Below are 144,179 nucleotides of genomic sequence, written 5' to 3'. Positions count from 1 at the left end.
GCAGAGTGCTAAGAAACCCTAACATGCCTAATATGTAACCCTAATATGTCTAATATGTAATTTAACCCATGTGCAGATAATGTACACAATGAGTACATACAAGGTATAATTTTCCTTTTTCTGTGTGTGGTGCAAGAACTCATTTCTCAAATTTAAATTAAATCATTAAAAGAACTGGTGATGTCAGTAATTAAACCAAATAGGAGACACTGTCACAATGTGTGACACCATACATAGAATACAGCAAAATAAAGTAAAACTTAAATACAGGATAACCAAAAAGTCTTTTCTGAGAACAATGCCCGACGACAATGATAAAGAAAATACAATAGCTAACAAGATGTCATAATGAGTCTATTGGATTATGCAAAAGCATAATTAAAGTTCAGAAGCCTAATTCAAATGAAGCGATTTAAAGTAAAATAGTTTAAGATAAAAGTCTGTTTTTTGTGCAAATTCTTATGAGTCTAGAATGTCTCTGCAAATATTATAGCAACATGTAAGGTCAGAGTCTCTGAATTAATTTAAGTAAAACTGCAAAAGGGCTTTAGAGTTCATGCTGAAACATTTTGAAGGTAATCTTGTCTGTTATTCAAGCTCGTCTTCTCTGTAACTACAGAACTGCTACCACATGGGGGAAAGTGTATGGTTGCTTTCTTTCTATGTCCAAGGGAGTGAAAAACATGCCGTCTGTAAAGAGAACCTCTGTAATATGAACTGCTGAAAAATAAACACATGATCAGTAGGGAACAAAGGACTGAACTGAAATTCCCTCCAAAACTCAGGCTTGGATCAAACATAGCTCTAGTGGTGGAATGTGGTATTGCTCCTTTCCCTCAGAGGGCGGTATAGGCACTGCAAAGAAAGCACAAAGAGAACATAACATGGTGCCCCCCTCTGAAGACAGGACTAGCCCCTGCTAGTCCCTGCAGCAGAGAGCCACAGCCTCTGAGCTGAACTGTTGAAAGCAACAGCAGTTGAAAAAGGCTCATAGAGTCCTGTAGCTAAAACACAAAACACAGAGTGAATACCACTTTTACAGAGTCCTGTAATACCAAGTATGGCCACATAAAAATTTAAAATGCAAACCCACTACCGAAAGAACATAATAAAACTTTCTGCTAGCACAAAATAATTATTCTCAATCCATATTCTGTATCAAGTTCCTATCCTGAAGCGCTTACTCATAAAAAATTCACAAAAACTGTATCTACCCACTTATGTAAATGTCTATTATAATTGTTTATTACCTTTATCAATGTTATCAAGCCCTGTGTTTATCATATATTTCAATTTTCATAAAAATATGTGTACTTAATCTCTATCTCCGTTAGTCTTTCCTTTAAACTCCCCAGTTTAATTTTAAAGTATATTTAAAATGTGATTAATCCCTAATCATACATTCAGGCAATACACAATTTTAAAAATACTTTATAAACCATGCAGGGAAACAAAAATTCATATTCAAACTAATTGGAACCATTGAGATAGACATACAAAGGCAGTGATTTTTTTTCATGCACTGCTTCGCTTGCTCACAAAAACAATCTCTAATTCTGTATTTTTATAGAAATTTCCTACTTTTAAGCATGGTATCTGATTTTGGAATAAATATTTTTCTTTTTCACAAAATTATTCTTTCACTGTTAAATACATGCCCAAGTCCAGCATATTACTTTCTATCTCACTGATTCCAGCTACGCTAGTCCTGTTAATCAGGTCATTAACATGTATCACAAACTTTCTTTCACATTTCTGTCCGTTCTTCATAAGTACTAACTTCCTGCTTTCCTAGCTATTCAAACTTTCGTACTGCATAATCCATCTCGTTCAATTCTGGTTCCTTACTTGCATGACAAATGCTATTTGTCTGCAATCTCGTTCCTCATTCTGTTTCATCTGTCTGAAAACACTTTCTCAATTCTTTCTAGACTGACATTCGTTTTCTTTCCTATAAAACTTTTACAAAACTCAACCAGACCCTTGCTGTCCCCTCTCATACCTTTTAAAAATAAAGGAACACAACACTTTTTGATAGGGTCTTGGTTGAGGGGCGGCATGGATGTCCCTGATATGCAGACATATAATCAGGCTTGCCTCCTCCGTTATCTTGGGGATTGGATTTTGGAACAAGACATGTATTCGTGCTGGGCTTATGAACTGGCGTACTATCATCCTTGGCATTTATCTTCTTTATTGCATGCGCCTCGGTCGGCTCTTCCTTCTTCTCTGCGCTCTAGCTTCTTGTTGGGATCTTTGCGGGACGCCTGGAAGACTTTGGTGCTGCGCTTGGGAGAGCAGCCGGGGTGTCTGATCAGTTGCCTTTGCAGGGGAACCTTCAATTCTTGCTCGGCCGCTCTTCAGCTTCCTTTCGACGCTGGGCCCAACTTGGACTGACTATTTTGGAGCATGTACTGACCGGGGATGGGAATCTCCTCTCTTGGCCGACCTTTCAACTTCGGAACGGGGTTCGGGCCACTGATTTTTTTGCCTACCTGCAGCTGGACCATTATGTTCGCTCCTTGAGGGCGAAGGGCCTGCGGCTTGGTTTAGGTGCTCGGCTTCGTTCCTTTTTTGCTGGTTTTGCTGATGGAGGGCTTTCTGTTTCGTCGTTACATAAGGAACTTTGCTTGCTGGCCCTGCCTCACTCTTGGGCCCTTTTGTGCGCTTGTTGGGCCCCGGACTTGGGTCTTCTCCCGACTAATTTGGATATGGGCGGCCTTATTCATAGGATCCCGACTCTTTCTGTTTCTGCTGAACTTCGGGAGTGCCAGTTTTGGGTGCTCCATAGGGCGTATTTCACGAGGGTTCAACTGTTTCATTCTGGTTTGGCTGATTCGGATCTTTGTGAGAAATGTACCACTGCCCCGAAGTCCTTCTTCCATGCCTTTTGGGGGTGTCCGGTGGTTAAGTCTTTCTGGAGGCGGGTAGTCCGATATTTGGAGGCTGTGTTGGGTTGTTCAATCCCGCTCACTCCGGTGGAGTTTCTCTTAGATAAATTTGAGGCTTTTCGTTTGCCGCTTAGTGTCGGCAATTTATTCTTGCGGAAGGTGGGCTTGGTAGCTAAAAAGGTCATATTGACTGAGTGGGTGTCGGCTGACCCTCCTGCGTACTGGGCATGGCGCAATAGGTTGCATGCTTTGCTGTTACTTGAGAGGAGTCGGGTGCGTGCTTCCTTTCGACAGGAAAAATTTTTTCTACGGGTTTGGAGGCCCTATATCAATTCATTGTCCCCTATAAGTCGGAGCTTAATTCTTAATCAGCTGTGGCTTTGAGCTGTTCTGAGCGGTGAGTGTGGGTGTTCGGGTGGGCCTCTCCCCGGCGGTTTTTTTTTCTTCCTTGTTTCTTTATTTTTCTCCTGTCTTGTGGTGGGGTGGGGGATTTGGGGGGGGGGGGGCTAGTGTTCCTCTCAGGGCTCATCAGAGTACAGAGCTCTGTTTGCTTGGTATTTTGGACTCTGGTGTTTGGGCCTCCCCAGTGGCACGGGGCTGGGATGTTGCTGGTTTCGGGGCTTGCATATTCTTGTTTCTTCTTTCAGCAGCTTGGATGGTTTTGGTTGGGGGGTGGGTTGGGGAGGGGTGGGTGTTGGGGGTGGGTGGGTGTTGGGGGACTTGTTACTCTTTCCACATGATTGTATCTTTTGCTGTGTTATTTTTGCTTCAATAAAAATTGCTTTACGCTAAAAAAATAAAGGAACACGAAAAACATGTTCCTTGAAGTCTATACCCAGTTCTAATCATGGCTCGTACAGGACCCTTATGCTGCAAACAGCTCACGAAAAGCTAGAAACAGTTCAGCCAAAGTACCTTTATTGTTCTGAACACTGCAGGGATCATTTAGCTATGCAAACTCTGATCTCCCAATACGCTGACTCAGCGTAGAGAAGCCCTTTTTAACTTAAATCAACATATTCAAACTACGTAATCTTTCTTTTTTTTCATGCCTTGCTAAACTACAAATTCTCAATAAAACCTTTTAATATGCAAACAAACTTGCTCCGAGACTTCTCAAAAAACACCGCATACATTCCCTCAGCTATGGAAACCTCTGTTTATCCTGCATACTACCAGTTAAATGTAACCAGAAAGGCTATATTGTACAAAGCCCCTCTGGGTCCTTGTGTTCTCACATTCTTAATTTAATTGCAAGCTATTACATTTTAAAATTCCTCTACTGGCTAATATATAAACATACTTTAAGCACAATACCTGTTGAAAAGTCTCTAGCACTGAGACAAAGAAAATCCATGCTGCTCCATTCCCTCCTCTCCCTCTTAGAGAAAAGGGAGGCTTTCAGAAAGCCCGCCTCCAACCCACATTGGAAGGCATTGAGGGAGAAGGAGGAGGGGGATCTGAACAAAGGGGTCTGAACAGTGCGGGAACTTTTTACCCAATTGAAAACCAGATGGCATTTTTTTTTCTTTTCTCTCTTTCACAGACTGTAACTTAATTCAGACATGCAGCTCAGCTCAGCAGAGAGGAAAAAGATTTAAAAGATGCCACAAGCTGCAGTTTTTTCTCCTTTCTTGTTTTCACAGAGGAGAAGCAATCTGGATCTCACCAAAGAAGCCAGGACGCATGCTTGTTTTTCCTCTGGGTTTTTGTTTTTTTTTTCTCTTTTTTCCTGTCTTTTCTTTTCACATTTACTTTACATTACATTAGGGATTTCTGTTCCACCATTACCTTGCAGTTCAAGGCGGATTACAAAAGAATTATCCAAGATGCATTACAACAAGAACTTACAAAAAAAAAATAATTGGTTATTTTCAAAAGGAGTAAGAAATGGGTAAGGTTATTTTTTGTGGTAGTTGGCTTTAGTGAGAGGTGGAGTTTGAGACTTGCGGTATTATTTCTTTTTTCAGAGTTTTCTTTAAGAGTATGGTCTTTATTTCTTTTCTAAAAGTCTTGTAGTCGAGGGATGCCATCAGTAGATTGGAGATTTGGTTGTCTAGTTTGGCTGCTTGAGTGGCCAGAAGGCCATCATATAGTTTTTTCCGTTTGACCTCCTTAATTGGGGGGTATGAGAATGGGGTGTAAGTTTTCCTATGTCTGGTTGCGGTGTTGTGGATGAGGCGGTTATTCAGGTAGTTTGGACTGTCTCCGTATAAAGTCTTAAATAGTAGGCAGTAGAATTTAAATTGTATTCTTGCTGGGATCGGAAGCCAGTGCGATTGGAGATATGCTTCTGTAATGTGATCATGTTTCTTTAATGAGTAGATGAGTCTTAGTGCTGTTTTTGGATAGTTTGTAGTTGTTTTGTTATGGTTGTAGGGCATGGGAGGTAGAAGATATTTCAGTAGTCAAGTAGGCCTAATATTAAGGACTGAACTATGAGCTGGAATTGAGTTTTCTCGAAGAATTTCCGAACTTGTCTTAAGTTTCTCATGACTAAGAATGATTTTTGTATTGTTTTATTGATTTGCGTTTGCATGGTGCAGCATCTGTCGATAGTTATTCCTAGCAGTTTTAGGGTGGTTTGTATGGGGTAGTTGATTGCGTTGATTTCAATGTTGGTTATGGTTGATATTTTGTTGTTTTCTAGGAGGATGAATTTCATTTTATCTGGATTCAATTTCAGTTTGTGATCTTTCATCCAGGTTGCTATTGATTTTAGTGTTTGGTATATTGTGTTCGTCATAGAGAGTTCAGGTTGATCAAAGGGTATGAGAATGGTAATGTCATCGGATTAGCTGTAGGAGGTTATGCCTTGTTTGTCCAGGTGAGAGCTGAGGGAGGCTGTATAGAGATTGAAGAGAGTCGGGGATAGAGGGGATCCTTGGGGAACTCCGCAGGGGTTTGACCAAGGTTCAGATTTTTGTTTGTCTGATTTTACTCTATAGGTTCTTGATTTAAGGAATCCTTCAAACCATGTGTATACTTTATCTGTGATACCTGTTGTATCCAGGATTTGTAGTAGAATGTTATGGTCCACCAAGTCGAATGCAGCGGTAAGGTCTAGTTGTATGAGCATCATTATATTTCCTGTGCTGAGATGTTGTCTGGCTGTGTCCAAGAGAGATCCTAGTAGTGTTTCCGTGCTGAAGTTGTTTCTGAAGCCGGATTGTGTGGGATGGAGTATGTTATGGTTTTCTAGGTAATTGGAGAGGAATTTGGCAACTAGTCCTTCTATTATTTTGACGTAGAGTGGAATAGAGGCAATGGGTCTGTAGTTGGCTGTTTGGTCTATCGGTCCTTTGGGGTCTTTGAGGATCGGAGTGATGATGATTTCGCTGAGGTTGGTAGGGTAGTGGCCATTTATTAGCGAGATTTGTATCCAGTTTAGAAGAAGAGCGCGGAATTTTGTGCTGGATGTTTTTAGGAGATATGGTGGACAGTTGTTGAGGTCACAGGATGCATGGCTGTATTTTTTGTAATATTTGTTGAATTCAGGCCATTGTATGTTGGGGAATTGAGACCATATTCTATCTGCTGCAGTAGAATCTCTGTCTATGGGGAGAATTGTGAATTCATTAGGATGGGTAGAGATGTCATTGAGGGTAGCTCTTGCATTGGTAATTTTATTTTGGAAGTGTTCTGCTAATAGAGTGGCTGAGGGGGGGTAGGTCAGGTAGGATTTGGTGTCGGTTAGGGTTTTTAGAATTTGGAATAGTTTTTTGGTGTCTTGGGTTTCAGTGCCTATTAGGTTGGTGTAGTGTGCTTTTCTCTTGTCCTTTAATTGTGATTTGTATTGTTTGTTGATTTTTTTCCAGGCGGATTTTGTATGATCCGAGTTTGATTTTCTCCATTTTCTCTCTAGTCGTCTACATTGTCTTTTGAGTTATAGCAGTTCGGAGTCGAACCATTTATCTGATCTAAACTAAATTAAACCTAAATTAAATCTTAGGTTTGTATACCGCGCCATCTCCACAAGCGTAGAGCTCGGCACGGTTTACAGGGTTAAGTTGAAAAGGAGCTACAATGAAGGGTTATAGGAAAGGAGCTAGGAAGATAAAGAGGGACAGGGTACCAAAGAGCAGGAGGTGTTAGATTTTTGAAAAGAGCCAAGTTTTCAGGTGTTTGCGGAAGGATTGGAGGGAGCTTGAAATTCTGAGCGGGGATGTGAGGTTTTTCCAGAGTTCTGTGGTTCTAAAGGGGAGGGATGTTTCTAGTTTTCCTACGCGGGATATACCTTTTGCAGAGGGGAATGATAGTTTCAGTTTTTTGGAGGATCTAGTGGAATTAGGGTTAGAGGAGTTCCAGAAGAGTGGGATAACGGGAGGGAGGATGCCATGTAGGATCTTGAAAGCTAAACAGGCACATTTAAAGAGGACTCTGGAGTGAACTGGGAGCCAGTGAAGTTTGGACAGGAGTGGGGAGACGTGGTCGAACTTGCCTTTAGCGAAAATAAGCTTGGCTGCGGCGTTCTGGATTAGCTGAAGTCTATGGAGTTTTTTTTAGTTAGGCTTAAATAGATGGAGTTGCAATAATCCAGTCTAGAGAGGATGATGGATTGAACAAGGACGACGAAGTGAGAATGATGAAAGTACGATCTCACTTTCCTCAGCATATGAAGACTAAAGAAGCATTTTTTTTACCAAGAAGTTGAGGTGGTCATTGAAGGAGAGAGAGGAGTCTATGATGATGCCAAGGACTTTGCTTGAAAACTCAAGCTGAAGAGTGGAGCTGGAAGATAATGGGATGGAGGTGGGTAAATGACCTAATATTGGGCCGAGCCAAAGTAGTTTTGTTTTGGACTCGTTTAATTTCATTTGTACAGAATGTGCCCAGGATTGAAGGTTCATTATACATGCAGATATGTTCTCAGCGAGGTTAGTGAGGTTCGAGTCGGTCTCAAGGAGGATGAGGATATCATCAGCATAGGTGTAGAGAGTTTCCAGGAGGGATAGATGAAGGAGTTTCAAAGAGGACATGTAAATATTGAAAAGGATAGGAGAGAGGGGTGAGCCTTACGGGACTCCGCATATCGGCTTCCAGGGAGGGGATGAGGTACTGTTTACGTTAACGGTGTGGGAGCGTAAGCGTAGGAATTTCGAGAACCAGTCTAGGACTGTGGAACTTATGCCTATTTCAGAAAGTTGGAAGATTAGGATATCATGATGGACGATGTCGAAAGCTGCGAAGAGGTCGAATTGTAGAAGTACAGCGAATTTGTTGCGAGAATGAAGTTGTTGTACCTTAGAGATTAGTGAGGCTAATAGGGATTCAGTGCTGAAGTTGGGTCTGAAGCCGAATTGGTGGGGTAGGAGAATAAAGAATCTTTCTAGGTAGGATGAGAGTTGAGTGGATATGATGGATTGTAACATCTTGGTTAGGAGAGGGATATTTGCTATTGGACGGTAATTGGAGGGATTAGAGGGGTCAAGGTCGGTCTTTTTCAGTAGAGGGGTTAGTACAATATGTCCCATTTCAGAGGAGAAAAGGCCCGATGTTAGAGCAGCGTTTATAAGTTTGGTGAGGGAAGCGATGGCCTGTGTAGAGATATTCTCGAATAGATAGGAGGGGAAAGGATCCAAGGTACATTTGCAAGTTTTTAGTTTGAGGCAGAGTTTGGAGACTTGCAATTCGGAAACAAGCTCAAAAACGGTCCAGGATCTGTCGGCTGGAATGGGATTGGAGACAGGTAGGGAAGGGTTGAGGTCAGTAGAGATTAGGGAGTTGTAGGAGACTGTAGGCGGGAAGGAGCATCTTAGGGTGGTAACCTTTTCATTGAAGAATTTTGGAAGGGCATCTGCTGATAGAGACGAGGGGAGCAAGGATGGGTCCTTTTTTGTAGTTAAGGAGCGCCAAATGTTAAACAACGCACTGATCTGGTTGTTGGATCTGGAGATTTTATCTCCGAAGAAATTCTTCCTGGCTTTTTTTAGTAATGAATTGTAAAGTTTAATATTAACCCTCCAGGTCTGTCTATCTGAAGGGAATTTAGATTTTTTCCATTTGCGCTCCAAAGTGCGACATTTCTGTTTCAGCTCTTTATGGAGCGGTAGATACCAAGGGGCCTTTCGGGGGTAGGAGATGGTTTTTGTGGATATTGGAGCGAGGGAGTGATAGATGGATTTGGAGAGGGAGATCCAATTGCACCAGCGGGATTCAGAGTCTGTAGGCTTACAGGCTGTAGGATTGGAGGAGAGTTGGTTGAGAAATTTGGACCAGAAAAGATTACTCGAAATTTTCTTGCGGAAGGTTATTGAATAGGAGGAATGGGATGGGGATTCAAGGTGTGACATGGAAATGGGGAGGCAAGTAGTCCCTAAGAAGTGGTCAGACCAAGGGACTTGTTCCCAACGGGTGTCATCGGTTGAAGTTTTGAAGGCAGTAAGGTCGAGGAAAGTGGTGAAGTCTAGTTTATGTCCTTTTTCGTGGGTTGGAGAAGAGGTAGGTGAGGGGAAACCTAGAGAGGTAAAGAAGTTGTTAAATTCGATCGTGTCCTTGCTGTTGGTGTCATCAAGGTGGAGATTAATATCACCAACAATCAGTAGTCTTTGAAATTTAAGAAAGGCGTTTGTTATAGCCTCAAAGACGAGATTGGAGGAGTTGTTCCAAGGGGTGGGTGGGTGGTATAGTAATAAGAAGCCCAATGGGTGAGTGCGGAGTTCATCATTGACAGAGACAAGCATATATTCTAGAGAGGCGTGAGTGCCCTTCTCAAGGAGCTGGACGTCAAAGAAAGATTTGTAGAGCAATGCCAGTCAGCCTCTTTTTCAGTTGGATCTGGGGGAGAAGAGGCCTTGATAACCATGGGGGAGGAGTTCGTTTTGTGTAAAAAGATCATCTTTGGCGATCCATGATTCTGTGATGCACAGGAATCCAGGGTCAAACTCATCTAGAAGGTCCTTCAAGATTAGGGTCTTATTGCATGCTGATCTGGCATTGCAATAAAGAGTCGGGACTGGGGTGAGAGAGTCAGAGACAGAATTAGGAAGATTGGCTGGGGGCAGGGGCTTTAGTGAATTTAGGTTGACTTTTCGGAGATTTTTCTTGAAAGGGGGAATTCTGGTGCGTATCAGCATGGGGATTCTGAGGCCAGGGCAAATATTATTGGTGTTTGGTGGGTCGAGTAGGTTGGGGGAGGGGGGTATGAGACAGAGGGAAGAATAGAGAGGTGAGCAGAATAGGAGGAGAAGGAACCAGAAGAAAGGATTCATGGCAGGGTTAGGGCCGGATGATTGGTGTGTGAAGGTCTGCAGCAGGGGGGGATTAGTGTTAGCTAAGGAAGGGGCAGGGGACTTAATTAGGCTGGCTGAGTGCATAGTCAAGAGTATGGAAGAAAGGCGAAACCTTTGGCAATAATACAGTTTGGCACTGAACAAAAGCACAGACAGTAATAAACTTAGGCAACTATAACAAGAGCATGGACAATAATAAAAAATATGGAGATAAAACAAGAGTATAGACAGTAATAAAATTTGGCCCCCTGTGGATATCGATAAGCCAAGGAGGGGGAGGGCGGTGAGCTAGTCAGAAAGGAGCCCCGTTAGTTTGAGCGTCAGACTGCAGCTCTCAACTGTTGGCTCTCCCCTGTTGGAATGGGGGAGGGGTGTATTTGATGCTAGATGCCCTGCTGGAAAGGGCCCCCGATCTGGCCACCAGTGAAACTGGCAGTTGGAGCCGAGCACCGTCAGCGCTGCTGCTCCTGTAGTTCTCTCCCCCGCTGGAACGGGGGAGAGGTGCAGATGATGCTAGGCACCCCACTGGAAAGGGCTCCCGATCTGGCCACTAGTGAAACTGGCAGATGGTGCCGAGCACCGACAGCGCTGCTGCTCCTGTAGTTCTCTCCCCCGCTGGAACGGGGGAGAGGTGCAGATGATGCTAGGCACCCCACTGGAAAGGGCTCCCGATCTGGTCACTAGTGAAACTGGCAGTTGGTGCCGAGCACCGTCAGCGCTGCTCCTCTTGTAGTTCTCTCCCATGTTGGAATGGGGAAGGGGTGTAGATGATGCTAGGTGCCCTGCTGGAAAGGGTTCCCAATCTGGCCACTAATGAAACTGGCAGTTGGTGCCAAGCATCGACAGCGCTGCTCCTCCTGTAGTTCTCTCCCCTGCTGGAACGGGGGAGGGGTGTAGATGATGTTAGGTGCCCTGCTGGAAAGAGCTCCCGATCTGGCCACTAGTGAAACCTTTAAGTCTAATAATTGATGTTCAGAGGAGGGAGCTCAACTGCTAGGCAGCCATCCACCAAGCCGCCAAGTTCCGGAACTCTAGTTGTCTACATTGTCTTTTGAGTTGTAGCAATTCGGAGTCGAACCATTTATCTGATCTCCTACTGGATCTGGATTTGGTTTGCAGTGGGGCTAAATCATCAAGGGTGTTGGAGCAAAATCTTTCCCAATGTAAGATGAAGTCCTCGGGGTTGTTTTCTAGAATAGTTTCATCTATTTTAGACCAGAATATGGAGGGTTTGATGTGTTAGTGTGAGGTGTATGTTACTTTATTGAGTTTTGTTATAGGTTTTTTGTTGTTTTTGGTCCAGTTGATGTTGAAATGTTCCGTTAGATGTATGAATTTCTGTTAAGGATGGTTGGTGGGTCATGAAGGCTGCAATATCAAGTTGGTGGCCTTTTTCATGAGTTGTTTGTGGATTTAGCATTTGGAAGGATAAGGCTTTGAGAAATGAGAGAAAGTTGCCTACTTGTTTGGATGATTGATCATCTAGGTGTAGATTTAGGTCTCCTAGGAGTAGGTTGTAGGTTGCTATTAGTGAGTTTTGGTATATGAAGTCTTCCACTTCGGTTCTTGCTAAAGACCAGTTTCCCGGTGCTATGTAGCAGAGCATGCAGTTTAGTGTGTCTTTTAGTGTGGTGCTTGAGAGTTGGCAAGCTAAAAGGTCCCTGTACGGGTTAGATGTTTTCTCAATTATATTAAGGGTTAGATCTTGTTTGATTAAGATTGCTAGGCCTCCGCCTCTTTTTTTTTCTCTGCAGACCACTGTAATTTTGTATCCTTGCGGGCAGACTTCAGTTATTCTGGGGTCTGAGTAGGAGGTTAGCCAGGTTTCTGTGAGGAAAAGACAGTCCAGGTTTTCTTGTGTTATCCAGGTTTTTATAAGCTCTGTTTTTGGACCTAGCGCTCAGATATTTAAGTAGGCGCATTTGAGTGTGGATATCTCTGTGTGATAGTTGTGGGTTGTGTTTGGATATATAAGTGATTTGGTGTGCCGGTGTGGTTTAGTCTTAATGTGTGTTGGTCTTCTTCCCCATGCTGTGGTAATGGAGTGTAGAGTGTTAGATTGTAGGTTTGAGTTTCTGTCACTTGATGTTTTCCTGTTTTGGAAGAGAGATTTATTTATATCTGTAGCGGGTGTAGGGAGGAGGTTATATGCTGCTGTCTTCCCGCTGGTTAAAAGAAGGATTAACAGTATGAAGTGCTGGGCTCGTGAGGTTAGCTTCATTTTGGGTTTTTTTATTTTTTTATTTTTATTATTTTTTTTTTGTTTGGTGGTTGGTGGGGTTGGTGAAAGGTGGTAGAAGGGTCTTTGGTGGTTTCGCTGCTGTTTTTTGGTTGGTTTTACGTTTGGTAGTGTTATGGGGGTGGATCTCTTCTTGGTCGCTTCACAAAGGTGCTATGAGCATCTTAGACAGCGTGCTGTTAGGCGCTGAATCTTTTATTGGTTCAGCGTAGTCCCATCGGGTGGGGAGGAGGGGCGGAGTGCGCTCCCACGCCGGCAAGCCTCCCTGCCTGCTCCTGGGTCCAGCGATGTCAGCCAAAGTGAGATTCAAATAATAATAATAATTTTATTCTTGTATACCGCCATACCCAAAGAAGTTCTAGGCAGTTCACATTCATTAATTACGATCCGCGGTGACACACGGATTTACAAGATTTTAACAAAATTACATACAGTGAAGAGTGGCATGTGGGGAACACTTTAACTGAGAATTAGCAGTAGTAACGGTAAAACAGAAGGTAGGGTTGGAAGGAAAGCGATAACGAGAGAGAGACCTAGTGGGGAGAGGGGGGGGGGGAGGGGGAGCAGACGGAACGGGGGGGGGGAGTGGGAAAGGGGAGAAGCAGGGGCAAGGGGGATTAAGAGCCCTGTTCATGGAAGAGGTGCGTTTTGAGAAGTTTTCTAAAACTAAGGTAAGAGGGGGCCTGAAGTATCATTTGGGCAAGCCAAGGGTTCAGCTTAGCCGCCTGGAACGCAAAGGTTTTGTCGAGAAATCTATTGAAGTGACATAATTTTAGTGATGGGAAGACGAACAGCTGGATTCTGTGGGATTTCTTGTTGGTGAGATTCAGAGTGAAATGATGATTGAGGTAACTAGGTAGTAGGCCAAAAACTGTTTTGTAACAGAAGCAGGCAAATTTGAATAGGACTCTGGATTCGAAAGGGAGCCAATGCAGTTGGTGATAGAAAGGCGTGATGTGGTCCCATTTATTCAGGCCGAATATGAGGCGGACGGCAGTGTTCTGGATCAATTTTAGTCTCCTCATGGTTATCTTCGTGGAGCACAGATAAATGACATTGCAATAGTCTAGTACACTGAGAATGGAGGACTGTACCAAAAGGCGGAAAGAGGAGTCATCAAAATATTTTTTTATGGTGCGCAGTTTCCAGAGCACCGAGAAGCATTTCTTGACAGTAAGATCGGTGTGATTTTCTACCGATAGATGTTTGTCTAGAGTGACTCCCAGTATTTTGAATGTTTGTTCGAGGGGGAAGACCAGACCTTTCACCTGGATTGTGGAGTCTTTGATTTTTTCATTGGGGGCGGCTAGGAAGAATTTTGTTTTGGCCGGGTTTAGTTTTAATCTGTAGGCTAGCATCCAGAATTCTATCTGGTTAAGTATGCTTGTGATGTAGGCTAGAAGTTCCGAGGAGAAGGTGGTGAGTGGGATGACTATTGTGATGTCATCTGCTTAGATGAAGAGTTTGAGTTTTAGGTTATGAAGGAGGTTACCCAGGGAGGCGAGGTAGATATTAAATAGTGTGGGTGAGAGGGGGGAGCCCTGGGGCACCCCGCAGGAGTTAACCCAGCTGGATGAGGAAGAGTCGTTTTTGAGTACTCTGTAGGATCTGTTTTGTAGGAATCCGCGAAACCAATTTAGGACCTGGTCGGAGATACCAATGTGGGTCAGGCATTCTAGGAGAATGTTGTGGTCTACTAGGTCGAACGCACTGCTCAGGTCGAGTTGAAGGATCAGGGCGCTGGAGCCCAGGCTGAAGAAGGTGTGCAAGTGGTCAATTAAGGCTGCAATTATGGTTTCAGACTAAAAACGGGTGCTGGGAGACTCCCTGAGCCTTCCAACTGGCTCAGTGTAGTCTCGTCATATGATTACCTCACTAACCTCACTGTACATATTTACAATCTAATCACATATTTACAGTTATTACATGTTAATTTTTTCTTGTTTCTCTTTATCTTTTCCCTATTATCCTACAAAGAAAATATGCATGCTTACTTACGGTTTCACATCTTAACCATCTTCTATAGGATTCGCTTGTCTGTTATTTTGTTAACAGACACATCTTTTGTTCCACCCTCCAAGTAAAAGTCTTTTCACAAGACTTTTAAATATATGAAAACACACCTAGAGTGTAGAGTGCGCAAGTCCCTTCGTGGTCACCAGTTAAGCAGGGTAATCTGACACAAGCGCGCTCTAAAGCGGCAGTCCCATCTGGGGTGCCAATTGAGCATCCAGGTTTGCTCATAGATGTGTAAAGTATACATGAATGATGGCACATGACGCAAAATGTATTAATTTTATTTATTTCCATAACAATCATCAAAAGATTATTTGCGTCATTGGAGGTCTTTACAGACGCCAAATGCTGGCATTTCTGACAAAGAATCCCAATCCTATAATAGCTGTTCACCAATATATATTTTCAGACCAGCATGACATCATTACTTGTCAGCCAATCGGCCGACAGAGGCTGTCCTTAAGTCTGAATAAAGACATTCCTTTTGACATCGAAATAAAGTTTCACAAATCATATTTTTGTTTATATTACTTTCTAAATATGCATAAACCATTATAACATATTCAAAGAACACTTTAAATCCAGAACAACTTGTTTGTTAAAGTCAGCCTGCATTTCTGCTTTCAGCATCTGCTGATAAATTCGTGTCCCTGTCAGCACAGAAGAAGGAGGAGGCCTACTCCCCCTCCCTCCTATGCTGGATGGGGAGGTATGAGGGTATAATGGGGCAAGCCTAGGCGGATGTTGAGGGGTCTGGTATGACACAAAGTAAAATCTGTGTACTCTAGAAAGGAGAAATCCTTCCAATCTCCTGGCCCAGGCAACTTGACTAATGCGTACCTCCCACCCCCCAATACTTTTTAACTCCCTGGTGCTCCAGTTCCCTAATTAGCGATCAGGGCTTGGACGACCAGGGACATAACCAGTATGCAGAGGGGGGTGGGAGGGATATTAAAAGGTGTTGAAAGTCAGCTGGACAAGGGTATAAGAACATAAGAATTGCCACTGCTGGGTCAGACCAGTGATCCATCGTGCTCATCAGTCCACTCACGCGGCAGCCCCCAGGTCAAAGAACTGTGCCCTAACCGAGACCAGCCCTACCTGTGTTCGTTCCAGTTCAGCAGGAACTTGTTCAACCTTATCTTGAATCCCTGGAGCGTGTTTTCCCTTATAACAGACTCCGGAAGAGCATTCTAGTTCTCCACTCTGGATGAAGAAGAACTTCCTTACGTTCGTACAGAATCTATCCATTTTTAACTTCAGAAAATGCCCTCTCATTCTCTCTAAGTCTATTCCCTTCATTATCTTGAATGTTTTGATCATGCCTCCTCTCAGTCTCCTCTTTTCAAGGGAGAACAGGCCCAGCTTCCCTAATCTCTCACTGTATGGCAACTCCAACCCCTTAACTGTTTTAGTCGCTCTTCTCTGGACCCTTTCGAGTAGTACTGTGTCCTTCTTCATGTACGGCGACCAGTGCTGAATGCAATATTCCAGATGAGGGCGTACCATAGCCCGGTACAGTGGCATGATAACCTTCTCCAATCTGTTCGTGATCCCCTTCTTAATCATTCCTAGCATTCTGTTCACCCTTTTTACCGCCGCTGCATATTGTGCAGATGGCTTCATTGACTTGTCAACCAGTACTCCCAGGTCTCTTTCCTGGGGGGTCTCTCCAAGTACCGCCCCGGACATCTTGTATTCGTGTATGGGATTTTTGATACCGACATTGTGACAGGAATCTGGCTACACCTACTAGAATCAAGGAGAAAGTCCCCGTAAGCCCCAGTAAAAACTCCGTGACCAGGTTTAGGAAACATCCTGATCAGTGTGAAAATCCTGTTCACAACTTTAGGAAGGAACCCACCCCTTTAAGAGTGTCCAGAGCTCAGGCGGATATTGAGAAGGCAGGGCCCTTTAAGAGTTTGACTAACCCTACTAGGAGGGGGCATGGCTTGTTGCCGAGACTCCCATTTACTGAGATTTCCTCGTCAGATAGAGAGGAGAGACAACTGGGACAAGAAGCTGAGCAGAAGCTGGGAAGGAGGCCAGTCCTTCCAGCTGAACCATGGCCAGCACAAGGAAGTTTCCCTGAGTACTGGGAAATGGAGGAACTGGAAGCCAGCCAGACCAAACCAGTTGCAGAAACCCAGCCTGAGGACTATGACATGGAGTGCCAGGAGGATTATGTCTTGCCTAACTGGGAAGAACCCTTAATGCATTGTGAGTAGGCTGTTAGCCAAGCAGTTTTTCTTTTCCTTTATGGGAGTTTTGAGTTTACGTTTTTGGAGCAGCTTGTGCACTGCTCTGACTTGCGCTAGGGGTTGAAGAAGGAAAACCGGAGCCTGTCTCTAGGGAGGGCGGCAACACCTGTGGTGTATGGGCTCATCTCCTCCCAGCCTGTTGGGGATTCGGCTCTACCCAATAGGGCCACAGCCAGATCCAGAGAGAGTGTTTACAGAGAACAAGTGTTTGGTGCAGGTACTGTTCTGTTATGCCATGAGTAAGGCCAGAAGGAAAAGTTAAGGACTTTTGTGTTGATGGACTGGACTGACTCTGAAAGCACGGCTTGTGCTAAAGTGAGACTTATTTGCTTCCTAGGAGGAATGAATTGAATTCGTGGAAGCCTGTCCTTTTTTTCCCGTGCCAATTCTGAAATTGTGTTTGGAGTTTTTTTTCCATTAAAGTGTTTTGTTTTGATCAACCAGGAAATCTCAGTGTGCAATTCTTGGAAGGCACTGAGAACTGTGTTCCTCTACCTTTATTTAAACTTTTGGACTGGGATTCAGCAAAGCAACTAGGCCTAGCCAGGATCCTGTCCCACAACATGCATTACCTTACACTTATCCACGTTGAACCTCATTTACCAAGTCGCTGCCCATTTATCGAGCATGGTTATGCCGCGTTGCAGATATTCACAATCCCCCTGCGTCTTCACTACTCTGAATAACTTCGTATCGTCTGCAAATTTAATCACCTCACTCGTACTCATTTCCAGATTGTTTATGAATATGTTGAAGAACACGGGTCCAAGTACCAAGCCCTGTGGCACCCCACTGGTGACGTTCTTCCAGTCTGAGTATTGTCCATTTAGCCCCACTCTCTGTTTCCTATCCGCTAGCCAGTTTTTAATCCATGTGAGTATTTCACCCTCTATTCCATGGCTCTCAATTTTTTTAAGTAGTCGTTCATTCGGACCCTTGTCGAACGCCTTCTGAAAATCCAGATATACAATGTCAACTGGGTCACCCTTGTCTATCTGCCTGTTTACCCCCTCGAAGAAGTGCAGCAAGTACGTCAAGCAAGATCGTCCTTTGCTGAAGCTATGCTGACTGGTCCTCATCAGATTGTGTCCGTCAAGGTGATCAATGATGCAGTCCTTTATCAGTGCCTCTACCATCTTTCCCGGTACTGAAGTCAGACTCACTGGTCTGTAGTTTCCCGGATCTCCCCTCGAACCTCTTTTGAAGATCGGCGTAACATTTGCCACCTTTCAGTCTTCCGGAATCCTTCCCAATCTGATCAACAGATTGGCTATTAGTTGAAGCAGTTCAGCTATAGTCCCTTTCAGTTCCTTAATGACCCTCGGATGGATGCCATCTGGTTCCGAAGATTTTTAGCTCTTAAGCCTATCAATCTGCCTGCATACTTCTTCTAGACTGACCATTAACCTTGTCAGTTTCCCATCTTCGCCTCCAGTGTATAGCCTGTCAGGTTCCGGTGTGTTGTGTATGTCCGGTTTGGTAAATACAGACGTTTAAAATGTGTTCAGTTTATCGGCGATGGCTTTGTCCTCCTTTAGCACTCCTTTTATTCCATTATCATCCAATGGTTCCACCACTTCCTCTGCGGATCGTTTCCCCTTAATGTATCGAAAGAATGGCTTGAAGTTTTTCGCCTCCTTGGTTATTTTTTCCTCGTAGTCTTTTGGCCCCATTTACTGCTTTATGGCACTTCCGTTGATGCTGTTTGTGCTTTTTCCAGTTTTTGTCCGTTTTTGACCTTTTCCATTCCTTAAATGAAGTGTTCTTGTCTCTGATTGCTTCCTTCACCGCTATAGTGAGCCACGTCGGTTCTTTGTTATTTTTTCTCTTGGCTCCCTTGTTGATACGCGGTATATATATATTTTTCACCTCAATGACTATGTCCTTAAAAAGGGACCATGCCTGCTCTAGTGTTTTTACAGTGCTTATCCTCTTCTTAATCTTCTTCCCCACCATGAGTCTCATCCCTTCATAATTCCCTTTTTGGAAGTTCAGCGCCATAGCCATCGTTCTAGATCGATGTTTCACCCCTGTATCCAGGTCAAAGCGGATCATATTGTAATCACTGGTTCCCAGCGTCCCCTCTACTTCTATATCTTGCGCCTGTCCTCGTAGTCGATTTAGAATTAAGTCCAGAATTGCATTTCCTCGACAAGTTGTTCCAGAAAGCAATCGCCTACAGCATCCAGGAACTTGGTCTCCCTACCACAGCTGGAGGTGCCTAGATTCCAATCTATTCCCGGATAGTTGAAATCATGATAACTGTACCATCAGGATTTACTGTATCTGCCAGGGCATGAATGAGAGGGAGGATAAAATGATTTGCATACTATCACAATGAGTGTCCATGAGATTTTAACCAACACACTGGGATATAGAGGTGGAAGAGATGACTCAAGGCCACTGCTCTTTTCATGCACAACCATATGCTTGCTGTAGGTACAGGTCAGAGCATAGTGTAAGCAGATAGGGAACAAGTCTCAACACTAGACTAGCTTGTTTTAAGGTGTAAAGCACCCACACAACAAACATCATGATGGGGGTTCTCCCCCACTCCCCTCCTCGGAGCACTTTAAAAAGAAGTTTCATGCCGGTATCCTGATGCCCTTGCCTGCAATTGTCTGTGCGGGACAGACTATCAACCGGTTTTAACAAAGGTGTGGACAAATTCCTGGAGGAAAAGTCCATAAGATAGTGGGTAGCATGTCATGTTGCTACTCATTGGATTTTGCTCTGGTACTAGGAAGCTGCCTTGCGCACTGTGAGAAGGGGCTAGCATTGGGCTGATCCAGTAAGGCTATTCAAATGTTTGTAGCTCACCCTGACCAAGCATAATGCTGCTCCTAGGTTCTCTATCTTTATAACGGTTGCAAGAATGTTTTTGCGCAGTAAGGGCCAGTGATTGTAACATCCACATTAACCCTTGTTACCAGGGTAAAAAGATGTCCGGACATATTAATCCAGCCATGCTCTTTATTGAGACCACTGTCCAGACAGATACCCACATGTATTTATAAAAGCAATATATGAAAGAAGGCTTTTTATCTCATGTCCATCCCCCCAACCTACTTTGTCAGATTAAATGCCATCTACATGTGAGCTGCCTGCTACTCCGATGAAGTTACACATGATGGGGGGTCAGGCCAGCCACCACACTTCCATTCTACAGTGACAGGCAGCCGTTTAGGTACATCAAACCCTTCTAATGGAGGGTTTTTGACTCACCATGTTCAGGGTGGCTCACAGGCCATGTGCAAATTGAATTTGAGTCAGCGTGGTATGTGGGGAGAAGGCCTCAATTCCGATAGTGTGCCCTCAACCTTCACACATATATCACTACCCCCACCCAAGTAGGGATGCCATAAGTTGCTATATAGAGGGGGATGTATTGACATAGCTGGGTGTTTACTTCACTCCCTTTTAAAGGTATGCAAGTTAAAAGTACACGTATCAATCTGTCCTCCTTTTTCTCATGACCTATGCTAACCTTATACCATGTCAGCAGTAGGGAGGGAGACAGAAGCATCAAAGACCACATAGGATGTTAACTTAGACTATTGGGTGAAATAGGGGGGGGGGGTGTACAGTGGGAATGAAGGCAGAGTGACATTGAGGTTTGGTTAAGGGTAGGGTCATGTCTCTACCATGTTTGTCCTGATTAAAGATAGTCACCTATAAACAACGAATACCTAAAGTCACTCATAGCTGTCACAAGCTGTCGATAAATAGCTAAGGCTGTTTCCTGGCCTGCCATATGCTAGCTTGTCCCCTCTAGTGTGAGAGAGACTAGAAACGTGGCTGTTCACGAAAGGTATGGGTAACTGCTCGGAGACTCGGGAGAGAGGTGGGAAACCCAGGTCTGCTAGGTGAAGGTGCAGTGATCTGGCATACATTCCATCTCACTGTCCTCCATGTGGGGCTGGTCGGCCTAGGCCAGGGGTAGGCAGTGAGTGTCCTGGAGAGCCTTAAGCTATTTAGCTTTGCCACATTTCCACAATGAACTCCATGTCATGCCCACCATTGGCCTAGGCCGACCATCCCAGCACTGAGGACAGCGAGATGGAATGTATGCCAGGCCACTGCACCTTCACCTAGCAGACCTGGGTTTCCCACCTCTCTCCCGAGTCTCCGAGCGGTTGCCCATACCTTTTGTGAACAGCCACATTTCTAGCCTCTCTCACACTAGAGGGGACAAGCTGGCATGTGGCCTAGGTTCTTCAATTGTGAGTGAAGCCATCTCTGTGTAGTGTCTTAACAAAGATGCAGCAATAAAGGAATCATATAATAATAATAATAACTTTATTTTTATATACCGCAATACCACAAACAGTTCAGAGTAGTTTACAGTGTAAGAGACTGTACATATACAGCGATGGTACAATGTAAGGGAATGTACTATGCAGTTGAGAGCAAGTTACAATGCAGGGGACTGTACATAGTTTAGCATAGGTATTAATACAGCGGAAGACAAAGCAGAATTACGGTGCAGGAGTCTGTACATCTACAGCAGCGATATTTATACAGTAAAAATACTGTTTGAGAGAATTAAAGAGTAAGATAGAGGTGGTAGGGTTTGGTTATTTGGGGGGGAGGGGTTCGAGAAATTTATCATAGAGGTAAGATTTGAGGGATTTCCTGAAGTAAGGGTAAGATGGGGCAGATGAGATGAGGGTGGTCAGGCAATTTGTCCATCTGCCAGCTTGGAATGAGAGAGTTCTGTTAAGGAATCTTTTGTAGGTGTGTAGGGATATTTCCGTATTCACACCTGAAGGTTAGGCCTCTATGATGTCACCAAGCCTGAACCATTGTTTCAAGAATCTCTCTGCAAGCAACTTTCCAGCATGAATTTTGCAAGAAGTAAGAAGTACACAGCTTTGCTGGTTCTGCCTGATGCATTATGGGGATGTACCCGAATGTTGCTATTCAAGGGCATTCATCTGTGCTTTAATAATGGGACAGTGTGAATCTTGAAGAAATTATTCTGTTCTTATCTGTCTAACGGCCCTGGGTCTTCCAGCATATATGATACTTTATACAGAAAGGCTATTCATCAAGTTCTGTTTCTGGATTGGTCCGAGGAAGTCATCTGATGAGATACAAGAAAAGAAAGGTGCTAATTAATTAATATTTAGTTAGTCTGTGATAAGATCCGGGGAAGCTCAGATCTGCTCACAGATGTTCTAATTGTAAACTTTTTCTTTCAATAATTAGACCTGTAAGTTACCTCGTGTGATTCTCTGCCTAAGAGATAGAAATTCGGACATTTAAAAACTGTTCTGAATTTAGCACAGATAAACGGAACTCATTGCTGATGATTTATAGCCTCATCAAGGATTTTCAACACGTGTAACTTTTACAAAGGTATTCCTGACGTCTTCCAGCTGACAAGAAATTTTCTCTTCCACCTGATTGTGCCGGAGAGGCTAATTAAGGGTGAGCATACGGAAATTACTTTTATTAGCTTGGGAATTAGATAGGAATCAATTGTGATAAAGGTAAAGGGTTGAAAAGTTACCTGGGTGATAATATAATCATTTGCTAATCAGGGATTATTATTATAAGGAATAGTGTGTGTGTTTAACAAGAAGTTTTACTTAATTGTCTAACCATTAGATTGTGACAGTCATGTACTGAGTTTCATTTGTGTAATTAGATATTTTGAACAATACTTAGATTCTGCAGCTGGCTTGTGAATTATATTTTTCTATTTTCATAATAAAGATATTTCTCATTAGCCTGGGTTTTGTGTCGTATAATTAGACCTTGATATTTGAACTTGAATAAGAGGTTATGGTTTTCCCTAGACCACTTAACAGAGATGTACCGTGTTTATAATACTGCTAAGTGAACCATAAATCCTTCTACAGGTGCATCCCTTTTGGGATGGGTAGGTAAACAGATAGGCATTGCGTGTGCGAGTGGTGCCTGGGAACGCAAAGTGGTGAGAGAGATATATCAGTGACAAGCCAGTTAGGGTTTAGGAGACATGATGGTACAATGAGGGGGGGAATAGTATAATGCATATAACATCTTTTACTTACACTTACCTTGTGTGCAAAGCTCATCTCTATTCTCTGTTTAGCAGATGGAGGATCTAAAGAAGACGGCCCGGGAGCTGAGGCAAAAACAGCCCCATCTCCTTGCTGAGGTACTGCAAGAGCTGGAGGCACTGAGAGATAAGGATGCAAGTATTGTTTAAAGCAACAAGGTCAAGGGGCCCTTCACCCGTTCAGCGCTTTCATGTCCAGGGTCTGTGCCATGTGTCTGCCTACATTGGCCATAGGGGACAATGGCACACCACATTGGCAACATCACATTTGCCAATGTGGATACCGAGGTCCAAATTCTATAACTCATGGCTCAAAGGTAGCTGTCGTATGCACCTCCAGTAGCACAATGCTGAGCGCCTATCAGCCATAGAATCACATTTAAAATAATGCTACTTATCTTCAAAACCTTAGCTTGTGAAGAACCCCAATTTATATCTAGACTTTTGATACCCTATAATACACAACGCTCACTTCGTTCCTCTAACCAAAATCTTCTATCAGTTCCTTCCTTGAAAATTATTGGTACTAGAAGGGCAGATATTTTTTCTGTGACAGGTCCCCTATGGTGGAATGCCCTTCCCCAATATATTCGTAATGAAAAAGACATTTTAATATTTAAAAAAGCTTTAAAATCTTATTTATTTAGAGATGCCTTCAATGTCTAAAGCAGATTATGTTTTTTAATAGCTGAGATTTTTATGTACCCTTACCTATTGGTTTTTTTTTTTCCACTTTTTTATTTTAAACGAAAATTGTAACTTTTATTGTTTCCTTCCCAACTATATGTTTGTTTTAGTCAATTGTTTGTTGTTATATTGTGAACTTCTTTTTACCTTATTATATTGTAATGTACATCGCTTAGTGATTACAATAGGCGATTAATCAAATTTTGTTAATAAACTTGATAAACTTGATAAACTTGATAAGCATAGATGAACAATTGAGAATGTAAGGCTGACTACTGTATTTTCCCTCCTATAGGATGGTTCCCTGTATAGTCTAGGCCAGAAAAAAGGGCCTATACGAATTGAACAACTGTTAGATAAGCCCCAGTTTTAGTAGGTCCGTCTTACCTAGCAGTACCTGGGTGGCCTATACGGGCACATCAGTAGAACCAGCATCTCCTCGATCTCCTCGACCAGCGTGGAAGAGCAGGATGGATGTTTGTGGCTGCAGACGGGACCTACCATGATGCCAATGCCATAAAGAGAGCAGGGTGTGCCCTACCTGCAGCCGCTAACAACCATCCTACTCTTCCACGCTGGCAGACTCATTCCTGGAGGTCGAGGAGATGCTGGTTCTACTGATGTGCCCATATAGGCCACCCAGGTACTGCTAGGTAAGACACATCCATTGGTCTAGTTTGGTACACCCATATATATATTATATATACTAGTGTTTAAGCCCATTACATTCATTACAGTAATGGGTGCTAGAATAGCCCCACCTATACCCTGACCCCACCTGTGCAACGCCTCTACAATGCTCAGACCCTGCCTCCCACTGATCCCAGTCCCAGTCTCACTTTTCACCATTTCCTTAGTCCTCTGTACCCTTTTGGCCCTCATCGATCCTGTACTGCATTTATCACCCTTTCAGTCCCAGCTCCAGTCCTATCTATCCTTCCTTCCATTGACTCCAAGGGCATTTTTCCTGTCCCTATATTCCACCCCCACCCAGCTTCTCTTCCTTTTTTACCAATTTCTCTGTCGTCTCTCCCCTGCCCCTTCCCCTTCCCCTTCCAACGGTAATGCAACTGTCCCCCTCCCCATTCAAACATGTGCCACTTTAACCCTCTTCACCTAACCCTACCCCAACACCAGAGCTTGCACCAATTAAAACCCCACCCCCCAATGGTATCCTCAGACCACTCTCTGTAGCATCATGACATGACATGAACCCGCTTCATACTGAAAACTGAGTGAAGCTGTACAAAGGAAAACCCAGTTGGGATCAGGAGTATAAGGAGGGCTGCCAGCAAGTAAGTAACAGCATTGACTCTTGCAGGTAGGGGTGGGGATAGAGGAGATTTGGCTATGATATGGATTAGATTCCATATGGACAGGTGTGGGAAGGGATGGGTGAAATCGCTTTCCCCCTTCAATTCTCAATTTCCAAGCACAGACAGCCTGGGTAGAATTACATTACATTACATTACATTACATTAGGGGTTTCTATTCCGCCATTACCTTGCGGTTCAAGGCGGATTACAAAAGGTTAATTTAAAAAGGACAGAATTACAATGATTATCTAGAGAGGTAAGTTGTAGATCTTAAGAGCATTTAGAGGTCGTGTTGTTATTGCTGTTTCAGGAATTTCTTGAAAAGTGTGGTTTTTATTTCTTTTCTGAATGTCTTATAGTCTGGGGTGGTCATCAGAAGGTTGGAGATCTGGTTGTCCAGTCTTGCGGCTTGAGTGGCTAGGAGGCCGTCGTGTAGTTTTGTTCTTTTTACTTCTTTGATTGGGGGGGGTATGAATGGGGAGTGCGTTTTTCTGTGTCTGGTACTGGGTGCTTGGATGAGGCGATTGTTCAGGTATGATGGGCTGTCTCCGTGTAGGGTTTTAAATAATATGCAGTAGAATTTGAAATGGATTCTTTCTTGGATTGGGAGCCAGTGTGAGTTGATGAATCCCATCCCGCACTCCCTCAGTCTTACCTTTTTACCTTTCTTTGCCTCATTTTTCATGTTTGTTACCACAGGCCACGGGGACATCACTGTGAGTAAGAAGGGGGACCTTTTTTCCCCTTTACAAAGTCCTCCAAAGAGAATTTGCCACACCCACTATAACACGGAGCCAGACCGGAGGAGCAGAAACTCTTTCTCCCCTCCCTCCCCCCACCCGCTCCTCAAGCACGTCCCCTACAGCCCATACCAGATCAACCCCAGCGGCCTACAGCCGCCGTGGTCAGCAGCTGCTGACAGCTGCGGCGGCCTATATTGTCGCTCTCCACCAGCGATCCCGCCATCTTATTAGGTTCAGGGCTGCCAGGGGGGAGGGAAGAGGTGAGGAGTGAGCCCGGCTGAGACTGGCAGGAAGAAGAAGGCGGGGCAGGTGAGGCTATCAGGCAAGCGAGAGAGGGGATGCCAGATGTGAGGCTGGGCAGTCAATGGAGATGGCTACATCGGCGTTCTGTGCAGGAGTTGAGGGCATTTTGAAGATCGGTCTGCCCTGCTCCTTACCTTACTATATTTTTAAGTTGAAAGACATGGCTGCGGCGGCTCCTCTCAAGATCCCCGACTGCATCGGACTTCCAACGCAGGTGGGGATCCTGAGAGGAGCCGCTGCCTCGTCTTTCAACTTAAAAATATAGTAAAGCGAGGAGCAGGTCAGACCGAAGAACAGCAAGGCCGACAGCTACCGCGTCCGACATCTGCCTCGGGGGAGGAGAGACAATAGAATCGGGAAGCAAAGACATTAAGGGAGCAGTGGTGCCCGAGTGTGAAAACATGAAGGAATGGCGGCGGAGGCGGCGGCAAACTTACAGGAAGGGACGGAGGGAGCATTTTTTGCTTCTTGGCTTTATCCTTCAGGCGGCAAGACATGCCGCTGCGGCGCCGTGCGCATGCGCACTCATATCTGCGGTGCCCTACAGCGCACGGAAAACGGAACACGTGATGGGAGTGCGCATGCGTGACTTAGCCTTTTATTATATTATATATATACTAGTCTTTAAGCCCGTTACATTAACGGGTGCTAGAATAGATGTGTCTGTCTGTCTGTCTGTTTCTTTATCTCTCTCTCCTTGGCCGCTATCTGTATCCTTCTGTCCCCCCCCCCGAGCAAAGCTGCCTGCCCCCAGGACACACCTCCCCCCAAAGGAGCCACCTTTCCCTCTCCCTAACTGTCTCTCCATGGCCCTCTTCTGTCTCCCCCCCGAGCAAAGCTGTCTGTCCCCAGCACACCTCCCCCCAAAGCAGCCCCCTTTCCCTCTCCCTATCTCTCCATGGCCCCTTCTGTCTCCCCCCCAGCATAACCCTCCCCCCCAAAGCAGCCCCCTTTCCCTCTCCCTATCTTTCCATGGCCCCTTCTGTCTCCCTCCAGCACACCCCTCCCCCCAAAGCAGCCCCCTTTCACTCTCCCTATCTCTCCATGGCCCCTTCTGTCTCCCCCCAGCACACCCCTCCCCCCAAAGCAGCTCCCTTTCCCCCTGGCTCCGGTATTGATTCCCTTCTTACCCTCCCAACATCCAGGTGTCTTCTGGCCTGCTCCTCTTCACCAAAGCAGCCTGTGATCGTGGTGGACGGCTTTAGCGAACCTCGAAGGCTGCTCTCCAACTCGGTAGGACGTTCCCTCTGACGCGATCCCGTGCATCAGAGGGAGCATGCTACTGAGCCTGGAGAGCGGCCTGCGAGGTTCTTTAAAGCCGGCCACGATCGCAGGCTGCTCTGAAGAGGAGGATCGGCGGCAGCGGTGAGTGAGGGCGGGAGGTGACACGGCGACTCCTTCTTCTGCAGGTGGAGAGTGTCACAAACCCTCTTGCAGTCCAGGGCTGGCGTGTGACAAACACACGGATTCGGGCGCGTCCCCTCCAACTAGGGGTACCTTCAGGATTTTTAGGTGGCCCCAGACAACGGTCTAGGCCCCTCGAGATATAGGGTAAATACAAGGTTTCACCATATCACCAGACAAACGAGTTCTTTAGGAAAGAATAAGTGGTTTATTCTGACCCCCAGGTCAAAAGATATGCAACAGCAAAACAATATCACTTTGCAGGTCATGGAACAAAAATAGTAAATTGGCAAAAATCAAACTTACAATACATTCTCAAGCAGACAAAAACTCTTTAGGCAAAATTGTCACAGCACACTCTGCTAGCAGTTCAGCTTTTCTCTCAGCTCCTACGTGCAGGCAAAAATCACCCAGCTGAGATGGTTAACCTAATTAGCTCCCTGAAACGGGAGTCACAGCAACATTCCTACAGTTCAAACTGCACTTTAAACATTTCAGCTTGCCTCTGGTTCACAAACTTGTCTTTGAATGTATACCTTGATTCAGGCTTCAGGCAAGTATTATTCTCAAACTTCACTTGCTTATACAGCTCAACATATATCCCCTTCTTCAGGTTTAACTTGTGCAGCAGAGAAAAAAAACGATATGCAAAAGGAAAACACAAACCACAAACAGTTTCCCCGTTGCTTCATTCTTTCATTCAAAATTCCATACCTTCTGTCTGGCCTTCTACCCTAGAACCAGCTATTTCTATCTCCATGCCTTCTACCTGGTCTGGACCCTGATAGTTTGAAGGGGTTAAGACTTCCTCCAAATCCTGCATGGGATAATCCACCACGTTTTCCTCTGCTGCCCTGTTCCACAGCCCCTCTCCTGGCTTGGGCTGTGGGAGTGACTCGCCCTCGTCACTCGCTCCACCTCCTCCTGTTTGTCTCTGCCTGCTTTTAAACAAACCAGAGCCAATCCCCTTCAGCCTGTAGCGGGGGATGGGTTTTGGCTCTACAGCAGTTTTCCTCTGCTTGGGTTTTTCAACTGCAGCTACTTTCCTCGTGGCTTCCTTAGCTGTTCTAAAGCCCAGAGGCTGCTGTTGCCAATCTGTTTGCCTCTGTTCCAGCTCACTATCTCTTTGATTAAGGGGGCAAGGGAGGTCAGCCTCAAGTTGAGCGCCAGAATCAATCTGGTCAGCTCTTCTGCACTTGATCCTATCAGGGACTGGGCTGGTGCTGGGTTTGTCACATTCCCCCACCCTTAAAGGATGACCCTCACTTGTACCCGGAGGAGTCCCTATATTCTCAGGCATACGTGACAGAATATCTACATTGGTGTTAAGTTTACCTGGCCGATGCACCACCTTAAATTTGAACACCTGAAGGGCTAAATACCATCGTGTAAGTCTAGCGTTATTGTTCCGCATGGTATTTAACCATTTCAAGGCTGCGTGGTCAGTCACTAGCGTAAACTCCCTGTCCTGTAAATAATGCTCAAGAGTCTGAACAGCCCATTTTACCGCTAGGCATTCCTGTTCCACCGTTGCATAATTTTGTTCATTAGGATGGAGCTTCCGACTCAAGTACAGAATGGGATGTTCTAACCCTTGGCTTTCTTGACTTAGGACTGCTCCTAAGCCTGTGCCTGAGGCATCAGTTTGTAAAATCAATGGTAGGTCAAAATCAATAGCTTTGAGCACGGGCCTTTCACACAAACTAGCCCTTAATCTTTGAAAAGCCTGCCTACTCATATTGTCCCAACCCAGTGTCTCTGGTTTCCCTTTCTTCAACATGTCAGTCAAGGGTCCTGCCTGGGACGAAAAGTGAGGGATAAACCTCCTGTAGTATCCTACCAGTCCTAAGAAAGCCCTGAGTTGTTTTTTTGTTGTTAGGAGCCGGGTATCCCCGAATGCATTGCACCTTATCCACTATAGGCTTTATCTGCCCCTTTCCCACAATATATCCCAAGTACTTTACCTCTTGTTGACCAATGAAACATTTTTTTGGATTTATTGTGAGACCGGCCCCCCTCAGAGCTTCCAGGACAGCTTTAAGGTGTTGCACATGCTGTTCCCATGTACCTGAATGAATCACTATGTCGTCGATGTAAGCGTCCGCGTACCCATGGTGATCCCGTAGCACCTCGCGGACTAGGCGCTGGCAAGTAGCCGCCGCCCCATGTAAGCCAAATGGCATGCGCCTAAATTGAAATAGGCCCCGTGGCGTGCTGAACGCTGTTTTAGGTTTAGCCGATTCGGTCAGTGGTATTTGCCAGTAGCCTTTTGTAAGGTCAATGGTAGTTAAAAACTGGGCTGATCCTAATCTATCCAGTAATTCATCCACCCTTGGCATTGGGAATGCATCAAACTGCGACACCTCGTTTACCTGGCGAAAGTCAATACAAAAACGTGGTGTCCCATCAGCTTTAGGCACAATAACAATGGGGCTACACCATGGGCTTTGCGAGGTCTCTATAACCCCTAAAGTTAGCATCTCTTGTACCAACTCCTCTACCAGAGCTTTCTTTTCCTCTGACAGCCTATAGGGGCGTACCCGTACCACCTTCCCTGGTACTGTTATAATATCATGGGATACTACCCCCGTTTTCCCTGGCACAGAAGAGAACACATCCCCAAACTGTCGGACTACTTCCTTCACCTGATGGACCTGTACTTGTGTGAGGGCAGTTCCTACATTCACTTCCCCTTCAGCCTTGAAGTCCGTAACCTGAGGTCCTAGGTCATCTTCCTGCCCTTGTTGTGCTACCAAAGCCAACACCTCCCGATCTTTCCATGGTTTCAATAGGTTGACATGATAGGTCTGCAGTCTCCCCTTATCATCCTTGACCCGATAGTCCACCTCCCCTATCCTTTCCACAATGGTGGCTGGGCCCTTCCATTGTGCCAAGAATTTGTGAGTGTCTGTGGGTATTAATATAAGGACTCGATCACCTATCTGTAATTCCCGTTCCTTTGCCCTTCTGTCATAATAAGTTTTTTGCTGTCTTTGACTCCACTCCAAATTCCCTCTTCCGAGTTCCAGGGACCTCCGTAACCTATCCTTAAGCTGAGCTAAATATGTTATTACGTTACTCCCCGAGTCCTCGGGAAACACCCACTTCTCTTTCAACATATCCAGCACCCCCCTAGGTGGTTTCCCAAACAATAGTTCGTACGGACTAAGTCCCAGAGAATCCTGCACCTTCTCTCGCGCTGCAAAGAGTGCAAAAGGAATAAACATATCCCAGTTCTTAGAATCTCCTTCTATGCCCTTTTTCAGCATTTGCTTAATTGTCTGATTAAAACGTTCCACCATACCATTAGCTTGAGGGTGGTAGGCAGACGTTTTAATATGACGGATGCCAAATCCCTCATAAAACAACCTCATTTCACTAGATAAAAAATTGCTACCCTGGTCTGTAAGAATCTCCCGGGGAAACCCTACCATACAAAACAACCCTAACAGTTCTTTCATAATACTGGTAGATGTGGCCTTCTTTAATGGAAAAGCCCAAGGGAACCGTGTGGCTACGTCCATTACTACCAACATGAAATTATATCCCCTAGGTGTTTTCTCCAATGGTCCCACAATATCCATGGCCAACCGCCGTAATGGTTCCTCTACCACCGGTACAGGAATGAGGGGTACTCTGGCCGGTTTCGCCAAAGACAGTTTTTGGCACGTGGAACAGGACTGACAAAAATTTATCACAGCCTGCCTTAATCCCGGCCAAAAAAACCGTCTTTCTATCTGTTTAATAGTGGCTTCTGTGCCTTTATGACCCGATAACGGGTGATCATGGGCTAACCTAAGTATCAGTCTTCTAAACCCTTGGGGAATCAATAATTGTTGTACCATTTCCCCTTCTAGGTCACCCGGGCCTTCTTTATACAGCAAGCCCTGTTTCTCGATCCAGCGTTTACCCTCTATACACCCCTTTCCTACTCTCTGCCATTCTTCTCCCAGGGTTGGATCGGTTTTCTGCTCCTCCCGAAATGTAGGAAAAGCATCCATAACATCCTTGGGGAGCCACGGGACTTCCCTGGTTTCCCCTGCCCGCTTCATGGCTCTACTTCTCCCTTGCTGTTGTCTTTTGTTCTGGGCCCGTGTCCTACGCCCCTGCCTTTGTTCATATTCCTGAAAGGCTTCTCCTGCAAAAGGAAATATCCTGCCTAATGTCCCTTCAGGTTCATGGTTAGAGGATCCCTGTGCTCTTGTGTTAACTAGACACTGTTTTTCCTGTAATGCTACCGGGAACCCTTTCCAATCCTTCCCCAGTATAACATCATACGGTGCCTCTGGCACTAACGCAAAGGAAGTTTGATACACTCTATCTTTATACCTAACTGTGGTAGGTCTCAATGGGTATTGTTTACTATCCCCATGGATACACTTGATTCTTACTCTCCCTACAAAATCATGCCCCTTTTCCCTAGGGAATACTGTGTTCCAGCACCGGTGGGCTAACATTGACTGGTCCGCCCCTGTATCAAGTAAGGCCTCCATGTCTTTGCCCCCTATTGATACCACCACCAGATATCTCCCCCCTGGTGTAATCTTACCCTTTTCCAGGTCACAGGTTACCGTAAAACCTTTTCTTTCAACACACTCCCCCTGTCGGTGACCTTTTCCCCCACACCTGAAGCAAACGATGGGAGCAGGGTTAAAGGGTTTCTGTACTCGCTTCTGAGGGTTCCTGGGTGGTATGTTATTAATAGTAGGAGCCTGAAGTGTAGTGTCCCTCTGGAACTGTGTCTGGGGTCTATAACTTGGGCCTGGTTTCTCGGGAAGTCCCTGGGCATCCAGATAGGCTTCTGCCACAGATAGTGACTGTGTCAGATCCTGGCATCCCTGCTTCTGGATCCACCCCTTTATGTTCTGGGGCAGAGCCTCTAGGAATTGTTCCCTGACTAACTCAGCAAACATAGCTCGTGGGTCTGCCAAGAAAGGCTGTAACCATCTCTCCGCAGCTTTCGTTAGGCGTTGTAACAGTGCCTTAGGTCTCTCTTTTACCTTTAACTGGAGAGCACGAAAGGTTTGCCTGTAATACTCTCTTGTATATCCCAGAAAATCTAGGATATGTGCTTTCACAGCTGGGTAACTACTGGCCTGATCCACAGCAATGGTCTGAAAAGCCGCAAGGGTCTCGCCAGCCAAACATGGCAGAAGGCGAACCGCCCACTGCTCTGGAGGCCAACCTGCTGCAGCAGCAACCCTCTCAAAAGAGTTTAAAAAATCATCTGGGGCATCCTGTGGTGTTATTTTGTTCAAATTCAATAAACCTAGAGAGTTTTGCCCTACCACAGGTAGATTACCCCCAGTCCCCAATACCGGTATATGCATCTGTCCACCAGTCGTAGGCTTCAATAGCTGCGCCATTAATCGAGACTGCTGCTCCATGGCTCGCATAAAGTCACTGTGATGCCGTTGACTAGCCTCCTGGCTTGCTTGCCATAGTCCGTGGCTAGTCTCCAGGACCTTCTTTAAGTCCTCATTCTGCCTCTGACGTTCTCCCGCAACCACTGCTAACGCCGCCGGCTCCATGCTGACTCTGTAAAAAAAAATGAAAAAACACACACTCCAAGTGCGATACCACACAGTTCTTTCTCCCCGAAACTATCTTTACCAGCCCCTCTGTTGTATATGCTTACCAGAGGTACTGATGCATCATCGCCTGCGTGCTCATTACAGGGTGCACCACCCTTCTTCAGAGACCTATTGGTCCCCCTTTTGTTCCTCGCCAGCTCAGGACGATGGCCTTGACCCCCGGTCTGCTATCCACCCTTCCTGCAGCCGCCAAACTCCGGACGCTGGAACCGATATCCTTGGAATGTTCAAGCCGCTTTCATTCACCAGCATTTATAATCCTGGTTCCGATGAACCAAACAATAGTAGAGAGTAAAAAAAAAAAAAAAAATTTTCCCACCTTTGCATTCCCTAATCTTCACCTGAAGAGGTACCAGATCCGCACTCCTGATACCAAATTGTCACAAACCCTCTTGCAGTCCAGGGCTGGCGTGTGACAAACACACGGATTCGGGCGCGTCCCCTCCAACTAGGGGTACCTTCAGGATTTTTAGGTGGCCCCAGACAACGGTCTAGGCCCCTCGAGATATAGGGTAAATACAAGGTTTCACCATATCACCAGACAAACGAGTTCTTTAGGAAAGAATAAGTGGTTTATTCTGACCCCCAGGTCAAAAGATATGCAACAGCAAAACAATATCACTTTGCAGGTCATGGAACAAAAATAGTAAATTGGCAAAAATCAAACTTACAATACATTCTCAAGCAGACAAAAACTCTTTAGGCAAAATTGTCACAGCACACTCTGCTAGCAGTTCAGCTTTTCTCTCAGCTCCTACGTGCAGGCAAAAATCACCCAGCTGAGATGGTTAACCTAATTAGCTCCCTGAAACGGGAGTCACAGCAACATTCCTACAGTTCAAACTGCACTTTAAACATTTCAGCTTGCCTCTGGTTCACAAACTTGTCTTTGAATGTATACCTTGATTCAGGCTTCAGGCAAGTATTATTCTCAAACTTCACTTGCTTATACAGCTCAACATATATCCCCTTCTTCAGGTTTAACTTGTGCAGCAGAGAAAAAAAACGATATGCAAAAGGAAAACACAAACCACAAACAGTTTCCCCGTTGCTTCATTCTTTCATTCAAAATTCCATACCTTCTGTCTGGCCTTCTACCCTAGAACCAGCTATTTCTATCTCCATGCCTTCTACCTGGTCTGGACCCTGATAGTTTGAAGGGGTTAAGACTTCCTCCAAATCCTGCATGGGATAATCCACCACGTTTTCCTCTGCTGCCCTGTTCCACAGCCCCTCTCCTGGCTTGGGCTGTGGGAGTGACTCGCCCTCGTCACTCGCTCCACCTCCTCCTGTTTGTCTCTGCCTGCTTTTAAACAAACCAGAGCCAATCCCCTTCAGCCTGTAGCGGGGGATGGGTTTTGGCTCTACAGCAGTTTTCCTCTGCTTGGGTTTTTCAACTGCAGCTACTTTCCTCGTGGCTTCCTTAGCTGTTCTAAAGCCCAGAGGCTGCTGTTGCCAATCTGTTTGCCTCTGTTCCAGCTCACTATCTCTTTGATTAAGGGGGCAAGGGAGGTCAGCCTCAAGTTGAGCGCCAGAATCAATCTGGTCAGCTCTTCTGCACTTGATCCTATCAGGGACTGGGCTGGTGCTGGGTTTGTCACAAGAGCGGCTTGCGAGGTTCGCTACAGTGGCTGGCGAACCTCAGCAGGCTGCTTTGAAGAGGAGCGGGAGGGAGGAGTCGCTGGTGTCTTTGGCGCAGGCGCCCTGAGGACTGGCACAGAAGCACACCTCAGGGTGCCAGCGCTCACGAATTTTGAAGAGCGCATGCGCCTCTAGCATTTTATTATTATTGAGATATATATATATATATATATATATATATATATATATATATATATATATATATATATATATGGCTGTGGCTAATATAAGGGGGGGTGGAGGAATAGTTACCCATTCTTTATTCATATTGATCCTGAGTTTGCATGGGTATATCTCTTGTGTGACTGTTGTGTCAGTGCTAGAGTCTCTCTGCTCGGTCTCCTGTCCTTTAACCCTATTTTTTCCATGTTGTCCCTCCATGCACATTCCCAGAGTTTGGATACCCCTCCTGTCCATCATCAGTGTTCTGCCCTTATAGATGAAGCCTCCATCCCACCTACCCCTATCGTGTTTGTCACCTCACCCTTCCCCCCTCCCCATCTACCAGTACTATTCATAGTTTATATTACACTAGCCTACCTACATACTATTGTACATCTAACACACAGCAGACGGTCTGTACTCCCAAGAGCTTACTATCTAGACATGGAAACCTGAGCCGGATACAGTCAGCAGGAAAGAGGGAATGGTAACACACATGGGTACATATAGGTCGCAAGGGTTAGCCTTAAGGGCAGCTTCAAAAAGGTTCCCTTGTACCCTGGCCTTTTATAACTGTTATATCAGGGCCTGATGCACTGAGAACATAAGAACATAAGCAGTGCCTCTGCTGGGTCAGACCAGAGGTCCATCGTGCCCAGCGGTCTGCTCACGCGGCGGCTCATCAGGTCCAGGACTTGTATAGTAATCCTCTATCTATACCCTTCTATCCCCTTTTCCTTCAGGAAATTATCTAAGCCTTTCTTGAACCCCAATACTGTACTCTGTCCTATCACACCCTCTGGAAGCGCATTCCAGGTGTCCACCACCCTTTGGGTGAAGAAGAACTTCCTAGCATTGGTTCTGAATCTGTCCCCTCTTAATTTTTCCGAATGCCCTCTCGTTCTTGTAGTTCTTGAAAGTTTGAAGAATCTGTCCTTCTCCACTTTCTCTATGCCCTTCATGATCTTGTAAGTCTCTGTCATGTTCCCTCTAAGTCTCTGTTTTTCTAGGGAAAAGAGCCCCAATTTCTCCAATCTTTCAGCGTATGAAAGGTTTTCCATACTTTGTATCAAATGTGTCGCTCTCTTCTGAACCCTCTCGAGTATCGCCATATCCTTCTTAAGGTATGGCGACCAATATTGGACACAGTACTCCAGATGCGGGCGCACCATCGCCCGATACAATGGCAGGATAACTTCTTTCGTTCTGCTTGTAATGCCTTTCTTTAAAAAAAAAATAAAAATTCTTTATTCATTTTACATCTTACATCAATTGTATAAATAACTGACACATTGAAATTTTATACATCACTTGAATTTCTTATCCTTTAACATTAATACATAAGATTTAATCCCTTCCCATACTATATGCAATCAAATATACCATACAAGTATTCTTATCTAATGAACTAAATATTTAATCAAATTCGGAACCCCCCTACCCTTCATCTGCACTTATACTTATAATGGAAAAATGGTATTTATTCATTGAAATACTTTGTCAAAGACCCCCAGATCTCTTTAAATTTATTATAATTTCCTTTTTATATCGCAATTGTTCTTTCCATTTTATAAATGTGACACAATGAGTCCCACCAGAAACAGTAATTGAGTCTACTCCAATTCTTCCAATTAGATGTGATATGTTGTATGGCGACCCCTGTCATAATCAATAAAAGTTTGTTATTTTTTTATGAAATTTGGCTGTGTCCTCATTGACATACCAAATAGAATTGTATTATACGATAATGCCACAGGATTCTCCAGTAAACACTTTATTTGTTCCCAAATAGATTTCCAAAAGGCCAAAATAAATTGACAATAGAATAATAAATGTTCTAGAGTCCCTACTTCAAGATTACAATGCCAGCATCTATTAGACTTAGAGCTATTCAACTTTTGTAATCTAACTGGGGTCCAAAAATCTCTATGTAGGAGAAAAAAACCAAGTTTGTCTCACAGATGCAGACACTGTAGATCTCATCCTCCAAGACCAAATTTGTGGCCATTGAGACACAGTAATTTGATGCTTAATCTCAATGCTCCAAATATCTCTAAGACCAATTTTAGGTTTCTTTTTAACTAATTTGTACCTTTCTTGATTATACCTAGCATTCTATTCGCCTTCTTAGCGACTGCTGCACACTGTCAGGGCCACCATCAGGGCAGTACTACCAGTCCTGCATTCAGGGGCCCGGAGTTGACAGGGGGCCCGGGCCAGTAGTGTACTTAGGGGGGGGCGGTGCGCCCCGGGTGCACACCCCAAGGGGGCGAACAGGAGAGAGAGCTGAACGGGGACGATGGGGGACCCGCGGTGTTAAATATAACTCAAGCCGCGAGGCTCATCTTCTACTCCGACTACCCTGCCGCTCACACAGCCGATCAGAAGTCTTCCCCGACGTCAGCGCTGAAGTCGGGGAAGACTTCTGGTCGGCTATGTGTGCGCGGCGGGACAGGCAGGAAATAGAAAACAAGCCTACGCGGCTCGAGCTACATTTTGCTGAGAAAGTTGCTAAGATGGGCTGGGAGGCAAACGGGGAACACAAAAGGGGGAGGGAGTGCGTTTTGGACACAAGGCATGAACTTGGGAGAGAGGAAGGGAGGGAAAGAGATGCTGAGGTGGGGGATGGAATGGGTTTTTGGACACAGAAGGCATGGACTTGGGAGAGAGGAAGGGAGGGAAAGAGATGCTGAGGTGTGGGAGGGAATGCATTTTTGGACATAGAAGGCATGAACTTGGGAGAGAGGAAGGGAGGGAAAGAGATGCTGAGGTGGGGGAGAGAATGGGTTTTTGGACACAGAAGGCATGGACTTGGGAGAGAGGAAGGGAGGGAAAGAGATGCTGAGGTGGGGGAGGGAATGGGTTTTTGGACACAGAAGGCATGGACTTGGGAGAGAGGAAGGGAGGGAAATAGATGCTGAGGTGGGGGAGGGAATGGATTTTTGGACACAGAAGGCATGGACTTGGGAGAGAGGAAGGGAGGGAAAGAGATGCTGAGGTGGGGGAGGGAATGCATTTTTGGACACAGAAGGCATGGACTTGGGAGAGAGGAAGGGAGGGAAAGAGATGGTTGTGTACACGGGGAATAGAAGAAAGGAGAATTTTTGGTCATAGGGAGGGAGTGAGGTACAGACAGTGGCATACCAAGGTGGGGGTGGGAGCGGTCTGCCCCGGGTTTACGCCCCAAGGGGGTGCACAGCTGGCCACCCTCCAGTGTTCTCCCTAGGCTGGCAAACTGCGTCTCTTTAGCCACTTGAGTGCCACCACCGCCATTGGGAACAGGCCGGTGCCAAGTTCTCCCTGCTTTTCCCTGTGGGGCTGACCAACTCTCGCCACCCACGTCAATTCTGACGTCGGAGAGGATGTTCTGGGCCAGCCAAGAACGTCCTCTCCGACGTCAGAATTGACGTCGAGTGGCGAGAGCTGGTCGGCCCTGTGGGGAAGAGAAGCAGGGCGAACTCGGCGCCGGCCTGTTCCCGATAGCAGCAGTGGCAGCCTATTCCCCAGTGGCGGTGGCAGCATTTTCCCAATGGTGGTGGCATAGGGGAGGGCAAGGAGAAAGAAAGAAAGGGGGGACAGGGAGCCAGAAAAAAAAAAGAAAGGGGGCTGGGTGAAACAAAGAAAAATGGGGCACGAAGAGAGAGAGAAAGACAGACATACAGAATGTAAGGGGGTATGGAGAGAGAGAAAAAGAAAGAAGGGGGCAGGGTGAAACAAAGAAAAAGTTTGGGGAGGGAATGAGGTCTGGAGGAGAGGAAGAATACAGGAGGCTGAAAGAAGGGAAGAAATATTGGATGCACAGTCAGAAGAATAAAGTGCAACCAGAGACAGATGAAATTACCAAAGTTAGGAAAATGATTTTATTTTCAATTTAGTGATCAAAATGTGTCCGTTTTGAGAATTTATATATGCTGTCTATATTTTGCACTATGGCCCCCTTTTACTAAACCGCAATAGCGTTTTTTAGCGCAGGGAGCCTATGAGCTTCAAGAGCAGCGTGGGGCATTCAGCGCAGGTCCCTGCGCTAAAAACCGCTATTGCGGTTTAGTAAAAAGGGAGGGGGAATATTTGTCTATTTTTGTATAGTTGTTACTGAAGTGACATTGCATAAAGTCATCTGCCTTGACCTCTTTGAAAACCCGCGGAATATAAATGATAATTAACATTTTCTCTGCGTACAGCGTGCTTTGTGTTTTTAAAATTTTATTGTTGGTAGATCATTTTGACTTGGCCACAAAGGTAAGGGGGAGGGAGGGGAGCTGCTGAAAGAGTCTACCTTGATGTGGTTGCAAGCTTACAAATCTTTTGGTCAAAGAGTGCGGCGACAGAGAAAAGTATGTGTGTATTCGGCCCATGGAAGAAGGGTGGGGAGGGGGGGAGGGGTGCGTGGGGGGCCCAATAGGATTGCTCAGTAAGGGGCCCAGAAATTTCTGATGGTGGCCCTGCACACTGTGCCGACGGCTTCATCGTCTTGTCCACTATTACCCCCAAGTCCCTTTCTTGGGTACTCTCACCCAATAACAGCCCTCCCATCGTATAGCTGTACTTCGGGTTTCTGTTTCCTACATGCAAGACTTTACATTTCTCTACATTGAACTTCATCTGACATCTTGTCGCCCACTCCCCTAGTTTGTTCAGGTCCCTTTGTAAATCTTCGCAGTCCTCTTTAGTCCTAGCCCCACTAAATAGTTTGGTGTCTGCAAATTTTATTACTTTGCACTTCGTCCCTGTTTCTAGATCATTTATAACTACATTGAACAGCAGTGGTCCGAGCACCGACCCCTGTGGAACACCACTCGTGACCCTCCTCCAATCCGAGTAGTGGCCCTTCACTCCTACCCTCTGCTTCCTACCTGCCAACCAATTCTTGATCCATCTGTGTATGTCTCCTTCCACCCCATGGTTCTTCAGTTTCTGAAGTAGGCGTTCATGGGGTACCTTGTCTTTTGTTTGGTTCTTATTGTACCCTTTTCTGAATCTAGGAATATACAGATTTTGCGCCTCGTCACCGTGTCCTTGAATAAAGACCAGGCTTGCTCTACAGTCTGCAATTTCTTTGAGCTGTTTCTAAGTTTCTTCCTTACCATTACGCTTCGTAGTTTCCTTTTTTGAAGTTAAAAGTTGTCACCGTGGTTCTCTTTCCTTTCGGTATTCCTACTTCAACTTTGAACTTGATCATATTATGATCGCTGTTTCCCAACGGTCCCACTACTTCCACTTCCTTTGCAGGCCCTCTTAGCCCATTAAGAATTAGATCCAGAGTGGCATTCCCTCTCGTCGGTTCTCTGACAAGCTGCTCCATGAAGCAGTCCTGTATAGCCTCCAGGAATCCGGTCTCCCTAGCGCATTTTGAGTTTCCAAGACTCCAGTCTATCCTGGGATAGTTGAAGTCTCCCATAACAATCGTGTTACCGCTTTTGCAGTAAGTGTGGCAGGTAGTAACAGGAATAGGGTGGAAGCTGTGTCTTCACATTTGCTCAGCACCTTTGCCAAACGGAGCAGCTGACTTCCAGGCCACAACATGTTAAACCTGGCCTCTCTTTGTCCACCACCCAACCCTTTCATTACCTGAATGGCCTCCCACAAGATCATTGTGTCACCCTCCTCCCCCCCAGTCTGTCAAGCACATTGACAGATATGCATGCATATAGATAGCCCACTTTTAACACTCTGGCTGTTGAACCACAGCCAGCCAGTGGCTAATACCACAACATTCTGACGCTCAGGAAAAAAGTGATGTATGAATGGAGGATGGATAGGTGTCACTGTCATGGCCAGAACTCCATGTTAGTGCAATGAGCACAAGCAAATATGACTTGTGTTGCTGTCATAAGAACATAAGTAGTGCCTCTGCTGGGTCAGACCACAGGTCCATCACGCCCAGCAGTCCGCTCCCGCGGCGGCCCAACAGGTCATGACCTGTCTGAATCACCCCTTGGTTTCTCATCGAAGTCCTATCTTCCCATCAAATTCTTGACCCTTTGTCCCCGCACCCTTTTCAGTACCCTACGATCCCTTTGTCCCTCAGGAATCCGTCCAATTCCTGTTTGAATCCCTGTACTCTATTCTGCCTGATCACTTCCTCCGGTAGTGCATTCCATGTGTCCACGACCCTTTGGGTGAAGAAAAACTTCCTTGCATTTGTCTTGAACCTATCCCCCTTCAGTTTCTCCGAGTGCCCCCTTGTACCCGTTGTCCCTCTCAGTCTGAAGAACCTGTCCCTATCCACCCTCTCTATGCCTCTCAGGATTTTGAAGGTCTCTATCATATCTCCCCTGAGCCTCCTCTTTTCCAGAGAGAAGAGACCCAGCTTATCCAGCCTCTCAGCGTATGGGCAGTTTTCCAGCCCTCTTACCAGCTTCGTTGCTCTCCTTTGGACTCTCTCAAGTACCGCCATGTCCTTCTTGAGGTGTGGCGACCAATACTGAACGCAGTATTCCAGATGCGGGCGCACCATCGCCCGATATAGTGGTATGATGACTTCCCGCGTCCTGGTTGTGATACCCTTCTTTATGATGCTCAGCATCCTGTTGGCTTTTTTCGCCGCTGCTGCACACTGTGCGGATGGCTTCATTGATGCATCCACTAGCACACCCAAGTCTCTCTCAAGTCCGCTGTCTCCCAGCAGTGCCCCCCCCCATTTTGTAGTTGAACAACGGGTTCTTATTTCCTATATGCATGACCTTGCATTTCTCAACGTTAAAGTGCATTTGCCATTTGTTTGCCCAGTCTTCCAGCTTGTTCAGGTCCCTTTGCAGGTTCTCACACTCCTCCCTGGTCCTAACTCTGCCGCAGAATTTGGTATCGTCCGCAAATTTTATAACCTCGCATTTTGCCTCCGTTTCCAGGTCATTGATAAATATGTTGAAGAGTAGTGGCCCCAGCACCGATCCCTGCGGCACACCGCTCGTGACTCCCCGCCAGTCTGAGTATTGGCCCTTCACTCCGACCCTCTGCAGTCTACCTGACAGCCAGTGCTTGATCCATCTGTGTACATCTCCACCCACCCCGTGGTTCCACAGCTTCTTAAGCAGCCTTTCATGTGGCACCTTGTCAAAAGCCTTTTGAAAATCGAGGTAAATGATGTCCATGGGTTCCCTTTTGTCCACCTGACTGCTTATTCCCTCAAAGAAGTACAGTAGGTTCGTAAGGCATGACCTTCCCTTACAGAATCCGTGCTGGCTTGTTCGCAGTAAGTCATTTTTCTCGATGTGTTCGTAAATGTTGTCCTTGATCATCGCTTCTACCATCTTCCCTATAACTGAAGTCAGGCTCACCGGCCTGTAGTTCCCGGGGTCACCCCTCGATCCCTTCTTAAAGATAGGTGTGACATTCGCCAATTTCCAGTCCTCTGGCACCTCTCCTGTTCTCAGGGATAGGTTGCAAACATGCTGGATTGTGCCCGCTATTTCCTGTCTTAGTTCCTTTAGAACCCTTGGGTGGATCCCGTCCGGTCCCGGTGATTTGCTGCTTTTTAGCCTGTCTATCTGTTTGAGGACATCCTCCTGACTTACCTCTATATGCTCCAATTTTTCGGCCTGTTCCCCCCTCATGAGCTCCTCTGAGTCTGGTATATTGGATGTGTCTTCGCACGTGAAGACCGACGAGAAGAACGTGTTCAACCTCTCAGCTACCTCTTTGTCCTCCTTAATCACTCCTTTCCTATCCCCATCATCCAACGGCCCCACCTCCTCTCTCGCTGGTTGCTTCCCCTTTACGTAACTGAAGAATGACTTGAAGTTTTTCGCCTCCCTGGCCAGCCCCTCCTCGTATTCCCTTTTTGCTTTTCTAACCTCTCGGTGACATTCCTTTTGGCAATTCCTGTGCTTCTGGTGATTTTCCTCCATTGGGTCCTTTTTCCATCTCCGGAAGGACTCTTTCTTGTCACTTATTGCCCTCTTTACTTCAGTTGTCATCCAAACCGGGCTTTTTGACCGCTTGTTCTTACAGCCCTTCCTGAAACTGGGGATGTACAGGTTTTGTGCTTCCTGCAGGGTGTCCCTGAATATGGTCCAGGCACTTCCTACAGTCTCCATCCTAAAGCTGTCCTTGAGCTTCCTCCCCACCATTTCCCTCATGGCAACATAGTTCCCTTTCCTGAAGTTGAGCGCAGTCGATGCAGTCCTCCTCACTGTGGGTGTCCCTCTTTCTAATGTGAATCTGATTGCATTGTGATCACTGTTGCCTAGTGGTCCTCCCACTTCTACCCCTCTTGCAGGCCCCCCTAATCCGTTATGGATGAGGTCAAGAGTAGTTCCCCCTCGCGTCGGTTCCTTGACTAGTTGTTCCATGAAGCAGTCCCTCACAGCTTCTACAAATTCCGTTTCCCTGGTGCAGTTGGAGTGACCCGTACTCCAGTCTATCCCCGGGTAGTTGAAGTCCCCCATCACTGTTACATTTCCAGTACTGCATTCCTGCTTCAGTTCCGCTTCCAAGTCGTGTCCAACTGCATCCAGCGTACCAGGTGGATGATAATACAGCTCCAGTTTTATGTCTGCACCTTTGGTTCCCGGCAATTTGACCCATAGTGATTCCAGCCCCTCTGTCTTTGTCGCCATATCCATCCTGACTGAGTAGATAGAGTCCTTTATGTATAGTGCTATGCCTCCCCCTTCTTGTGGGTCCTGTCCCTCCTGTAGAGCTTGTACCCTGGCAGCGCCACATCCCATTGATTGTCCTCTGTCCACCAAGTTTCCGTAATTCCAATTACATCCAGGTCCTCCCCTTTGGCCATGACTTCCAGTTCACCCATCTTGGCCCTGAGGCTTCTTGCATTCGTGTATAAGCACTGTAGGTCCCGGCGTTTGTCCCCCACCTCTGCTTTTACCTGGACCTCCTTCCCTTGAGTTTCGGGCTGTTCACCCGTTAACTGTGCCTCTGCTTTACCCTCATCCTTTACCCTCGCAAATTTCTGCCTCCTCATGTCCCCTCCACCCCCCTTCCCCGCTTTTCCTCGGAAATTTCCTGCCCTGCCAGCCCCCTCCCATGCTATTGTCCCCTGGGCCTTGGTTTGATCCCTCTTGCCTTGTGGCTCCTCCTTATTACCTTCTGCTTGCCTTTTGGTTCCACCCCGTCCCCCTGAATCCCCTGAATCCCCCTGCCGCTTAAGTCCCTCACAGCAAGTTGCTGTTACCTGGTGCTTCCCTCGCTGTCTGATCTCAAGCTCCATCAGTTCCCCGTCCTCTTCCCTGTAGTAGTCATCCCGTTCAGCATCCTTTCTGGATACCGTTGTCCGAAGCGTCATCAGGTCTGCTGTCGGCTTTCCCCCTCTCTTTAGTTTAAAGCCCTCTCGATCTCCTTCTTCATGTCGTGCCTTCTGATTTGGTATGTTTGCTCGCTGACAAAGTATGAGTAACTGCATTATTACTTCAATAAGGGATATATGGGGGGAGAGAGGAGAGGAGGGGGAGGGTCACTAACATATGGAGTGTATTCTACAACTCAGGAGGTTCACCTGTCTGTGGATTGTGTTCTATGTCACAATATATGATGACTAATGTAGGCCACAATAGTTTGCTATGCAAGGTGAGCTGCTTGCATAGAGTGGTGTAGGGAAGCCAATAGAGGGTGTGGCCCATATATAAGGTGACCATACATCCCGTTTTGAACAGGACTGTCCCGTTTTCAGACCCCCTGTCCTGTTGTCCCCACACACAGCTTAGGGACGCCGAAATATCCCGTTTTCATGGAAAGTATCCTGAAGCTATACGCGGGGACAACGGGACTGGTGATTGCTTCCTGCCCCTCCCTGCCACGCAAAAGAAAAAAAAGCCTTCCTTTCCCCTGGTCCACTGCTGTCTTACCTCCCTGCTACTGTTGCTAATCGCCGACAAGTCTTCTTTCCGATGTCAATTCTGACATTGGAGAGGACGTTCTGGGCCAGCTAATCGCTGCCTGGCTGGCCCAGAACGTCCTCTCTGACATCAGAATTGACGTCGGAAAGAAGATTCTTGTTGGCGATTAGCAGCAGCAGCAGTAGCAGGGAGGTAAGACAGCAGCAGCGGCGGACCAGGAAAAAGGAAGGAGGGAGGCTTTTTTTTTCTGTGGCAGGGAGGGAAGGAGGTAGGTAGGCAAACAGGCTGGCTTTGGCGCGGCAGGGAGGGAGGGAGGTAGACAGGCAGGCAGGAAGGCTGGCTTCGGGGGTGGGGATGGGACAAAATCTGGAAGGCAGTGAGGGGGGACATGGGAAGGAGGCACTGGGGGCACTAAGGACATGGGAAGCGGCACTAAGGACATGGTAAGGAGGCACTGGGGGCAATAAGGACATAGGAAGGAGGCACTGGGGCACTAAGGACATGGGAAGGAGGCACTGGGGGCACTAAAGACATAGGAAGGGGCATTAAGGATATGGGAAGGAGGCAGTGGGGGCACTAAGGACATAAAGACATGGGAAGGAGGCACTGGGGGCACTAAGGACATGGGAAGGAGGCAGTGGAGGCACTAAGGACATGGGAAGGAGGCACTGGGGGCACTAAGGACATGGGAAGGAGGCACTGGGACACTAAAGACATAGGAAGGAGGCACTGAGGGCGCTAAGGACATAGGAAGGAGGACTGAGGGCATAGGAAATAGGCACTGGGGCACTAAGGACATGAGAAGGAGGCACTGGGGGCACTAAGGACATAGAAAGGAAGGAGGGAGGGACTAGAAAGGGACAATTGTTGGGCCTGAGTGCAGAAAGAAAGAAATGAAAGGATACACAGTCAGAAGGAAATGCAACCTGAGACTCATGAAATCACCAGACAGCAAAGGTAAGTAAAAAGGATTTTATTTTCAATTTAGTGATCAAAATGTGTCAGTTTTGAGAATTTATATCTGCTGTCTATATTTTGCACTATATTTGTCTATTTTTCTATAGTTACTGAGGTGACATTGCATATTTTAAAGTCATCTGCCTTGACATCTTTGAAAGCCCCCCAAATATAAATGATAATTAACATTTTCTCTGCGTATAATGTGCTTTGTAGTTTTTAAAATTTTATGGTTACCAATCCTATATTCTATTGGAAACAGGATAACTGCCAATCCAACCTGATCAGCTTCTTTGACTGGGTAACGGGGAAGCTGGATATTGGGGAGTCCCTGGACATCGTGTACCTGGACTTTAGCAAAGCATTCGATAGCGTACCACACCGCAGGTTACTGAGCAAGATGAGTTCTATAGGATTAGGTAACACATTGACGAAATGGGTTGGGAGCTGGCTTGGAGGTAGGCTCCAAAGGGTGGTGGTGAACGGCACCCCCTCCGAAATGACGGAGGTGATTAGTGGAGTACCACAGGGCTCAGTCTTGGGCCCAATCCTATTCAACATCTTTATAAGAGACTTGGCAGAAGGGCTTCGAGGTAAAATAACATTATTCGCCGATGACGCCAAACTGAGTAATGTAGTGGGCAAATGCACAACAGACGAAGATTCAGTGCCCGACAACATGATGCACGACCTACTCCTACTGGAGCGATGGTCTAGGACATGGCAACTCAACTTCAATGCCAAAAAATGCAAAGTTATGCACCTGGGCAGCCAGAATCCATGCAAGTCTTATACCCTTAATGGCGAGATCCTAGCAAAAACGGTAGCAGAACGAGACTTGGGGGTAATCGTCAGTGAGGACATGAAGTCTGCCAATCAAGTGGAGCAGGCTTCGTCCAAGGCAAGACAAATCATGGGCTGCATACGAAGGGGTTTCGTCAGTCGTAAGGCGGAAGTCATTATGCCATTGTATAGATCCATGGTGAGGCCCCACCTGGAATACTGTGTGCAATTCTGGAGGCCGCATTATCGCAAGGATGTGCTGAGACTGGAGTCGGTGCAAAGAATGGCCACCCGGATGGTCTCGGGACTCAAGGATCTACCATACGAAAAACGGCTTGACAAATTACAGCTATACTCGCTAGAGGAGCGCAGAGAGAGGGGGGACATGATCGAGACGTTCAAGTATCTTACGGGCCGCATCGAGGCGGAGGAAGATATCTTCTTTTTCAAGGGTCCCACGACAACAAGAGGGCATCCGTTGAAAATCAGGGGCGGGAAACTACGAGGTGACACCAGGAAATTCTTTTTCACTGAAAGAGTGGTTGATCGCTGGAATAGTCTTCCACTACAGGTGATTGAGGCCAGCAGCGTGCCTGATTTTAAGGCCAAATGGGATCGGCACATGGGATCTATTCACAGGGCAAAGGTAGGGGAGGGACATTAAGGTGGGCAGACTAGATGGGCCGTGGGCCCTTATCTGCCGTCTATTTCTATGTTTCTATGTTTCTATGATTCCCTATGGTCTGACCACAGTCTATGTAACTTCATTATTGACTGCCAGCACAAACCCAACAAAAACAACAAAACAAGAAATAATAAAACTCACACTTCAAGGAGGTAAGATCGACCTGATAGAATTCTGGTCCCACTATGAGAATATCACAAATCAAAACATAGAAACGGATCAAATTATGTCCTCCTGGATTAAAGACAGCACTAACATTCTAAACAAAATCTCCCCTATAAAAACCCGCAGAATCAGAACTACAAATCTAGAGGGATGATTTGATTCAGAGCTACTACTGCTAAAGAGGACCTAAGAAAATCAGAAAGACTTTGGACTAAATCTGGTACTCAAGAGCACAGAACTGCCTGGAGATCAAAATTAAAACACTACAAAAACCTTACCAAGGAAAAACGCAAAAATTTCTACACCCCAAAAATTGGAAACGTTACAATTAACAGCAGAAACCTTTTCAATTTGGTCAACGACCTCTATAACCTTGAGACACTCACTGACATCCAGGAAGAATCCACATTAACTGCTAACATCCTAGCAGACTTCTTCAATTCTAAGATACAAAAACTAAGATCATCAATAACTGCCCCGGCCAATCCCCACAGGTATTTGCCAATTCTCTATGCCACAGACATACCCAAATCCGACCTAGGGTCCAGAACTGACCTAAGTTGGAAACATTTCACAACCATAGACTGGCAAACCTTTAACAAATACTACAATAAATACAACTCCTACTGCAGACTGGACACCTGCCCCCCAAATGTCATGAAAATTGCCCCGATCCACTTCAAAGCCAATGTGTTGGCATGGGTCAACTTTTTATTATCCTCAGGAAATTTCCCAATAGAGCAAGGCCACATCATGATAACTCCAATTATAAAAAACACCAACGCCCCGTCTAATTACAGACCTATCGCTAACATCCCGCTAGTAACCAAAATAGCAGAAGGGGTGGTAAACGCCGAACTCACTACATATCTGGAAAAATTCAATATCTTACACAACAACCAATCGGGATTTCGTTCTGGCCACAGCACCGAAACCATCATAGCCTCTCTACTCGATCACCTGCACACACTCTTCAGCCAGGGCTCCAGCACCCTGAACTTACAACTTGACCTAAGCAGTGCTTTTGACCTAGTCGACCACACTATTCTCCTAGACTGCCTTGCACACATAGGCATCTCTGGCCAGGTTCTCAACTGGTTCCACGGGTTCCTAAGAAACAGATTATATAGGGTATGTAAGAACGACTCTGTCTCCTACAGCTGGAACAACTCCTGTGGGGTTCCCCAGGGCTCCCCCCCTGTCCCCCACCCTGTTTAACATCTATCTCATCTCCTTGGGAAACCTACTGCAAAATTTTAAGCTCAAATTCTTCATCTACGCAGATGACATTACAATAGTCATCCCGCTAACCTGTTTCACACCAGAGTTGCTTAACTCTCTATCAAGCTTACTCAGTCAAATAGAACTCTGGATGTTATCCTATAGATTAAAATTAAACTCTGACAAAACCAAATTCTTCCTAGCCACCTCCAACGACAAAATCAAAGATATCACAATACAAGTGAATGGATCGAATTTCCCCCTAGAACAAACCTTAAAAATACTGGGAGTCACCTTAGACAAACATCTATCCCTTGAGAAACACACTGATCTTACTGTCAGGAAAAGCTTCTCGGTGCTCTGGAAACTCCGCACCATAAAAAAATACTTCGACGACAACTCATTTCGCCTGTTAGTACAATCCTTCATTCTCAGCATCCTGAATTACTGCAACATCATCTACTTGGGCTCCACGAAGAAAACCATCAAGAGACTAAAACTAATTCAGAACACCGCCGTCTGCCTTATATTTGGCTTAAACAAATGGGAACACATCACCCCCTTCTACCATAATCTGCACTGGTTACCATTTGAATCCAGAGTCCTATTCAAGTTCGCATGCCTCTGCTACAAAACAGTATTTGGTATATCCCCGAGCTACCTCTACCCACATTTCAATCTAAATTACAACAATAAGAACTCCCGCAGAATTCACCTGTTCGCCTTCCCCTCCCTAAAACTATGTCATTCCAAAAGGTTCATTGACAAAACCTTCTCCTTCCAGGCGGCTAAACTGAACTCATGGCTAGCCCAAATTGTGCTCGATGCCCCCACCTACCTTGACTTCAGAAAAAAAACTCAAAACACACTTATTCCACGGACAGAACCCGTAACACACCCTTTTCTTCTTCTTCAACTCCCCCCAATGCATGTGAACCTCCAACTACTCCTTTTTATTGTACTCTCCTAACCTGTTAACTTTAATGACCTGTACTTTTTCCTGTAAATAAATTTTTACCTTCCTATTGTACACTCTTGTATAGCTCGGTCAACTTCAATGACCTGTACATTTCTAAACTGTTAACTCCAACAACTTTATAGTTTGTAACCTTAATTAATTGATGTGAACCGCCTAGAACTCCCTGGGTATGGCGGTATACAAAATAAAGTTATTATTATTATTATTATTATTATGTGTAAACAAATTTTTTTCTTAGAGGGAATAAACAAAGAAGGAGAAAAACAATAGGGTGTACATGAAAAATGAATGGAAGAAATTGGGGGTGGGGCTAGGTCGGGATTGGGGTGGGGCTAGGGTGGGTTTGGGGGCGGGACTGACAATTAATAGATGTCCCCCTTTGATGAAAAAAAATAAATGGTCACATTACCCATATATGGTATGATGTGGTACACCTCTACCATTTCTACTAGTGTGCATAATGTCTAGAGTGCTGACAAGTATTTGCTGTGTTGTCCAGATACCATTGAAAGAGGGCTCTCTGCTCAGAAGAGTTGTCAGAAGAGCTTACAATGTGATTAGGACACACACAGGACATCTCTAATATAATATTGAAGGCTGTTATATCAAGTGAGACACAAAAGGAACAAGGTCTTCAACCCCCCCTTGAGCATGCATATAGCTAATACATGAATTGGAACAATATATGCACAGGGCTGTGTTAACAAACAAACACCCTTTTTGACAAACGCCTAGGGGGGTATATATGTGGGAGCAGCTGAGGTACCTGCAACCAGGCTCATGGGAATTCCATGAGCGTTGGAGCCGTTATGGCGGCTGCTGCCCCTAAAATCCACACAAAGTGATTGTAAAATAGGGTGGAATGTTTCAGCCACTATCAGCAGCACATTTATAATTAGGGTGTGGTGATATAAGCACTCCCACCACCAATGATTATAATCTTGCATGATCATTTAGCCGCCTGCATACCTACATTCATAGCAGACCTTCCATTTTTCTTTTGTGTACTTCAGCCACCAGAACACAGGGCCAGCCTCAGCCAGGGCCTTCAGGGGAAATGGTGGAGGCAGGGGCAGCCACACCACCAGCAGCTGCCGGGCCTTCGTCAGCCAGGCCCTCCTCATCAGCGGGGCCAACAACAGCCGAGTCCTCCTCGTCAGTGTGGCCAATGACAGCCGGGCCCTCCTCGTCAGTGGGGCCAACGACAGCCGGGCCCTCCTCATCAGCCGGGCCGACAGCCGGGCCCTCCTCGACAGCGGGGCCAACGACAACCGAGCCCTCCTCATCAGCAGGGCCAATGACAGCAAAATCCTCCTTGTTAGTGGAGCCAACAACCGGGCCCTCCTTGTCAGCCAGGCCAACAACAGCCGGGCCAATAACAGGTGGCCCAAAGACAGCCGGGACCTCCTCATCAGCTGGGCCAATGACAGCCAGGCCCTCTTCATCAGCCGGGCCAATGACAGCTGGGCCCTCCTTGTCAGCCAGGCCAACGACAATCGGGCCCTCCTTGTCAGCCGGGCCAATGACAGCCGGGCCCTCCTGCTCAGCTGGGCCATCAATAGCTGGGCCAATGACAGCAGCCACCTGGCCCCCATCAGCCTGGCCCCCAGCCGCTGGGCCCTCAGCCACCGGGCCCTCAGCCGCCGGGCCATCAGCAGCCACCAGGACAACACCAGCACCCCTTGCTCCACCCGTCCCCCTTGCCAAGAGCAGCACTCCCATGTGGAGGGGGAAACCCATCCTGCTGCCACTCTTCCCCTACAGCATGCCTCCCCTGGGGTCCGTCAAGGGATAGCCCCCCCTTGGGGGACCCCAGGTGGAGAATCTGATGCTGCAGATGAGGAGCTAGGTGGGATGGAGGGCTGGTTCCCCACCCTCCAGGGTCAGGTGTGTGCCCTTTTGGTGTACCTCCAGGCCCAGCACCACCAGTATGCTGGTCTGAGCGGTCAGATCCAGCAACTGGAGGTGAGCCTCAGCGCCACTATACATCACCATGCAATGTCTGGAGAGGGCCACATGTTGACCCTCCAGGCTGCTATAGTGGCGCTGCAGGCTTGTGTACTGGCCCTGGAGGGTCATGGCCCAAAGAGGGGTGCTCCTCCCCTGCCATAAAGCTCTTAGGGAACCAGCCATGTTTCCCCTGTACACGGCAGGTGCTCCATTTTACAAGGGGGGTGTTTTACTCAACTCCCACCCCTCCTAGTTCCCTTCCTCCTCTGGCCTATCTCCCCCCCCTTTTTATAAATAGTTTATATTAAAAAAGTTCTATTGTTTTTAATATTTGAAAATATATTTTGTTTATATTTTGAAACAGTGTCTTGTGTATTAACTCTTCTGAGTGCAACTGGTTTGTAACCACTTGCTACACACAAACACATGCCCATGTAGAACAGGTTAAATACAACCAGTCTGAGGAGAAATGGGTGAGAATCTCTCAGAACATCTGGCCTCTTACCAACAAAGGCAAGCCTCCAGCTCCCTGCTTTAAATGGCCTTTTAAACTCTTCATTGGGTCCACTTTACTTGCAATTCCATGAATAGCGGCCCACTTGTACACATCATTATGACTATAGTCCAGATTCACCAAAGACAGCCATTGTCTGTCCCTCAATCAAAAGACCCATCAGGGGACTATGTGGTGCACCTTCCTAAGTAACTGTACAATCCCTCAGGCCTCGTCCCAAAGGAAGAGGCTGATGCATCACAGGCTATCAGTGCCTTAGGTCCCTCCCCCCTATATCACATGATATACCAAGGGCCCTGTGATGTAAAGAGGAACCAGAGGTGTTTACAGTAGCTCCTACACCCAATGTCTCCAGGGGAGGGGGTGCCTGGGGTCAGCAGGAAGTGGCCATCCCTCCTGCCATTCTTTGAGGTATAGGGGGGTATGAATGGGAGATATGGTTCACGTTTTATCACTGCTGAACATGTGGTCCAACAAAAAACAAATGTCTGATATGGTGGTCGTCCATCATAATTGCTACCTTTGATCTATCACCACTTCCTACGGGAGGAGGTTATTGGTTTGAGTGTCATTTTGTATTGTAAAACCAACGATGGTTGCTTTATTAGTTGGTGACGGGCCCAGGGGGAAGCCTGGCACCACCAACCTGCTTTTTGGCCCAGGCACAAGAATAACACTCTTTGGAGAGCCGCTGTGGAATAAGCATGGCAGAAAGATAAACCTCTCCGCCAAAACTTCCCTGTTCCAAGTTAGTTCATTTAGAATCCAGTTCACTCTATCACAGGTTGTGATAAAGCCACACAGGCAGATGATGCGTGGAACCAAATTGATCCAAACACACATTCTGTTTTACAGCAACTTCATGCTTCAAACACTTAAATAACCCCCCAACATTTAAACATTGTTTCCTTAGCCACAGTGCTGCCACTATGCTTTGCAGAGTTATGGCCAGGATTTCTATACAAGAGCCTGGCCTACCTATACCTGTTTTTCAACAAGTTCTCTTCCCCCCCCCCCCACCTGAATGCTACATACCACACTGATCTTCCTTCTTTCAGGCCAGTGGTGTAAGAGCCCCTATCAGGGCAGTGAAATGTCAGGTGACTTAAACTACTCAGGGCTTCATTTGTCTTCCCACTGTTAGGTACCTCTAACCTCCCCCCCTCTCATTATGTGTTGGTTGTATACAGGGAGTCTGGTGTCATTTCTTGAGATACCCAATCCTTACATCAAACACTCATTCTGTACAGTCTCTCATGAGGATAGATATGTATCATTTCACTACTTTAGAGCATTGATGACAACACAGGCAGCAAACTGTGGCCTGGTTGGAAGCTAAGGTGGAAGGGACATGTGTATTGGGGGGTGGGGTATGATCTCCCGCCTCCTATGATATCTAGATTGACCTTCCTACTTCCACATCAGGTCAAGCTTTTTGTCTCATTAGTATCCTTTCAAATCTCTTGGCAAATGTACTACACTTTATTCCTAGTCACAGAGATTGTGACTCCTCTAGATGACAGCCCTTTTAAAATCACTGATTGGGGGGGGGGGGCTTCCTTTGTTTAGGGAAATTTCTGCCTACAGGATACAGTTATAGGTAAAATATATAACCACACCTACCCCTAAATACTGTATGATCCTGATTGGGGGAGGGGGGCAGAGGTAGGGTTTAAAAGCATTCTATCACAGCTACATAAAGTCAAAGTTTAACTCCATTGCCCTCTTGTTTGCACTTGCCAAGGTAACCACCTGATCTCACTACAAGCTTAGCTCTGTCCAGCACCTTTTTTAGTGTTTAACACCATGTCAAATAACCTTCCAACACATGCTGCACTTTGCTAAAGGTCACCTCTACCAGGACAGCCTACCATCTACCTAGCATGCCTCCTCCCCCCACAAACCTAGGACTAAAGATACACATGTCTTGCATCTAACTCTATTAAATTTAAAGCACGCAAGTTGTGGTTTGTTAGGTGTTTTTATTTGTACAAAGAGACCAACTAGGCAGCAATAACAGTTTTTTAATATGGGGAAACAATCCAAAGTCATTGCAGTTTATGGTCCACAACAGGCAGGTGCTGGTCTATCAGGGGTGACATACAGGAAAGAGTAGCATAAACATCACTTTTAAAGCATAGTTTTATGGTTTCAAAGTCTAACACACCTCACTACCTACATAGGTGAGGGTAATTGAGAGTTTGTATCTGGTGTGCATATATAGACAACAACTCCCTCTAATTAGGGCCTCAGTTCCCTCTAATTTGGCTCAGCTACAAGAAAGGCATCAGTATTTTAAGCCAACCTTTACTCCCCCACCCCCTCATAAGACAAACCTCTCGACCTATTCTTTAGGGCAGCCCTTTTAGAATACCTCTTTCTATACCACCAATCATGCAGCTATTCTATGTTTTAATTTAATTTAATTCTTATATACCGCTAATAACCGTGAGGTTTCTAAGCGGTTTACAAAAATGATGCATTAAAAAGATACCATAGATAAAAATAAATAAGATAGGTACTTGGAAATTTCCCTAACTGTCCCAAAGGCTCACAATCTAACTAAAGTACCTGAAGAAACAATTAATGAAAAGTAAAGATAAAAATATAAAGAGAGAGGTAGAGATAGAGATAAATATGAATATTCCAACAAGTAACATATAAATAACTATTTTACATCTTACAATTGAAAATATTCTAACATCAGCGAAATATCAGGATACAATTATGAAGAGGGAATTTTTAGCAGACAGGGAATGTGGATACCTAGTGTGAGGAAGAAATTCAGGATAAGGTGTTGAAGTTATGTTCGCGGGAGAGTGTCTGGCTAGGACAAGAATTTCTTAAACAAAGTGGTCTTTAGTTCTTTCCGGAAGATGCTGTAGGTCAACCTAGCGGTATCGATGAGATAGCCTAGCCATGATTGCTGTCTACCAGCTTGAAACTTGAAAGTTCTGTCTAGGAAGGTTCGATATCTGCAGCCAACGATTTTCGGGTATGCAAACAGGTTGTTGTTTCTGGTAGAACTAATGGGGGAATAGAATTCAAAATGAGGTAGGAGGTAATTAGGGGCCATTCCCCAGATTAATTTATTACAAAAGCAGGAGAACTTGAATAGAATTCTTTCTTCGATTGGTAACCAGTGTAGCCGTTTGTAAAAGGGACTAACGTGATCACTTTTCTTTAGTCCGAATATTAAGCGGACGGCCGTGTTTTGAATTATTCGCAGTTTTCTTACGTTTTTTTTAGGTATCCCCAAGTAGATGATGTTACAATAGTCCAGGGTGGATAGAATCAGAGACTGAACCAATAATCTGAAGGATAGAGGGTCGAAATATTTTTTTATGGTTTTCAGTTTCCAAAGAGTGGAGAAGCATTTTTTTGTCACCGAGTTTATGTGATCTGTCATAGTTAATTTGGTATCAAGAGTGACTCCTAATATTCTTATAGTTTTTAATATTGGGTGGTCGTGACCATTTATTTGTATTGTTGTTGTGGTGATTTTTTCCTTTGGGCTAGCCAGGAAAATTTTTGATTTTTCAGAGTTTAGTTTCAATTTAAAGTTTGTGGTCCATTGTTCAATTTCCGTCATAATGAAGGAGATGTGCTTGGATGTGGCATTCGTCACATTTGTTATTGGAATTATGTCATCTGCATAAATGTAATATATTAGATTTAACTTTTGCATAGGTGACCTAGGGAGGAGTTATATATGTTGAACAAGGTGGGAGATAGCGGGGAGCCTTGAGGGACTCCCGAGGGACTTTTCCAGGATTCCGAGTAATTTCAATCGTTGACCACTTGATATGATCGTTTAGTTCAGGGGTGTCCAATGTCGGTCCTCGAGGGCCGCAATCCAGTCGGGTTTTCAGGATTTCCCCAATGAATATGCATGAGATCTATTTGCATGCACTGCTTTCAATGCATATTCATTGGGGAAATCCTGAAAACCCGACTGGATTGCGGCCCTCGAGGACCGACATTGGACACCCCTGGTTTAGTTAAAAAGCCTTGGAACCAGGTCCACACACTTCCCGATATTCCTATTGCATCTAGACAAGTGAGCATTATTTCATGATCCACTAGATCAAAAGCACTACTAAAGTCTAATTGTAAGATCAGGGTGCTGGTGCCATGACTGAAGAGATTGTATAGGTGATTAAGGAGAAAGCCAAGGACTTTCTCAGTGCTAAATCCTTTTCTAAAACCTGATTGATGGTCATTTAAGAGATTGAATTTTTCTAAGTGATTTACAAGTTCCAGGTTGACCAATCCTTCTAACATTTTGGTGAAGAAGGGGGTGCTCGCAATGGGTCTGTAATTGGACGTCAAAGTGAGTGAGGTCTTCTGGTCTTTGGGGATGGGTGTGATTAGAATGTGACCCATATTTTCCTGGTAAATTCCAGTTGTAAGTACGGATGTTGCCCAATTAAAAAGATCCCTTTTGAATTCGGGAACTGCAACTTGCATGATCTGGGATGGGCATTCATCTAGAAGACAATTTGATTTGGCGTATTTATTGAATAATGTGAGGAAGTTAGACCAATCAGGGTGTTCGAATTCATTCCAGTACATATCTACATTGGGCTCTCTTTCCTGTGGAATGAACTGGAAAACGAAGTTGGGTGAAGGTGAAGATATTGAGGCTCTTAAATCAATGATTTTTTTGCTAAAGTGGTCAGCGAGGATGTTGACCTTTGGTGTCCGTTCATTTTGGATTTTTAGGATCTGTGTAGTGTCTGTTAATTTGTTCAATATTTTGAACAATTCTCTACTATTGATATTGACTGCTCCTATTTTTTTTTTGCAAAGCAGTTGCGACGCTTTTCTTTTATCAGGTTTTTGTAGATTTTCATTTTATGTTTCCAATTGGTTTTGTCATCCACATTTGCAGCCATACTCTTTCGAGTTGTCTGAGTTATTTTTTGAGGGCTAGTAGTTCGGCATCATACCATTCTTTAGACTCCCTTGTATTCTTTTTGTATGTTTGGACAGAAGCTATTTGGTTTAGTATATCTTTGGTTAATTTTTCCCATCTGGAAATCGTGTTCTTCCTCTGATTTGGGGTGTAATTCATAATGGGTCCAGAATTCTGTTGGATTAGTGATTCTTCTGTGGGTGACAATTTTATTCTGTTTGGCTTTGTTTGTGTATTTTGCAATAGAGTTTTTCTTATGCCAACGTAGTTCAAAATTGTGAATGTAGTGGTCTGACCATATGCATTTTTCCCAATTTCCTATGTGGGTATTGAATCTTTGGATTAGTGAGGTCTTTATGGGAAAAGGTAACGATGTCCAGTTGGTGTCCCTTTTCATGTGTTACCTCTTTGATTGGTATTCCATAGCCCAAGGTAGTTAGAAATGTGTCAATTTCAATCACTTCCGGTTTTTCCATTTGTTCTAGATGGACATTTATATCTCCCAATAGAATGTTGTATGCTCCTTTTATGGTGTTGGCCAAGATGAATTCAAAGAATTCTTCTTTTGCAGTGGTCCATTTTTGGGGGGGGGATGTAGAATAGAGTCGCAATTAGTGATTTTTCCAGTTCAGTATTGGTGATCTTACAGGTAAGGATTTCCAATTCTTCTGTGATTTTAAAATCAATTCTAGAGAAATCGAAGTAATGTTTGAGGATTATTGCTAGACCTCATCCTCTTTTCCAGCTTCTAGTTAGTGGAATGATTTTATAGCCCTGTGGTAATATTTCCTTCATTATGGCATCTGTGTCAGAGACCAGCCATGTTTCGGTTAAGAATAAAAGGTCTGGGTTCTTTTGTTCAAGCCAATCATATATGATTTGTGTCTTATTTCTCACCGAGCAAGCGTTCAGGTAATAACCCTTGAAGCTCCTATGTTGAGTGGGGATGGGGATTTCAGTGTACTTCAATCTTTTTAAGTTATTTCTGTTGTTTGTCTTGTTTCGGTGTTGTATGGAGGGTTTATGAATGGATTTAGCTATAGGGATTTGTAATGGGCCAAATTCTGAGCAGTTATATAGGGTCTGGGGTGAAATATTTTGTTTATTCAGTTTGGGTGGCCTATGCCAGGATATGTGAACTGGTATAGGTTCTGGGGGGTTTTCATCATTAGCTCGGCTTCTATAGCAGGTTAGGTAAATTATGCATAGTATTATCTGTAAATTATTTGCCGCCCTCATTTTGGCTAAGGTTAGAACAGATGTGGTTGTATTTTACAATATTGTGGCCGTTAAGTATCGAAGATTCTCGTTCCTAGGGGTGCTTTGAGTTTATTGAAATTTGGCGAGGTGTGGAAAATGGTCTAGCTATCAAGCAGAGAATTAGTATTCTAGTCTAGGTGTTGGCAAATTGAACAGAGAGTTAGTATTCTAGTCTAGGTATTGTCAAATTAATCAATTTTGATCTAATGGATTTTCCATAATTGTATCACGAGAAATATGTGAAATATGATTAAGAATAGCATACAATTTCAGCACATAATAAGTACAGGTATGATACAGTTTGTATATCACAGAATTATGATACAGTTTGCAGCACTTATAAATGAGAGACAGTTTTCTACATCAAAAGATATGATATCATTTGGGGTATAGTACAACATATAGTGTTCACATTTTCAGGCATGTCATGCAGGTCATGCAAGCTAAATTGTGGTTCAAGGATAAGTAAACATTAGCACATGGAGTCGAGCTCGGGTTTACCAAAGATATGGTATCATTTGGGGTACAGTACCCGTATATAGATCACATTTTCATACAATGTACATTCAGGGTCATGCAAACTAAAGGAGGATCACAGGTACTTATACTTATCACATGGAGTTGGCTCAGGTCCATCTTGCTGGTTTTCTGACAAGTATGGTCGGTTTCGGTTTGCGTCGGTCGGACGTTGTTGGTAAAGCTGGACTTTTTTAGGCCATTCCCCTATGGAACAGGGAGTGCGGCGGAGCACAATAGTTTACGCGCACTGTTAAGGTGGGCTCCTGCAGAGGTGGAGCAGTTAAAAATTAGAATTAGGTTCCTGTAATCTTGCTCACTGGCCTCACAGGAGAAGTTTGGGGATTCAAATGTATTGGCGCTTCTCGTGGTGGCGCTTCACGAAAGCGCTCACAAAGGCGCACGCGCCTTTGTCGTGTGCCTTCGTCGGCACGCCGAACGGCTGCACACCGTTGGGGAGTTTGTTTTAAAGTACTCCCGAGTCTTCCGTTGCTATGGGAGAAGGGCGGAGCAATGCTCCCACGCTCCTCTCCTGTGCTGAGCTTTGGCCCACGGCCACCAATGAAGGTCAACAGAAAGGCTGCACGCTGTTGGGGAGTTTGTTTTAAAGTACTCCCGATCTTCCGTTGCTATGGGAGAGGGGCAGAGCAATGCTCCCACGCTCCTCTCCTGTGCTGAGCTTCAGCCCACGGCCACCAGTGAAGGGCAACAGAAAGGCTGCACGCCGTTGGGGAGTTTGTTTTAAAGTAACATAGAAACATAGAAATAGACGGCAGATAAGGGCCACGGCCCATCCAGTCTGCCCACTCTAATGACTCTCCCCTACCTTTACCTTGTGAATAGATCCCACGTGTCTATCCCATTTGGCCTTAAAATCAGGCACGCAGCTGGCCTCAATCACCTGAAGTGGAAGACTATTCCAGCGATCAACTACCCTTTCAGTAAAAAAGAACTTCCTGTTGTCACCTCGCAGTTTCCTGCCCCTGATTTTCCACGGATGCCCTCTTGTTGCCGAGGGACCCTTGAAAAAGAAGACCTCTTCCTCTGCCTCGATGCGGCCCGTGAGATATTTGAACGTCTCGATCATGTCTCCGCTCTCTCTGCGCTCCTCAAGCGAGTATAGCTGTAATTTTTCTAACCGTTCCTCGTACGGGAAATTCTTAAGTCCCGAGACCATCTGGGTGGCCATTCTCTGGACCGACTCCATCCTCAGCACATCCTTGCGATAATGCGGCCTCCAGAATTGCACACAGTATTCCAGGTGGGGCCTCACCATGGATCTATACAATGGCATAATGACCTCCGGCTTACGGCTGACGAAACCCCTGCGTATGCAATCCATGATTTGTCTCGCCTTGGATGAAGCTTTCTCTACTTGATTGGCAGCCTTCATGTCCTCACTGACGATCACCCCTAAGTCTCGCTCTGCTACCGTTCTTGTTAGGATCTCACCATTAAGGGTATAAGTTCTGCATGGATTTTGGCTACCCAGGTGCATAACTTTGCATTTTTTGGCATTGAAACTGAGTTGCCAGGTCCTAGACTAGCGCTCCAGTAGGAGTAGATCGTGCATCATGTTGTCGGGCAATGAGTTTTTGTCCGTTGTGCTTTTGCCCACTACATTGCTTAGCTTGGTGTCATCTGCGAATAATGTTATTTTACCTCGGAGCCCTTCTGCCAAGCCACTTATGAAGATATTGAATAGGATTGGGCCCAAGACCGAGCCTTGGGGCACTCCACTGATCACCTCCGTCATTTCAGAGGGGGTGCCGTTCACCATTACCCTTTGAAGCCTACCTCCAAGCCAGTTCCCAACCCATTTTGTCAATGTCTCGCCCAATCCTATAGAACTCATCTTGCTTAGCAACCTGCGGTGTGGTACGCTATCGAATGCTTTGCTAAAGTCCAGGTATACGATGTCTTCCGTTGCTATGGGAGAGGGGCGGAGCAATGCTCCCACACTCCTCTCCTGTGCTGAGCTTCGGCCCACGGCCACCACTGAAGGGCAACAGAAAGGCTGCATGCCGTTGGGGAGTTTGTTTTAAAGTTCTGCCAAAATGAGTTTATCTAACTCACCGCCTTCTTCATGTAGGTAATTAAAGCCTTCCTTATGTAGGTAATCAGCTTACCTTACTCCCTGAGATGTTCATAGCTTCTCCATTCAGCCTCTGGTATCAGGTGTGCTGTCACATCTAATAATATACTTGCTGTATAGGTGTCTGTAACTTTTCAAACAGATGATATATCCTTCCATTAGTAACTAGCGGCGTACCCCAGGGCTCGGTTCTCGGGCCTATCCTGTTCAACATTTTCATAAATGACCTAGAAGAGGAAACAACATGCGATATAATAAAGTTTGCAGATGATACAAAACTATGTCGGGCGGTTGGCCCTCTAAGTGACTGCGATGATCTTCAGAAGAATCTGAACCAGCTGGAAATGTGGGCGACAAAGTGGCAGATGAATTTTAATATAGACAAATGCAAGGTGATGCATCTAGGAAAGAAAAACAAAGAACATGAGTATAGGATGTTGGGGCTGACATTAGCTAAATGCGAACAGGAAAGGGATTTGGGGGTACTGATTGACAGAACCCTAAAGCCTTCGGCTCAATGCGCAGCGGTGGCGAAGAAAGCAAACAGGATGTTAGGCATGATTAAGAAGGGGATCACGAGTAGATCGGGAGAGGTCATAATACCACTTTACAGAGCAATGGTCAGACTGCATTTGGAATACTGTGTCCAACACTGGTTTCCATACCTTAAGAAGGATATAACTCTGCTGGAGAGGGTGCAGAGGCGAGCCACAAAACTAGTCAAAGGAATGGAAAATTTGTGCTACAAAGAACGCCTCCGAAAGCTGGGGCTGTTCACCCTAGAGAAGAGAAGACTGCGAGGGGATTTGATTGAGACTTTTAAAATATTAAAAGGATTTGATAAAATAGACCAGGAAGCAGCATTACTAACATTTTCGGATGTGAAACGAACAAGAGGTCATAGCCTGAAACTGAGTGGCAGCAGGTTCAGGACAAATGTCAGGAAGTTCTGTTTCGCACAGCGAGTGGTGGGCGCTTGGAACGCTCTTCCGGAAGAGGTTGTGGCGGAGACTTCTGTTCTGGGTTTCAAACGCAAGTTGGATGCACACCTTCTTGCAAATCATATTGAGGGATACGGGAAATTCGGGTCTCCAAAAAGGAGTACCTAAATGGGCCACCGCGTGTGCGGATCGCCGGACTGGATGGACCTCGGTCTGATCCGGTGAAGGCGTTTCTTATGTTCTTATGATAAAGCAAACACAACAGTCTATATCATAATGCACATCTTGTCTTTGAACTTATAGAGAAGCCATGATTTAAGACATAGCATTTAAAAGATCCGACTCTACATACATTATTAAACACCAATTACTAATTCAAACTGGTTACTCATTACAACTGGTTCCATAACAAAGCATTCATGAAAGCTTCTTAAATTAAGGAGCTCATCTCCATACCTTTGTAGCTCCATTCTACTTACTATGTGAGGTGGGGGCGGGGAACCTCAGAGTGTTGCCATATTATCTGTGAAAGAACCAAAAAGACATTAGCACACAGTCCACATTACATAGCAGCTTAGTTCAAAATAGTTCAAGCCACTGAACTCAACATAATACCTCTAAACCGTAAGTCTACATGAGCACACCACATTTGCATTCACTATAATGAATATCCTCAAAGCAGACAATACACAGTAGATCATTCCATTGTTTTAAATAGGTTTGGTTCTACCCCAAAAATACCAAACCCCTGCATGGGAGAAAACACATTTTAGTACAGTGCACACCATATCATTTCAGTTGAGAGAACAAGAGACACATCCTGCAACCTTACCTGTACACCAACCAGCAGCATGCCCAGCCTATCTAGAATAAAAGAAGGGTAGAGGTGGCGCTTCATATATACGCCCGCTGGTGGTGCTTGCACTTACATCATATGTGCCTAAGTCTACGTCATCAGCGCGCATCTATACAACGCGTGGTAAATGTGGGATTTTTGCTGATAATACTGCATGTTAGCGTGATTTTTGCTGATAATACTGCATGTTAGCCTCTTTTTAGAGAAGCTTCATGAAAGCACACATGTGCTCATATTCCTTTCTACATATTATGAATGAGGTCTATCATAGAATATGTGGATGTCAACAAACATCTCACTGTAAGCCAAAATGGATATTGTGACATAGAGGTTTCAAACCATGGCTGCACCTTTGTGTTGGCGTGGTAGGTTAGGGAGAGGAGATGGCTAGCAAGGGTAGAGGATGTGGGGGTAGCCAGGCTGAGGAGAGACAGGCAGAACAGCTGAGGGTGGTCCGATTCTTTGAGAAGAATAACCATCTGCTGCTCTGTATGATCCTGGACCAATACGATGAGCTATTTGGTGAAGCTAGCCACTGTATATCCTCAGCGGCTAAAGATCTCATCTGGACCACCTTACTGCAGGCTGTCAATGGCATTGCCATGACAGCCCGCAGTATGGAACAAATTAAACATCTATATTGGGATATCAAGGCCCAGGTGAGACAGAAGTCCAGGGCCATATGGGAGCATACAGCTGCCACAGGGGGGACCTCCATTGGAGGTGGCTTTAAGCCCCGAGGAGGAGGAGTTGGTGGCCAGGCTGGGCCCTGTCTACCTACAGGGCCTCGGAAGCGAGTATGACACCTCTTCAGAAGGTGCAGGTAAGTGTGAGCATTCTTTCCAATATTTCACAGGCAGCATGTGTAACATGTCATTAGCAGGCGGAGCTCTATTGAAAAGTGTTATATGTGCTCAACATATATGCTTAGAGACACCACAGCTTCACCCTTTACATCCCTTGCAATCTCTGGAAATAAAGAGGGCAGATGCAAGTTTAACCCAGGTGTGTCAATGGTGGTATTTCTGCTGCCACTCCCCCCATGCAAAACCTAGGACCCATCATATTCTGTCTGAGGGTGTAGCTGTGCTGTTTATAAGCATATAAGCATATATTATACTGTGACTCACATAGACCCAAACACCAATAAACTACAGCACAGGGTGTGTGTGTGTATATATATATATATATAAATATATATATCTTAAATAATAAAATGCTAGCCCGCGCATGCGCACTCGCGACAAGCGTGTTCCCTGATCCCTTTTCTGTCGGGATGTGGCCACACGAGTGCGCATGCGCGCTTACTAGGTCACTGTCAGAAGACGAACCATCACAGAGGGAGTGAACGCGGAGTCCTGCCGTCCCTCAAACGTAAGTCTCCTCCTTTGCCCGACTCCAGCCTCTGCTCCTCACCAGTCCTGCCTTCGGTCCTGTCACTGTTAAACCGGCTGCCAATAACAAAACAAGATGCCATGGGTTCTTCCCTTTTGCCAAATTGCTAAAGGCTCTGCTGGTCTCGATCCTGTCCATCTCTGAAGTTACTTCCTGATTTTGAGGGACGGGATCGAGACTGGCAAAGCCTATAGCGATTTAGCAAGAGGGAAAGCCCCCGTGATGTCTGGCTTCGTTATTGCCAGCCAGTTTAGTGGGATCGAGACAGGACCGAAGGCAGGGCTGCTCACAATCCAGATGTACTCATCACTCCTCCCGGTTCATACACATCGGCGCGAAAGACAAAGGCGCGCGCCGACAACTGAGCGCAAGACGGAGGCGTGCGCCGAAGAAAATTAAAGATTTTAGGGGCGCCAACGGGGGGTTTTGTTGGGGAACTCGGTGCGCGCCTCCGCGCTGCGCTCAATTGTCTGGGCGCGCCTTTGTCCCGGCGCGCTTTTGACCTGACACCCTCCCCCCTCCTTCCAGCGGCCGGCAAACAACATGGAGGACTGCTTCCGGGAGGAATCGGCTTCCAGCCTTATATGTCAGGCCTGACTCACGACTCCATTGGCAGAGAGAGAGATGAGGTGTTGGAGGAAAGAGGGGAGTGGATATGCTGGATGGAGGGAGCAAGACAGATACTGGTTAGAAGACTGAAAATAAAGGGGGAAGAGAGAGAAAGAGAAGATGCTGGAAGGGAAGAGTTAGCAAAAAAAAACCCAAACTCCCCAAAAAACAAACAACTGGAGAAATAGAAGCAGATAGAGATGCAGAAAAATAAATGGAGGAAAACTGAAAGATAAGGTTAAAGTCAGAGATGGATGTAGGAGAGGAAGTGAAGACAGGAATGAGAGAAGAGCCAGATAGACTGCAAACCCTGGTAAGAAAATTGAGAGAAGAGAGCAGAAACTGGGATAAACATGAATAAAATGGCCAGACAATAAAAGTAGACTGCTTTCTTTTTATATTCCAAAGTGTATAGTGTTTTTTCTCTTTCTCTGCTGTTGAACTGCATATTGCTGGACAGGGGGAGCAGGAAGAGGTGATGATGGACAGGGGGGGAATGAAGGGAGGCCTACTGCTGGACAGGGGGAGCAGGAAGAGGTGCTGATGGACGAGGGAGCAGGAAGATGGGGGAGGTAAAATAAAGGGAGAAGGGCTGCTGTTGGATAAGGTGAGCAGTGATGGGGTAGGGGAGGACATAGGGGAGGTAAAAGGAAGGGAGAATGAACAGGGGGAGCAGACAAGGGGTGGTGGTGGACAGCCAAGGAAAAAAAAGAAAGAAAGAAAGATAGAAATACAGAAAGCGGCTAAGGAGAGAGAAAAAGAAATAAAGACAGACACACACACATATTCTAGCACCCGTTAATTTAACGGGCTATAAGACTAGCATGCTTTTATTCACTACAGGGACAAAGCTGGCTATGGGTTTGTCACAATATATATATTTTGTGGTGACCAGGAGAGCTGACCAGGTTAAAAGTAAGGATTTGGAATTGGCTGACTAACCCTCAGACAGTGAGGTAGAGCAGGAAAGGTATGAGCCTAAGAATATCCAGCAGAGAGTGCCATATCAGAATAAGTTCATCAGAAAGCCTGATAGGACTTTTACTGAGAAGTGGAGTCCTAGTCCTGTAAGGTATGCACATTATCAGCCTAGGAGAAACCAGAGTTATTTCCCTAGCGATTTCTTGCCCAATCCCCCTGCTCCTAGGAGAGAGGGGTGGGGCTATTGCACACATAGCCCTGAATCACAGAGGGGAGAGCAGGGACCGAGGTGGAGCTGAGGAGCCCAGGCAAAGGCACGACCAACAGCATAGCAGACAAGCAGATGAAGAGCGAAGTCTCTCTCCTCAACCCCACAGTAGTGAGGACATAGAGATGGTGGAGGACTCCCCAAGCCTGACCCCAGCGGCTGCTGAGAAGTCTGAGGCAATGGACACCTCTGAACTGCTTCTGGAAGCTGCCCATAACCCAGAGGGAATGGAGGTTAGTCCATAAGGGGAAGTGAAGCAAAGCTGTGCTTACGTGCTGGCTCTCTGTAACCTGAGCCCAGCTGGCCTTGATTAGGAGAGAAGAAAAACCTCTCCATTTCACTTTGGGACTGCCTAGAGGTCAGTGTTGCTTAAGGAATAATAATAATAATAATAACTTAATTTTTGTATACCGCATTACCATGGAAGTTCTATGTGGTTAACAGATGAAGAGACTGTACATTATAACGAAGTTACACTTTTTTTTTTTTTTTGGCATAGTTACATTTACATTTTCGACGACGCTACATTTACAGTGAAGTTATTTTCAGGTCGGTTACTATTGCAGAGAAGTTACATTTGTTGTAAGTTGCATATATATAGCGGAGTTCATATAGTAGTGTTACATACGGCGGTGCTATATACTGCGGAGTTCAATAAAGCAGAGCAGAGGCATTTAGTAAGGGAGGTAACGAAGAAGGGGTGAGAAGTTGGATAGGGTGATCCATTTTGTTAAGCCATTTGGTGGTTGACAGGAAAGGAGGAGTCGAGAGACTGAGGTAAGTCAAGGTCCGAGGAGGAGGCAAGGAAGAGGGGGGGGAGAAGTTAGAGGAATTTATCAAAAAGGTAGGTTTTGATTGACTTCCTGAACATTTGGTAGGGGGGGGGAATTGGAGATGAGTGCTGTGAGGCATTTGTTCCATTTGCCCGCTTGGAATGCAAGGGATCTGTCGAGAAATTTCTTGTAGAGGCAGCCTTTTAGGGAAGGAAAGGAGAACAGGTAGGTGTTTCGTGTACGAGAGGGGCCAGCAATTTCAAGGTGCTCGGATAGGTAGAATGGAGAAGAGCCTGCTAGGGTTTTGAAGCAGAGGCAGGCGAATTTGAAGATGATCCTTGCCTCCACTGGCAGCCAGTGGAGTTTAGTGTAATAGGGGCTAACGTGATCATATTTTTTGAGGCCGAAGATGAGGCGGACAGCAGCATTTTGAACTATTCTTAAACGTTTGATGGTGTTTTTATAGGATCCCAGGTATATGATGTTACAATAGTCCAGTATACTTAGGATTAGTGATTGGACCAGAAGACGGAAGGAGAGGTGGTCGAAGTAGCGTTTAATGGTGTGAAGTTTCCAGAGGGAGTAGAAACATTTTTTTGACCTGGTATGATCTTCGAAGGTCAAGCATCGGTCTAGGAGGACTCCAAGGATTTTTATGGTGGGGTTGATAGGGTAGTCTAGGCCGTTCAATTTCAGGGAGGTGTTTGTAAGTTTATGGTTAGGACTTGCCAGGAAAATTTTGGTTTTTTCGGTGTTCAGTTTTAATTTGAATTGTGAGGTCCATAGTTCTAGCTTGGTGAGGACGGAGGAGGTGAGTTGTTCCGTCTGTTGTGTGAATGAAGTAAGGGGAATGATAATGGTGATGTCATCTGCGTATATGAATGATTTTAGGTTTAAGTCAGCAAGTGTCCATGCCAGGGGGGCCAAGTAAATGTTAAAAAGGGAGGGGGATAGAGGGGAGCCTTGTGGGACTCCGCAGGGGTTGCGCCAGTGATGGGAGAAGGTTCCATTGCTGTGGACCTGGTAAGTACGGTTAGTTAGGAAGCTTGAGAACCAGTTTAGTACTTGGCCGGTAATGCCGATCGAGTCAAGGCAGTTGAGCAGGATATTGTGGTTGACCAGATCGAAGGCGCTGCTCAAGTTGAATTGGAGTACTAGGGCGCTTTTGCCCAGTGAGAACAGGTGGAGGAGGTAGTTGGTCAGAGCAGCCAGGACAGTTTCTGTGCTGTGGTTTGTGCGGATTGGGAGTCGTGAAGGATGTCGAACTTTTCTAAGTAGTTCATGAGGTCGTGGTTAATAAGGCCTTCCATTAGTTTTTGGAAGAGTGGGATGTTGGCGATGGGTCTGTAGTTGGTGGTGGAGGAGATAGGTTCCTTGTTGTTTTTGAGGCGAGGGGAGACAAGAATGTGGCCAAGTTCAGTCGGGAAGTGGCCTGTGGACAGGCATAGTGAGACCCAATTGAAGAGGTCGGCTTTGAATGAGGGGGGAGCGGATTTCATGATAGTGGGTGGGCAGTTGTCTAATAGGCAGTTGGAGTTAGCGTATTTTGAGTAGAGATTGAGAAATAGGTTCCAGTCTGGGCTTTCGAAGGAGCTCCAGGTCATGTCTGTAATTGAACCTATTGTGTCTGTTGCAGGAAGGTTGAATATTGGCTCAGGGCTGGGGGATATAAGGGACAATTTTAAGGTGTGAATTTTGTTGGCAAAATGGTCTGCTAGGGTTGTAGCAGGGGGTGGGAGGTCAGAGCAGGAGCGTTTGTGTGAATCTGTGTCTAGGAGGGAGTTGACTATTCTAAAGAGCGCTTTACTATTTAGAGAAGGGGAAATGATTAGTTGGGAGTAATGTTTACTGCGTTTTTCGTTGATCAATCTTTTGTATTCGTTGACTTTCAGTTGCCAGTTGAGTCTATCGTTGTCAGTCCCTGATTAACCACAAAAAACGTAAAGGGAACAATACAAATAAATTTTTAACATCTTTTTAAACCCGAATGGTGCTCAGAATCCACAAGTGGATAGGAAAAAGCTTTAACATGGGGAATAAACCCCTAAGGCATTTTCACGGAATCTATCATTGCACCACCGATTTTGGTAGAAAGGTGAATAAAATGTCTCTAAAAAACCGGTGTAGTAATTGTTATATATCCATAAAGTGAAAAAATGTCCAATAAGTAATAACTTCAAAGCTAGTGAACTGAATTAAACTTATCTTAAATGTCCATGCAGCGATGATCTTAACAGGTTCTGACGCGTTTCGCCGAAAATGGCTTAGAAGGCTTCTTCAGAGAACCTGTAACGCTGAGTGAAAGATTCAGTTTGTAAATCCTTCCTGGTACAGAGTTTTCCTCTGCACCAGGAAGGATTTACAAACTGAATCTTTCACTCAGCGTTACAGGTTCTCTGAAGAAGCCTTCTAAGCCATTTTCGGCGAAACGCGTCAGAACCTGTTAAGATCATCGCTGCATGGACATTTAAGATAAGTTTAATTCAGTTCACTAGCTTTGAAGTTATTACTTATTGGACATTTTTTCACTTTATGGATATATAACAATTACTACACCGGTTTTTTAGAGACATTTTATTCACCTTTCTACCAAAATCGGTGGTGCAATGATAGATTCCGTGAAAATGCCTTAGGGGTTTATTCCCCATGTTAAAGCTTTTTCCTATCCACTTGTGGATTCTGAGCACCATTCGGGTTTAAAAAGATGTTAAAAATTTATTTGTATTGTTCCCTTTACGTTTTTTGTGGTTAATCAGGGACTGACAACGATAGACTCAACTGGCGACTGAAAGTCAACGAATACAAAAGATTGATCAACGAAAAACGCAGTAAACATTACTCCCAACTAATCATTTCCCCTTCTCTAAATAGTAAAGCGCTCTTTAGAATAGTCAACTCCCTCCTAGACACAGATTCACACAAACGCTCCTGCTCTGACCTCCCACCCCCTGCTACAACCCTAGCAGACCATTTTGCCAGGCTAGTTCGAACTGACACAGGAGGTGGTCTGACCAAGGGGTGTTAGACCAATTTTGTTCAGTGAGGCTTATGTTAGGAGTAGTGGGGGTGTTGGAAAGGAAAGTGATCAGGTCAAGTTGGTGACCTTTATTGTGTGTTGTGGTTTGGGGGGGCTTGGTAAAGCCAATCGATGTAAGGAAGGAGAATAAATCTGCAACATTGGGGTTCTCTTCTTGCTCAAGGTGTAGATTGATGTCTCCTGCTAAGAGGTTGTGGGTGCCGGCTGCCGAGTTCGTGAGAAGGAATTCATAGTAGTCTTCTTTTGCTAGGTTCCATTTATTAGTGGGTATGTAGAATAGTGTGATGATAAGGTTATCAATGTAGTCAGTTTTGGAGATTTTGCAGGTGAGGATTTCCAGGTAATTAGTAGATTTGGAATCTATGATTTGGAAGTGAAAGTGGTCATGGAGAATGATGGCCAGACCACCTCCCCTTTTAGAGTTTCTTGAGAGGGGGATGATTTTGTAATGTGGTGGGAGAATATCCGCTATGATTACGTCCTGGTCGGAAATGAGCCATGTTTTGTCGATAGTGTGAAGCCTCTGTGTGAAAGTCTCAGTAAAGCTCACAGCTTATCTAATACCCTGCTGTGCTCCGTGGGCTAGGGAGCTCAGCTGATGCTAATGAGCCTAGGAGTCTGCTCTGAAAACTATACACGTTACCCAGCTAGGTTAGCTGGAAAGCTTAGAACTTTATTTCTAAAGTTTGCTACGTCGCTTACCTGTTTTGTTATGTAGTGTGTTGTCATTATTTGGAAGTTTATTTTCATGGCATTTTTGTTTATTTGAGCCCTGGTGAAGAGGACTATCTTTAAGCAGAGAAAGTCCAGGGAACTGGAACTGTATGCAATACTTGAAGCTCAAGCCATTCTGACAACTATATGCTGTTTTTGTTCTATGCTTAATTTTTGCATTCCATGAGGGTAGCTGAAAGTATTCAGACCCCCTGTTCAATAAAGCCTAAGTATGTGAATTTGAACAGACCTGAATCGTGTCTCCTTTTTGGCAAAGTATCCCAGTGTGGCCTGGCAGACTAGACAGGTGCCTAGGTCTGTTTTACCTGAAAAGCCTTCCTCTTTCCTGAGGAAGCCATGCCGACAGGTCAGGATTTGGCACAGCTAAGCTACCTGCCGGTCAGAGCAGGGGATAGCTGTGTGACAAGTGGTATCAGAAGTGCTGGATTATTTTTTTCTTTTGGACATTTGTTTCTGCAAACCTTTTCAGGAGCACTGAGAGCCAAAAAGTTTGTTTGGGAGAAATGTTTGGACTCATTCTTGTGGAGACTTTGGAAAATTTATTTTTTCTTTGGGTGACTACTGTATGGGAACTCTGTATTGAGGACCTGGAGGATACTACAACTTGGTTCCAGTGGAGGTTTGTGGAGGAAATCCTTGAGGATTTCATGGCAGCGGATCCGGAGTGGAGCGGTCCAGGAAGGAGATCGACCCCCACAGACGGACGGAGAGATTGGAACCTGGGAGATTGCAGTATCATTGGGAAAGGGCCGTGCACCCTGAATGAGCACACCTGCACAGACTCACCAGTACTGCGGTAAGCACGCTAAGCTGCGGGGAGTGGTGAGGGTGATTAGTGGTATTCGGGGAAACCAGGATACCAGGATACACACAGGATGGATCCACAGCTGCTTGCAGTCTTGGCAGGAGAACGCCAGCGCCAGAGCAAGGATCTTTGCAAAGTGCTGGAGGCCAACCAAGAGCTATGGCGAGCAGGACAGGAAGCGAACCAGAGACACCATGATGAACTGGTCATAGCCATGGGTGAACAGACCAAGGCCATGGTTCAACTATTGCAAACCCCGGCAAGGAATCCTGGTATTACACCAGTGTTGGGAGCAGGGACTTCTCAGCTGGAGGTAGGACAAAACTCTTTAAATATCTTGAATTTGAATAAGATTACCCCAGCAGATGCACCGGACGATTTCTTGAACTCTTTTGAGAGAATTGCTACTGCAGTCGGGTGGCCACAAGATCAGTGGACTGTATGCTTACTACCATGCTTAGTGGGTGACACACTAGCAGCTTTTCAAACTATCCCTCCAGAACAAGCTAACAATTACCCTGCTATAAAAATGCATATATTAGATTACTTAGGGTACACGAGGGAGTACTATAGGCAGACACTTAGAGCTGTGCAAATGCACCAGAAAGAAAGACCTAAGGCTCGCCTCCAGCGTATTAACAAGCTGGCAGAGAAATGGTTGCAACCCTATGAAGGGATACTTTTCATGTGTCTTGTAGTTTTTCTTTCAACTGTGTTTGAAGCTGTAAAAACCAGACCCTGTTTGTTTTTCCTTCTCTTTCTGATATACTACAAGGCCATTTTATGTTTGAGAGATGTGTTTTCTTATCCTGTGAAATCAATTGTCTTCATAGTTGTATTTGTAAGAAGCTTTAGATAAAGAAAGGCTCTGCTAACCAAAGCACCTTTAGACTTTGGCCTTTAGATAGTAAGATGCTTGTTATTTCTTTAAAGTTTCATGTGACCTGTCACCATATATGGTTTGTATTTACGTCATATGCTGACGACACTGAACCATGTAAAATGATATAAAAAGGGTTGTAAAGCTGACAATAAACTGGACATGTTTGGGAGATAATAGGCGTCTGTTGTCTCTAAAATATTGTCCCCAGATGCATCTGACTTACCAATGACAGAGTATGTGAGGCAGTAATTGGGACCTAATCCCTTTCAGTGGGGGCTCGCCCGGGATGGGCAGATGACATCACCAGTATTTTGTGAGTATTTCTGAATTTTTTTCTGTTCTTTAATACTCACTGGTATTGGCGTCCTGTCCCAACCCTTTATTTTAAGTTCAGGCTTTGGGTTCTATTACGGAGTTTTTGTGAAACTCCCGGGGTGCTTTTGGGAAGCTCCCCTCGTGAATATAAGCAGCTGCCGTGGGGAGATCACGTGATGCACTGAGCCAAGGCAGAAGCAGGCTGCCTGAGCTCCCGGGCCCCAAGTCCTGAAGTGCCCTGTTACTAGCCTTTGGAGGTGAGCCAGGAGACAGCGCTTTGCAGTGCTTGCTGTGCACAATATATGGACAGATTTCTGTCCTCTTCTGTGTCGCCGATGTCCACCTGCATTCAAAAAAAGGATCGGGACCGCCCGCAGCACAGCACTGACAAAATGGCGCTGGTCACCTCCACAGCCGCGATTCAGCAAATAGCGCCAGAGGCGCTGATGGCCCTTACTCAAGCAGTAACAGTGGCAATGCAGCCCAGCATAGAAAAACTTTCTGAACAGCTCCAAAAGCTTGAAAATCTACTTATGGAGACTACTAGCCGCACCGCAGCGCTGGAGACTCGGGTTTCCAGCATCGAGGATACACAGCAGGCACATGACACCACGTTACAGGAACTGCAGGCTCTGACTCAAAAACAAGCAGAAAGACTGGATGATCTTGAAAATAGATCCAGAAGATCTAACTTACGTTTTTTGGGGATTCCGGAAACAGTACCCGGTCCTAAGCTCCTGCAGGTGCTGGAGGCTTGGCTGACCAGTTCCTTTCCCTTGAAGGAGGGTCTGGGGCCTATTCGACTGGAGAGAGCACACCGGCTAGGCCGAGAACCAGCAAGAGAGGCGAGGCCTCGTATGGTAATAGCCAAACTTTTAAACTATAACAATAAAGTGGAAATCTTGTGCAAATATAAACAACTTCGGGAGACTTTAGCATTTGAGGAGTCTGAGGTGCGCATTTTCCAGGACTACTCTGTGGCCCTAACGGAGCGCAGGAAACAATTCTACCCACTTTGCTCCTCTTTGGCTGACAAAAAAATACGCTTTCTCTTTTTATATCCAGCCACTTTGAAAATTTACCATCAGGGACGCTGGCAGGTATTTGAGGCGGCCCTTTATGTGAACACTCAGGTGTTGCCCCAGTCGGACCTTACATGAAAGAGCACATGGTGTGCTTCCTTGTTTGTCACATGCTCCTGTGTGCCTGTGGCTTTGTGGATACACCGGGATCTCCTGGTTTGGGGGAAGCCTGGATCTCAGATAATATGGCTGTTACTTGCTATTCTGGTTTAAGTTTGTTTACAATTTTGTGTTTTTTCCTGTACTAGTTCAGAAATTGATATACTGTATATTTGAGCTCATCCTAACGTTCATTTGCTCTGCAGACTGCTCTTATGACTATTGTATTTACTGTATGGGAACTCAGGGCTCGGAGTGGCATTGTTTTGTGATCTTTCACACCTTTGGGACCACCTAGGGCGAACCTGAGGCTGTGACCACAACCATGCAATTGGGGAGAAGGTTGGGAAGGGATGGGGGGGTTGGGGTTCCAGGGGGGGAGTCCTTGGCCTACGTGGTTGCTGCTGGTATTCTTTCGATTATTGGGAAGGGTGGGATCAAACCCTGCTGCGAGACTCCTGCACCTGACATTTACCATGGTACTGGTGCTGCTCGGGCAGGTCCTGAGCGTCATGTGGCTGCCCTGGGTATGGCTGGGAACCCGGGGTGGATTTTTTCCGCACTTAGCATTTTATATGTTTGTACTAGCGCCTTTTATACCTGCTGGCTAACACTTTGAGAATAGTATCCTGGAATGTTTCGGGCATTACCTCTCCCATAAAACGAACAAAAATTTTAACACAGCTCAAACAACATAAGGTCGACATAGCCTGTCTGCAAGAAACCTGACTTACAGACTTGGAACATCAGAAATTGAGGAGGACCTGGGTAGCTGCAGTGCATGCAGCATCTTCAACTCATAAGCGGGCAGGGGTGGCGATACTGATTAGTAAGACATTGCCTTACACTGCGAAAGTAGTAGCCTCGGACCCTCAGGGCCGCTACCTCTTGCTGCAGTTGTCAGAAGGCACATATTCCTTTTACTTGATGAATGTATATGCACCTAATACCTATGACCATTCCTTCTTTGAGGGTCTAACTGCCATGCTTCTTGGGCGGGTTACTGATCCAGTATACATTGCAGGGGATTTCAATCAGGTGTTTGACCCGACTTGTGATCATTCTCAGCCGGGACCTGGTGCGAGTATATCTCATACCAGAGGCCTGCCGTATCTTTGCGCCACTTTAGATCTGGTGGACCCGTGGAGAATTCTCCATACCACTGAACGGGATTACACACACCGCTCCAGAGCTCATAACACACAATCTAGGATAGATTACATCCTTACCACGCGCAGAGCATTTCTAAATGTGGATGGAGCGGTAATAGGCCCGGTGGTGATTTCAGATCACGTGATGATCTGGCTAGATGTGAATGTGGCTTCGGTTTACGCGGACCTGTACGTTGGCGCTTCCCTAGTTATCTATTTTCTGATGACCATTTCAAAACATACCTAACGACTAAATGGGGTGAATTCCTAGACTTTAATGGTCAGCATAGCAATGATCCGACACTGTTTTGGAGCATGGCCAAGGTGGTGCTCAGAGGAGATTGTATAGCTTATGTAATAGCGCGTAATCGCCGTTTGTCCCAGGGAATACTGCGGTTGGAAAAAGAACTAGCAAGTGCTAAGCATCAGTATACCCTGTTCCCGACCCGCCACGCTAGGGAACCCTTAGCTTCTGCGGAAACGACCCTCAACTCCTATATACATGAGCGCACGGTGAAAATGCTCTTGTATCAAAAATTTTGCTACCATCGCTATGGAAATCGGGCAGGGAAGTTATTAGCCCGCTTGACTTCCCAGGTGCGGGGTCATCGTTATGTTTTGGGATTGAGGGATAGTACGGGCCAATTTCAACACACTACTGAACACATTGCACAACTTTTTCAGTCCCACTTCGGGAAGATATATGGGCGCCGGGACTCAGGAGCTGAACCCTTTATTAAGGACTATTTCATGGATTCCGGTTTACAGCCGCTCTCTGACTCGGATGTTAGGTTTCTTAATGCACCCATCACCCCTAAAGAACTACATAAAGCTATCCACAATCAACAAAATTTTTCGGCTCCAGGGCCGGATGGCTTTACGGCAGAATTTTATAAACTGCTCTCAGGACAGCTTAGTCCTTTTTTGAGGGACTATTACTCCCAGGTAATTCAGGATGAACATTACACTAGCAATATCACCCCATTGCTTCAAGACACCTCACAACATCTACAGAATTGGTCCACTTTTCCCTTATCGGTGGCGGGCCGGGTAGCCCTTTTTAATATGGTGCTCTTTTCCAAATGGTTATATCGTTTTCAGGTTTTACCTCTGCTGCTGTCCCATGCCCATAACATTCGTTTAACAAAAGAGCTACAGCGTTTTCTATGGGGTGGTAAGCGACCACGTATGCCCTTGCTACGGATGTGTCTGCCCAGGGATAGAGGGGGGCTATGGTTTATTAAATGTACGTTGGTATGCTATGGCTTGACAGATGAGACATATTAATGATTGGTTTAGAGGCACATCTGATTTTTCTGCTACACCACTGGAGTTATCTTTGCTGGCTCCGTTCCATGTGAACTATTTTCTACATGTGCCGGATCCGAGGATGCGTCCTTTGGTGTCTCACTACCCCATTTTTACGCCGGCCAGAAGGACATGCAGATGGTTTTTGTAAAACAGCCAAATTGTCTTCTAGGGTGTCTTTATATTTGCCTATACTGGGCAATGGAGCTTTCCAGCCGGGCATGTAAAATGCCACCTTTCTTAGGTGGCAAGCACAAGGTCTACAATATCTTTTTCACCTGTTTTCGGAGGAGGGGAGCCTGGTTACATTTGCCGAGCTGCAACAAACTTTTGAACTACAGGCTAATGATCTCTTCGCCTATTACCAGATCCGTCACTATGTTCAGTCCCTCCCAGTGGCTGCCCTTACTGAAGTCTGCAGGGAGGCGCTTTCGGAACTCTTCAGCCTTTCAGCCCAACATAGGATTCCTCTACGATTTCATATTGTGGGGATCCGGGATTGCCAACCAAGTACGAATCTGGATATATTAGCGACAGCGTGGGCTGAGGACTTGCATTGCCAGATGACTGCTCAACAGTTACAATGGGTCCTGAAGAACATTCAGAAGATGTCACTCAATATTACTCACTGGGAAATGCAATTGAAAATTGTTCTTAAACTTTACATTCCACTGGAACGTGCAGCCCGGATGGGGATTACTGCGTCGCATTCTTGCCCGAAATGCAATCAGGCTCACGCATCTTTGAGTCACATGTTTTGGGCCTGCCCCGCAATCCAACAGTTTTGGAGACATCTTGGCCTATATACCACATCGCTTTGGGGAAGGCGATGGCTTCCGCAACCGAGGGCGTTATTTAGATTTTATAATATAGCCTCGCCCAAACCCAGGGGAATGTCAGCATTTATCTCCAGAGCCCTTTTGATGGGGAAAAAAAGCCATCCTCACCAACTGGCTCTCCTGTGATCCCCGTCATATGCACAATGAAATCCCTAATGATAGTGCACGAAACACTGGAGAGACGCATGGTGGGAGACTTTACTCTTGGCCCGGGTCGCAAATTTTGTCAGGTGTGGGAGTACTTCTGGCAGGACCTCACACCGCGTGTTCGCAGTAGACTTTTGAATCTTTAAGATTTTATTCCCACTCTCAGCTGTTGGACTGGCCATGGATTCTTGGGGAGGGGAGGGGGGGATGGGAAGGGAACTGATTATATTGTTGAAAATGTTATTTCCTGAATGGTACTACTGTTTGTATTTGCTTCTTACTGCTGGAATAATAAAAATCATTTAAACATAAGTAGCTGCCGTTCTTTCGGGAAGAATAAAATTATTTATAGAACCGCCTGCCCACTCTGTCGTTTGTGGGGTTAAAGATTTTATAGAGTATAAGATTTTATTGTATATTACTGTACTGTACTTCACTTATAAGGTAAGGTAAGCGAAAATTTCTGCATTGTTATCTTGTTTTTGTAATGGGTCATAAAGGCACTTAGGATTCTCCCCCTCCTAGACAGATGAGACTTGTAAGGCTTATGTTGCCTGTGTGTGTGTGACATTCTCCCTCCAGCTCATATCTTTCTGTGTCACCAGTCCTTTCCTGTATATGTTTGCACTGCTTATAAGTTTAACACTGAGGTAGGACATGCTGTTATGTGGCTCCCTCTCGAACGTACAATAGTTTGACTCTGACTCATATTGTGCGTTCCTCCTACGGCTGCTTCCTCTGTGTTCTGTGCTGGCTTATAATCGGAAAAAAAAAAAATTCCGTTTTACAGGCTTCCTTTCTTGTGCAAGGCTCATGTGTTGTTTTTTTTTAGAAGATTAGCAAGTTGTAAATTTTCTCTGTGCTTATTTGGATACCTAGTTCCTGACCTTAAGGAATGCGATTCTCTTTTTCTCTTTCTGACTTAAAGCCACATTTCTCTACTTGGCAGTCTGAATTATATAAAGCACAAACGCACTTTTGGCTGCCAATCTAGCTGCTGTTCTTTGGTTCCATTATCAGGGTCTGTGCATGAATGCTTTTGCCTCTTCCCCCATACTCCCCGATTTGGGCTTCTGCTGACAATGCTATAGGCTCTATTTCATGTACCTCCTATCGTGCTTCTCTGAAATCACTCACTCTTGTTTTTATCAAGCAGTATGGTGAGAATCATGATTCCACTGATTGTTTCTTTTCTTTCCTCCGGTATTATCAAAACCACCATCTCTTCTTACAATACGCCCATCACTCTTGTTGTCAAAGCTGATGGCACCCCTCCCAGCTTCGTCCAAGACTTTAGGGCTGTTAATGTTTTGGTAATTCTCATTGCACCCATTGTGTCCCTGATGTTCCTTTTCTTCTGTCTTCCATTCCACTTGCAACCAAAGTCTTTTTCTGTCATTGTCCTAAAGCATGTTTTTTTTCAGACCCTGTTGATGAGGCTACTCAGCCCCTTTTTGCCTTCATCTTTAAGCAACAGTATACCTGGTGTAGAATGCCACGGGGCTATGTTGACTCCCCTGTGGTGTTCTCCATTGTCCTCCGGCTATTAAGAACATAAGAACATAAGCAGTGCCTCCGCCGGGTCAGACCATAGGTCCATCCTGCCCAGCAGTCCGCTCCCGCAGCGGCCCAAACAGGTCACGACCTGTCCAAATCACCAGAAGGGGCCCCCATGCCACCTTGGTTTCCTATTGAGTCCTATCTTCCCATCAAAGTCCTAGCCCTCCGGTCTTGCACATGCACGACCTGGTCGGGTTTCTATACTTATTTTCTGGTTAGCTTTCTCAGTATCCCACGATCCCTTTATCCCTCAGGAATCCGTCCAGTCTCTGTTTGAATCCTTGTATCGTACTCTGCCCAATCACGTCCTCCGGTAGCGCATTCCAAGTGTCCACGACCCTTTGGGTGAAAAAAAACTTCCTTGCATTCATTTTGAACCTATCTCCCTTCAGTTTCTCCGAATGCCCCCTCGTACCTGTTGTCCCCTTCAGCCTGAAGAATCTGTACCTATCCACCCTCTCTATGCCCCTCATGATCTTGAAGGTCTCTATCATATCACCCCTGAGCCTCCTTTTTTCCAGAGAGAAGAGCCCCAGCCTATCCAACCTCTCGGCATATGGGCAGTGTTCCAGCCCTCTTACCAGTTTCGTTGCTCTCCTTTGGACTCTCTCGAGTACCGCCATGTCCTTCTTGAGGTACGGCGACCAATATTGAACGCAATATTCCAGATGCGGACGCACCATCGCTCGATACAGTGGCAAGATGACTTCCCTCGTCCTGGTTGTTATGCCCCTTTTTATGATGCCCAGCATCCTGTTTGCTTTTTTTGAGGCCGCTGCGCACTGTGCAGATGGCTTCAGTGATGCATCCACCAGCACTCCCAAGTCTCTCTCAAGACTGCTTTCTCCCAACAATGCCCCCCCCAATTTGTAGTTGAACAACGGGTTTTTTTTTCCCTATATGCATGACCTTGCATTTTTCCACGTTAAAGCGCATTTGCCATTTGTTCGCCCAGTCTTCCAGCTTGTCTAGGTCCCTTTGCAGGTCCTCACACTCCTCCCTGGAGCTAACTCTGCCGCACAGTTTGGTATCGTCTGCAAATTTTATAACCTCGCACTTTGCCTCCTTTTCTAGGTCATTGATAAATATGTTGAAGAGTAACGGCCCCAGCACCGATCCCTGCGGCACACCGCTCGTGACTCCCCGCCAGTCAGAATATTGGCCCTTTACTCCGACCCTCTGCAGTCTACCCGACAACCAGTGCTCTATCCATCGGTGCACATCCCCTCCCACCCCGTGGTTCCACAGCTTCCTAAGCAGCCTTTCATGTGGCACCTTGTCGAAAGCCTTTTGAAAATCGAGGTAAATGATGTCGATGGGTTCCCCATTGTCCACCCGACTGCTTATTCCCTCAAAGAAGTACAGAAGGTTCGTTAAGCATGACCTTCCCTTACAGAATCCGTGCTGGCTTGTTCTCAGTAGGCCATTTCTCTCAATGTGCTCGCAAATGCCGTCCTTTATCATAGCTTCCACCATCTTCCCTATAATTGAAGTCAGGCTCACTGGCCTGTAGTTCCCGGGGTCACCCCTCGATCCCTTTTTGAAGATAGGTGTGACATTCGCCAATTTCCAGTCCTCTGGTACCTCTCCAGTTTTCAAGGATAGGTTACAAACATGCTGGATTGTGCCCGCTATTTCTTGTCTTAGCTCCTTCAGAACCCTCGGGTGGATCCCGTCCGGACCCAGTGATTTGCCGCATTTTAACCTGTCTATCTGTTTGAGGACATCCTCCTTACTTACCTCTATGTGCTCCAATTTCTCAGCCTGTTCCCCACTCATGAGCTCCTCTGAGTCCGGTATATTAGATGTGTCTTCTCTCGTGAAAACCGACGAGAAGAACGTGTTCAGCCTCTCAGCTACCTCTTTATCCTCTTTAATCACTCCCCTCCTATCCCCATCGTCCAACGGCCCCACCTCCTCTCTCGCTGGTCGTTTCCCCTTTACGTAACTGAAGAATGCCTTGAAGTTTTTCGCCTCCCTGGCCAGCCCCTCTTCGTATTTCCCTTTTGCTTTTCTAACCTCTCGGTGGCATTCTTTTTGGCATTTCCTGTGCGCCTGGTGATTTTCCTCCGTTGGATCCTTTTTCCATCTCTGGAAGGATACTTTTTTGTCGTTTATTGCCCTCTTTACTTCTGCTGAGATCCAAATCGGGTCCTTTGACCGCTTGTTCTTGCAGCCTTTCCTGAAACTGGGGACGTACATTTTTTGTGCTTCCTGCAGGGTGTCCCTGAATAGGGTCCAGGCGCTTTCCACAGTCTCCATCCTAAAGATGTTTCTGAGCTTCCTCCCCACCATTTCCCTCATAGCAACATAGTTCCCCTTCTTGAAGTTGAGCGCAGTTGTTGCGGTCCTCCTTACTATGGGTGTCCCCCTTTCTAAAGTGAATCTGATCGCATTGTGGTCACTGTTGCCTAGTGGTCCTCCCACTTCTACCCCTCTTGCAGGCCCTCCTAATCCGTTCAGGATGAGGTCAAGAGTAGCACTCCCCCGCGTCGGTTCCCTGATCAGTTGCTCCATAAAGCAGTCCCTCACAGCTTCTACAAATCCTGTTTCCCTAGTGCAGTTGGAGTGACCCGTACTCCAGTCTATCCCCGGGTAGTTGAAGTCCCCCATCACTGTTACACTTCCAGTCCTGCACTCCTGTCTCAGTTCAGCTTCCAAGTCGTGTCCGACTCCTTCCGGCGCACCAGGTGGGCGATAATACAGCCCCAGTTTTATGTCTGCACCCTTGTTTCCCGGCAATTTGACCCATAGCGATTCCAGCCCTTCTGCCTTCGTTGCCATATCCATCCCGACCGAGTAGATAGAGTCTTTTATATATAGTGCTATGCCTCCCCCCTTCTTGTGGGTCCTGTCTCTCCTGTAGAGCTTGTACCCCGGTAGCGCCACATCCCATTGATTCTGCTCTGTCCACCATGTTTCTGTAATTCCAATTATATCTAGGTCTTCCCCCTTGGCCACGACCTCTAGTTCACCCATCTTGGCCATGAGGCTTCTTGCATTTGCGTATAAGCACCGCAGGTCCCGTTGTTTTTTCTCCACCTCTGCATTCACCTGGGCCGCCTCTCCTGTTCCCTGTACTTCTGCTTTGCCCTCAGCCTTTACCCTCGTAGCTTTCAGCTTCCCCACATTTCCGCCACCCCACTTCCCCGCTTTTCCTCTGGGTTTTCTTGCCCCCTCCTGGGGGCATGGACTGCCCCTCATGGTTCTGTCCTCATCCAGTATGTGGATGACCTCCTTTTGTGTTCCATAACTCAGGAGACCTGTCAGGCTGATAGTTTAGACCTTTTACAATGGTTGTCTGTGTGTGGTCACAAGGTGTCACGAAATAAACTGCACTGGTGTAAATCTGAAGTGAAATACTTGGGTTTTGTCCTGTCTCATGGTCAGAGGAAAATCTGCACCTCCCGCATTGCTGCTGTTCTGGGTCTGCCCTGCCCAGCTCCCAAGAAAGACATGCTTACTTTTCTTGATATGATTGGTTACTGCCACCAATGGATCTCTGATTGTTTCTTCTATGACCAGATTCTGAGACAGACTCTGGGTTTTGAAATGACTGATCTTATCAGATGGATTAAAGAACTGTTGGATGCTTTTGGACATTTGAAATGTGCTTTGGTTTCTAGCCCAGGCCTGGGTCTTCCTGATTATGACCAAATGTTTCATCTCTTTGTTCGGGACCATTGTAAAACCATGACGGGAGCTCATAGCGGTATGTTATGCCCTGTTGCCTTTTTTTTTTTTTTCTAAAGTCACTCTTGTTCAAGTTCATGGCATGCTTGCCTGCTTGAGAGCCCTGGCTGCATGTGCTATGGTAGTAGAGATGGCTACTCCTCTGACTCTTGGTCACCCCACTACCCTTCACACTTCTCACGATGTCCAAACCCTTCTTTTAAATGGGCTTCTGGGTCTCAAGGGTGTACAGGATTCCCTTCCTCTCTTTCTTTCTCAGCTTCAGTCCTTTGTTACCCCCTCTGAACTTGATGTCTGGCGTCTGGCAGGTGCCCAAAGCCACCCTTCGGACGGACTTTGGTGCAAAGAGGGGAAACTTTGTATACCAGCTGCTAGCTCTCCTTTATTCTCCTTTATTCATTGCTCAATATCATAGCATTGGTCATCGCAGTGCTCGCTCGACATTTCAACTTCTTGCCAGTGATTTTTTCATTCTTGACCTTCGCTCCCTGTTACAGACATATATAGCTCGATAGCTACAGCTGGCATGTTTGTGAATTGGAAAACAATTCCTTTCAAGTTTCAAGTTTATTAGGTTTTTATATACCGCCTATCAAGATTATCTAAGCGGTTTTTACAATCAGGTACTCAAGCATTTGCCCTATCTGTCCCGGTGGGCTCACAATCTATCTAACGATCTTTCTATTGTTTTAGCTGAAATTAGGATGTTTCCAATTTAAAATGTTTTTTCTTTTTCTTAGCAAGTAGTTTGGATATATATAGCCATCCCAGATCAGTTTTGGCCAGAGATATTTCTAATGTTTTCCAAGGATCCTCTTTATCACTGCAGAGATAGAGATGCTCCAAAGAGACATTAGCTTTATGCCTTTTTCCGAATATGAAATGGTTATGATATACATTATTTATATTACTTATATGTTCATCTTTATTTTGGTTTTCTATAACAATGTGTTTGTTTGCAGAGTTGGATTCGGCCCTGCACACTTGACAGATGGAAAAATAGCTTCACGCCTAAAACTTTGTGTTTATGTTTTGTCTGTTTCATGTCTACTTGTTTTAGCTTAGTGGGTACCCCAGAATATATAACATTGGCCATTTCTAGAGCTCTTTTCCCACTTTTTACTAGCCTAACTGCGCAATGTTCTTTTTACTTATAGCTTTCATATTCTAAATGTAGCTTAGTTAGGGGTTATATGTTTAAGAAAACGTTTTACTCTATACAGTGATTATTCCGTGGTGCTCCCTACATATGATCCATTCAGTATACATTTCTGAATACATTCAGTACATAAGTATGGTCTCTGAAGTGCCACAATAGTTATATGCAGCACACAAAAATATATCTTTTTGGAATGTTCGATTAAGAACCTTAAGTAACTGAATATTGCCTCTCTTTTGCCATAACTATACCAAGTAAATGTATTAATATTGTCACATGCTGCCACATTCAGTACAGGCAACATGGTTTCTCTCTCATTTTCTATCTCTTATTTGGATCACACTGGAGTACAGCTGCTGAATGATATTTGGACTCTTTTCAAGCCGGTGTATCTCTCCCTGTATGCACAGACATCATTTCATCCCAAGTGTGCATCTCACCAGTTTAGGGAGACTGTCAGATCCTGCTGGACTGATTCATCTTCCTGCACCACTGGCTACTCTCCCTTTGAGATTCTCATGGGATGACCTTTCCCCGCCCCATGGGTAGACAAACCCTCAATAGTTGAGAGTAGTGATCTTCCCTTGATACAGGAGGAATACAGATTCCTACCCATTTTTTCCAACCTGGTGACGAAGTCATCATCCAGAAGCTTTTCAAGGATCGGAAGCAGACGGATTTCCCCTTTTGGCCTTCCCACTACTGTAATCGCTGTGACCAGGACCGCTGTACTCACTGAGGAGTCTCCTGTTTGGATCCACGCAAGTCGCTTGAAGAGGGGTACCCTAAAACCCCAGAAGCAAGCCGTCTCTGGGCAGATTTCACCTCCTCCAGTGGAACAACATGATGATCTCATCACAGCATTCCACCAACTTTATCATTCTCCTACTAGCAATGTTGCTGCTAGTTTTTCTTCCTGTATGGATCATTTCCAACTGTGTCTACAGGGATGATGTGTCCTGGGTCCACGACACTGTCTGCCCATACCCATCTGTAAATGACACCCCAACAATGTACTCATCTGTAAACAGCACCCCCGGCATCTCTTTGCAAACACGACGTCAAGCTGGACTTCCTCCCAAGGGCTGCCCTTCAATTGGAATCCAGAAAGACAGACAGTATACTACCCTTTGGTATAATTCCAGCAGTGTGCACGTGGTCACCTTCACTTTTGAGTATTGTGACATTGTGGACTGTTCATCAATTGATGTCTCATGGCTGTGCCATTGGTCCTTGGAGATTCCTAAAACTAAAGACATATATATATATATATATATATATATATATATTGTCACAACCCGGGCTCCTGTAAGGCGCAGCGAGCACCTGGGAATGTGACCAAAGCTGAAACCCGGCGTGTCCCTTTCCACTAAGGGATCCTTCAGGTCTTTAAAACAGGCACATTCTAAACTTATCAGCATGCAAAGTATAAAGGCATCTTAGTCAGAAATGGCAAAGCAAAAATAAACTTTATTTCAACCACTGGTTGAATAAATCAAAAAATATAGGCAACAGTCTTGTAGTTCAAGATGGACTGATATTGCATGAAATACAAAGGTTCAAAATAATATAATCAGGCAGTTGAATCTGGGTCAGCACTGCCTTGTGTACAGTCCCCTGCTTCTGGACTTTAATCAGTCAAGAAATACAGTTCTCTTCACCAGCGCAGTAATAATCAGATAAGTAATGCGTTTATCCAACAGTCCAGAACACATAAGAATCACAGCATTATTCAGAGTTCAAAATCAAGCAAACGTTTCCCTCTAAACGTTGCTGTAGCAATCAGGCACAGCTGTGCAGGACCATCGAGATTTCCCAGCTGAATCATCATACAGGAAATACATTCAAAATGGTTTGTCAGAAAACACACACATTCCTGCTTTACAGAAAACCTCAAAAATGTGGCTTCCCAGGAGAGCTTCACTGGCTTCAAACGGGTAAGAGACAAGCTTGCAGCATAAAGAAATTAAATCCCAATCTTAGGCTTACTGGGTCTCCATGGGTGTTGGCAGAGTGTCAGCCCCTACACAGCTTTCCTGCCCCTCCATGGCTTCTCCTTCTGGCTGTACTCCAGTGTCCCAGACAGGAGGTAACTCATCTGCCTCAGCATGGGACAGTCTGTGAGAGACTGCCTCCTCTCAGCTTCCCATTCTCCCATCTCTCCTCTCTCCCCCTCATGTGTCCCCTGTGCCTCGTTATATCCTGTGGATAACCACTCCCCCTCTGAGAAGGTGGGGGGGAAGGGTTTTCCACACACTGGCTTGCTTCCTGCTATTACAGGCAGGTTTCTCCCTAGCCCTGATTTTAACAGGCTGTTCAAACTGAATAAGCTTTCCGACAGTGGCAGGTCTGCATGGAGTGTAGGATTTTTCTCTTAATCTTATCCTGCCCTGTCTCTTCTGTCAGAATCAGAGCAGAAGTCAGCTTCATCAATCAATTGGCAGGTCACCTGATCAGCCCTCCTGCATCTAGGTGCACTGTGAATACTCCTGATCATTGGGGCAAAACCCGGTACGGATTCGGGCTTGTTTTGGTCAAAACCCGAAACGGACCTGGGTTTGTCACATTCCCCCACACTTAAAAGCTGACTCCTGCTTAAAGATGAAGGACCTCCTGTATTCTCTGGGATGCGCAATAATCAATGACGTTTCTTATTTCTAGTTTTTTTACCTGAGGACTGAGTGGCTTCAGGTCCCTGTAAACTCCCTCCGAGCTGACCAGGACACAAGTGAGGGAAAAATTGTGCCCACTGCTGGGAAGAGAGTCTCACCTCCTCTCCTAACATCATTGGGTCCGGTAGGGATAGATCTTTCTCTACCCTATTCATTCCAGCCTCCTCACTTAACCTAGAATTCCTACAGTCCTTCTCAAGGTCCTGTGTAATGGCAGGAGGGTCCTGAAAATCTTCAGGCCAATGTAGCACTGGTGTTTGGGTAGGCTCCATCTCTCTTTGATCCAGAACTTCTACCCCTTCCACCCGCTGGGCTAGGGCTGCAACAGCCTCAGCCCTCTCGTTCAACCTTTCCTTTTTACTCCTCCCTACTTGGGTTTGAATTTCTTTTAGTGTATTCTCCATTTTATCAAGCTGCAACTTCTGTTGTTCTACTTGGGCATCTAGTACTTGTTTCTGTTCACCCCATTTATTATTTTCTCCTTCTCTATCTTTCCATTTCCCCGATAGGGTTTCTAAGATTTTTCCCAGTTCTTCTTGCTGATGTTGGTTATCAACTACCTGTTTGCCTATTTGGGAGAGTTGCCCAGCCATCTCCGTCAGGGCTTTATTAAAGGTTTCTGCTGACTGTTGTGTATGATCGTACATTTTTTGTTTCTTTTCCTCCCTCAGGGACTTTAATTGTTCCCTTAACTCCCTCAGTTCTTGTTTGAGGACTTCCTCCATACCTGCGCTGCCCTTCCTTTGAGGTTCGTGTAGTGTAATTGTTTCTGGGACACTTCCCTGTATCTTATGTTCTTGACTGCCATTCTGTCCAATCCTAACTCCTTGCTGAGGCTCTCCTGGTAGCTGTTCCTGCTTACCTTGCTCTGCGGGAATTGCCCTATCGGATGAGCCAAAGCCTTTAGCACCCCTGCCTGTTACTGGCAAGTGTACCCACTGTTGCAATTTTGCTGGCCAGATCCGCTCACATATCATCTGAGCGATGCAATCCCCCTGTTGGACCTGAAACGAACAAGATCCGTTTCTTGGTCCCGAAATCGTCCTGCAAAACACTCTGTCATCTATTACAGACGTCCGGAGGCAATTTCCTTAGGTAAGAAGGATTCACAGAAGGCCCAAAGAAATTACCTGTTTTATTTCCAGAATACATTCAGTTATATATCCTTTCACATGGGTCAGTGGTAACCATCACAGGAAAAGGGGGATGGACAAGAGAGGGGAAGGGGTGCGTGAACAGGATATGTACTTCATTGTTTAAATCTTAAAGGTGTTAAGAGCTGTGGGGGGTTGAGCCTTCATGTCTCAGACAACTAACCTAGTTAACATAAATTAAATGACCTCTTCCCAAACCATTAAGAGAGTAAACAGAACATTTTGCATTTGATTACTTCCAGCATAGACAGAGGCAGAAAACTTATCCTTTCCTTTCAATCCCCTCTTACGTCATGAAAATGACGTCATAAATGCACAGCATGAGCGTGGAGGGAGAGATATTCTAGATATGTCTCTTGAGGAGGGGTTTTAGGGGCTGCAATATGAGTCAAACAGCGCAGGAACAGTCTAAAATTACAGAAGCAACAAGAGTGCAGATAATAATAAAGATTATAACAATAAGAAGGTCTTTTACCCACCCCTGCATCCAACTAAAATACAGATCCCAAGGATTAGATAAACCAGAATTACGTTTAAGTTCAACATTCTTATTGATAGTAATAAGGGACTCAAACCTAGCCTTAACCTGGTCTCGGGCCTTGAATTCATCTGGGACCCCTATCTCATCTATGTATAGCTAAAGTGCACTGGCCTATCTACTGGCTGAGTAGTTTAACACGGAGCCGGAGGTCTCCACAGAGCCAGTAAATATCACCTAAAGCAAAATCTAATGCTGCAACAGTGAAGCATACCTATAATTTCCAAAAAAGAATACTAGGCTGTAGTTAAATTTCCAGTATGCCTCGGACAATAGTTTCTGATTAATACATTAACACATTTTAGCTAATCATGATTTAATCAGGACTACTTGAAACCGTCTTCCTGCCCTCAGGGTCTATCTGCATCCCCATGCCAGAGTCAGATTGATACAATTTCCCATAGGCCTTTGGTGACACCAGCTATGCCAACCGAAAATGCTGAACGCCTGCAACGGCTATGCTGACATCTTCCATATTCTTTGAAATGAAAGCAAACTTGTGGTACCCTTAGCCAGCTTGCCTCGCTTATGCCTTGCCAATCTCTAACAGTATATCATAGCTGTCCTCCAAGCTATGAAGATGAACAGTTCCCATTATGAGTTCAAACCTCTGTCTTAGGTTGCATAGGTCGTATCTATATCTTACCCGTCGTTGAGCGAATGAACGGTGCATAAGGGATGTAGGAAACTTTCTCAGGAGGCCCAGGCAAAAAGATACAAAGATGCCATAAGAGAGTATGTAAGTATGGGATATGGGATAATATTATCTCTGACCCTGGTAATGGTAATGCAATAGGCCATGCCAAATTAAAACCAAATTAGAACCAAATTAGCAAGTTGTCAGAGAAGATACTCGAAATTCATGTATAACTGCCTTAAAAGCTAGAAGGAACTTTGTGAGAAAGGAAATGTACACGTGTTTCACTCTACAGCAAAGGAGAATCATAACAATACATAGCAAAATTTGTAGAATAGTTAAGATAGGATGAATTAAAACATTAAATACATGGTTTGCAGTGGGCGAATACCCAAAGAAAAGTTCCCAAACTGAGTCATGAGCGTCTCGTAGCAAATTTTCTATAGTTTGTGCAATCTGTCCATTTTCAAAAGTGATAGTATGATTCACTTCTTTGGAGGTTTTCTTAAGTTGTTCAATGTAAGTATGGAGTTCAGTAAAGTTCAGCAGCTTTTGGAATGTCTCATTCCCCATTCCAAGAGGTAGTGGATGTACAGCATATGAAATAAAGTCTGAAATGTCCATAGAATAGGTTAAATAGGAGGAATTGTACAGCAAAGCGTTCTTAGGAAGGTGGCTATCTCCGATGAACAGGAAACATTGTGTACAGCATGTGTGGAAAAGTCTTTGCAGTCAGGGTGCAGGAAGATGAATTACAATCCAGCAGGAACCGGCAGTCTCTTTAAACTGGTGAGATGGGATGAAATGATGTTTGCACAGGATCTGATGTTTGCACAGGATCTTTCAAGTCACTGGAAACTGGTGGTATTCGCCCTTGATATGAAATGATGTCTGTGCATACAGGGAGGGATTTGAAAAGAGTCCCGATATCATTCAGCAGCTGTACTCCAGTGTGATCCAAATAAGAGATAGAAAATGGAGGAGAAACCATGTTGCCTGTACTGAATGTAGAGAGAGAGAGAGAGAGAGAGAGAGAGAGAGAGAGAGACCAGGTTGCCTGTACTGAATGTGGCAACATGTGACAATATTAATACATTTACTTGTTATAGTTATGGCAAAAGAGAGACAATATTCAAGTACTTAAGGTTCTTAATCAGACATTCCAAAAAGATATGTTTTTGTGTGCTGCATATAACTATTATAGCAATTCAGAGAGACCATAATTCTGTACTGAATGTATTTAAAAACATTATGTCAGTCAGAAATGTGTACTGAATGGTTCATATCAAGTGAGCACCATAGAATAAACACTGTATAGATATAGAATAAAACCTTTTCTTAAAAATATAACCCCTAACTAAGCTACATTTAGCATATGCAAATTATAGGGAAAAAAAGAACATTGCGCATTTGGGCTAGTAAAAAGTGGGAAAAGAGCTAGCTCTGGAAATAGCCAATATTATATATCCTGGGGTACCCCTCAAACCAAAACAAGTAGACAAAACACAGACCACATGGCACAGACAAGACACAAAACACATAGCTCTAGGCTTCAAACTATTCTTCCATCGGTCAAGTGTTCAGAGCTGAACTTATCTCTGGAAATAAACACATTGTTATAGAAAAACAAAACAGAGATGAACACATGAGTAAAGTATATAGACAAATAATGCATATCATAACCATCTCATATTTAGAAAAGCTAATGTCTCTTTGGATCGTCTTTATCTCTGCAGTGACAAAGAGGATCCCTGGAAAACACCAGAAATATCCTAGTGCCAAAACTGGGATGGGCATGCATATATCTGAACCGCTGCTAAGAAAAAGAAAAGAAAAACACATTTTAATTTTGCAACATCCTAATTTCAGCTAAAACAATAGGAAGGAATTTTTTTCCATTCACAAATGTGCCAACTGTGGCTTTCCAGATTTTATCTTTAATAGTCCTGTTCATGCGTTCGACAATACCGGAACTCTGTGGGTGATATGGGAGATGAAATTTCCACTCAGTGTGGAGTGCGATAGCTAAATCTTTGCATACTCTGGCAGTGAAAGCAGGACCATTATCTGAGTTGATGTGTGTGGGACATCCCCACCTAGGGATGATTTTCGCGAAGTAAAATGTTCACCATAGTCTGAGCAGTTTCATTTGTAGTGGGAAAAAACTTCAGGTTATCGGGAGAACATGTCAACAATAACAAGGGCAGCTGGTATACAGGGTTTCCCCTCTTTGCACCAAAGTCCGTCCGAAGGGCGGCTTTGGGCACCGGCCAGATGGGCATTGATTAAGCCAGTGACCAGGGTCTCCGCAATTAAAACATCCAGTACTTCTGGATGGATTATTACCACCTCAATCAGAGACAGGGGCCCGCCCGCTACGAAACCCGTGACCCCCTCTTCTGTGAGGAGCGGACAGGCGGGGTCCCCAGGTAGGTAGCTGGCCCTGATAATGCAGGATTTCCCGAGGTTTAGAGATCTCAAAGCGTAGGAGAGTGTTGCGTAGTGGTTAGCGCTACAGCCTAAGGAACCTGAGGCTTGGAGGTTCAAACCCCGCACTGCTCCTTTTTTTCAATCTGAAATTATGCACGAGAACTAGTGGGCCATTCTGAAATCATTTGTTTGACCAGAATCTGCAAAGGAGAACGGAGGTTAGAAAGGAAAGTCTGAAGTAGGGAATCCATATTTGCAGGGGCACTAAGTCCTGCCTCTTGGGTCCAGGTTTCATTAAACCTCTTCTACACCTATCAAGCTCTGTCTGCAATCCTAATCGAATCACATTGGATTCCTGTTACTCATCGCATTACCTTTAAAATCCTACTTTTAGTTTTTAAAACACTGTCTTTGAACGAACCCCAATTCATTAATAACTACTTATTCCCCATATTATATCACGTTCTTTAAGATCCATTAATCAAAAACTCTTAACAATTCCATCACTGAAAGTTATCGGAACTCATCATCATGATATCTTCTCTGTAATGGCCCCACAATTATGGAACACATTACCTCAGCATGTAAGAGAAGAAAATGACCTAAACCATTTTAAAAGCAATCTGAAGAGCTTCCTTTTTAAAGACGCCTTTAATTTATTTATTCCCTATTCCTATTGCCCTCACCATTCACGTCTTCCCTTGTGCTCTATTAATACAATTGTAGTTCTGCCCTTTCTTCCTTATGCATCTGTTAGTTTGTATGTCAATATGTCAGGCTCATGTAATTTACTATAAATAAGCATATGTGTACACCTTTTGTTTTTTATTTGTAAATCGCTTAGCAAATTAAATTAAGCTATTCAATAAGTTAAAAATAAACTTGAAACTTGAATCTCACAAATTTCCATATTTTTCTTGCTCTATCTGTAAAACTAATTCTGGCCCCTGTATTAATTAAAGTTAATTTATCCTGACCCTCTTTGGGGCGGCCGCAAGTGCCCAAAATCAAAGGTGCCACATACCTCAAGCTGAATTCAGAGTCTGACTTCTTTCCCTTATCCTGCGTCTCCAAAATTGAGTCCACAGGAAAGTGATAGGAGTCCGGCAGGGCTGTGAAGGTTTGAGTGACCTTGGTATTTAGGTACAGAAAGTCAGGACATCCCTATGCACTAACACTGTTTTTTTTCTGGCTGTCAAATCACTTTTTACTCTTTCCAATTCTATCTGCATTGTATCTTGATCCTGTTGCAATGCATTATATAAAGGCATCAGTAAGAAAGAAAGATAATGCCTCCAAATTATTCAAAATACTGCCATTAAAATCATTTCACCTTAAAAGCTCAAAAATTTGATCATGTCACACCACTTTTGATTAACTCCCATTGGCTTCCCATAGATCATTGATTTACTTATAAAATAATGTTACTGATACATAAAACCATAGCTTCCGGTCTACCTGATTTCATCAACAGGTTATTAATCTCCCACAACCTGCATCGCACATTACATTCTTCTTATCAAAACCTGTTATCCATTCCCTCTTTAAGACACCTTGGCACCGTGCATACTAATAAAGTTCATCACTTGATAAATTTAAAACTAGCTTGAAGGCCTTTCTTTTTTAAGACGCATTTGGAGTATAATAGTCCTTTTAAGGACTGTAATGGGACTTTGCTCCTTGCTTTTCTTATTCATTTTAGTCTTTTCTAGTGCTAGATTATTTCTAGTGCTAGATTGCTTTTCAAAGTGCTAGATTATTTATTTTTTGTTTCCTCCCTTTTGTTTTCATCCTTCTCTCTTTCTTTTTCATTATAATTTGTTTTGCTTTGTTTTTAAATATATGCCTTTCTGACTGTCTGTTTTAATAATTACACAAATGTATTTCTACCCTTTTTCATTTTGTTTCGGTAAGTTCCCCAAACAAACCTGAAACCTAAAACGGAATTTATTTTTTATTTTTTTCTTTTCTTTCCGGCGACACAGCACAAGAAACGGCAGAAATTTAAACCTATAAGCAGTGCAAACACATACGGGAAAGACAAGCTGCTGAAAAGTTCTCAGCCGGCCTACAAACAGTGCTGAGAACTAGTCAGCCTGCTTGTCACTACAACAAAGGAGAAGAAGGACGAGAAGGAGGGGCTGCCACAGAATCAGATCTCCGACTCCAACTCAATCCCTTCACCCAAACCACATATCCACAACCTGGTTCACTCACATTCAATTCATATTAAGCCCTACAGGGTTCACCACTTTCACCTATTCAACATTTACATATCCTCTCTAGGACACCCACTGCAAAAACCAAACCTGATCTGTTACATATATGCCGACGACATCTCCATCCTAATCCCAGTGAACAGCATAACAAATGAAACCTCAAAATACATTACTCATATAATGACTGAAATAGAACATTGGACAAGCAACTTCAAACTGAAACTTAACACAGAAAAAAACAAAAATCTTCTTTGCAAGCCCAACGGATAAAATTACCAATTCAACGCTACATATAAAAGACCATGATTACCCAATTACCAACACAATAAAAATATTGGGAGTCACATTGGACACACACACCTCACTATGATTGAACACACGAATATTGTGGCAACAAAATGTTTCACGATGCTATGGAGATTAAAGACCATCAAAAAATACTTTGACCCACTTTCGTTTAGATTACTAGTGCAATCACTAGTGCTTTCTACCCTGGACTATTGTAATATCGTTTATTTGGATATCATTCAGAACTCAGCTGTCCGCTTGATATATGGATTAAAAAAGAATGACCATGTCACCCCCACCACAAACCACTGCACTGGCTGTCAGTCGAGGCAAGAATATTATTCAAGTTCTCCTGCATATGTTTCAAGCTAGTTTGGGGACTAGCACCTACGTACCTGCAAACATACTTGTATTCTACAACCCAATGAGACAAACCAGAAACAGCTATTTTTTATTTTTTTTTTCATACCCAAGCATAACCAATTGTAAATACAAAACCTTTCTGGACAGAACTTTCATGCACCAAGCAAACAAACAACAACATTGGCTAGACAGTCACATTAATAAAGCCGAACTGACCTACAATGCCTTTTAGAAAACTCATAAAAACTACCCTATTTGACAGATACATCACCTAAACAGAACCTCACCAAGCACTCTTTCTTTTCACAATGCTCTCTGAAATCCTAATTCGTGCTGTTTCTGAATCTCTAAACAAACTGTACATTGTAATTTTTTCCCTTTTTTTTTTTTTTCAGGAAAGCTGTGATTTTTCTTTACAGGTCAGCTCCGAAATTCTTAGCAAACATTATATTTTGTAATTTTGATTCCTAATAGTCTCTGTACTCTGTACTAATAGTCTCTGTACTCTGTACTAGCTCTACATATTGTAAATCGCTGAATGTTCAGCTCTCTTAAATGCAAACCGCCCAGAGTCGCAAGATTGTGGCGGTATAGAAGAATAAAGTTATTACCATTATTATTATTATTACTGAAGCGAACAAAGTCTCATCTGTCTAGGAGGTGGAGAATCCTAAGTGCCTTTATGACCCATTAGAAAAACAATATCACAATGCAGGAATTTTTTCAATAACAAAAACAATATAACAATGCAGAAATTTTCGCTTACCTTACCTTATAAGCGAGGTACATTAATAATATACAATATAATCTTATACTCTATAAAATCTTATCTAAGCGATAGAAGAGAAAAGCGCATGCAAAGAATAGCACAGATGACAGAATGCGCAGACGTTTCTATAAATCCACAATAGAGACTTTCCAAAAGTCTTCACTTAATTTCATTCTTCCCGAAAGAATGGCAGCTGCTTATTTTCGCGGCGGGAATTTACCGAAAACTCCACATTAATATTTGTCCTTACCAAAAGGACAGTAACCGCGGCGGGTTTACCGAAAACCCTACAATTTAAATAAAGGGTTGGAACATGATGCCAATACCTGTGAGTATTAAAGAACAGAATTCAAAATTCAGAAATACTCACAAAATATTGGTAATGTCAAGTCCATCCCGGACGTAGCCCCCAAACTGAAACGAACAAGATCCGTTTCTTGGTCCCGAAATCGTCCTGCAAAACACTCTGTCATCTATTACAGACGTCCGGAGGCAATTTCCTTAGGTAAGAAGGATTCACAGAAGGCCCAAAGAAATTACCTGTTTTATTTCCAGAATACATTCAGTTATATATCCTTTCACATGGGTCAGTGGTAACCATCACAGGAAAAGGGGGATGGACAAGAGAGGGGAAGGGGTGCGTGAGCAGGATATGAACTTCATTGTTTAAATCTTAAAGGTGTTAAGAGCTGTGGGGGGTTGAGCCTTCATGTCTCAGACAACTAACCTAGTTAACATAAATTAAATGACCTCTTCCCAAACCATTAAGAGAGTAAACAGAACATTTTGCATTTGATTACTTCCAGCATAGACAGAGGCAGAAAACTTATCCTTTCAGGACCCAATAGGGCTCCGACCCATGATTCACCAATATTACTCCAACATTACCCCGGTAATCGGGATCAATCACCCCAGCTGCCACTTCTATAGCCTTCTTCGCTGCCAAACCTGACCGTGAGGCAAGTCTTATATAGGAGCCTGGGGGTGGTGATACCTGTATGTCAGTGCATACTACTGCTCTCCCCTGAGCGGGCACCTCTACCTCTTGAGCCGCATATATGTCATAACCTGCTGCGCACTCATAAGCTCTAGTAGGGGCCTTGGCTTTATCAGACATTGATACCCATCTTAATGTCGGCTGCCAGCCTCTCCGTACTCTCCTCGGGTAATTCTGCTTTCTTTTGGTCCATGCCCCTAATATTTGGCTACCCGTCTGTATGCTTATATTATTATGGCCGGCTACTTGGAACTCTCCTCCCTGGGTTCTTAGCCAATCCTGACCTAATATCAGGGCATAAGGTAGAATGTGTACTAGGGCAACTTGCAATGATACCGCTGCCCCTTCACTCTTCACATTCACTATCCGCACCGGGTATTTCTTTTTATCACCGTGGACACATCCTATCTCAACTTCCTTAAGGCTAGTGCTTTCCGAGATGTCACCTTTTATCTGTTGCCACAGGTCACTGGCCATAGCACTCTGTTCTGCCCCTGTGTCTAGTAAGGCAGTCACTGCTTTGTTTTGTACCCATACCTTCTGCACATAACCCCCCTGAGGGCTTCTCCTTACCTCAGTTGTTATGGTACAGTCTCTCCTCTGCCTGCATTCCCACTGTCGGTGTCCTCTTCCCCCACACTTGAAACATTGCACCCCTGTATTAGGTGTAAATTTCCTCTGGGTGTTACCCTGGGTTCTAGCAAATCTTTTCCCACTGGGTCCAATATCCCCAGATGTGTGTATCGGGATGGGTGTGGGTGGGTGTGCTCTAAAAGCAGGTCTCACAATATTTACCCTACTTTGGGCGTCTATGTACGCCTCTAACACTTGCAACAGCCGTGCCATCATTTGTGCCTGTGCCTCCATTACATGTACAAAGTCCTTGTGGTGCCACTCTGCTGCTTCTTGGCTCGCCTGCCACAGACCTTGATTGGCGTCTATCACCTTCTTCAGCTCCTCGTTCTGCCTGTGACACTCCGCTGCCACTGCCACAAATGCTGAAGACCCCATCCTGGATCTGTGGAAATGTGAGACACAAACACTCGATCCAAGTGTGATATCCTAACAATCACTGACCCCCCCAGTACCACCCTCCTAGACCCTCTGTCTAGTGCGCTTACCGCAGTACTGGTGAGTCTTCGCCTCTGTGCTCCTTACAGGATGCACCGCCCTTCTTCCAGGACCTCCCGGCCCCCTCTGGTTCCACTGGAAACTCCAGGGATCGTCTGGTCACCGGCTCCACTCCTGGAACACTCTCCTGCGCTGCGCTGCTGTGGATTCCTCCGCTGTTGATCCAGCTGCTCCTCTGCAGGCTCCAAAACGCTGTCCTGAAGACTTCTAACTCCCAGTTCAGCAATCACTTCCAGAAGTTTAGTCCAACAAACTTTTCCTCTGGCAACATTAATCCACAGTTGAAAATCCAGAAGAACAAAAAAAAAAAAAAAAATTTCCCACCTTGCTATGCCTTTCTTCACCTGAAGGAGGTACCAAATCGCACTCCTGACACCAAATTGTCACAACCCGGGCTCCTGTAAGGCGCAGCGAGCACCTGGGAATGTGACCAAAGCTGAAACCCGGCGTGTCCCTTTCCACTAAGGGATCCTTCAGGTCTTTAAAACAGGCACATTCTAAACTTATCAGCATGCAAAGTATAAAGGCATCTTAGTCAGAAATGGCAAAGCAAAAATAAACTTTATTTCAACCACTGGTTGAATAAATCAAAAAATATAGGCAACAGTCTTGTAGTTCAAGATGGACTGATATTGCATGAAATACAAAGGTTCAAAATAATATAATCAGGCAGTTGAATCTGGGTCAGCACTGCCTTGTGTACAGTCCCCTGCTTCTGGACTTTAATCAGTCAAGAAATACAGTTCTCTTCACCAGCGCAGTAATAATCAGATAAGTAATGCTTTTATCCAACAGTCCAGAACACATAAGAATCACAGCATTATTCAGAGTTCAAAATCAAGCAAACGTTTCCCTCTAAACGTTGCTGTAGCAATCAGGCACAGCTGTGCAGGACCATCGAGATTTCCCAGCTGAATCATCATACAGGAAATACATTCAAAATGGTTTGTCAGAAAACACACACATTCCTGCTTTACAGAAAACCTCAAAAATGTGGCTTCCCAGGAGAGCTTCACTGGCTTCAAACGGGTAAGAGACAAGCTTGCAGCATAAAGAAATTAAATCCCAATCTTAGGCTTACTGGGTCTCCATGGGTGTTGGCAGAGTGTCAGCCCCTACACAGCTTTCCTGCCCCTCCATGGCTTCTCCTTCTGGCTGTACTCCAGTGTCCCAGACAGGAGGTAACTCATCTGCCTCAGCATGGGACAGTCTGTGAGAGACTGCCTCCTCTCAGCTTCCCATTCTCCCGTCTCTCCTCTCTCCCCCTCATGTGTCCCCTGTGCCTCGTTATATCCTGTGGATAACCACTCCCCCTCTGAGAAGGTGGGGGGGAAGGGTTTTCCACACACCGGCTTGCTTCCTGCTATTACAGGCAGGTTTCTCCCTAGCCCTGATTTTAACAGGCTGTTCAAACTGAATAAGCTTTCTGACAGTGGCAGGTCTGCATGGAGTGTAGGATTTTTCTCTTAATCTTATCCTGCCCTGTCTCTTCTACCTACATGTCAGAATCAGAGCAGAAGTCAGCTTCATCAATCAATTGGCAGGTCACCTGATCAGCCCTCCTGCATCTAGGTGCACTGTGAATACTCCTGATCACTGGGGCAAAACCCGGTATGGATTCGGGTTTGTTTTGGTCAAAACCCGAAACGGACCTGGGTTTGTCACAATATATATATATATATGTTACTGACACGTTGGGGGGATAAATGTGCATCCTGGGGAGCGGTAGGGTGGAATACTGGCACTGACTGGGCTTATAAACCAGAAAGTGCTCTAAAAAAAGTGGACCAAAATGGTAAATCACTGCTTACTCGTATGACCCTTCGTAAAGTTGGAAACTGTTATAGGAAAAGTGTTCCTGCACAAATTATTAAGCTTTCTCTTGCTATTGACAACCCTAGACCTACTGATGAAGGTATGTACGTTATGGACATGTGGTTTAAGGGTGGGTCTAGCTATCCGACCCATCAGTTTTTCTTATGGGATCTATCTACCTCCTCTAATTTTACCGATCTCCTTTGTGCGCTGTGGCGTTCTAAATACCCTTTGCTGCCTGGACAGAAAAAGCTTGACATTGACGTTACCATCTATAAGGGTAATTACACATGTCATGTTTCTAATTTGACACAGGGTAGTTTTGTAGGCAATTTACCCCCAGACTATTGTTCTGTCTTGGTTCATAGGTATGCCCCATTGTTGCAGCATCAGATTTTCACCCTAGGTGATATTTACTGGCTCTATGGAGACTTTCGGCTCCGTGTTAAGATACCCAGCCAGTGGATAGGCCAGTGCGCTTTCGCTAAGGTTATCATGCCCCTGCATATTCTTTCTGAAGGGCACCCTTCCTATTCACATGGGTCTTCCTCTTTGTCTCGACATAAACGTGATCTCCTTGGTAGTTTTCATCTGCATGTATATATAGATGCTATAGGGGTCCCAAGAGGGGTCCCAGATGAATTTAAGGTCCGAGACCAGATTAAGGCTGGGTTTGAGTCCTTTATTCCCCTTATTACTATCAATAAGAATGTTGATTGGATTAATTATATTTATTATAATCAGCAACGCTTTGTGAACTACTCTAGAAACACCTTGCAAGGTATTGCTGATCAGTTAGGCCCCACTTCTCAGATGGCTTTTCCAAATCGCATGGCCCTAGATATGATTCTAGCTGAGAAGGGGGGGTGTCTGTAAAATTCTTCCCAGTACTTTATTGTGTTGCACTTTTATTTCTGACAATACAGGTCCTACAGGAAAGGTTACTAAGGCCATTAAAAAAGTTAGAAGACCTTTCTGCTGAGCTCCAACGTAACTCTGGTTTATCTCATCCTTGGGATCAGTACTTTAGTTGGATGAAGGGCTGGGTAAAACATCTTCTTATTGTTTTAATCTCTATTATTATCTGCATTTTTGTCTCTTATGTAATTTTTTGACTGCTCATGCACTGTGTTATTCGTATTACAGCTCCTAAAACCCCTCCTCAGAGACATATCTAGAGTATCTCTCCCTCCAAGCTCATGCTGTGTATTTATGATGTCATTTTCATGACGTAAGAGGGTATTGAAGGGATACTTTTCATGTGTCTTGTAGTTTTTCCTCCAACTGTGTTTGAAGCTGTAAAAACCAGACCCTGTTTGTTTTTCCTTCTTTTTCTGATATACTACAAGGCCATTTTATGTTTGAGAGATGTGTTTTCTTATCCTGTGAAATCAATTGTCTTCATAGTTGTATTTGTAAGAAGCTTTAGATAAAGAAAGGCTCTGCTAACCAAAGCACCTTTAGACTTTGGCCTTTAGATAGTAAGATGCTTGTTATTTCTTTAAAGTTTCATGTGACCTGTCATCATATATGGTTTGTATTTACGTCATATGCTGACGACACTGCACCATGTAAAATGATATAAAAAGGGTTGTAAAGCTGACAATAAACTGGACATGTTTGGGAGATAATAGGCGTCTGTTGTTTCTAAGATATTGTCCCCAGATGCATCTGACTTACCAATGACAGAGTGTGTGAGGCAGTAATTGGGACCTAATCCCTTTCACCCTACATGTTAGACCCCAGGGCAATGTTCACGGAAGTAGTCCGGGAACAATTTCTTGAATCTATGCCTAAAGATCTGAGGGTGTGGCTGAAGAAACAGGGAAGTGAGAATTTGGCACAAATACTGACATCTACAGAGGCAAATTTAGACGCCCAAACTCCTGGTAAGGAAGATAGCATGCCTAACAGACCACAGTCCTGAGGCCCTAGAGATACTAGACCCCAGACTGACAACATCCAACATCCCACCCATCCTGAGTATAGAAAACCTTTAACTCTTAAAGCGATTCAGTGCTATAGATGTGGGAAAAGGGGGCATAGGCAAAATGTATGTAGAGAAAGGAGAGCCTTCATGGTAGTCTGTAACGCTGGAAAAGAAGTTAAGAAAGAGTGCCTGACTCAAGTACAAATAACTGGAAAGGTAGTAACTGCCCTTATAGATACTGTGGCAGAACAGAGTGTGATGGACTGTAAGCTGTGACAACAAATAAGGAGGCTTAGCTCCAACAGTAAGGATAGGGGGTGAAGCCATGATACAGTGTGTTCATGGGGATGTGAAAAAATACCCCCCTGGTCCCGGTGTCCTTTAAGTAGAGGGCAAACAGATCACGTTAAGAATGGCGATTATTGAAGACTTACCACAATTCCTGATATTAGGTAGGGACTGGACAGATATACAGGTACTAGTGACTCAGGTTGCTGCTAAACCAGCCAATATGGGGAGAGAGAATATTCCTCACAAAGATTCTTGTGTATTGGGGACATGGTTTAATAGGAGGCCCTATGACAGGAGTCCTGGGAGGTCAGGAGGTCGGCGGTCTAGGTCCAAGCGGAGAAAATGGCAGCCCACTATTAGATGGATGGCAATATCCGATAGGGCTATTGCACCTACATGAGCCTATAAAGGGGCTGCAGGGTATGACTTATATGCAGCCCACGAGCAGCAGATCCCTGCTAGAAGGAGGGCTTTAGTTTCTACAGACCTACAGGTCTCTTGTCCCCCTGGTTCATATTTGAGGATTGCTTTCCGTTTGGGTTTGGCTTTAACAAAGGCTTTAGATGTAGCAGCTGGAGTCATTGACCTGGATTTTAGGGGAAATGTGGCTGATCTACTGGTCAACCATGCAGAGACCCCATATATAGTAAAGCCTGAGGATCGCATAGCACAGATGTTATGTGAATGAATCTGGCAGGCCCGATTAGAGCGCTGTGCACGGTTCCCTACCATAGAGAGAGGGGGAAAAGGATTTGGGTCATCCGACGGATCGCACCCCATGAATCAGCAGATAGTTGATAAACATACGAAAGGTCAAGGATCTAACCCAGGGGTGCCTCTTCATAAAGAAGAAGCAGCCATGATGACGGATAGTGAAAGTTCCACTTTAAGAGAGCACTATGGAAGCAATAAAGCAAGAATTGAAACAAGTATTAGGACTTATTACAGCCACTCACGAAAAAACAGTTAGGGAAATTTCTCATGAAATACTGCATCAGTGTCAGCAGGACACTGCCACTTTGAGAGAGGCTATGATACAGGTCACTGACCAACTATTACAGTTAGGGAAACAGGTCACTGAGCAACAAACCCAGCATGAAAAAGTAAGACACCAATTGGAGAAAATAGAAAACCTTCAGGGGAAGAGCAAAGATAGCGGGGGGGGGGGGGGGGGGGAGGGGGGAGGTTTACTGAGAAGTGGCTTGAACAAAATCAAGCTGTTAACACCCAGCTAGAACAACATAAGACTTTATTAGGGAAACTTGAAAGTTCTCAGACAGAAGTAGGGGGCAATGTAGCTAACCTACAGGTTCAAATGGAGAAAATACAAAAGGGAGAGCTTGGTGAAGTTACGAAGGTGGTAGCAGCCTTGGCTCAGAAAGGGGACAATATAAAGGACAGAAACCAAAAAGATGTAGGGGGATACAAAGAGCCTACCCACCATTCGGGGCTACAGTGGCCTGAAGATTTTCAGGGACCTGGAAAAGAGAGTAGGAAGACCATGGCAAGTACTGAGGACAGAACAAACATGGTAGAAGAGGATTTGTCCTTGTTAGGCCCGTTTGTAGGGGAAGAGGTGGAACTCTTGCTCGAGCAGTGGGCACAATTGTTTCCCCACTGATGTCTCAGTCTTCCTGGTGGGAGTTCACAGGGACCCGAGTCTACTCAACTCACAAGTAAAAAAAGTAAGAATACAAAACGTCATTGACGAGGACATTTTTTTTTCCAGAATACCTGAGAATACGGGATACCCTCAAAGTCTTCAGGATAGTCATCCTTTAAGTAGGGGGGGGGGGTTGTGACAAATCCATAGCCAGCTTTGTCCCTGTAGTGGATAAAAGCAGAGCACGGTCCCTGGTCAGGAGAGCTGACCAGGTTAAAAGTAAGGATTTGGAATTGGCTGACTAACCCTCAGACAGTGAGGTAGAGCAGGAAAGGGGAAGGGGAGCTGAGAAGAGCTACTGATTACATGGAGTGGGAAATGTATGCAACATGTACATTTCTGTAGGCTGGTGGGGGTGGAGTAATATGAAGTGAGTTGGACAAGGTGACAGGGAGAAGCATGGGTTCTGGGCTGTTACTAGAGGCAGTGCACAAAGCTTTCCCCTCCCCCTTCATTTCCTCCTTGTTTCATCGTAGTAATGGTGATTTGGAGTGGGTCCATGAATGTCATCAGGAGAGAGGCTGAGAGGGATATGAGCTGGCAAAAGCTAATGTCAAAGTGTAGTATTAGGTATACAGCACTCTGACTGGTAGGACAATGTGATGAAAGGGATGGCATTATGGTTGGCCTGTGAAGGTGGTGGGCACAAGAAGCCACACGTCAATATGTCCCTGAGGAGTTCAATATTGTTAAAATGAAGAGATGAAATCTGGACAGGTGAAAGGTGAATCTGATTTAATTGTGCAATAGTATGACAATCATTGAAAGCTTCTATACCTAAACTAAGGACTGGGGGGGGGAGTCAATTCAATGTGGTCCAAATGAGTCTCTGGCGAGAGGCTACATGACATGAGCTTCTGTAAAGGTGCTCTGATGCAAGTAGTATAATGGGTACACCTCATGTCAAAATGATTGACAGCTGTCAGAGATAAGGATCGACCAATCAGTGTTCACTTCCGGGTTAAGCCCCGCCCATTGTCCCACCTTAGTCTCTGCCCATGCCCCGCCCCTACCATAGGAATGAATGGTGGTAGCCCCACCCATGGCCCCGCCCCCGCCCATGGCCCTGCCCCACTCTTCACCTAAGCCCCGCCCCTCCCATAGGAATGAATGGTGGTAGCCCCACCCATGGCCCCACCCCCACCCATGACCCCGCCCCTCAAGCCCCACCCCTCCCATTGCCCCGCACCCTCATGTCCCGCCCCGGAAATGCACTTTTTGATGACATCACCGGAAATGGGGGCGTGTTTAACCCCGGAAATACGCTTTCTGATGACATCACCGGAAATGGGAGTGCCTGCCCCTACCGGAATTGTGCTTTTCTGATGACATAGGCGGAAATAGGGTAAATGAAGCGACGGAAATGCGCTTTTCTGGCCACGTAAGCGGAAATAGGGTAAATGACGCAGCGGAAATGCGCTTTTCTGACCACGTAGGCGGAAATAGGGGAAACAGACTTAGTCAAAAACCCCCACCTGGAAATGATGTGGCCAGAAAAGAAGCGTCTTTATTTTAACAGTTTTTAGTTAAAAGACAGGGTTTAAGAGCTCACGGATAGAGCAGATCACAAAACAAAAGGCATTCACAAAATCTTTCCTGCTTATAAAACAGAGCAGGGGCAGAAACAAACGAGAAAAGGTTGCATTTGCTTTTAACACACTTTTCAGTAGGAATTCTGAGCTAATGGTTAATGGGCCAGCTCCCCTATTGTCATGGTAACAGCTGATAAGCTCCTTGCAGCACCCCTCCCCTGATAAAGCCAAGGGGGAGAGAGGTGGAGGTGTGTTTAAACATGTCTGAACTTGTCCCAGCCCCCTACTGTTGTCTTAACAATCTGAAAAAAAAAACAAAAGCAGCTGTCACCTAACAGGGCTCTGTTAAAAAGGCAGAGCTATGAAGGAATCTTTATTGAAGCAAATTTATTATGATCCATACGCGGCAGGAAGCTATGGAGGCATTAACCCTCTACTTCAAGCGGCTAAAAAGAGTGATATGACAGTCCGGAGAAAAGATGTGGTGGATTGGATCACCGGTCAAAACGCATACAATTTACACAGACCGGCTAGAATCCATTTTAAAAGAAATAAAACAATTGTGTCGGAAGTTGACAGACAGTGGCAAAGTGACTTAGTCGACATGTCAGCCTTTGCCCGTTATAACAACGGTTACAAATACATCTTAACGGTAATAGATATCCTGTCAAAATATGCATGGGTCGTTTCTTTAAAAACAAAAACTGGTCATGAAGTCACCGAAGCCTTTGAAACAATATTTAATTTAGGGCGTACACCTGAAAAACTTCAAACAGACAAGGGTAAAGAATTTTTAAATAAGTCTCTGAAGAATTTATTAAAACAAAAAGGTGTTAGCCATTTTGTGACCCATAATGATGTTAAAGCAGCTGTAGTGGAAAGATTTAACAGGACTTTAAAATCCAAAATGTGGAGATATTTTACAATCCTGTTAAAGCAGCTGTAGTGGAAAGATTTAACAGGACTTACAGCTCATTGGTTCATCCTTCTTGATAAAGTCAAGGGGGGAGAGGGAGGAGGTGTGTTTAAACCTGTCCCGGTCCCCCTGGTGTTGTCATAATGACGTATGTCTTAGATCTTTAACAGCTGTTAACATCAGAAATAAAAAGTTCTCACAGCTGTTAGCAACAGAAATAAAGGTTCTCAAGCCGTCAAGCAAAATGACTGTCACGAAGGCTCGTAGATTGAGTTACTTTCTTAAAGATCGTGATGTGGGAGCAGTTTACCGGACTGGAGGAGAGCTGAGAGGCGTCCCGTTGCTGGTCCCGGGTGCACAGCGGCGGCTTCCTTTTCCTGGTCGGCGGCGCTGACAGGCACTAACAGAGACGGACCCCTGACGTCACTGGGTCCGTCTCCGACAACTTAAAAGCACCCGCTGCTGTAGCCACACTGGAGCAGTTTACCGGACTGGAGGAGAGCTGAGAGGCGTCCCGTTGCTGGTCCCGGGTGCACAGCGGCGGCTTCCTTTTCCTGGTCGGCGGCGCTGACAGGCACTAACAGAGACGGACCCCTGACGTCACTGGGTCCGTCTCCGACAACTTAAAAGCACCCGCTGCTGTAGCCACACTGGAGCAGTTTACCGGACTGGAGGAGAGCTGAGAGGCGTCCCGTTGCTGGTCCCGGGTGCACAGCGGCGGCTTCCTTTTCCTGGTTGGCGGCGCTGACAGGCACTAACAGAGACGGACCCCTGACGTCACTGGGTCCGTCTCCAACAACTTAAAAGCACCCGCTGCTGCGGTTGCGGCCGCAGCCGCGCGGCCGCAGGGTGTGGCCGAAGGGGCGTGCCCTAAGGGGCACGCAAGGCCCCTTGGGTGCCCCTTAGGAGCCTCGTGGAGCCCGGGAGCCGGCAGTGGCAATTTCATTTGGGGTACATAGACCCGGATCGGATCCTGCTCCCTATTATTGGATCTAAGATGTTTATTCCATGTCTACTGAAGTGAGGACGTCGTTGAAGTTTTTCTTTCTTAATAATGCCGAAAAGACGAGGAAGGAACACCGGAGGAGCCTCCCGGCGACCCTTAACCCCAGCGGTCACTATTGATGATTTTCTCCGACGCCTACAACGGGAACAAGAAGGGTCGGGCGCTAGCTCGTTGGGGATACCGCCGGAGAGTAGTGCAGTGGGTTCCCCTGAGCATGATGTCACTCTTAGCCCCGACGTTAGGACACCACCCCTCCAACCGACGCCGCAAGCTGCCAGCTCTCCACGGGACCAGAATCCACCTGAGGAGGTGGTTTCTTCTTTGTCCACAGAGGCTAGTATGGAGGGCTCGCTGAATACGACATCGGGACTTGCGACCGGGACAACAGAGGTTGGAGGAATACAAGACGTCACTGAGGTAAAGCTAATTTCAGAACATTCAGATACTACACCATTACAACTTTTCTCACCTACAAAACCTCCTACAGTCACACTCGAAGCATTATGGGACTTGGTAGTGAATCTGGGGAATTCCTTAAATCCTCAAATAAAAAGTTTGGATAAAGAATTAAAAGAACAAAAGGAAGAAATAAAAGTTTTAAAGCAGGATATGTTACAATTTAAAACAGAGACACAAAATACAAATAAGGAGTTAATGCTACTGAAACAAAATCAAGATATGCTGGTTAAAGATAATATATTACTCAGGAAGAAGTTGGAAGTGCAGGAGAATAATGGTCGAATAAATAATTTGAGATTTATAAATTTTCCAAGAATCCTGTCAACTTCTCCTAGAGAAATGGTGAAAAGATATTTTATGGAAATTTTGGAAATTCCTGAAAACTCCTTACCTCCTCTCACAAGAGTGTATTACCTACCTGCTAAGCCCCAATTCAAAGAAGGAGAAAAAATTGAGGAACCCCGGGAGAGGTCATTGGACATTTCGGCTATACTGGAACAATCAGATAGAGAATTGGCTGTCCCAGCTACTCTCTTGTTGTCTGTTGCTTTGGCTCCAGACAGGGATTGGATATTAAAACTTTTCTTTAAAAATAGATCCAAAGACTTCCTGGGACAGCATATTCAGATTTTCCCTGATGTCTCTAGAGAGACTCAAAAAAGAAGGAAAGAATTTTTAATTCTAAAACCTGGAGTGACACAAATAGGGGGTATTTTCTTTTTGAGATATCCATGTAAATGTGTAGTTAGATATCTATCATTGAAGTATCATTGAAGTATATATTTACAGAGCCATCTCAACTGATTAGCTTTCTCTCAATGAAACGTCTAGAAAAAGGAATAACAACGTCCATGGAAAGTTAGTTTCCTGCACTTTAGTTAGATAAGGATTTTTCTTATTTAATTAATTTGAATTATATATGTTCTACTCTTAATTATGGATCCAATAATATTGAGGACTAGTGTGAGATCAGTTAGATTAGTATTTCCTTGAAGTAAATATTAATTTTGTAATTTTATTTCTTCTTTTGAGCTCACTTTACTGTACAAGATGTATATGCTTGGAAATATTGTAAAAAGAAGTGGAGTGTTTATTTAAAACACTGTGTCTGAAATGTGAGTCCTATGTGAACGAAAAACATAAATGTAAGGGTAGGATGTGTAAGCTATGCCGTGAACCCTTAAGCGGTGATGACATACACTTATGTTTTATGACATCCATCGATAAACTCAAAACATCTGAAAAGTATATTATTTACGATTGCGAATGTATGCAGGAAACGGGCTGGCACATTCCTAATTACATATATGCCGAGGACTTGTATGAAACAAGAAAATGGGAATTCAAGGGTCTTGAGTGTATTTTTGCTTTTATACAGGTTTTTTGTGACAAAAAATTTAAAGACTATACCTTCATAGCCCATAATGCCAAAGGCTATGACGGGTATTTTGTTCTTAGCCAACTGTTAAAGGAAAAGATGGACACAGATCTGTTGGTTCAAGGTGGTAAGCTTTTACAAATCACAGTAGAACCTTTAGCTATTCGTTTCATAGACTCTCTAAATTTCCTACCTATGAAACTTAGCAAACTTCCAAAGGCCTTAGGTTTTCCAGGCTGTAAGGGTTATTTCCCGCATTTTTTTAATACTCAGGAAAATCAAAACTATGTGGGGTGTACGCCGGATAAGGAGCATTATGGTGTGAGAAACATGATGCCTGAAGAAAAAGAGGAATTTTTAAAATGGTACAAGGACAACCAGCACAAGACTTGCAAAAAGAGTTGGCTTATTACTGTCAACAGGATGTTGCTATTTTGCGACAGGCATGTGTTCTCTACAGAGCAGAAATCATGAAAATGACACAGAAAGATGTGGTTGTAAAACGTGAGGGTACTTCAGAAATTCTAATGAATTGTTTAGACCCTTTCCAATATATAACCCTAGCCTCTGTATGTATGGCCATGTTCAGATTTATGTTTTTAGAACCCAAGACCGTGGCGCTCATCCCCCCGGATAACTATCACAGACACAAAAAGAGATATTCATCCCCCTCTATTCAATGGTTGCTGTATCAAGAGGCTGCACAAAATATACAGATCATGCATGCTCTGAACGGGGGTGAAAGAAAGGTGGGGTCTTATTTTCTTGACGGTTACGCTGTCATTGATGGGGTAGAAACAGCTTTTGAATTTAATAGTTGCTTTTATCACGGCTGTCCGGTCTGCTATAATGATAAAGACCAGAATCCTGTAGCAGCCACGACCTATGGCTCTCTTTATTACAAAAAGCAGCTAAAGACAGCCTACCTGGAAAGAAGGTGTACTTTTGCGGGCAGACCATATTCAGTTAAACCCTGCTAAACGCCAAATAGCAAAACTTTTCTTAAATTCTCTATGGGGGAAATTTGGTCAAAGGACAAACCTGCCTACCGTTAGCATTGTCAGAGAGCCTGATGATCTCTTTAAATATCTGTTTTCCCCTGAATTTGAGGTTTCATCGTGTGACTTTATCGATGATGAAACAGCCTGCGTGTCTTGGAAGCACTCAAAAGACCACACTACTTTGCCCGGTAACACTAATGTTTTCATAGCCTGTTTTACAACAGCCTATGCGCGTTTAGAGTTGTACAAACTTCTAGACAATCTACAAGAACGTTGTCTGTACCACGATACAGATTCTGTGATATTTATGAGCCGCGAAGGTGACTGGAACCCCCCTCTGGGCGATTATTTAGGGGAGCTCACCAGTGAGATACCTGCCGATGAACATATAACTGAGTATGTATCAGTGGGGCCTAAAACATACGGTTACAAACTGACAAGTGGAAAGACCTGTATGAAAGTGAAAGGGATAACGTTAAATGTAGAAAACAGCCAGAAAATCAATTTTACTAGTTTAAAAGATCTAGTTTTTGACTACAAACCGGGTGCAGAGGGTTTACCCCAGAAAAAGATAGGGGTGCAACAAACCTGTATTATAAGAAACAAAAAGAGGTGGGCTATAGAGACCGGTGTGATTAAAAAAACACAGCAAGTTGTGTATGACAAAAGAGTGAAGGATGAGGATGGGTTCAGCACACTACCCTACGGATACTAGAACGGTGGATGCCCGCTGGTCGCACCCTTTCTCTTGTATATTAGCAGGACCGTCCAATTCAGGCAAGAGCTTCTTTGTTAAAAAACTGTTAGAACACGCTGGCCGTGTATTGTCTGTCATGCCTGACAATATTGTTTGGTGTTATAGTTGTTGGCAGCCTTTGTATAAAGAAATGTTAAATAAATATCCTTTTATTACTTTTACGGACATTTTGCCTGATACTTTTAACGATGACCGAATGTTTCCAACCCATAAAGTAAACTTGGTTATTATAGATGATCTAATGGATTCTGCCTGTAAAAGCGGTGAAATAGAGAATGCCTTTACTAAGTACGTACATCACAGAAACCTGAGCATCATATATATAGTTCAGAATGTTTTCTGCCAGGGTAAAACAAGCCGGACTATAACTTTAAACACCAAATACATGGTTCTCTTTAAGAATCCTAGAGATAAGTTACAGGTAGCCATTCTAGCTAGGCAGATATACCCTGGAAAATCACAATTCTTTTTAGAAGCCTTCGAGGATGCCACCAGAAAGCTGTACGGCTATCTCTGTGTGGACTTAAATACCACAACGCCTGAGGCTTACAGATTGAGAACGGATATTTTCCCGCCAGACTGGACAACGGTATATTGTGTAAAACCACAATCAACCCGTAAAAGGCTGTGAATACATAACCAGATCCCTTCATATACGTTGGGGCGTGTCTCAGGTAACATGTCTAGCCGCGTAAAGAGAAACCTGCCCCTTTTAAAACTTTTAGTCCAAGCCTCGTCGCAGCACAGAAAAGCCATCCTGAATACAGCCTCTGATGATTTGGTGGCTGCTATAGCTGAAATCGCTCTCAACACCCTAAAAGGTAACATCCCGCTTTCACAAAACCAGATAAAGGTTTTAAAAGGGAAGCGTCACGCCATAAAAAGACTGTGTGATAAAAGATTAACCCTTAATAAAAAAAAGAAGCAGTTGGTGAAACAATCGGGCGGATTTATAGGGCCCTTGTTAAGTTTTGCTATACCGTTGATAACGGGTCTTCTGACAAACCGCTGATGCATCACGCTGAAAAAATGTACCTGGTCCCTAGTCAACAACTCGAGTGCTTGAGAAACCCCGTAGACCGGGAAGAAAATATTAGAACCTCAACCATACTTAAGTTAGACGAGGAAATGAAAAACATACTGCAGAGCCCTGGTATGTCCGACCATGAAAAAGTTAAACGTTATTCAGAAGTGTTACAACGTTATCTCGTGTTGAACAGACAAAGGGATATGAAAAGCTAAATGTGTATCTACAGGGACCGGTTGATGCTTCAACAACCCCCGCTCCAGAAAATAGTATACCACCCGACTCTGTGGTTCAAGAAGTGTTAAACAGCATCAATATGCGCTATAGGAAAAATGCCGAATCCTGCTTAACAAACTGTCAAAAAACAAAATTGTTGCATCCTGGGTGGGAGATGGTACATTTGTATACCAAGGAACACCTATCAGTGGTTCTAACCTGCTCGACCTCGTTCGCAGTGTTACGCAGACCCATGCTCTTTCAGAGCAAAGAAGGCCCCTAGGCTGGGGGGAGTTCATGCAAACCTTAGCTCAATTAAATATGCCTTCCTCGGTTGTAGGTAACGCAGCCAACAGAGAGGTACTGTTACGCCTCAAGGAGAGCCCAGCTATGAAGGTTCCTGAACTATATACAAAACCTGCCAAGACCAAAGAACTCCTTCCTCATAAAAGACGTAAATTATTACCCAGTTACCGGTGGTTGAGTGTATAAAAACATATCTTCAATAAAATAATGTTTTTTAAAAATGAAAATAAAAGACTGCAGACATTTTGATTTTAAGGTTTACTTTTTTTTTTATTTTATTTAGAAACAGCATGACATTCATGGTAGGAAACACAGCCCTGGGGTGTATGAAATGGGTTTTGAAAAGGTCTACACAAGACTTGTTTTTTATTTTTTACAAATTTCAGTACCATTTCATCATTTTGCATTAAATCTTCAGAATACATTTCTAAAATATTTTCAAAAGGTTGCCCTTTACAGCGATGATGTAAAAAAAAAACACACAGTGATAGCCACAGGCCTCAGACAGCGGGTGCTGTAACTGTCTGTTATGATATAATACGGCCTTTCAGTATTTATTGAAAAAGTTCATAATGCTTTTAGGAAAGAATAAACTATCTGGTGGTTGTCTGTAAGAACCAAAAAATTCTTCTGTCCCGTCCCCGGTCACATAGAGGGCCAACCGGTGTTCAGCTGGTAGGTTGTGTGGGTGTGTGTTCACGACAATTCCCACAGGTTTCCTTGGTATTTCTAATCCTGTTAACCAGTCACTGGGCAGTACATCTAAAAAAGATTCTGCAACACAGGAGTCCTTCTTTAAAACACGGAAGATCTGTACGGTGTTCATGTTCAAGAATGGTCAAAAAGAACATTCCTTCTATGATTAACTTCTATCACGTCGAAAACCCCATACACAATCATGTTCACAGTGTGAGGTAAAGCTCTGGCAAAACGTATTTCAGCCCGCTGGTTACCGGTTTTGATAGCGAGTAGTGGTCAGCGCACTCCTAGTCCGGCGATAGGTCAAAGGCTAGCAGCATATAACCTTTGTAAAACTCCTGACGATCAACCAGGAGGGCGTTGTCTTTCAGGTGTTTACCGGTCGCTTGAATAAGCTGCATATATTCTCTCACACAATTTCCATTTTCAAAGTCAGGTTGTAGAGGTTTTCCGGGTACTTGTTCACCATCTACATACAGAGCTGCAAAATTAATATCGTAATGTTTAAAATTGAAAGGGTTTTTAGCGTAATTACCACTGAAAGCGTCGTTATCCACAAAGCCCAACACGATGAGCTTTGGTAATTGCCCCAAAAAGAGATTTTCCTGATTAGTCACACGGGCACCGGCCGGTATGCTAAACACCTTCAACCCCACATGGTCTATCGCATACTTGGCGTTAGCTTTCAGTAGAGCTTCAGCATGTCCCAAGCGCACTCCAGGGGCCACTTTAACTCTCTTTACAAAGAGGGCAGCGTTTAAGATAAGGAGTTTATAATTTTGGTCAGCATCACCGCTCATTAAACAGAAAGAGTTTTTGTTACGTGACAGTTTTATTTTAAGATCTATGCCATTGATAAGTAGCTTTTCTTGAAAAAATAGATCGCTGTGTAAATGTCCCAACAGTTCCACCTTGTGGCTAGATGCTGTAAAGTGAGCCCTTTCGGTAAAACCCAAATTACGTGCACCTATATCTCTAACGTCGTGATGTTCAGCTGTATCCTTATAAAACAGGCCGCTTGTGAACTGTGATTTGAGGGCTCCTTCACCGTAATTGAGGAGCAGCTCTATGAGGGCTCTGTAGGGGTAACAGTTATTACTCTGACTAATCAGCTGGTCTCCCAGGGTAACATCCAATTGGCTAAAAATAGATGCAATTGGGTAGTTTACCAGGGCTACTTTGGCGGCTGCGTCAATGTCTGAACCGTCTTCTTTCACAATTTTACAGGTCAGATGCAGGAGAGTGTTGTTTAAATCAATGTAGTCTTCACCGTGCCCCGCTATGTAGAAGTCCAAAGGTGCTGTTTCCGATAAAGCTGATAATGGTGGTATTTCCACATAGATGCTTTTTTCGATACTAGTTTGGGTTGGGGATAGCTCAAACAGATCTAGTTCTGATTTAACGCATTCTTCAGAGCCGTTGTGTACAAAAGCCATGGTATTTTAGAATATATCACGTTTCGTAGAACGGGTCCTTCTCTTCTTGCATCCGCTGGATAGCTTCTGTGATTTGTTACCTTGAGGTTTCTTTCTTTTAAAAGGTTTTGGAGGTCCTTGCAGAATCTCTTGAGGGTGGGTCCTCTTTCTTTTAACAGCCCATCTAACCACAGCCAGTCCCGACCCCGCCTGTTCTGCGGAATGGTTTATTTTATTTAGAACGGTTGTTGCGACATGGCCCATGACATCTTTAGCTATGTTTTTTGCAGCTCCTTTCATATGTGGTTTAATAATTTCAAAACCCCTTCTCAAAAGCGGTATTGCTTTTCTAAAGAGACTACGAAATACGCCACCTACACCGGCACCGTACATGACAGGGGCTCCGTGATATCCTGAAAGTCCATAATCGGCTTGTGCTGTGTAATAATTTTTGTATGCTTTGGGGTCTCCGTAATCTTTAGACACCAACATTTTAAAACACAACAGTCTTCCTGGGCCGCAGGTGAAGCTTAAGGATCACCTTCCCGTAACGAAATGAGACGTTCCTGTTCTGATCCGTCTTTATTTCAAATGTGATGGTATCGATGTGCTGCTTGTTCACAGGTACATAGTGCGGTTTATCGTACGTGAGGGTGATGAACTTATCCGCTGACCCTAGAGCTGGAACACAGCGCAACAGTTGTACAAAATGGTCACCTACTAACTGGTGCTCTACAATATCGGTGTACACGTAGAGGGTATTAAAGCCGGCCTCGATATTTGCTGGGAAATGAGAAAGCCTTGTATTAACGTTAGCCTTTACCCCCAAAATGGTTGCCAAATCACCCCTTGCAGAAATAACAGACTTATCCTCTGATTTTACATGAATTCTTCGTGTATTGGGGTCATGTATGATTCTCGGCGGTCTCTCAGACTCATAGGCGCTTCTAATGTCATGATTCATGGTATCCAATAAACTCCCCATGGTCGCATAATATCCTCTCTGGATTGTAAATTGGTGTACATTTCCTTCTGCAGAGGTGACAACGTACTTTATGTCTTCCTTAATATTTTCCCAAGTATGTGGGTATTGTATTTCCACCAGCCCCGCTTCCCACGGACCCTGTAAGTCCAAAGGCCTAGCTATTTGTATGGTGAAATTAGAGCTGGTATTATGGGGAAACATAGCTGCCGAAGCATTGCTAGGCAATGTGATATAAAAGCCACCGTCATTCATTTTGTTTTTTTTCTCTGTGCTGCTTCAAAAGACAAAATCAGATGTCTTGAATCTCTGAGGCCTTCACCCAACTGTTAAATTTATCAGGCCACCCCTTCCATTTCACGAGACAAATTTTGTTCTTACCCCCTCCTTTTACTTTTAGAACCTTTTCGATATGGTATATTCTGTCCTCTAGAGTAGAGGTCTGCACGGGAACGGGGATCGCGGGGATCCCGCGGGTTCCCCCCCTGGCCCACGAGTTGCTGAAGAGAGCCGCGGAGCAGGGGGGTGTTGCCAGGTGCAGGTAGAAGGGAGAGGGCCAGATGCAGGACTCGTGGGTGAGGGAGGAGAAGAGAGAGAGAAAGAGAGAGGGGAGGGAAACAAAAGGAAATATTTCATACTGGGCTGGGCCGGAGTGGAGGGAGGGTGGAAAGATTCTGGCTACAGGGTGCATTAACAATGGAAAAGGGGGGAAAGCTGAAAATGGAGATAGTGACACAAAGAAGAGAAAGAGTAAGCAGGACCTACTGAATAAGGATAGAGGTACAGAGGGGACATGAAGAGGAGGTGAAATAGAGACATAGAAGTAATGCTGAAAAAGTGTGGGGGGGGAGATAAAGACATTGAAAGGGCAAATGGTGAACATGGGGTAAAGACAAGGACAGAGACAAATGAAGATTCTGAAAAAGTGGTGAGATAGGGATATAGGTGAGATGGACACAAAGAAGGGTGATGCTGGAAAATAGGTGGAATGGTAATTCTGACAAACACAGAAGGGAAATGCAGGATCAAGGAGAGATGGGGCTCAGGCTGGATGGAATGAGGAGAAATGCCTTGTTGGCCCGGAACTTCCTCTCCTACGTCAGAATTGACATCAGGGAGCGGAATGCTGGTCAGCGCGTCGCTTCTGCAGGGAAAGCTTGGGACAGCAGTGGCTTGGGGGCTATTCCCCGATGGCGGTGGCAGCAAACCGAGTGGCTTGGGGGAGGGCACGGAGAAAGAAAGAAAGGGGGCAGACAGGGAGACAGAAAGAAGGGGGAACAGGGAGACAGAAAGAAAAAGTTGGGGGAGAGAATGAGGTCTGGAGGAGAGGAAACATACAGGAGGCTGAAAGAAAGGAAGAAAGATTGGATGCACAGTCAGAAGAAGAAAGTGCAACCAGAGACTCATGAAATCACCAAACAGCAAAGGTAGGAAAAATGATTTTATTTTCAATTTAGTGATCAAAATGTGTCTGTTTTGAGAATTTATATCTGCTGTCTATATTTTGCACTATGGCTCCCTTTTACTAAACCGCAATATCGTTTTTTAGCGCAGGAAGCCTATGAGCATTGAGAGCAGCGCGAGGCATTCAGCGTAACTCCCTGTGCTAAAACCTACTATTGTGGTTTAGTAAAAAGGGAGGGGGTGTATTTGTCTATTTTTGTATTTTGTTACCGAGGTGACATTGCATAGAGTCATCTGCCGTGACCTCTTTGAAAAAACCTGGAATATGAATAATTAACATTTTCTCTGCCTTTCATTGTGCTTTGTGTTTTTTATAAAATTTTATTGTTGGTAGATCATTTTGACTTAGTCTTTATAAAGTAGCTCGCAAGCCCATAAAGTGTGGGCACCCCTGCTCTTACTCTGGGGCACCAGACCTCCCTCACGGCACACACACGGCAAATGGAAGAAAGAGGAGAATTTTTGGTCGTAGGGAGGAAGGTACAGAATGTGATAGGGAAGAAAAAGATGAGAGTGAGAAATGTGGCAAGGGAACAATGGGACAGATTGAAAGGGATGCAAGAGGGAGGAATATTGGACAGTGGTGAAGGGAATGGAGGGAGAGATGTGGCATAGTGTTGGAGAGGGGTGATAGAAGGAGAAATGTTGGGCATGGGGCTGGTGGGCAGGCATGAAAGATGAGAAAGAGATAAATGCTGGACCATGGTAGGGGAAATCAATGGACAGCAACAGAAGAATTTAGAGAAGATGGGAAAGCGGAAAAAAGAAACTGGGACCAACTTTATGGAAAAATAAGTCTCCAGACAACGAAGGTAAAAAATGGAATTTATTGACTAAAATATGTTAGCTTTGGGAAATGTATATGGCAGATGTCTTTGTTTTGTGTTCAAAAGAAAAGGAAATGCATTTCTGGTTTTATTTCTACAGTGTTGAAGTACTTGTTGACCCTTGCTGTGACTGGTGGGGATCCCCAAGCACCGCCAGCAGAGGACCTCCTCTAGAGATGGCCAGAACTCCCCTCCACCAAACGCAGCAGTCGCTGGCAGCATCCATGAGCCACTGAGGTGCCAGCATCTGTGACTCAGGGACGCTACTGCTGCCTGCTAAGCTTGGCAAAAGGGACCCCCGGCCAACTGCAAAGGAAGTCCTCAGCTGACAGTTTGTGGGTTCTCATCAGCTGAGTATTTATATTTTATATTTACATTAGAGGTTCTGGTAGAAACCCATTTACAAAGTATGTATTCTTCCCAATTAATATTTCCAAATTAATAAAGTCTCTTTGTTTATTTGTAAATGGGTCTCTACCAGAGCCTTTAATTCAGTAGCATAATTAAATAAAATAACTATTTCTGAAGTTTATAGGGAAGGATGGTGACGGAGGGGATTCCTCGCGGGGATGGGTGGGGACGGAGGGGATTTCTCGTGGGGACGGGTGGGGACGGAGGGGATTCCTCGCGGGGACGGGTGGGGACGGAGGGATTCCTTATGGGGACGGGTAGGGACGGAGGGATTCCTCACGGGGACGGGTGGGGACGGGTGGGATTTTGGCGGAGACGGATGGGGACGGGTGGGATTTCTGTCCCCGCGCAACTCTCTACTCTAGAGGCTTGACTTTTAGTAATTCTTCAGGATAAAAAGAACCTTGTATAGCTTCGCTATCGTAATCCTATATCTTGTATATTGTTCTCTGACCCCTGTTTAAAACATCTTTTATTATAAATATTTCATCCGTCCATGTTTGTTTGTAACCTTTCTGAAATCTTCCTTTAAGTTTTGATAGCCTTACATGGTCTCCTTTCATTAAGAGATCCTTGGTGGGATCGCATTTGATATTACTGCCGTAGACTGTTTTCCAAATCTGCAGAGTTTGAGGGTGTCACATCTACAGGCCTCGCCTGTATCGTTCTGTGAAAACTATAATTATAGCTGTGCACTATAGCCTGTAGGACATCTTGATAAGTAAAGGTATTATGGGCTATAAAATATCTCCACATTTTGGATTTTAAAGTCCTGTTAAGTCTTTCCACTACAGCTGCTTTAACATCATTATGGGTCACAAAATGGCTAACACCTTTTTGTTTTAATAAATTCTTCAGAGACTTATTTAAAAATTCTTTACCCTTGTCTGTTTGAAGTTTTTCAGGTGTACGCCCTAAATTAAATATTGTTTCAAAGGCTTCGGTGACTTCATGACCGGTTTTTGTTTTTAAAGAAACGACCCATGCATATTTTGACAGGATATCTATTACCGTTAAGATGTATTTGTAACCGTTGTTATAACGGGCAAAGGCTGACATGTCAACTAAGTCACTTTGCCACTGTCTGTCAACTTCTGACACAATTGTTTTATTTCTTTTAAAATGGATTCTAGCCGGTCTGTGTAAATTGTATGCGTTTTGACCGGTGATCCAATCCACCACATCTTTTCTCCGGACTGTCATATCACTCTTTTTAGCCGCTTGAAGTAGAGGGTTAATGCCTCCATAGCTTCCTGCCGCGTATGGATCATAATAAATTTGCTTCAATAAAGATTCCTTCATAGCTCTGCCTTTTTAACAGAGCCCTGTTAGGTGACAGCTGCTTTTGTTTTTGTTTTTTTTTTCAGATTGTTAAGACAACAGTAGGGGGCCGGGACAAGTTCAGACATGTTTAAACACACCTCCACCTCTCTCCCCCTTGGCTTTATCAGGGGAGGGGTGCTGCAAGGAGCTTATCAGCTGTTACCATGACAATAGGGGAGCTGGCCCATTAACCATTAGCTCAGAATTCCTACTGAAAAGTGTGTTAAAAGCAAATGCAACCTTTTCTCGTTTGTTTCTGCCCCTGCTCTGTTTTAAAAGCAGGAAAGATTTTGTGAATGCCTTTTGTTTTGTGATCTGCTCTATCCGTGAGCTCTTAAACCCTGTCTTTTAACTAAAAACTGTTAAAATAAAGACGCTTCTTTTCTGGCCACATCATTTCCAGGTGGGGGGTTTTGACTAAGTCTGTTTCCCCTATTTCCGCCTACGTGGTCAGAAAAGCGCATTTCCGCCGCGTCATTTACCCTATTTCCGCCTACGTGGCCAGAAAAGCGCATTTCCATCGCTTCATTTACCCTATTTCCGCCTATGTCATCAGAAAAGCGCATTTCCGGTAGGGGCAGGCACTCCCATTTCCGGTGATGTCATCAGAAAGCGTATTTCTGGGGTTAAACACGCCCCCATTTCCGGTGATGTCATCAAAAAGTGCATTTCCGGGGCGGGACATGAGGGGGCGGGGCAATGGGAGGGGCTGGGCTTGAGGGGCGGGGTCATGGGTGGGGGTGGGGCCATGGGCGGGGCTACCACCATTCATTCCTATGGGAGGGGCGGGGCTTAGGTGAAGAGTGGGGCAGGGCCATGGGCAGGGGTGGGGCCATGGGTGGGGCTACCACCATTCATTCCTATGGGAGGGGCGGGGCATGGGCAGAGACTAAGGCGGGACAATGAGTGGGGCTTAACCCGGAAGTGAACGCTGATTGGTCGATCCTTATCTCTGACAGCTGTCAATCATTTTGACATGAGGTGTACCCATTATACTACTGATGCATTTTCTTCAGAACAGGTGTTACCATAAGGTGGTGTGAGGTTTTACAATGCATGGCCTCTATACTGAAATACACAAAAGCTCTGTGGTGGTCTTACCGAGTTCTTAGTACTGGTAGGCAGTGGCATACCTAGCATATGTGACACCCGGGGCCCATCATTTTTTGACACTCCCCCTCATCTATATGAAAAATATGATTTGTAGCAACAATCCACATATCGCACAACAAGGCAGCATCTTAAACACTGCAATGGGCACTAGAACACCAACACATACATTGTAAAACTAAACAAGCCAGATCCTGCACAGTCAATTGATCCTGCACAGTCAGTGTCAACTGAAAACTATATTCTTTTCATACACACGGAACACCCTCGCCCAATATGGAACAATCACAAACTAAAAATAGAAATATGTAGACAAAAGTTAAACTGAACAGCCAAGAAACCAGACTCTGCATACAATGCAACACCACAACACCACAAAAACAGTGACACATGTCCCCTAATACTGTGCAAAATAAAAAGAGAGTAGATGTAAATTAAAAAACTGATACATAACAATCACCACTTTACAAATTAACAAATACAAATAAAACAAATAATGAGGAATAAGAAAATACCATTTTATTGGACTAATCCATTTTTCAATTAGCTTTCAGAGGCCAAATCTTTCCTCAGAACAGTACAGTATTCTGCTGTTATGGTATCCTCTCCTGACCTGCGGAAAGGGGTTTAGTCCAAAAAATTGCCTTATTTCCATTTCTTATTTGTTAACTTTTATCAATACAGTTACAATACTACTTGATTCTAAGTAAAGCAACAAAAAAATCTTTCTACCTTTTGTCGTTTCTGCTTTAATCATCTTCTCTGTGCTCTCTTCTTTCTATACATAAGAACATAAGAAACGCCTTCACCGGATCAGACCAAGGTCTATCTAGTCCGGCGATCTGCACACGCGGAGGCCCATTTAGGTGCTCCTTGTTGGAGACCCGGATTTCCTGTATCCCTCAATATGATTTGCAAGAAGGTGTGCATCCAACTTGTGTTTGAAACCCAGAACAGTAGTCTCCGCCACAACCTCCTCCGGGAGAGCATTCCAAGCGCCTACCACTCGTTGTGTGAAACAGAACTTCCTGACATTTGTCCTGAACCTGCTGCCACTCAGTTTCAGGCTATGACCTCTTGTCCGTGTCACATCTGAAAATGTCAGTAATGCTACTTCCTGGTCAATTTGGTCAAATCCTTTTAATATTTTAAAAGTCTCAATCAGATCCCCACGCAGTCTTCTCTTTTCGAGGGTGAACAGTCCCAGTTTTCCGAGGCATTCCTTGTAGCTTAAATTCTCCATGCCTTTGACTAGTTTTGTGGCTCGCCTCTGCACCCTCTCAACAGAATTTTATCCTTCTTAAGGTATGGAGACCAGTGTTGGACACAGTATTCTAAGTGTGGTCTGACCATTGCTCTGTAAAGTGGCATTATAACATCTTCCGATCTACTTGTGATCCCCTTCTTAATCATGCCCAACATCCTGTTTGCTTTCTTCGCCGCCGCTGCACATTGAGCCGATGGCTTTAGGATTCTGTCTATCAGCACCCCCAAATCCCTTTGGCTAATATCACCCCCGACATCTTATATTCATGTTCTTTGTTTTTCTTTCCCAGATGCATCACCTTGCATTTGTGTATGTTAAAATTCATCTGCCACTTTATCGCCCACGTTTCCAGCTGGTTTAGATCCTTCTGAAGATCCTCACAGTCCCTTTGAGAGCCAACCGCCCGACATAGTTTTGTATCATCTGCAAACTTGATTATATTGCATGATGTTTCCTCTTCCAGGTCATTTATAAAAATATTGAACAAGATGGGCCCAAGAACCGAGCCCTGGGGCACACTGCTGGTCACCTTCTCCCAGTCCGAGAATTTCCCATTTATGGTTACCCTCTGCGTTCTGTTCTCTAGCCAATTGCCGATCCATCCGTGCACTTCTCCTATTCCATGACTTAGTAGTTTACTCATAAGCCTTGCGTGCAGGACCTTGTCAAACGCTTTCTGGAAGTCCAAGTAAATTATGTCCACTGGATCTCCACTATTTGTTTGCTCACCTTCTCAAAGAATTGAAGTAAATTTGTCAGCATTTGTTCTCTCTCCCTTCCATGCAACATTTGCCCTCTCTTTGCCCCTTCCACCCAGCTTCTGCCCTCTCTCTCTACCCCTTCAATCTACTGTCCACCCTCTCTCTCTTCCATATGGCATCTTCCCTCTTTCTATGTCCCTTCAATAAACTGTATATCCTGTGTCCCTTCTCTCCTTTGCACATGATTCATTTCAGCTTCACCCCCTCCATTTTTCTGTCTCCACCCCTCCCCTATGCTGTGGCATCTCTCTTTCTTTTCTTTTCTCTTCTCTTCTCCTTTCCTTCCTTCCTTCCCACTCCACACCATGGTCTGGTATCTCTATCTCCTTCCTTCCCTCCCCCATGCCATGCCATCTCTTCCTCCCCTCCATGGTCTGTTATCTCCTTTCTCAGCGGAGGACTTAGAATCTACAGTTAAAGGGACTTTCCTAAGGAGCCGCCGTGAGATCTAAACCCTGCTTATTGGTTTGGGTCAGATGCACAAAGCCTCCCATGCTGGGAATGTTGCATTTAGACTGGTTACCAGCATGGGAGGCTTTGTGCATTTGACCCAAACCAAGAAGCAGGGTTCAGAGCCCACTGCTGCTCCTTAGGAAAGTCCCTTAAACTATAGATTCTAAGTCCTCTGCTGAGAAAAGGAACCGGCGTGACTTCTTCCCCCTCTGCCCTCCTTCTAGCTCGGTTCCCGTCTGCTTTCCATCCCCCTGCCACCTCTCCTCACCGTACTCGCTAGGCTCCGAGTCTGGGTAGAAAGTGAAGTGGACCACCGCCAGCCTGTGTGACTCAGGTCCAAGCCATAGCCTTTCCCACAGGAGGACCCCCACCACTCTCCAGCACAGCAGGACCCAGGCCGTCGCCGTCACCATTGTTGTTGCTGAAAGGTAACAGCAGCACATTGTCGGACTGGAGGTGTAACCCACAAGAATCCTCGCTATTGGACAGCAATGCCTTCTTTGAATGAGAGGCGGCGACCAAAGAGAGACCAATCTGGGAGCCGAGGGGAGGTGGGAGACCGAGGAGTGAGGGGGAAGTGCGCGACAGCAGAGATTGGGAATTGGGTGTATTACACCAGGGCCAATTCCCTTTTGCGGTGGGGAGGGGATCTCACCTACTGCTAATCAACTTTGGGCTCAGGCAGCCGTGGATCGCACGAGGAGCCAGCCAGAAGTTGAACAACTGCCGGAGGGAGCACCCGTGGACACCCCTGTTTACTGCCACTGCTGCTGGTTAAGGAAAGCAGCAGCGGCAGAATAGGGAGGGTGGCCAGCTGTGCACCCCCTTGAGGCGTGCACCCGGGTGGACTGCCCCCTGCCCTCCCTTGGTACGCCACTGCTGGTAGGCTAATGGCAAGAATGGATCATCCTACTTTTCTGCACTTTTTGGATACCAAATCAGTTGTCCTGTGTATGTACACATGCACTACTAGGGGGAACAGTTGGGAGTACATACACGATACACTTTGGCCTACCTCTTTGTGAGATTGGCCATGTTAACAAATATGTAGCCCCAAAGATCAGGTTTTCTCTCTCTAGTTTAAGTGGATGTAGTTTGCTTTGTAAAACTTTCAGCTGTTCTTTTCTAACCTTCATTCCACCGCACGGGTGTCATTACCAGAACATTCTTACCCTGGTGCTTTGCTATTAGATGTGTTTGAAGGAAGGTCTATGTTTTAAGGACTGCTCCAGAGACTTCACCACCGACAGCAGTTTGGCTGCTGATGACTGCTTGTGCTGCAGGTGCAAGCTGAGGTTTCCTCACATTTGGAGACGGCTTCATATAGGTACGTATGTCCAGACAAAATCCACTTTTCCTTCTTTGTGAAGAGGAGAATGTAGTCATCTGGCTGAAAAAAGTGAGAGAAAGTTTCCACATTGGCATTCAACGACACCACATAAACCAAATGACCGCATCTTCTGGCTCTGACCTTAGGAGACTCTTTCCTTAGGGGGAGGTGAAAAGGAAAGAAAAAGCTTATTGCAACCTCCAACAGAGGTTTAAGCTGGCCAGGCCGCTGTAAGCAGAAGAGAAAACAAACAATACAGTCTGTGATATTTCCCTGGAGGTTTGGCCTACAGCTGGTCCTTCCTTAGTCATCTGTATTTCCTGGCCCAACCATAGCTGGGGTGAAGGGCACTGATGTGGCTCTCCTCCTTCAGTTTCCTGGGTTGATCCTTTTCACCCTACTGGCTCCAGCTTCCACCTGCCCTTTAAGCTTGGGATAGCCATGACCACTGAACCTGAAGCGGGGTACGGGATCTAGCTGCAGAGCCTGCCGCTCTCTCTACTGGCGTTAAACAGGGGCGCAATAAGCACGCGATAGAGCTGTGCTACGCATCTGGCTACACTGCGTGCTACATGATTTCTGGTACCCGCCTACGCCACACCTCCGTTCCACCCCTATCTCCGCCCATGTTCATGTTAGGACATTAACACATGGATTGTCATGAGATACTACTTGATTTACCACACGCACCACCTAACGCGGCCATAACGTGCGGTACTCCGCGTATTAAGGCCCTAATGCACCTTAGTAAAAGGAGCCCTAAGACTCAGAAAATTTATAAGCAAACTGAAAATTTATTTAAAAGCATTAAAATCAAGCAGGTAGAGCAGTAGGATCGTTAAGCAAAGATTTATTTATTTATTCAATTTTCTATACTGTTCTCCCAGGGGAGCTCAGAATGGTTAACATGAATTTATTCACACAAGACAAAATTTTTACTAAGGCCAAATTTAAGTTTACTCACAAATGCTGGTTGAAAAGTCCTTAGAAGGCCACCCTATAGGCCCGAGCACATGTTTAGAAGCACATGGTTGCAGAGGGGAGAGTGATGTTGCAGCATGGTGATCCAGCGCTGGTCTGAAGGAAGAAGAAAAAAGAGAAAGAGCTCTGGGACATCTGATTTTATAGAGGTGGGTGGATTGAAACTCAGGGGCCGTCTCTGGCATCATGGAGCATGGCTCTGGTATCACATCCAATCATAGTGCAGGGCATCACGTCCAATCATGGAGCAGTCCAGCCTTTATCTCGGTGATGTCATGATGAGATTTTCTTGAAAACTGGGAGATGCAGGGGTAAAATGGCTCAGTACTTTTACTGGCACACCCAGTCTTTTGTGTATTGGCCTGAGCTGCTGCTTCTGGCCTGCAGCACTGTCTGAAGGTAAAAATGGTTCAGTCCTTTTTTTTGTAATAGGTGCATTCAGCACAACATCTGGATAAGATGGCTGGAGGCAGGGCTCAAAACCTTTCTTTGCTTTAAGTCATTTCAAGCAAAGTTAAATTTATCTCCAATAACTAAATATAATAATTGGGAATATAAGATAACAGCACACATTCTACTAAGGATGCAATTACTATAATAAGCTATATCCAAAATACTTATTAAACCTTGAAAGAAAGGAAGAGAAAGGGGGAGAGAGAAAAGGGAGACCATTTTGTGTACTGAGTGTGGTAGATAGTATAGAGAGACCATTTTGTGTACGGAGTGTGGTATCATATGACAAAGTGTTGTTTGCAGATACACTATAATTCCCTCTCTTGATTGCAAGAGACAATATTAATAATATTGGAACGAGGAATTAATTATAAAAATACTGCATGGTGGAAAAAGTAACAAATATAACTATTCAAACAAACCTTAAAAATATTAGAGTATGCTATCTACACAAGGGTGCAGTGAGAAAACTGTGGAACCTTGGTACCTGTGGTATCTTGGAAAGTATCACTTATCAGGAATCCTGAAATTACTAATCATATTATTTGTGCTCCTACTCATGGCTTACATTGCATATTCACAATTGATCACTGCAGTCCTCCGGTCTCCATTGGCAGTTTTAGTTAGGGTCTGGCTATGTTCCAGTTTCACTAGGCTTGCAATGCAACCCACATGCCTTCAATTGTGTATCACGTGCACCACCCCCAGAGATCAGCCCTAGTTTACAGCTGTGGGATATAGCCTCACTCCTATTCCCAAGTTGGTGCCACTTAATAGCATCATGGCACAGAACTGTATGTCCGGTTGCACTGTCATCTTCTGGATCAGGTGAAATTTTCTCTTAACCCAGCCAGCATGTTAGCCAAATTATAAGAATAAAAGTGGAGCTTGCCAATTCTATCGCAAAGGGATGAAACATTCTACATGGAATACAAATTCACAGTATGTGATTTCCCAAGGAAAATATCTCACTATGGATGTTTGGCTTTGATGCTTTAGTTACAACAAACACCATTAGTGATAATAAATGGGTATATAAGATACAATAATTCAATACTATAATAAAACTATATGCAACATACTTATTATAAGAACACCACTAATTGGCCTGGGAGGGTACCAGGATCCAAGTGAAATAAACCTTGAAAAAAAGAGAGAAAATAGGAAAAAGAAAGAAAAAAGAGAAACCACCCTGTGCACGGAGCGCGGCAACATGTGACAATATAAATGGATTCAAAGTGGTATCTGTCTGAGAAAAGAGAAACAATACTCATGCACCTAAATGTGCTCAATAGGACATTCAGAAGATACACCTTCTTATGTTCTGCACACAACTATCATGTCACTCAAGAGAAACCATAAACATGTACTGATTGCAATACCAAAATAACGTCAGAAATGTGCACTGTACTGATTATAAAGATTGGCCTTTTTTCTTTATTCATATAGCAAATAACAATGAGCACCGTTTTACCAAGTATAAAGCTTTCTATATTTTTTCTTTAAGATACCATCTTATAATATAACCTCAAACTAAAGTTATAATTAGATTTTGTGAGCCATAGCATAAAAATCATTGTGAGCATGGTTTTCATAAGAAGCTTTCTTGTATGGAGAGAATCTTTTTGAAAAGGGACATGGTACCATTTGGACTAGAAAAGTGGTGGCAAAGGTCTGGAAATGACCAATGTGTAATGTTTCTTGGGGTACCTCCATAAGCTAAAACAGACAACACAGAGACCATATAACACAAACAGACAAACATAGAGCTCCAGTAGCTTTCTTCCATCGGTCAAGGATTCAGGTTAGAGCCAAGGATTGTAAAGTGGCCATTCAATGCATAGTAAGTGACAGTGACCAACACGTAAATGCCTTATATCCTGACAGGAGCAGGCCAACCTCTCTGAGAACCTCTGTAGTTAGCAGGTAGCAGTAGTTAGAGCCACAGCTTCAGCACCCTGAGGTTGTGGGTTCAAATCCCACACTGCTCCTTGTGACCCTGGGCAAGTCACTTAATCCCCCATTGCCCCAGGTATATTAAATAGAGTGTGAGCCTGCTGGGACAGATAGGGAAAAATGCTTGAGTACCTGAATGTAAACCACTTAGACCAGGGGTCTCAAAGTCCCTCCTTGAGGGCCGCAATCCAGTCGGGTTTTCAGGATTTCCCCAGAGAATCTGCATGAGATCTATGTGCATGCACTGCTTTCAATGCATATTCATTGGGGAAATCCTGAAAACCCGACTGGATTGAGGCCCTCAAGGAGGGACTTTGAGATCCCTGACTTAGACTATAAATGTTATATAAATGCTTAAATAAATATTTGGTGTCCATTGGATTCCCAATATAAAGTTGCAGCGCTGGAAGCACTTCTTTGTGTGCACACATCAACAAATTAAAATTCAAAGATAAACAGAGAAAGCATAATAAAAATGGTCTTGATAGCAATGTCAGGATTCTGATTTTCTGAAAGAGAGAAAAAAACATATCAATTGGCTCTATTGTTTTGCCGGTTTCCTTCAGGACTTCTTCTATTTCCAGGCTCTGTCACACAATCATAAGAGAATGCAAACAGGGACGCTTCAATCTATAAAAATAGAAGATAAGTTTAATTGAAAGTACAGTGGTTCACAGTGTTAGTTTTTCTGAGGTAAAAGGAAAAAGAAACATTATCAAGGCCACTTGGAGCACAACTTTCTTATACTATCTTAACAAAACTTTTAACATTATTAAGGTCACTTAGATCAACATCTTTACTATTTTATTGTCCAGTCTACACCTGTCTGCCACCTGGATCCCACTGCAATCTGCAAAATGGCAACTCTTGTGGAAAAATCCCATCCAGACTGGACACGTCTCCTCATGTCTCATAAAAATCTGCACTTTGAGGAAGGGCTGAGACAAGGTTTCTTTTTGAGAGAGTAGGAGAGGCAGCTACACCTTCCTGCTTATCTGGGGGCAGATTTTTCTCCCGTTGGAAGTCTTGTGTAACAAGATGCAAATCTCGTGCTATGAGGACATGGCTCAGTTTTTCATTCCAATAACTCATGTTCTCACCATAAGATTTTAAAATATCACAAGCTTGCCTATGGGTTTCACCATCTAAGTACTGAGATGTTGACTTTTCAATTAAAGGCCTATTTTCATAAGAGCTTAGATTAGAATGCCAGCTAGGTTGTGTATCTATAAGGTGAAAAAATCAGCAAAAAATGAAGAGAACAAAAATGTCCAAAGAACTGAAATCTCAAAAAAAGAGAGAACAAAAAATAAGAAACAAGTAAAAAATAAGCAACCAGACCTGATGTTTCCCAAGGCTTCACTTTTAATCCAATAAATATAGCCTCTTTCAGGGTGAACAACTTTTTAATGGTCTTTTGGTCAAATGATTAATGCTGTACAAACGGTTTTTAAACCAATAAAGTGCTAAACGTGCATACAATGTCCAAACCGTTTCACATTTTTCGTCAGGGGCTGTGCCTCCATAAGCTATTGCACATGAATTGAATTTAACAGTCTTCACATACGCCTCATAGTTAGTATCCGCACAACAAAATGCAATAGCTTATGGAGGCACAGCCCCTGATGAAAAATGTGAAACGATTGGGCAACCGTCGGGCGAGTATGATAGGTGCTTTCCTTTTTTTGGGCATTGTATGCACGTTTAGCACTTTATTGGTTTAAAAACCATTTGCATAGCTTGTATGGAATCCCAGTAATCGCTGAAATTTGTAAATGGGAGTCCTGAAGCTTTAGTTTTAGGCCTTGTATTTCCCTGTGGCAATGGGCATGGTCTGCATTTTCATCTAGGGTGGAGGTCTGCATGGTGAGCTCCCTAGCCAAATTTTTTAAACTTGGAACCTGGCTTGGCTTGCTTGTACTTTAAAGCTGCAATTTGTGTTTGCATGTGACCTTCCTGAGCTATTTGCTTTTGGATATGCTCTTTTAAAGAGTCTGACTGATACTGTAAGCAAGAATTTTGTGTTGCTAAGAACTCCTTTTCATGTTCTAATAAGGAACATTCTTTCTCTTTGGCTACCAATTTCTCTTTCAAAGTTTCATTTTCCTTTATCATTTTTTAATATACGGACCATGTTAACCAAAGATAAGCCGCATTCCTTTTGCGCTCTGATTTCACAGAATACAATGAGCAGTATGTTTGAAATTTCGATTCAACATCACAGATAGAGATTGTCATCCGATACACAGGAAGTCCATGGGTTAGGCCCAGATGATACTACACACTAGCTGAATAAGGTGGGATTTTCTACACCTAAAATAGGGGGTTTCTGCAGTGGCGTACCTAGGGGGGGGCGGGCCGCCCCGGGTACCAGCCCTAAGGGGGTGTTCCCGGCCTTGCCGTTCAGTCCCCCGCCACCCCCGAAGGACCGCTCGCCCCCCTGGCCTCCCCGCACCACCTATGAACAGCCGCAGCAGGATCGCGAAGTCAGCGTCAGCATCCCTGCGCTGCTTCCTACGACGCGATCCCGCCCCTCCTCTGACGTCAGAGGAGGGGCGGGACCGTGGCGCAGGAAGCAGCAGGGATCGCTGACGCTGACTTCGCGATCCTGCTGCGGCTGTTCATAGGTGGTGCGGGGCGGCCAGGGGGGCGAGCGGTCCTTCGGGGGTGGCGGGGGACTGAACGGCAAGGCCGGGAACACCCCCTTAGGGCTGGTACCCGACGCTGACTTCGCGATCCTGCTGCGGCTGTTCATAGGTGGTGCGGGGAGTCCAGGGGGGCGAGCGGTCCTTCGGGGTGGGTCGGGGCATCAGGCCTTCAGGGAGGGGCGGGCGGGCAGGCAAGCAGGCTTTCAAGGGGGAGGGGGGTGACAGGCAGGCAGGCAGGCCTTCAAGGGGGGACAGGCCTTCGGGGGGGGGTGCAGACATTCAAGGGGTGCAGGCCTTCAAGGGGGGCAGGCAGGCCTTCAGGGGGGTGCAGACCTTCGGGGGGGGTGTAGGCCTTTGGGGGGGTGCAGACCTTCAAGGGGGTGCAGGCCTTCAAGGGGGGAAAGGCAGGCAGGCCTTCAAGGGGGGGACAGGCCTACAAGGGGGGGGGACAGGCCTACAAGGGGGGGGGACAGGCCTACAAGGGGGGGACAGGCCTTCAAGGGGGGGTGCAGGCCTTCAAGGGGGGGTGCAGGCCTTCAAGGGGGGTGCAGGCCTTCAAGGGGGGAAAGGCAGGCAGGCCTTCAAGGGGGGGACAGGCCTACAAGGGGGGGGACAGGCCTACAAGGGGGGGGACAGGCCTTCAAGGGGGGGTGCAGGCCTTCAAGGGGGGGTGCAGGCCTTCAAGGGGGGTGCAGGCCTTCAAGGGGGAGACAGGCCTTCAAGGGGGGGAAAGGCAGGCAGGCAGGCCTTAAAGGGGGGACAGGCCTACAAGGGGGTGGGACAGGCCTTCAAGGGGGGGACAGGCCTTCGGGGGGGTGCAGACCTTCAAGGGAGTGCAGGCCTTCGGGGGGGGGGTGCAGTCCTTCAGGGGTGGGGTTTAGGCCTTCAGAGGGGGACAGACCTTCGGGTGGGAGGTAAAGTCCTTCGGGGGGTGCAGGTCTTCAGGGGTGGGGTGTAGCCCTTCGGAGGGGGGACAGACCTTCGGGGGAGGGGGGTCCTGGTGTAAAAGTACACAGAGGGAGAGAGGGGAGGGGGGGTTCAAAGATACATGCATATGCCAGACTTTGGGGGTTAGAAATAATGGGTCTAAAAACAGAGGAGTGGGAGAGAGATGGTGCATAATGGGATTTAGGGAGGGAAGGAACAGAAAGGGAGAGAACTTGGAAACAGGGGATGGTGTGGAGGGGGGATAGAGATACTGGATAGGAGGATAGTTGGGAACAGAAAGGGAGAGATGGTGGATCCTGGGGTGGTGGGGAGTTGAGAAAAGGTGAATCTGTGGATGGAGACAAAAAAAAGGAAAGATGCCAGATCTCCGGGAGAGGGAAGGGAAACGGAAGGGGAGAACAGAGATGGCAGACGGATGGTTAGCACGGAGAAAGGAGACCCTGGCAAGCAAGACAACAAGAGCCTGGGACCAACAAGATTTGAATATTGATCAGAGAACAAAAGGTAGAAAAAAATAATTTTATTTTCTGTTTTGTGATTACAATATGTTAGAAACCGTTTCTGTGTGGAGCCCTCAGCATATGCTGCAGAATCGGTTCTCTTTTTACGCCAGAACATTTTTATACCCTGAATTAATATACTTTCAATAATTTCTTATTTTCTTTAAAGCACAAAGCAAACAATACAATTCCTATTTACTTTTCTATTTTCCTTTAAAGCACTAAGCAGCACAATAATAAACGTTTTCTTACTTTAAGGGCTCCTTTTACAAAGCCGCGCTAGCAGTTTTATCGCATGCACCGGATTAGCACACGCTATAGCATACACTAGCTGGAAATCTACCACCTGCTCAAAAGGAGGCGGTAGCGGCTAGCGTGTGCGGCTTTGTAAAAGGAGCCCTAACTCTTAGAAAATAAATTTTGTCTTGTACTATTAATCTTGCCCGCACATTCTGCACCGTTAAAATATGTTATAAAATTATTATTTAATGGATGGAACTCCACCAATCATATATATCCCTCTCTCTGGCTTAGAGAAATATCCTATATAATAAAACGCTAGCCGCGCATGCGCACTCAGACCTGCGTGATCTGTAATCCCTGATCCATAGGTCCGTGGCCAGAGTGCGTATGCGGTGGACAGATCGGGAAAGCACAGCACAGCCGGCGACTCCCCCCCCTCCCGCCCTCACTCACTGCCAAAACCACCACCTCCTCCTTCTCGCCGGCTCACCCGCTTTTAAAAATGAAGAGAAAAGCGCTGCACTGCGCTAACGCTGGCTTTGCTGTCTTCTGTCCACTGCGGCCCGCCCTCTCTGACTACTTCCTGTTTCCGCTAGGGTTGGCCGCAGTGGATAGAAGACGCCAAAGCCAGCTGCTGTAGCTGCCGATCCCCGTTCCTCCGGGGGAGGGGGTCTGGGAGGAGAGGGTTCACGGCCACTCAGCACCCCCACCGAGGAGCCCAGCAACTTTCCGCTGCCCGGGACCCGAGTCATTTGCCGCCCCCTCCTCTTCCCTTACCACGGGCCCGACTAACGATTTAAGCAGCGTGTGCAACAGTCTTCACACGCTGCTTTGGGCCCTTCTACTGCCCTGATTTGCTCCGGATGTGCCACAGTAAATCAGGGCAGTAGAAGGACCCGAAGCAGCGTGTGAAGACTGCTGCACACGCTGCTTAAATCGCCAGTCGGGCCCGCGGTAAGGAAAGGGAAGGGGGGGTGGCAAAGGACTCGGGCCCGCGTTTGTAGTCGCGACTGTGGGAAGGGAAAGGGGGTAGAGGAAACGCTAATGCTGCTGCACAGGGAACTGGAGGAAGGGAGACAGAAAGACAAGAAGAAAGACACAGGGGCAGGTGCACAGGGAACTGGTATGGGGGAGGGAAATGGAGGGGGAAGGAATGCTGCTTTGGACAGACAGATAGAGGGAGGAAGGGAGACAGAAAGACAAGAAGAAAGACACAGGGGCAGGTGCACAGGGAACTGGTGTGGGGGGAAGGAAATGGAAGGGGAGGGAATGCTGCTTTGGACAGACAGACAGAGGGAGGAAGGGAGACAGAAAGACAAGAAGAAAGACACAGGGGCAGATGCACAGGGAACTGGTGTGGGGGGAGGGAAATGGAGGGGGAGGGAATGCTGCTTCGGACAGACAGACAGAGGGAGGAAGGGAGACAGAAAGAAAAGAAGAAAGACACAGGGGCAGGGAGATATACAGAAAGACAAACAGACAAAGGGGGCCAGGGACAGAGACAGACAAAAAGAAAGACAGCGGGAGTCACGTCAGGAGGGGTGCGGGATGCCGCAGAGGGAACTTTTCCAATGGGTGCAACTGGGCGGCTGTCGGGAGCCTCTGATCAGAGGCAGAGCAAGGTAAGTGTATCATAGGGATAAGAAGGAGGAGGGGGGGAGAAAAAGGAAGGGATGCCTACTGCTGGACAGGGGGAGAAGGAAAGAGGTGCTGATGGACAGGGGGGGTGAAGAAAAAGGAACGGAGGCCTAATGTTGGACAGGGGGAGAAGGAAGGTGCTGCTGGACAGGGGGGAGGTAAAACAAAGGGAGAAGGGCTGCTGCTGCAAAAGGAGAGCTGTGAAGGGGTGGTGGTGGACACAGGGGAGGTAAAAGGAAGGGAGAATGGACAGGGGGAGCAGGCAAGGGGTGGTGATGGACAACCAAGGAAAAAGAAAGACAGAAAGAAAGAAAGCGGCTAAGGAGAGAGAGAGAGAGAGAAAGAAATAGAGAGAGACACACACATATATTCTAGCACCCGTTAATGTAACGGGCTATAAGACTAGTATATTATAAATAAACTATTTATTTGGGGAAAGTTAGCTTGCTTGATTAAAACTTAGCTCTGTAACAGGGCAGCCCCACTGAAACCGGGAGCATTCCCAACAAAAAAACTGTCCTCCTGCCGCAGGAAGGAACTTCGGGCCGCGTGGGAGTCCAGCTCCGCCTCCCGAAGTCCCCTGCAGAGCAGCTCACACAGCTCTTCTCTTCAGGGCAGCCCCACTGAAACCAGGAGCTGTCCCAACGAAAAAACTGTCCTCCTGCCGCAGGAAGGAACCTCGGGCCGTGTGGGAGTCCAGCTCCGCCCGAATCCCCTGCGAGTTTCATTGTTTTTTCTTCAGGAGCAGCCCTCTGCCATCGGGTGCTGATCCTCACATTCAACCTGCGACTCGGGCCGCGTGGGAGCCCTGCTCCGTACTCGAATCCCCTGCTAACTTCACCGGATTTCTTCAGAAGCAGCCCTCTGCCATCGGGTGCTGCTCCTAACTTCAACTTGAGTCTCGGGCCGCGTGAGAGCCCTGCTCCGCCCCCGAAACCCCTACAGTTTCGCCTGACCTCCTCAGGAGCAGCTCCCCTGCCTTCGGGTGCTGCTCCTCACTTCTCAGCCCGGCAACTTCGGGCAGCTGCCCATGCCCAACTTTTTAACTGGCAACGTATACATTTAACTTGACCCCCCCTGGTCGGCAAATCCCAATTAAAAAAAAAAAAAGTTAAACCGACCCCAGGATACACTCCTTGTCTTATCTTTAACTGCACTGCCTGTTTCTTTCAACTCTCTCTTCCCCTTCCCCTCCTCCTGGCAAATTCTCTGACTAACCCTTCTCATTGGCCCACCTGACTCCAACCATGAAGCCTTCACTCTGGCCCCTTATCCTCCTTCTCCTCTCCCTCACAAACACTTCCCACTCTCAAAAACCTCTCCCCCCAAACTCTCCCAATACCACATTCATCAACAACACCTGTCCTGGCCTCAGAATCCCCACGCTAGTACCCACCAGACCCCATCACTTCAAAAAACACCGAGGAGCTAACCTCACCTCCTTGAAACCTGTTCCCCCAGCAAACCTACCCAACCTTACCTCAGACTCTCTCACCCCAGTCCCTACCCTCTATTGTAACGCCAGATCCGTCAGAAATAAGACCCAAATAATAAGAGATTTACTCGAGGATCGTGATCCGGGTTTTCTGTGCATCTCTGAATCATGGATCGAAAAAGATGACTTACTCACTCAAAATGAACTCTGTCCCCCAGGCTACCATGGTCTTTTCTCCCCTAGAATAAACCGGAAAGGAGGAGGTCTTGCCCTTCTCTACAAATCATTCTTTAATGTTGAGCTTCTTGAAAAGGGCAGCCATCCTTCCTTAGAATTCATGTTAGCTTCAATAAATGACGAACTTCATCCCCACCCATTAGGCATCCTGTTACTTTACCGCCCTCCCACCCCCTGGAACAAATCCTCTGAAATTGTTCTTGAGATCATAACAAGGGCCTATCTAAAATTCCAAAGACTACTGATCATTGGCGACATAAACCTTCACCTAGAGGACAACACCAACAAGGACACAATTGATTTCAAAGACTTCCTCATTTCTTTAGGCTTCACCGCCCCACCGCCCACCCCTACCCACGAAAAGAGGCACTCCATTGACATCATCAGCTTTCTTGACCTGACTGAGCACAAAACCTCCACTGTCGAGACCCGTTGGGAACCTGTCCCCTGGTCTGATCACCTCCTAGGCTCTTTTTGCCTCCCTGTCTTCATGTCAGCCCTTGGTACCCCTACCCGAGCCTCAAACTCCATCACCTACCGCAAAAAAATCACTAGTGAACTATTCTGGTCCCAGTTCCTCAACAAATTCCCTCCTCTTCCCACTCACACGGACCCAGACGCATTCTGGCACAACTGGGTGACTCTTTCGGAAACCACGTACTGTGCTCTTGCCCCTCTAGCCACTAAATCCATCTCCTACTCTCACAAGGCCCCCTGGTATCTCCCATACCACAGGGAATTAAAACAGAAATGCTGAGCCCTAGAGCGAAGATGGAAAAAATCGAAATCCCCTTCAGATAGGCAATCCTGGAGAGAAAACATCAAATCCTACAACTCCATACTAAAAAAAGCTAGGAAGATCTTCTATGGAGATAAAATCTCCAGATCAAAAAACCAAAACAGTACACTCTTCCACATCTGGTGAAACCTAACTTCTAAAAATGACTCCTCCCCCTCCCCCACCCTCCCATCTCCAAATGACTTAGCCAATTTTTTCAACGAGAAGATCACTACCATAAAGAGTTCGTTCCCCCCAGCTATTTCTTACAACTCTCTTCCACTGAAAGACTCCGACCCTATCCCTGCTGACAGATCATGGACTACTTTCGAACCTGTATCCGAACCCCAGATCTTTAAACTCTGCCTGAAACTTAAATCCTGCAAGTGCATCCTAGATCCTTTCCCATCTTACCTCTACGAAAACATCCCAGCGCAGGCCATCTCTTCCCTTACAAACTTTATAAACAAAGCTTTACTATCGGGCCTGTTCTCCTCAGAAATGGGCCACATTGCCTTATCCCCTCTTCTGAAAAAAGCCGATCTTGACCCTTCCTTACCATCGAACTACCGCCCCATAGCCAACATCCCTCTTTTAACAAAACTTCTGGAGACCATAGTCGCTACCCAGTTCTCCTCTTACCTAGAGAGATTCTCCATCCTCCAACACTACCAATTCGGATTTAGGCCCAACTTCAGCACCGAGTCCCTCCTAGTTTCCTTAATCTCAAAGGTGCAACAACTACACACCCGAAACAAATTTGCTGTTCTCCTACAGTTCGATCTCTCCGCAGCTTTCGACGTCGTGCACCACGACATACTAATCTACCAACTTTCCGAGATAGGAATAGACTCCTTTGTCCTAAAGTGGTTCTCAAACTTCCTTCGCGCACGTTCCTACATTGTCAACGCAAACGGCTCCAAATCCGCTTCGTGGACACCATCCTGCGGTGTCCCACAGGGTTCTCCCCTATCCCCTATCCTCTTCAACATGTATATGACCTCCCTGAAGCTTCTCAAACTATCCCCCCTTGAAACAATATACACATATGCAGACGATATCCTTATCCTCCTCGAAACAGACCAAAACCTTACAAACCTCCAAGAGAACATCACCTCATGCATAATGAGACTTCATGCCTGGTCCCTCTCTGTTCAGATGAAATTAAATGAATCAAAGACAAAACTACTCTGGCTCAAAGTTAGTACACCTGCCCACCCTCTTCACTCTACCCACAGGTCCCGCTCTTCACCTTGAGTTCTCAAGCAAGGTCCTCGGCATCATTATCGATTCCTCCCTCTCCCTCAACGATCACCTGAATTCCTTGGCAAAATCATGTTTTTTCAGCCTCCACATGCTGAGGAAAGTTAGATCCTATTTCCACCAAAAACACTTTACCGTCCTGGTACAATCCATCATCTTATCCAAACTCGATTACTGTAATGCCATTTACCTATGCCTAACAAAAAAAAGTCTTCACAGACTCCAGCTCATCCAGAATACTGCGGCCAAATTGATTTTTGCTAAATGCAAATTTGATCACGTCTCCCCCTTACTTACCAATCTTCACTGGCTCCCGGTACTTTCCAGAATTCACTTCAAATGCTCCTGTCTGGCTTTCAAGATAATTCATGGCATCCTTCCGCCACTAATCCCTCTATCCTTCCTCACCCAAACGCCTGCTACCACCAGATCCGCCCACAGACATAACTATCCTTCCCCTCTCTACATGGCATCCCCCACGCAGGCAAACTGGGAAGATCCCTCCTCTCCAAAATCACGGGCCTTTGGAACGATCTCACTATCCCACTGCGGAACCTGGGCTCCCTCCAACTGTTCCGAAAACAACTGAAAACCTGGCTTTTCTCTAATATATAACATCTCCTGCTTACTTCCCCTCTTTTTCATATGCTCTTGTAAACTCTCTCTCCCCTCTCTTCTTGTATTTTTAAGCTTTGTAAACCGTGTCGAGGTCCGCTTCCGTGGAGATGATGCGGTATATAAACTTAAGGCTTAGTTTAGTTTAGTTTAGTTTAACAATAATTTAATATATATATGTGAATATTTATTCAAGAACTAAGACTCAGAACATTTATTTTAATTTCATTTTGAAAATAATATCAAGCAGTTTACATCTGTTTAGGAAACACGAAGAAAATTACTAAATAATATCATTTCATAAAGAAGTGTTAATAATAATGACACATCTTCTTATACCCCAAGATCAGAAACCAATGAGTGATGTCTAAAGCAGGGGTAGGGAACTCCGGTCCTCGAGAGCCATATTCTAGTCGGGTTTTCAGGATTTCCCCAATGAATATGCATGAGATCTATTTGCATGCACTGCTTTCAATGCATATTCATTGGGGAAATCCTGAAAACCCGACTGGAATACGGCTCTCGAGGACCAGAGTTCCCTACCCCTGGTCTAAAGCTATATGACTTCAATAATTTACACATAAATCAAATAACAAAAAATGGCTTTTTGGATTAACTCCTATACTATAATACCCATTTATTGCATGATAACATTCTTCAAGTCTAGAAAGTTCCTGAGGTGTTCTGGAACAAAAATGGTTTTTCATCCCTAAATATTTTATGAGGCATTTACAGGGATAAGCTAGTTGAAAAGTGGCTCCAAGGACTTTCACATCTTGCCTCATTACAAGAAACAGCATTCTCCTCTCTTGTGTCTCTTTATTAACATCGGGATATATCCAAATACGCTGTCCCATAAAAGGAACCTGGGTTTTATGAAAATAAAGCTTCAATGCAGCGTTAAGGTCTTGTTGGAATACATATGAGATGAGTAGGGTAGTTCTTTCCTCAATTTTTGTTATAGAAGTTTCCAAAATCTCTGAAATATTCCCCAAATCAGGTAATTGGGGTGAAAACCCTTGTTTTGCTCCTGGTATTTCGCTCCCTAACTTCTTTGTAGCAGAAGATATATAATAGATTTTATTCAAAGGAGGAATGAGATCAGGAGCGAATCCCAGAATTTGTACCAAATAGTAATTAAATAGTTCAACTGAGGAAACTTCTGACATCTTTGGAAAGTTCAGTAATCTCAGGTTTAAATGTCTATTATAGTTCTCTAATTGCTCTATCTTCCTATGTACCAATAGTTAATTTTTTTAATAAACTAGCATTTGCAGTTTTTAGAGCAGTAATTTCTTCATTTACAACTCAAATTTTGATTTAATTTTCCTTTTTAAAATCTTCAACTGTTTTTGTCAGAGTCTACCTTTGTCACCAAGGAAGTTGTTTCATCCGCTGTTCTCCACATGGTTCCATCCATTCTCTGGATTGCTTTCCAGACATCAAGCAGGGTCACCTCTGGGGGTTCGAAAGATCCAAAAGGCTAACTTTTTTACTTGCTTGTATTGTATTCCCCACTGCTACTCCTTCTTCCGTCCTGCTCCCCTCACTAGAGATCATTTCTCTGAACATTTATAAGCAAACTGAAAATTTATTTAAAAGCATTAAAATCAAGCAGGTAGAGCAGTAGGATCATTAAGCAAAGATAATAGTATTACAAATTTATACTAAGGTCAAATGATTTAAGTTTACTCACAAATGCTGGTTGAACAGTCTTTAGAAGGCCACCCTGTAGGCCCAAGCACATGTTTAGAAGCACATGGTTGCAGAGGGGAGAGTGATATTGCAGCATGGTGATCCAGCGCTGGTCCGAAGGAAGAAGAAAAGAGAGAAAGCTCTGGGACATCTTCTGGTTTTATAGATGTGGGTGGATTGAAACTCAGGGGTAGTCTCTGGCATCACATCCAATCATAATGCAGTGCATCACATCTGATCATGGAGCAGTCCAGCCTTTATCTCGGTGATGTCATGAGATTTTCTTGCAGGGCTAAATGGCTCAGTCATTTTACTGCCACACCTAGTCTTTTGTGTATTGGCCTGAGCTGCTGCATCTGGCTTGTAACATTGTCTGAAGGTAAAAATAGCTCAGTCCTTTTCTTTTGTAATAGGTGCATTTAACACAACACCTAGAAAAGATGGCTGAAGGCAGGTTTCAAAACTTTTCTTTACTTTGTCATTTCAAGCAAATTTAAATAATTTACCTCCAACAACTAAAAATAATAATTGGGAATATAAGGTAAAAGCACATATTCTATTAAGGATGCAATTACTATAATAAGCTATATCCAAAATACTTATTAAACCTTGAAAGAAAGGAAGAGAAAGGGGGAGAGGGAAAAGGGAGACCATTTTGTGTATGGAGTGTAGTATATGACAAAGTGGTATTTGCAGATATCATGCTACACTAGCTTTCGCCATCACCTTTTCAACCTGTTTGGCCACCTTAAGATCATCACATACAATCACACCCATGTCCCATTCTTCCGTCATGCCCATAAGTTCTTCACCCCCTAAACTGTACCGTTCCCTCTGGTTTTTGCAGCCCAAATGCATGACCTTGTATTTCTTAGCATTAAATTTTATCTGCCAAATTTCAGACCATTCTTCAAGCTTCACTAGGTCTTTCTTCATGTTATTCACACCCGACAAACCCTTCAGCTATATAATTTATAAAAATGTTAAAAAGAACAGGCCTTGAGGCACACCACTGGTAACATCCCTTTCCTCAAAGCGATCTCCACTGATCACTAGCTGACCGAGTCCGTCACCTTGGGACCCATCCTAAGGGCACTCCATTTATTTATTAGATGTCTGTGTGGAACACTGTCAAAGGCTTTGCTAAAATCTAAATACACCACATCTAGTGCACATCCTCTATCCAATTCTCTGGTCACCCAGTCAAAGAAATTGATCAAATTTTTCTGACAAGACCTACCTCTAGTGAATCCATGTTGCCTCCAGTCCTGTAATCCACAGGATTCCAGAAACTTGACCATTCTCTGTTTTAAAAGCGTTTTCATTAATTTGCTACCACAGAAGTCAGACTTACCGGCCTGTAATTCCCTACTTCTTCCTTACTTCCACTTTTGTGGAGAGGGACTATGTCTGCCTTCTCCAGTTCTTCGGTACCACTCCCGACTCTAGACTCATTGAAAAGGTCAGTCAGCGGATGCGATCAGATGTATGTCCCATCACGTGTGAGAGTACCTTTCTGAGGGAGGGCTACACCAAAGTCTACCCCTCCTCAGAATTCCCATGGGAAATAGGTAAACAGGGTTAAACAGAGAATAACTGGGTTCAACTAGTTCCTAATGGGGTGGTTCTAGTCATAGAGAAAGACTAGGTGGGTGGTGTCGGGAACCAGCTACCCTAGTTCCCTGGAGTATTGTGTTGCCCAATAGTAAAGATTGAATAGCCTTGTCATTGGACTTGAATAACTAATTTGCATCCTAATTTGCATAAGACAGTGGATTGCAGAGAAAAGGGGTGATTTATACAGAAAAGAGACTCCTAAAGCCTTAAACTGGACTCCTGATAGGGAGAGGAGCCTTTGCTTGTACCCCCCTTTAATTCTCAGGAGACATTTTGAAGGGTCAAGAGGGACCTCACCCTGAACTGAAAGGGAGGTTGGTTAATGGACTCCCAGCAGAAAGGAGCATGGTTTGAGTTCTTGGACACAAGAGCTCCAGGGTGACTGTCGAGAGGAGGAATGCTGGCTTTGGCCTAACACTTGGTAAGCCCAAAACCTCGGAGCATCTGAGCTCCAGCTAGTTAGGACCCCAGTAGGTAATACATGGACACTCGGCCTATACCCCGGTAGGCGGTGTATGGACACTCAGCCTACACCTTCAGATAGGTGAGGCATGACAACGGAGCTACTAGAATTTCCGTAAGTTCCTTCAGCACCCTAGGATGTACACCATCCGGCCCCATCACTTTATCTACCTTTATTTTAGCTAGCTCCTCACGAACACCACCTCCATCCCTATTCACATTTGTCTTCTGAGGTCCCGCTCCCGGCGCTTCAGCCGTGAACACAGAACAGAAATATTTGTTAAGCAATTTGGCCTTTTCTTTATCAGCTTCTTACATATTCCTCCCCTTCACCTTTGAGTCTCACAATGCAACTTTTGCAATTCTTCCTATCACTAATATATCTAAAAAAATGTCTTGTTTCCACCGTTTTACCATATTGGCTATTTTTTCTTCCATTTGCATCTTTGCTTTCCTGACTACACGACCAGCCTCTCTTAACTTTTTCAGTTATTTTTGCCTGTCTTCCTCTTTCTGCGATCTTTTCTAGTTTATGAAAGCTAACCTCTTATTCCTTACCTTCTCAGCTACTACTTTTGTGAACCAAAGTGGCCTTCTTTTCCTCTTACTTTTACTTACTTGTCTCACAAAAAGGTTTGTCGCCCTTACAATTGCTCCTTTCAGTTTTGCCCACTGCATTTCCACTCCTTCCAGACATTCCCACCCAGACAACAATTACTTGATGTAAATCCCCATCCAGACAAAGTTAGTTTTTTTAGTCTAAACCTTTGCTTTTGAATGAGCCCTCTCTATACCCATCTTAATATTAAACCGTATCATGCAGTGATCACTGGATGCCAGTTGATTACCCACTGTAACATCAGAAACACTTTCCCTGTTTGTAAGCACTAAGTCCAGTATGACCCCATCCCGCTTGGATTCCATTATCAACTGCTGGAACAATTCTCCTTGTAGAGAATCCAGGATCTCCATACTTCTAGAAGACCCCACAATAGGGATATCCCAATCAACTTCCAGCATGTTAAAACCACCTATTAGCGAGACTTCCCCTTTTTTCAAAAAAAAAAAATATATATATATATATTTTTACATTTTAAAATACATCAGACATCATTATATTGCTTCTTTGCCATCCTGTCATTTGATTGCCTCTTGTCAAGAGCTACTGTCCATGACTTTTACCCTTGGATCTCAGCTCAATGTTCCCCTTAAATTTCATCATAGACATTTGAAGAATGAATCCCCCATGCTTGACCATATTAAACTCAGAGACGCTTGGGCTCATGATCTTTTGGTAGTATTGCCTGATGATGTTATTCTTTGTGCTGTACGCAAACTGTCTGCCTTTCGCAAATATACTACCTTTTGGGAACAACATTACAAAGTGGTTTTATGCTTGTACATCTCTCCTAAAAGGGCTCACCTTTCGGGGTTCCGAACCTCTGCTGCTTGTCCCTATTGTGACGCTCCTGAAGGTTTGGGACATATGTTCTGGATTTTTGGGAAGCTGTTTTTCTTTTTGTGGAAAATATTTGGAATGTTGCTATCCGACATTCCCCATTGCTTATTTTTGGTATTTCCCTACATTTTTCACTTCGACGACCAGGGATTTCTTCGGTGTACTGCATTTCTTCGGTGGACTGTGGTGATAGATCTCAAGTGTATTCTGCTCACATGGCTGGAAAGGAAGGGACCTGATTAGGAGTAGAATCCGGGAGGTGGCCCAGTTCAAAATTAGATACTATGCTGGGTCTCTGAATGCGGTTAAGCAGCACTACGTCAGTTTGTGGGAGAGACTGCGCGACTTTGTGTCATCGTGAGGGCTTGAGAGGGGAGCCCTGGCTTAGGCCTTCTCCTCCATGACCAGCTACACTGTGCCTTTGTTTTGTTTTGCTTTTCTTTGCTTTGCTTTTACTTGGTGCCTTGGGGATGGGGGGTTGGTAGGGTGGGGGGTTCTGGAGTGTATGGGGGGATATGTGTTCTGCTGAGTGGTGTGGATGTGGTAGTGTGTGAGGTGGTGCTTGCTGTGCAGGGTCCTTTTTGGGACACTTATTTCAAAAAGGTGAATGGTCACTGTATCTGCTCTACGACTTTCTCGTCCCCCTTTGTGTCCTATTCTGCCCCTCTTTAGGTCAACCCCAGTTTTATATCCTTGTTGTTCCCCTTTTTGATTCTTGGCGGGGTTTACTTCGGGGGCTCGTTGTATGTCCTTGTTTCCTACCACTTATATTGGATCTTTTTTTGTATTTCTGCTGTTTGAGATTTGTATCCTGTTGAGCGGTGTACTTTTCACTGTCAATAAAAATAAGTTAAAAAAAAAAAAAAAAGGAAGGGACCTGATTATTCCCTTTGGCGACGTTGCCTGATCAACCTGTTGATGCGGGAATGTAGAGATATACAGGACTTTTCTTTACTCTTGGGACGTACTTTTCAACGTACCTGGGAGCCATTTTGGAACACTATGACTCTGGTGGCACATAGCCGCCTCTTGAATTGCTGATTTATTACTTTAATCGACTTCCTGAACCTGTTGATTATTTTAGCTATATTTGTTTTCTGCTCTTGCTTGGATATTTTGGGTTTGTCTAGAAGGACTGGGGAGGGGGGGTGGGGTGGGGGGTTGGGAGGGGAATGTACTTTGATTGTATCTTGAGCTGCATTTGTTGTATGCTGAATCTTGTTGCTTGTTATTGGTATGTCTTATTTTCTATCCTCGTTGATGATACTGTGGGGGGGGGGGGGGTACATGGGGTTTTGTATGTAGGGGTGGTTCTGTAGTACTGTTTCTTGTTACCTAAAAGCGAGCTTGTTTTCTCTCTCTTGCTGTTCTTGTGCCTTCCCATGTTCAGCTCAATAAAATATATTTGACAATAATACATCAAAGATAAACTTTGAAGGAAATACAGGATTCTTACAAAGAAGAAAAAATAAAGTCATTTACATTACTAATCCAGTCCACATAACTGGGAGAAAGAGACAACAATTTCCACGGAAAGGTGGATTCAAATAGTTAACAAAATAAAATGAAGGAAAAAAAGGCTAGTTAATCTAATTCAAAGGACTAGTAAGATATTATTAAGCATTAACATCAGCATTTGAGGTTCTGGAGATAGCTTTCCCTTCTAAGAAAAATTGTAGTTGTTCTGGTTCATAGAAGACATATCTATTATTCTGGTAGAATATACAACATTTGCAGGGGAAACGCAATTGGAAGATAACTCCTAATTTTAATACAGATTGACGATAAGACAGAAATTTCTTTCATCTAGGCTGCTTCCATTTAGACACATCAGGGAATATAGCAATTTTGGAGCCAAAAAATTCAACTTTTTCTGATTTATAAAACAAACAAAAAATGGCTTCCTTATCCTGTATGTCACTAAAAGCATAGCCCTAGTTGCAATTTCCATTTGAGATAATTCTAGAAGCCCTGTAAGGTCAGCCGCACTTCCTTCAGATTTAACCAAGTTAATATAGTACAATTTTTGTACAGGAGTGATATTCATCTCTGAATATTTCAAAACTGTTATCAAAATTTTTGAAACAAATATTTGGGGGAAAAAAATCTGGAAACTGGAAAATTTAACAAGTACAAATTTCAATTCCTATTTCCAGATTTTCTATTTTTCTTATTAGCATATTTTTGTCCCTCAAATGCTGGTTAGTCTGAACTTTTATTTCATAGACAGTTTTTTCAAAAGAGTCCATTCTAAGAGATTGTTCCTGAAGATTTTTATCCAAAGTATTTATGTTTAGAGGAATTTGTAGCAGTATACACAAAAAGGGAGCATACCTGATATAAGCTTTCAATAGCTCTCCATAATGCGTCCATATTCATCACAGAAGGCTTTATCAATGGTTTAAGAGCTAATAAATTATTTTTCTCTGCATTCTGGCCAGAAGAGATCTGTCCCACTTCTCCACTTCCTCCAAACACTGCTTGTAAGCTGAGTACTTCACGCATGAGCGCCTTAGGCATAGTGCCCAACTCAGCTGGATTTCTTTCCGGGGTCAGAGGCAATGCCGGAACTTCTATCGGTGAAAAAACTCTTAATGCCTCCTGTTGAAATGTCAGTGTCCCTTGATACTCCCCGGGCTGTGGAGGTACCTCTGGTCCAATTGGGCTCAATGAAGCCTCGTTGTCTAAGTCAGGGGTCTTCCCTCCCCCAACAGCAGATATGCCCTGATTAGCAGGGACAACAAAAGATGTTATTGTTTGTCA

Source organism: Geotrypetes seraphini, chromosome 6 (assembly GCF_902459505.1).
Source record: "Geotrypetes seraphini chromosome 6, aGeoSer1.1, whole genome shotgun sequence".
Taxonomy (NCBI): Eukaryota; Metazoa; Chordata; class Amphibia; order Gymnophiona; family Dermophiidae; genus Geotrypetes; species Geotrypetes seraphini.
This window is presented reverse-complemented; position numbering follows the sequence as displayed.